Genomic DNA, 132,073 nt, shown 5'->3' on the forward strand with positions numbered 1-132,073 from the left:
CTGTCCATTTACACTGAGAAAGCAGGACCGATCAAGAAGATAGTTGCGTAGGAGGGCTACAATTGAAACGTCGATCTCAAACAGCAGAAGCTTTTGAAGAAGTAATGAGTGAGTAACAACGTCGAAAGCTTTGCTCAAATCACAGTACACAGCGTCTACCTGACTCCTCTGAAGGACTTCAGCTGATGTATACGTCATAAAAGTCACAAGGTTAGTTGTAGTAGAACGACCTTTTATGAAACCATGCTGATTATGAATGATTACATTTTTGAGGTGGAAGGAAAGTACTTTGTGCAAAGCTAATTCAAAAAGCTTAGAGGTTGCACAAAGAAGAGAAATGGGGCGGTAGTTCGAAACATCAGATTTGTTTCCTGATTTGAAGACAGGGAAAACACGCGCCGTTTTCCACACGCGGGGAAAGGCAGAATTTTTCAAACAGTTATTAAATATCGTGGTTAAAACAGGGACGAAGGTACTATTGAAGGCTTTTATTATGGCGGCTGGAATGCCATCAGGGCCAGGGGACAAAGATGGTTTCAAACACTTAAGACTCTCACTTACTAACTTCTCGTCGAGAAGAACGGAATTATGTGCGCCAGCTGGAAGGCACACGGAGTCGCAACGTGGAGATTTGTACACGGAGGAAAAGTGTTGAGCAAAGCCGTCAGCGACATTCCGAATTTCATTCCCATGAGAGTCAACTAAGTGAATATGACTATCAGATTTATTCGAACGCTTGCGAACGTATCGCCAGAATTCTGTAGGACGATTAGAGGCACTATTCTCTAAATATTCAAGATAGGACTCATGATCCCGCTTGTACAGGCGTTTGCAAAGGGAACGCAAGCGGCGAAATTCATCCGCCCATGTATCCAGCCCAGGGCGTTTCGCTTTATGGTGGGCCCGCTCCTTAAGTTTCAGCGCTGTTCTAAGTTCTTTGGAAAACCAGAACGGAAACTTGCTGCGAGTAGGAGTGTGCACAGGTATGTACTGGCGCATACCATTGAGAACTATTTCAGTGAAGCGACTGACTTGTTCGTCAACATCGCTGATTTCGCCTAAAACAGACCAGTCGACAGAAGAGAAGAAACCGAAGAGACCAACATAGTCGCCAAGTGCGTAAGCGAAACGGGGGGAATTCCCCGCACGATTTGAATTAGCAGATGGTGGGACAGAAACCGAAGCCGTTATTAGAATTGGAGGATGAAATTTGTCACAGCGAGTAAGTGAGATGTCAGATGACGAGACTCGAACATTTTCAAAATTAGATAAACAAATGTCAAGAACATTACCACAACAGTTTTCAATTAAATTGTGTTGCTGCAAGGTGTTGAAAGCTATGAAATCTAAAAGCCGGTTGCACTTACTAACTACATAATGATTGTTGTGTGAATATGTAAAGGTATTCCAGTTAATACCTGGAGTATTAAAATCCCCTAAAATGAGCAGTTTGTGCTTGCTATGAGAAGTGATAACATATTCAATAGAATGTAGTACATCATCGTAGGCAGGAGGAGGCAGATTAGGGGAAATATAGAAAGCTGCCAATAAGAGTTTTTGATGTCGAGTTAAAGTGAGCTCTAACCAGACAGATTCTTCGATGGTTTCCAGGTCGGAACGCCGAACGCACTGCACGGAACTGTCAATAGCAATGAGCACTCCCCCTCCCTTTTGTTTAGAAGCTGATTCAGGGCGGTCACTTCGAAAAACAGAATAGTTATTAGGAAAGAAGTCACCTGAGTTAACTTCGCTAGACAGCCAGGTCTCAGTAATTACAACAGCCGAGTAACAAGAGGCTAATGCATTAGAAAAAAATACAGGTCCCTTAGTCCGAAGACCTCGGGCATTTTGATAATATATATCCAAGTTAGGGTTGACTGCGATCAACCGTCAGCTCGGAAGGATGCAACATACCATCCAGGAGCTTTCCACGAAAAGCCTTGAAGATGCAGCCCGAAGGCCACATCGAAGGGTCAACAAGCTGATCATAAAATTCCGCGCTGACTGTGAGGTAGAAGGACGAGTAGGAGTCATATTTCGTTTTCAACTGCCGGCAGGTTAGGGGGGTGACGTTCACACACTTCAGATGGTTCGTCAGATCAGCCGACGTTGTCTCAGGGCACAGCTTGGAGACAAAAATAGCCTTCGGGCGCTTCTGAGGTCTGGCAACGTTCAGACTGGATGAGCTCGACGAGCCAGTGATGGCTGGGCTTCGGTGCTTCTTCTGCGCCTCAGGCGAATTAACTACAAGTGGGGGGACAGATACAGATGTCGGGCAGGTGGCCAAATCAACAGGTGCCATCCCACAGTGAAGGGCAGCAGAGTAGCTCTTGGATGGCTGGAACATACGGGAAGGACTGCTCGCGGACAGGGGCTCGACGAAAGGCGGATCACGCTGCGATGAAGCAGGGCGCCTCGCAAGCTCCTCGCGTAAGCTGCGAACATCAGCCCGCAGAGAGGCAACGACCTCGGCCTGGAGAGCGAGCGCCCGCGAGTTGTCCCCACGAATAATAATAATAATAATAATAATAATAATAATAATAATAATAATAATAATAATAATAATAATAATAATAATAATAATAATAATAATAATAATAATAATAATAATAATAATAATAATATAATAATAATAATAATAATAATAATAATAATAATTATTATTATTATTAATATTATAATATTAATAATAATAATAGGTTTTTGGGGAAAGGAAATGGCGCAGTACCTGTCTCATATATCGTTGGACACCTGAACCGCGCCGTAAGGGAAGGGATAAAGGAGGGAGTGAAAGAATATTGGAATGAAAAAACCGAAAAAGTGAAAAAAAACTCAAAGGCCCCCCGCCCTCCCCGAGAAGCTGGGCTTGAGGGGAGGAGGCACAAAGTGGACAATGGGCGAAGCTTACTAGCGTCTCTCTCTCAAACCAGGGAGGAGGAATGTAAGAGAAGGAGGAGGAGATCAAGTTCATGCGGCACGTGGTGGCGGCTTTGTGAACTAACGGGGCATGCTGCCCTGCATATCCTCGTGACATGGCCAAGTGAAGGTCTGGTAGAACCAAAGAGGCAGGAGATCTCGTGTGGGACCAGACCTTCCTAATACAGAATCCCATCTTCCTAGCGCGGCAAGAGATTATGGCGATATGGCTGACTAACACTGAAGGAGGAAGTGGTCTTGCAGAAGGAACACAAAGAAAGGGGCCCACTGTAGAAAGGTAACTGAGTAATACTTGTTGGAGGCTAGTTGGTGCGTGTTTCCAGAAAGCGTTGTAGCGCCGAAAAAGACAACACATAACAAGCGAGACGGGAGAGGCGCAACTTTCAACTGTTTATTCACCGCGAATGCGAATTAATAGAAGAACAACAATCATGATGGGTAGCAAGAACCACACATGCGCTGAAGGATTTTACAAAAAAAGTGGATAAAAGATAGGTGAGGCACGCACGTATCTCATCCCCGTGTATCTAATAAAAGCAGTTACACTCTTATACATGGTGATAGATGGGGGACTGACCCAATCGCTACAGATGCTTTTAATATAGAAGGCCTCCAACAGTTCACGGGCTATCTGGTCCTTACTTTTGTTTTAAACCTTCGTTTCTTTCAGGCTTGCTACACACTTAATCTTTCTTTTATCTCCGCAGGCTTTATAATGATGCGGCAAATGTGAACCAGTACCATTTTGTTATTCCCAATTATATTCTGCTAATCGGTCGTTTATACAGCGGCCGGTTTGTCCGATGTACTTCTTTACGCACGTGAGAGGAATCTGACAGACGACTCCTACGGCATATTTAACAAGCGGAGCTGCATGTCTCTTTTTACATTCAGTTTTGTTTACCTTGTTGGGATCAGTTTTTATGCACAAGGCAGCCAGTTTCTTTGGGGCGGAAAAAAACACAGGAACCTTATATTTTGTACGGCCAGCGCGGGCGCGGCTAGCAGGCGCCGCGACTACGCCAACGCTCGAGGACGTTAGGCAGTTTTAGCAGAGCGTATTTGCGCCTCCGCTCCGCTCAAGGTTCCCGCGCACCCTAACCGGAGCGTTCGCCATTAGATTTCTTTTTAGCTGAGCGGGAACGAGGCGAACTGCGTTGAGAAATCCGGGAAACAAGTGAAGTTGAAATGTGAAACTAGGCAAAAGAAAAAAAGAATAGCTTTATTTTTCGTCGCACTATAAAGGCATATTTTTGCACGTAAACATTTTAAAACATGTAAGGTGAAATAAACATGCTGTTTTTAGCAGGCGTTTTTTTATTTTTGTTAACGAGCACAGTTGCGAGCCAACGCCAGGTCAGAAAGTAGTCGTGATGAGGCGAGCCTCCTGTTCGTTCCTCTGTTGTCTATGCGCGATACGTGCAGCGTTAGTTTGGTACCGCTAGCCAGCTCTTTGCTTGCGTGGTATTTAGCCGGCATCATGGCACAAATGGCCAGTGTCCTGCAAGACCCACTCTTGTTGAGTCAGCTCACCTGGCACGACATTGAAGAACTTTTAGTAATGGAATTGTTTTCTGTGACTCGGCGGGATCCGCTTTGGTCGACCGTGTATCTTAATATCGACGGTATGGAAAGTGCACTTTTCCGCTCGTATTTTCACTTCAAGAAAGCCTGTATTACAAGACTGAAAACTGCTCTGCGCATTCCCGACGTCATCTCGGCACCGCAAAGAGTGGTCGTCCCTGGAGATGAAGTCCTATGCATCACTTTGCGTCGCCTGTCATACCCAAACAGGCTTTGCGAATTAGAGCAAGTTTTCGGCCGGCTCTACTCCGTAATTTCGTCGGTGACCAGCAGTCTGCTCTCACACATAGAGGTGAACTTCTATCACCTCCTAAAGGATGCGGACAATTACAGCTGGCTCGATTTGCCTAAAATTGAAGCGTTCTCTCAGGTGAGCAATTCATTCGAATTTCTTAAGCCACCATAGCAGACATTCACTTTGCAGGCTGTGCATTTCAAAGAGGCTCCCCTCCACAACTGCTGGGGGTTCCTAGACGGAACCGCAAGATCTATCAGCGGGCCGTCAACTAGCCAAAAGCTGTTCTTCTCTGTACACAAACCCATACACGCTCTCAAGTACCAGTCCATCAATTGCCCGAACGGCATCAGATGCCAGCTGAGCGAGCCATTCTTCGGTAGCAGGCACGACGCTGGTGAGTTCCTTGTACAGCTTTATTTGCATGGCTTGAGCACAACTGACATTTATAGCGGAAGGAAACAGCAATTTACCCCTTTACTTGTTTACATGTCTTTCAGGTATCCTGCGCAAAAGCCAGACGTACGGAAAACTGCAAAAGCTAGTACAAGGGCACAGCAACTGCATGTATGGGGACCCTGCCTACCCATTGAGGCCATTGTTGTAAAGCCCTATGGTGGAATGAGGCTAAAAACACGACAGGAATCGTTTAATAGGGAAATGAGCAAAGTGAGGCAAGCTGTCGAGTGGGGCTTCGGCAAAATCGCAAGATTGTTTGCATATCTCGATTTCAGAAATAAATCAGACGCTCCACCGGCAGAACTTGCCTCGCATGTACAGGGTGAGTGCAATTCTCCCAAACTGCCACACGTGTCTATGGCTCTCAAGTATCTCAGTACTTCGTCCTTCAGCCGCCAAGCTTAGAAACATACCTCACCCCACAGCACCATTAATGGCTGCGTGAAGAGCGCATAAGGTAAATAGCATGAATCTTGACATTAGACATTCAGAGCAATGCCGGTTGCTCTAGTGGCATTACTTCTGTTGGTACATTTTTAATGAATTATAAGTTGAAGTTTTTTTACTGAACACTTCCAGGCCTGTAGAGGGGGGCGGTGGGCCTTTGTGAAGCTCCCGTTTACGAGCAGCTTTTTTTTGCCCACAACCCCCTCCATCATCCCGATGGAAATAAAGAATATTATTATTATTAGCAGCAGAAGATCAATTTAAGCCATAGCAGTTCTTCCTTCCACCATCTGGCTGCACATTTCCATGCATTTTTCTTGGTTTCAGATTTTCATGCACTAGCTTTTTAGTCTTGCTCTCTTTATTTGACCAAAAAAAAAGGTTCGCACAATTGGCATGTTGCTTGGACAGCGCATGCTAGTATGTCGAGTCAGCCATTTCTATATAGCTGCCTCTTGTACAAGAATAAGTATTGTAAAGTGAGGAGGTGACTGCAATCCTGTTGAGGTACTGTTTTCAATAATGTTCAAATGATTAATAGCAAACACAGACAAAAGCTTTCCTTACATTCCCAACGTCTTTTGACGTGTGCTGTTCGTTCGCGTCCCCCCGTGACAAAACCGCTTTCTTTACACCGGACAGGCACTATGAATTCCGCGCCCTCCCAGACTAAAAAAAGTGTGATCTGAGTTTTTTGGTTTGAGTCACTTGTCGCTGAGCTGAAAACTTTTTTTTGGTAAGGTTACGCTGTTACAGGGAGACTAATCCCCGTATTCACAAACTGGCCTTACCTTAACCTTACTTTAACACGAAGGGCGACTTTCAGAAAGGTTACTGAAAGTGAGAGGTAAGGGAAAGGCCAAGCTGTGTTTCAGAAATGCACCTTTCGGCCGCCTTACGGAAAGCGCTCTTATCCACAGAAGTAAGAGGTATGGTAAAGGGGCTAAAAACATATTAATGCTTGTCGCATCAGCAGATGTACTGATAACTTCTTTTGTATACTAAAGAAAGCAGTTAAACATATACTGCAGCTGTCATAATCATTTAGTGGGTGAAATTAACTAGCCCGACTCAAATTTTCACGCATGTTTCTTCTTTGGTCTAGCCACAGTGATAGGCAGCCGTCGCTACAAGAAGCTTTGTTGAGTCGACGTTGGTGTTTGTTTATTTTTGTGTGCCTCGATCGTGGTGTGTTGTGCTTGTGTGCGTTTGTTGTTTCGAGCTGAACGTCTGAAATATACCTTTTCTGAGGATTGTTGGTCAATACGGAGATGCTGGTAGAAGGGACAACTGCGATACGAAGAACTGTCATCCCGTAGCCGCTTTGCTGCTGCTGCTGCTGCTGCTGCCTTATGCGGCTCGCCCTTGGCTGCTGCAAGATCCACTGCTGAAGGCGTCGCGGAAATCGGGCATAACTTTATTTTATTGTGGTATGGGTTCACAGTGAAGAGGTGACGAGAGTAGCATTTTTATTATAGCGCTGGCCTGTTCCGAAGCGCCCTCAGCTGCGGCATCGATGCGAAACTAGCAAGACTTAGCGACGAGCAGGGCAGTCAGGAAGCAGCGTAGTCCGTCGCCCGGCGCGCCCGCAGGTGGTGTCGCTGCCGGAAGCTGGGCTCTTGCGCAGGCATGCTGTCATTGCTCGAATATTGCATACAGACTTTCTGATAGCACGGCTGTTTTGTTTTTTCTGGTGCGAACGTGAAGTACACCAAGCCAGCCGGCCGGCCGGCCTAGCTCCCGTGCGCCGGCGTCAAACAATTAGCTGAAGATTGTTCTTGACGTAAATAATAAAACATGGGGTAGACAAATGTTCACAATATATCATTTTTGTGGAGTGCTGGCCAATACTGACTTGCTGGTAAAAGTGAAAACTGTGATGCGAGCAAATTTCGTGCTTGAACCGCCTCGCAGCTTCCGTTGGCCCGCCGTTGCGGTCCGGCTCGCTTAGCGTCCGCCAGCTCCGGTGCCGAAGGCGTCGTGCAAATCTACCATATTTTTAGTTTATTGCGATATGTAGCTTTTGACAGCTCAGTAATATCAAAAGTGCGCCATTATTACAGCGCAGGTGACTTCCGAAGCGCTGTCCGCTGCTGCGTCGATGCGAAACAGGCTATTCCCTAGCGCCGACCAGGGCAGCTGAGCGCAGTTCGTAGCGCGGCGTGCCCGTCGGTGGTGCTGCAGCCAAAAGCTCGCTACTTGCTCAGGCATGCCTTGTCGCTGCTCGGCGATACAGGCAGTCTTTCTGATAACATAGATGTTTTGCCTTTTCTGGTGCGAACTTCAAAGCATGACCAAGGTAGATCCGCCTTGGCATGACACCGGCCGTGGGCGGCGCTTGAACCGCCGAGCTGCGCATGATGCTTGCCGATCGGTGTTTCCCTGCTTGCAGTGAAGCGACAGTTCGCAAGCGGCGACCAGCGCGGCGCACCGACGATGTTTTTGCGCATGTCTCTCCTGCTTTAGTTTTTGCATATCTTCGGTTTAGGAAAAATTGACCAGTGCCGGAACCAATGTTGCTACGATTACTGCAGGTACAATCGATACCTCCGGTAAGGATGCATCGAGAGTGTAGCAGGCGACAACTTGGATAATTCCCGCACCGTAAAACCGAAGGGTGGTAAGCAGTCGCAGCAGCAGCGGCACGGGGCAACCTAGTCCGTTGGGGCAGTGGTGCAGCGTCAGCACAGACGAGTTCCAGCACGGCAGGCTTCGAAAAGCGGTACCTCGCGAGAAGCTCATCGTCGAATAGCTCCATCCGGTGCTGGCGATCGCTCAGCGCTCGCCGTGCCTGCTTCGCACGATGGGGCATCTGATCGATTTCTTCCATTAACTTTGTGAACTTGATAAATCGGAACAGCGGTCGTCGATCGTACTCGGTTGCCATGTTGAATTGACGAATGGAGCTGCTAAAGGTAGGCCTGGGGCTACCTTTGCGAACGCGCCCTTTCCGAGGCCGAAAGGGCGGCTAAAGGGGCTGTTCAAGGGTAAGGTTGGTTTCTGAAACCAAAAAAGGAGCCGTAAAGGTAAGGACCTCGAATGGGAAGGCAAAGGTCGGATTGGGAATACGGGAGTAAGTATTTATACTCTTGCACATAGTGCATAGTTACGCTTCTACTAGCCTAAACTTGCTAAACTTGCAGAGAACTCTATGACAGCTAGGCATAACATTACACCGTTCTGAAAGGGGTAAGTGTTAGTCTAAGACCAGCATAAACATAACCTAACATGAGAGGTGCAAGTTTGCACCTTTAGCAGGTAAATTTATGCTACGTCTAGGATTGCAAAGTTACTTTGTCGAATACTAACTTTATACCCTCATAAACAGAGCAAAGTTTTGACCCCTGCGGAGCAAGCGTATACCCTCACATGATAGATAATGTTACCCTTCTAGCGGTACAAGGTAATGCCCTATTACACACACACACACGAACACACACACACACACACACACACACACACACACACACACACACACACACACGCACGCACACACACACACACACACACGCACACGCACACGCACACGCACACGCACACGCACACACACGCACGCGCACACGCGCGCACACTCACACACACGCAGACACACGCGCGCGCGCGCGCGCGCACACGCACACAATGTGCTGGCGTACATGGTCATGTGCAGGTTTGGCTTCAGCCACTGATGTGAGAAAATTTCAGAACCGATCAGAAGAAAAAAGGCACAAATTCCGGCCGGGCAAAGGTGGTTTGTAGTACAGAGAGGTCCCAGAAGGATTAATAATTAAGAAGGAGGAAAGGAAGCATGGTTGAATCCAGCGTGCCCAAGAGAAACACGTGTTTGCAGGTGGCCAGGGGGATTGAAGGTGCGAGGATCAGTAGAAAGGAAGGAAAGGTAAGAAAGAAAACGAGAAAAAAACAGGAGATAAATGGGCTTCAGAAAGCAGAAGGGGTGTATTAAAATGGGAGAGAGAGGAAGGTGAACAAGGCGAAATGAGATAATGTTAGGGAAAGGATAAAAGATAAAAAACGAGTGAAATTAAAACAAACCAAATAAGCCTAAAAAACGGCAAGGAGTCATGTCACGAAAGCGAAAAAAAGCAAATAAAAGAGTTAAAAGCGAACCGCTAGGAGAAAAAGTGGCAATTCAAATGAAAACGAACAAAATAAAAATATCAAACAAGAAAGAACGAAACAAAAAAGTCTAAGGATACACGGAGGGCGATCAAACAGCAAGGCCTTCATGCTCGTGTGGCAGGGCAGCGGCTCACCGAAATTGGACACACGGTGCTCCCCCCCCCCCCCTTCAACCCGGACCTCATGAGACATGTGGGAAGCTCAGTAGTAGTGGTGGTGGTGGTTTGTGCTATGAAATATTCTGAGGAGAGGGATACTGGTCTCGACGTATGTTTGAGCATCATTCTTGGGGACCAGGGGAGGGGGAGGGGGGCTCAGTAGTGGCAGGTAGGGCCAACGAACCATCTGGGCGGGAATAAACACGTTAGACGGATGGAAAGAAAGAAGAGAGCGAGGCGAGGAGACTGGAAGCGGTGAGGTGAAAGGAAGGGCGGATAGACGGGGAGTGGTCAGGCGCTTAGCTAGTGGAGAACGTCACCCACAGCTGCACCCCACGGACAGGAAGGCGAAAGAAACCGCCCGTGGCCAGTTAGGAGGGGGACAAGAGGGGACAAAAGCAGCCAAGAGGGCGTCAGAAGGCCCAGGTGGATGCCCAGAGCCTGTGGACCGTTGTGCGCATGCGGGTGCGCACAGACAAGGTCGACAGCCAGGACGGCCGCAGGATGCCGCCCGTCGACGCCAGACCGGCGGCCCGGTCTAATGGCTCATTGCCCCAAACACCGCAATGGGCGGGGACATGATACAAGGGTGCGCTTGATGTCCCGAACGCGTAAGTCATTGGTGGGAAGAGTGTGAAGGAGAGAAGACAACATGCAGGGGCAAAGGACAGGGGGCACATAACAACAAGTCTCGTGAAACGCAACAGCCTCTGCGCAGAAGGTGCTCTCTCAAGATGAAATCGGGATACGATCCGTACCGCACCAAAAGACGAGAATGAGGCGCAAGCAGCACTCGCAGAGTATAGAATATGTGAAGGCCGGGAAGAGAGGATTAAAGGGAAAATGAAAACGAAAGAGCAGGCCAGAGAGGGATGAAAGCGGGTAAGAATATCACAAGGTTTGACCTCCAAAGGTGACGGGATTAATGCAGTGTAAACGGTTCTACTCTGCACAGAGGCGCTCCAGATCCAAAGGAAGAGGGGGTACCCGGAGGAGTACCAGACCAGTGGCAGTGCATTGAGAGCAATTACAAAACACAGTCTCTGCAAAATTGATCATTAGACGAAACTTAAAATTGGTGCACTACGTGGCCGATGAAAATAAACAGGGAAAGAAACAGTGTGAGTGATAACGCGCGCTATGAACCAGCTCACCTATCCTTATTCACTTAATGGTCGGCTTGTGTAGTCCATTTAATACAAAAAATACTTAGATGTTATTCTCACTTCTGATCTGAGATGAAAAGACCATGTTTCTTACTATAATAAAAGGGGCTATGCAAGAACTTGGTTAATGCATCCCGTAACGTGTCCGTAGCGCGCGTGCGCAACGACATATTAGAGAGTTGTAGCATATCGTTACCCTGTTTACGTTACCGTTTACCGGGCCCGGCAAGCGACGTCTGCGCATGCGCCGCCACTCACCGATACGCAAGCACTTTACGGAATCTCTTTTAGCGTTGCGGAGAGTTAGCGTTCGCTCGTAAACAAACATGGCGGCGCCCTGCCCGGCCGCTTCGGACCAAATACAGCACCGCCGCCCAGTTCTTCGACGCCATTACTCGCTATACATGAAGGCATTCGCTTTTAATTTGCAAACTCTCACTCATACGTTGAGGTTTGAGTAACAACTAGGCCATGTTTTTGAGATTATTTGCCAAGTTTTGAGCAGTTAAGCCTGACAATATGTCGTGCACATAGCCAAATAGCAACGACTACAATGCTGCTCTTCATTTTTGTGCCCGATTTAACATTTTTCTATCTTTTCATGATTTTTCGAAAAAAGACATAATTCTTTTTGAATATTCACCAGTAAATGCAGAAAATAAAAAGTTCCTCCGGCCCGGAGTTGGCGCGCTTTAACTTAGTGCCAATAGATGGCGCCACAGTGTTCACATCCAAACATAAAGAAGCTACGAGGCGGCACGGCAAACAGGTGTCGTAGTTGTGCTTTATTACAGCGCTCGCAACGCAATGTGCGCTGTGTATTCAAGCTTACTGAGGTCTACGTAGTGAAATTGTCTACTGGCCAGGGTAGGCAGAGGAGTCTAGCTTTACGGGCACATTTGAAAAGCCGCTGAGTCGACTGTTAGCTGAAGTGTGCAAAGCTATTACCGGGGCCAGTTGGTTGGCCATTATGCGAATTAGTGCGCTAAAAGCGGCACAAGACAATACACGCACACACGACACAAGCGCAAACTAACAACTGTTTATTCCTTAAGGAAGATGCGTTTTTATACGCAACGGTAATTTTTTGAAACTGCAACCTTGCCATCATCAAACGCGTACCAATCACCACGACACAGCATATGCATTTATCATGTCAATTTCGGTTTTGGTAAGTGCAATAGAAGGAGTGCGTATACACGTTCCATTTTCCGCCTTTTCGATTAAAAACGCTTCGACTATTCCTCTTTCAATCCTTTCTTTCTGTTTACCTACAATTGTGGTCCTGTTGAAAATTGGTTCGCATTTCTTCGTGCACCTGCTGCATTGTTGCGCCAGATTCCCGGGGTGGTTAATTTTGTCGCAGTCATTATTATGCTCTAGAAGTCTCGTGTTGACACATCTACCCGATTGCCCGATGTATTGTTTTCCGCATGATATTGGTATCTTATTGATGATGTCTTTCTGGCATGGTACGAACCTTTCCTTATGGGCAATGACACATTCCTTGCACTTTTTACTATTTCCTTTCGCATTCACCTTCTTGCAGACGCTTATCAGCTTTTTTGGTGTGCTAAATACAACTTTCACTTGGTTTTTGTTCGCCACTTTCTTCAATCCGTGCGATGCCTTATGAATATACGGTATGTCAACCAATACTTCTCTATTCCCCTGCTCTTTCGACTGCTCTTTTCGGGCAAAACTCACAAAGAAGACAACCCCTTCAGGATGATCGTAAAGGACAAGAACACATGGCAAAGCCATGTTGCTAGATACTTGCAGGTCCGACTGTCTAAGCTGACTTGTGATGACCCATACATGGTGCATGAATCAGAGAAGGTCATCAGCTTCATGAAGAAAGGGACACCGGTGACGTGCTTGTCTGTGGACGTTAAAAACATGTTTTATTCAATTCCTCAGGACGGTGCCATTACTGCAGTTGAAGAGAGTATTGACAACTACGGAGCTACGAAGTTTCAGAATGAATGTGGGACGAGCGTCAGTGGGTTCCTTGAACTGCTCTGGGTACACCCAAGATCCCTGTGCGTGCACTATGAAGGAAAAGTGTACGCACAACGAGGCGGCATATGCATTGGTTCGTGTCTGGCTCCTGCACTTTCGAACCTCTACATGGCAAAGGGTGATCGCATCCTCAAACCGGAGATTGAAGGCAGGAACGTGGTACATGCTTCCGGTATGTAGGTGATTTCTTGCTGTGTTTTAGTGCGTAAAATGCAGGCGCGGGTGACGCGGAGGCGATGGTTACGCTTTTTAAACGCATATTCGATGGCCTTTATTTCACGTATGAACTACCTGAAAAAGCGATGATAAGATTCCTTGATCTACAAATACAGGAAACCCCTGTCCGTACTTGCTGGTAGTATCATACAAAAAGTGAAAAAAGCATTATGAGATATGATTACAGCCAGTCCTAGCTTGTCAAAAGGAGTGTTACCCAATCTTGTATGATGCAGAGCCTTAAGAAGTCCGGCGATAACAAAATTAATGAGAGCATCAGCATGCAAATTAGTCGACTGACCGATAGTGGTTTCCCTGACATGATCGCGTCTGTGGCCGAAAAAGTGCTAAAATTCCTGAGGAGGAAAGGAATGAAGTCGAAAGAACAGGAGAATAGGGAAGGATTGGTTGTCATACCGTAGTCCATACCGGATATTAATAAGGCATCACACGGATTGAAGAAAGTGGCGAAGAAACACCAAGTGAAAGTTCCATTTAGCGCACCAAAAAAGCTGATCAGCCTCTGCAACAAGGTGAATGCGAAAGGAAAGAGTGAAAAGCGCAAGGAATGTCGCATTGCTCATAGGGAAAGGTTCGTACCATGCCAGAAAGACACCATCTATAAGATACCAATATCATGCGGAAAACAATACATTGAACAATCGGGTAGATGTGTCAACACGAGACTTCTAGAGCGTAATAATGACTGCGACAAAATTACCACCCCGGAAATCTGGCGCAACACTGGAGCAGGTGTAAGAAAGAAATGCGAACCAATTTTCCACAGGACCACAATTGTAGGTAAACAGAACGAAAGGATTGAAAGAGAGATAGTCGATGCGTTTTTAATCGAAAAGGCGGAAAATGGAACGTGTGTAAGCACTTCTATTGCACTTACAAAACCCGAAATTGACATAAGTGCAGATGCTGCGTCGTGGTGATGGTCACGTGTTTGGTGATGGCAAGGTTGCATTTTCAAAAAACTGACATTGCGTATATAAACGCAACTTTCGTAAGGAATAAACAGTTGCTAGTTTGCGCTTGTGTGCGTGTGCGTGCGTGCGTGCGTGCGTGTGTGTGTGTGTGTGTGTGTGCGTGTGTGTGTGTGTGTGTGTGTGTGTGTGTGTGTGTGTGTGTGTGTGTGTGTGTGTGTGTGTGTGTGTGTGTGTGTGTGTGTGTGTGTGTGTGTGTGTGTGTGTGTGTGTGTGTGTGTGTGTGTGTGTGTGTGTGTGTGTGTGTGTGTGTGTGTGTGTGTGTGTGTGTGTGTGTGTGTGTGTGTGTGTGTGTGTGTGTTGTCTGCTTGTGCCACTTTTAGCGCATTCCTTCGAATAAGGTGAAAGTGTAGTCTGTACGTATTTATATTCAGAGAAAAAGAATATTAAAGTGTAGCATTTCACTTCATAGAAATGATTTCAATGCATCCGTATTTTTTTTATCATTAAAAGTTGGGCATCTGCCATCATCATCACTCGTTTTAGCCTTAGGGTAACTTGCTGCGTTAGAGACGGTGCGCTATATCGTCTTCTGGCGTCCTCCGCGCTAACCGGAAAATCCGGCGTCCGGTAACACGGTAAACGGTAAAGGTAAACACGGTAACGATATGCTATAACTCTCTAATACGTGCACGCAATTGGCCCAGCTGTGCGGAACGTTCTGCGCATGTGCACTCGCGACCAGCAACGCTCCTGCGTACGTAAGCCCGTTTCGTACGGCCGACTGAAAGTGTCCAATAGCGCTTTCAGGTGCGCGGCGGTGGTGTCTATCTGCAAACAATTGTGCTTTCTCACATTACTTGGTGCTTAGCAATGCTAAACCGCCAGCCATTTTTACTCAAGCTTGATGAGCTTGGTTTACTTGGTACTGTAGTCAAGTGGAAGTCGTCATATGTAGATAAGCACCAACAATTAGTTGATTTCGAAGGCCATTATTCAGGCGTCAGATGTTCTGTCTGTAAACTCCGGCGTTCCTCATGGCAGTGTCCTATTTCTTCTGATTTTCTTAATTTACATAAACGACTTGACCACCTGCATTCGTGAAAATTCTAGTATTCGAATATTCATAGATGATTGTTTGCTCTTCAAGGTTGTTAATAATAGAAATTATAAATTTGTGCGTAATGAAACTCTTGATGCTATTTCTAATTGGTGAGATCTCTGGGATAAGAAACTTATCCCTGATAAAACTTTTTCACACGAGTCACGAACAAGGTCTCTTTTTCCTTAATAATGCACTATCAAGGAGAATAATATTAATAATAATTGGTTTTTTGGCGAAAGGAAATGGCGCAGTATATATCCCGTATATCGTTGGAGACCTGAACCGCGTCGGAAGGGAAGGGATAAAGGAGGGATGTGAAGAAGAAAGGAAGAAAGAGGTGCCGTAGTGGGGGCTCAAGCAGAACCCCATATCTCAAATTTACTGTTTCAAACATTTGGACATAACAATTACCAACGACTTCGGCTGCTTCACCTATATTGATAATATCTGCGCTTCTTCATGCCGCAAGATCGCTCAAAGCAGACATAGGCATATATTGTGACGAAGAAGACGACGAACTGTGCAGTGGCGCGGGCAGGAACGCTCACGCTAGGCCAGCAGCCATTAAATCACCGCATTGTCATTGTGATTGTGATTGTTTATTGGTTTCTTTCCAATAAAAGGAAAAAGCAAAGGGAGAGCTAAAGGCTATTGGCCTGACGGGGCTCTCCCTCCGCATGCAGTTTCGACTGCATTGCAAAAAACACACATTTGTTGTCCACTTTACACATTTCTAGGTCTTGCAGGATGCAGTACATATGACTATACACAAATATAAACAACAAAGAGAATAAAATATTAACAAAGGTACAAAGCTCAGTCATCGCGGAGAACATATGTGCATATAAAAAAGAAGAAAAAAGAAAGGAAAAAAAGAAAGGCGACATCCTAAACACAGAGAAAAAAAACAGTACTGGTTTACAGACGCTACACATGATTTTAAGACAAGTCACTGGTAACGAATTTCTTTCTCAATAACCAATGCTTTTACTGTTTTTTTTCTTCATTGGTTTCTTTAGGTTAGCATCCTCAGGCAATTTGTTTAGAAGCACCGGAATTTGGTAATTGAAATGCTGTTTGCCATAATTCGTGCGCGTTCGAGGCTTTCTGCGCTCTTGCCTCCGAGGGGCGAGCGTATGTGTTTCGACAGGACTACTACTTACATGAAGTTTATGTTTTTGTACATACTTCAATAACTTGAAATAATAAACTTCATCAGCTCTTAGCAGAGAATACTTTACAAACAGTGGACCTGTTGGTAAGTCTTGTGGGTGTCCTGTATACCTTTCAAGCAGCCGAAGTACGCGCTTCTGTAACTTGAGTATTCGCAGGTAATTTTTACTAGAGGTATTACCCCAAACCAAAATACAGTAGGAAAGTCTGGAATAAAAGATAGTATAGTAAAGAGAAATTTTAAGCCACAAAGGTATAAGTGAACTTATTCTATATAGGCAGCCGAGCGATCTACTCAGCTCCAGAGCAAGGTTATCAATGTGGGTGTTCCAAGACAAGTTTTTTTGAAACCACACTCCCAGAAATTTTTGCTTCACCTCTTGTTTTAACTGAGTGCCCCGAAAAGTAATATGAATATTATTGTTCATTGGCTTATTAATTGGAGCGAATATGATATATTTGGTTTTACTAGTATTCAACTGTAACCTGTTCGCATGTAACCAGTCGGGTAGTGACTCCATATATTTATTAACAATCTCCTCAGCTCCGTAAGAGTGCGTGCAGTGAAGAAAATATTCATGTCATCGGCGTACATTATTAATTTAGGAGAATTATGGATGGTACAAAGATCGTTATTATAGACAAGGAATAATAACGGTCCAAGATTAGAACCTTGAGGAACACCTTGTTTAATTAATATTTTTTCAGTCGTTTTTTTCGTGGACGCTTACATATTGAAGCCTATTGCTTAAGTAACTTTCTATCAGTCTAAGGACAACGCCGCCAACACCGTATCTTTTGAGTTTAATTAGTAGCACATCGTGACACACCGAGTCAAAAGCTTTCTGTAAATCGATAAACAATCGTGGAGTGTAAAACCTGTGCTCAAAGTTATGTATAATATCATGCTTAATACTGAGAAGCGCGTCCTCTGTAGATTTACCTTTTTGGAATCCGAACTGCATATCACTTATTACCCCATATTTTGCGAAAATGTTTTCTAATCTTATATTTTTGATCCCTTCAAATATTTTCGATAGAAAAGGCAGGACCGAGATTGGTCTATAGTTGCTTACGTCTCCTTCAGCACCACCCTTGTGAATAGGACAGATGCGAGCTATCTTGAGCGAGTCAAGGAAGATTCCAGTCTCAAAAATTTTATTTACTATGTCTGCTATGATGGGCGATAAGATTTCAGACACATGTTTGATTGGCATTGCCTTAAATTTATGAAAACCAGAAGCAACGTCATTTCTAATCCCATTATTAAGTTTGTTGATTTCGTAAGGAGTCACTGGTGCGAGTACCATAGAGTTCACTCTCGTCACGCTCTTATCAACGAGGTTTTGTTTTTCATTGTTCTGATCGTACACTGCGCTCGTGGCAAAATAGGCGTTGAGGACAGTGGCTGCTTCAAGACCGGTTAGTGTTCCTGTGGGTGTGACTATCTTTAGAACGGTGCATTGTTCTTTCTTCCCTGATAGATCTTTTATTTCATTCCATATTTTCCTGGGATCCTTTCCTATTTTGGCAAAAACCTGTTCATAATATTCTATCTTGGCATTTTTAATTTCATTGCTCAGTTTGTTTCTATACTGTTTGGAAGTAATTAGAGCATCTTCTTCTCGCGTTTTTAAAAATGTATGAAACAAACGGTTCTTTTTTTATTTTCTTTAATAACGAGTCGTTAATCCAGGGCTTCCGTATTCTTTTACGCCTTGGCCTACTCAGTTCTATAGGAAACGCTTGATTATAGCATATCATAAGTTTATCAAGAAAAATATTGTACGCCTTGTTAGGGTCGTCTTCCTTTAATACGCATGCCCAGTCAGTGGAAGCAGTCAGAACGCGAAAAAGTTTCAACGACTGATCATTTATTCTGCGGATGATCTTCTTTGGTTAATGACTAAGTTTACCACGCAGAAAAGGGATAAAACAAAAAGCTGGGAGGTGGTCACTAATTCCCAGCGTTAGCAATCCGGCAGCACAATTTGGTGGGTGCACGTTTGTAATACATACATCAAGCAATGATGCAGTATTGGGTGTGACTCGTGTTGCTTCGACGATAGTGTTTACGCACGCGTAAGACGTGACTAATTCTGTGAGTTGCTTTGAAGGGGCATCATGCGATAGCATGTCTATGTTGACGTCACCCATTATCACGAAAGACAGACCAGTACATGTAAGGTGCCGCAGCAGACCATGTAGGAACTCGAAGAAATTTGTTTTGTTGCCTGTGGATGGCCTTTGGATAACGGCTGCTACAATATTTTCCACACGTATGGTAAGGCATTCAACATCATTGCTAACGACAGAAAAATCAGGAAAAACTTCATGCGACCTGGGCCGTTTGATGTACGCGGCTACGCCACCGCCCCTTCCATGCATCCTAACAGCACCTTGATAAACGTAGTCTTGTAAGAATGGAGGTTGTTCATGTACTCTTAACCACGTTTCCGTGAACAACATCAATCAAATTGAACGGACAGTGAATTGAAAAAGTCGCGTAATTCCTCTTGTTTGTTTCTTATACTGCGCACGTTTAAGTGGAATACTCGCATCTGGTTCTGAGTAGTCTCTGCCAAAGAATTGAAGGTGTTTATGGTACAGTAATGAGAAGAGTTTAAAGCTGCCATACTTTAGCTTGTTGCTATTTCTGACACCTGGTTAAACACTTTCACTCAGTTTCGCCAGACATTTTTTCCAGATCGGTCGAAGCGTTTATCCGCAAAGTTTGCAGACCGTTCGTACCTCCGAGCAAAGATTTTTCCACCGTTTGTCCATACAAACTTACAACCTACTTCACGCTTCTTCTTTGTCGCCGCACCGAGAAGCTGCTTACCATGACGGGTAAGATGCTCATTCACAAAGACTGCTCCAAGTCTTCAAAACCCAATTTCTTAGTGTCAATCCTGATTTTTCCTGGCCTTCTAAAGGACAGCGTTGCGCTTTGTGCGTCGACAAAACGAACGATGATATTTGTCTCATCATGTCTTGAAGTCGGCACTCTGTGGCATGCATCAATGTCAGCATTGGTAAGTTCTTCATCCGCAGGCGCGCCAATCTTTTTAATTATGGTCACTGGCTCGCCATCAAGTGGCACTCCCTTGATTTCGAGGTTATATCCCCTGATGCTATTGCTCTAGCTTCTCGATGCGACGTGACAGCCGCGCATATCAGCTTTCAGATCTTTATTTTTTTGAAGCGAATTCTGAATGTCATCTTTTAGTGTTTTAAGTTCTGAATGTCATCTTGCAAGCTATCTTTGATTCACCTGAGCTCAGCCCCTCAGCTCCCGCCGCAAATCCTCAATCGCTTTTGCCGTCTCTCTGGCATAATTCAGCGATGAAAAAGCAGATAAAAAGTTACAACTGACCCAGCAACAGACAAGGGCCACATGTGCATTTGGCAGGTGCGTTCGGCAAGCGGTGCACTGGTTTGCTTTTTTTAGAATAGCAAAGAGCAGTGCTTACCCGCGAAGAGCAGATATGAAACTTAGAGGACGTTTGCACACAGGTACACCGCTGCCGAACTGCCGTGTGGATGAAATCGGCGATCCCTTTTAAGCACAGCAGAAGATGCCCTGCAGCCCTCTGTCGTCGCAAAACCAAGGCTTTCGGTTGGCAGCCGAAGTCTGGGGCGTGTCAGTCTCGGCTTCGCGTTGCTCCCGGCGATGCAGTCTGTGCTGGCTGATAGCAATCTTCCCCGGCTTCCGCAATGAACAAACTGCGAAGAGCAGATATGAAACTTAGAGACGTTGCACACAGGTACACCGCTGCCAATCATCGCTGCCAACGATCATCGTGTCTCTTTCTTCGGCTGGCCGCCACGTAACATTTGGTGGAGCTTGTGTGGTACCATCGACATCCTGGTCCGGAGCGCCTCGGCATCCTGCGTCAGCTGTGAGTTCTTGGTGTGCGTCGCACGGCCGAGCTCTTGCCTTTCAGACCCGAACCGACCTCGCCGTTGTCCCCCCCCCCCCCCCCCCCCCGCCATCCCATCCCCCGCCCAAACCACTCAACACAAAGAACTGATTCCGACGCAAGGACCTGACCAATCGACCCCACGACCCGAGACGCCGCTTACATCTGAATACACCGTTCCCCTGCCCAGGCCGTTCGGCGCGTCCTGGGGCCTCGACCGTCGGCTCTTGGCGACCTGCGGCCCTGAAGTTTCAAGGCAAGGAATCATTCATCTCCTTTATCGTGGCGGCCGGCGCCTCACCCCTTTCTCGTTCCTGTCCAACCATCCTCTTAAGCCCGTAACCACTTCGCGCATCTCTTTGTCACCGATCAGGACGATCGCTCGATGGCCCCGGGTAGTGTGATGAAGAATACTGTATGAACTGTTCAGTGGCGCGGACAGGAGCGCTCGCGCTACGCCAGCAGCCATTAAATCAGCTCGTTGCCATCGATTATCGTGTCTCTTTCTTCGGCTGGCCGCCACGTAACAATAATATACTTCCCACCGACGTAAAGGTTCTGGCCTATAACTCTTTAATCGTATTTTTTGTTACAATACGCCTCTAAAATTTCGAATTCCCTTCACTAAGAAACAGATTCAAGAGCTTGAACGGATACAGATATCAGCAGTTCGGTTCATATATTATCGCTATCATCGCCACGATTCCTTATCCGAATTAATGAGCATCAATAACATAAGTCCTTGGAGTACTTGAGAAAGCTAGCCTGATTAAAATTCCTGTTTAAACTTTATTATTGTCAGTTTCGTCTTAACCCTTTAGCATACTTGAAGCCTTCATCATCTAGCGTCACAAGCAATGGTTATAAATTGTAGCCATTATTCGCCCGCACAAGCGTCTTTACATATTCCTTCTTTCCTAAACTATAGCCGAATGGAATATCTACCCTGATGTGTTTGCTTCCTAAAATGTTCTTTCTACGATCGATTGAGCTTTTGAGGGACGACCTTTGTTGCTCATTTGCCACAATTTATATTCTCTCCATTCGTGTTTTTTCATCCCGTGTACTGACATTTCGCTTTGTGTAATGGTAGTCTACTGTAGGATACCCCACTCCTGTCTGGGACTTTACGGCTTGCAGTATTCTACAAGTAAAAAAAGTACAGAAGGCTCGGGATGTTTTTTGGATTTTTTTACGTGATAGCTTTACGGGATTTTTTACGGGACGGGATAGCTCGCTCAAATGGGAGCGGTTCACTTTTATTTCGCACACTCTCGCCCACACGTAGCGGTATAAGGGATAAGTAGCCCCAGTTTTTAGATAATTTGGCGATTTTTAAGCTGTCAGGCCTAACTAATGCACTTCGGATACATGTATGTATGTATGTATGTATGTATGTATGTATGTATGTATGTATGTATGTATGTATGTATGTATGTATGTATGTATGTATGTATGTATGTATGTGTGCGTGTGCGTGTGCGTGTGCGTGTGCGTGCGCGTGCGCGTGCGCGTGCGCGCGTGTGTGTGTGTGTGTGTGGTGTGTGCGCGTGTGTGTGTGTGTGTGCGCGTGTGTGTGTGTGTGTGCGCGCGTGTGTGCGTGTGTCGCGTGCGCGCGTGTGCGTGTGTGCGCGCGCGTGTGTGTGTGCGTGTGCGCGTGTGCGCGTGGATGGATGGACGGACGGACGGACGGATGGATGGATGGATGGATGGACGGATGGATGGATGGATGGAATGTAGCAGGGTCCCCTTTGAAACGGGGTGAAGGCGGTTGCCACCATGCTCAGCTTTCTTCTTTATTTTTGTTTAACGGTGCTATAAGTTAATAAAATTTGCCATTTTCTTTAAATAAATAACTGATTGATAAATAACTGATTATGGTCCGCTTTCTTCAATACAGGCACAACACGTGCTAGCCTCTATTGAGTTGCGACAACTCCACTAGAAAAAAATAAACGAAAGATAACAAAAAACCGCGCAAGCGATTCGGCGTAACGACGTAGAAAGACCATAGGAATGACATCAGGGCCAGAACAATTTTGCTCCCATTATTGTGCAGCACAGAAAAAAATGTCCTCACACGTTATGAAATCCGGGCAGATACTGCTGCTGCTACAGCAACAAAACGGTCAGGGACGAGAATCCGAAAAGACGAATTGGAAGAAACAATTAACTTCTGCAGCGATCTACGATTTGTCGCGAACGGAGAATATCTTTTTGCTGGTGTTGACGTGGTCGACGGTTTCGCGTGCTTCAGAGTTAAGGCGGCGCTAAAATATTGCAGGATCACTCATTATGAATCTCCTTGAACCTTAAAACTGTCTACTAGCAACAAGTTTTTCGACGAGCATATGCCTTAAATTATTACGTACAGAAATACATACCGTGCGCTTTCTGAGTACTTTGGTATTGCGTATTAAACAAATTATTTCATAGCTAATCCATGAGTTCTTACGCCGTACATTCTTAGTTTTACTTGGAATAATGTTCATGTAGTTGGCTTGCCTCAGCAATAGCTCTCGTGGCAAAAACTAATTTAGAACCATTACAATTGCGACGGTAGTATAAGCGGGTGAAATGTATGCATTTAATCTGCAATAGTAAACCTGTTATAAACAGGAACAATTATGTTGAGCCTTTAACATATGATCTACAGTACAAACCATTAAATATAATTAAATTATTACGTGGTGTGCAGAAGAGAAGACTTGAAAAATCATTTTTGCAAAGAACTGTCCTGCAGTGAAACACTCTGCCTTCTGATGTTGTGGGAGGCCTGACTGTCGAATCTTTCTTATCAGCAAAAACTAAAGTGCCAATATTAGTTGAATGAAGCCGTTTTCGTTCGCGCGAGTGTGGAGTTCGCTGACATTTCCGTGAACTAGTCGGTGAACTAGGAAGGCCGCACCAGCGGCGTCGGAAGTGGTTGTAATGTGATCAGCGCTTCGGCAAGAAAGGAACCCGTCCCGTCCCTGCCTCCTCTTCTTGCAGCGGACGTCCTTGTTTTCTCTGCGCAAACCCGTCTTGAAGAAGCTTAACCAGGTACACTGTCCACATGTGTGCGGCGTCAAGGGCTTGCCGAGACTTCGAGCTGAGTAGGAGCCGAGTGACCATGAAGCCTATTATTCCCTTCACGACTGTATTCTCCTCTTTTTGTTTTTTTTTCTTTCTGTAAACAGCTTGAGGGATCGTCTCGATGGCGTATGTTTGTCTCGCATGTACGTGTGCGAAAGAGAAAAACAGATGACAGCATTTGGAATTTAGTAACGGTGGTGCCGTGGGAAATGGTAGTCGTGGTTGTGCTGTTTGTGTGTTGGATTGTATCCTCTCCTTTCCCAAATGTTTAATCAGTACTCTTTCTCCAATCTGTGATTAGTTGGCGGAAACCTTATTTTCCTTTCCCTAACCACTGATTGATGATGTGAGTCGCTTGTAATCTTATTGGTTGCTGTCCCCGCTAAAGGCGGAGGCAGAGGGCTTAAACGTAAGCGCTCTGGGTTGAACCAGGGCTGAATTCGTCTGAGCAACGATTTAGTCATGTTGTAAATAGTTTTCTCCTCGCTCGTTTCTTCTTGTTTTAGTCATGTTGTAATTAAATAGTTAACCTTTTTCTTCCCTCGAGAAACGTGAATGTTTGCGAGCTAGAACCACCAGGTCATCAAGAAACCGCTATTTCATCATCAACGAGGTGTTTCCTCTCATCGCCACCTGAAGGGGATTGAAACTGGCGCAGTCTGAAGAGGGGAAACTCAACTCGATGGTTCAGGTGCCATCTTTATTTGCGTTGGTCGCATCATTAACGTGCTGACGTTTTCTTGTGTGTCTAGGAACTCTTATTTCCAACTTTGATTTCTTTAATATGAAAGCACAGTTCTCCCTGAGGGCGTCTGCGAAGGCTGACAACATTGGTGAAATAAACAATAAATAAATAAATACCCATATTTACTTTGTTGCAAGGGCGTTATGGTGCAAAATTTTAGTTTTATAATTTAGCCCGCATTTAAGGGACTCTTCTCACACCTCTGTCCCTTCAGGAGCAGGTGACACTCGACCCTTTCATTCTGTCACACCGCTCTGTCACATTGTAGTTGTGTTCTACTGAGGCACAGAAATCGAATAAATGACGCTTTCAGCGCAAGATACGCACCGCTCGCGATGGTGCAGCTGACGTTTCTTGTGCGCAGGCACAGACGTGACAAGCGACAACTATTCTTCCTTAAGTTGTATAGAATGCGTTGGGAACGATTGATGCCTCGGCGTCTCTCTTTTGTCAACACAGCCACTGAGGTTGATAGCGTGTCCTTGAAAGCCATCTTCCGCCTTGTGGTCGCACGGTTAGAGCACGATTTAATTATTCTGCCATTAACCAACTTTCAGTGTGCCAAATCAAAAGGCAGGAGGCGCTTGTTGGCTCGAAGGCCCAGCCCACGTGACCGCAGTTGAAAACATTTTTAATTGTAAAAACAGTGTGAATTGGTTCAACTTACTTTTCGTATATATCTGTTTGCCTGTGCTTTGGCACGGAATAATGTTGCGAACAGTCGAGTGAATAGCTCAATCACACGCGGAGCTGGGAACATTTACAATCGGTCTCGGCGCCTGAGCGTGGTCTGCTTTCGAAACATCCGGCCACTCGCGGTACAGAAATAAACAAAGCTGGAGAGGGCGCGGTCCCGGAACGCATGTGTCGCCACTGCGTGGGCGGCGTCTTGCCCCCGCTCAACGACGGCCTGTGTCTGCCTGTGTGGTGCTGGTGGCCGCAAGCTCGGATAGTGCTCTGGTGAGTCACAATCACCTTATTTGCATGTTACCTCATTACTTTTTCAGATTTTGTGTCTACATTCCTGCGTTGGCTTACAGATGCAAGTGTCTGTGCTGGCAAACAAACTATTCTAACCTCAAACAGTCGAAAAAAAAATAACATCGACATCACGACTCGTATGATGTTTAGTAGGGCAGTAGGGGTCACAAAAAGGCGCTCACGAGCTCTTCTCCGTCCCTCGTCCGTCTCTTTTGCGCTGCCTACTAAACAACATGCATAACCAACTAGCCCGGCAGCTCCTGGACTCGTATGACGCTTTATCTGCAGAGAAAGACGCGTTCATTGCTCAGTACGCCGCCACTTGGTTCAAACTCATGACGTCCGGACTGAAAAGAGTGTCAAGGGAAATCTGTCCATAGGGCAAAGATAGGAACAGCCAACGGAGACGACGCAAATGCGCGACAAGAGCCTCCTCGTCTCTGCAGTGAGAATCAAGTGGATGGCCGTTCTGCCTAGCCTGAGGCTCGCGAATGTGGACGGTGGTGGCGATATTTCATTCATTCACCTTTTGCAGCCTTTAAAAAGCCCCGTTTGCCGCCGACCGTAAAAGTGGCGTCTTAGAGCAGCGATCCAGGCCATCTCAATTACTTCGTCAAAGCTGGCTGATCTCAGAGCAGCTTTCAGCGGACATCTTAGCGCAGTGCGTGTTTCAAGTCTTTTGCCTTTTCCCGCTCGTATAATGTCACCATCGCAGGCCCGGTTGAAATTTGCAGAAACCGCGCCACGAGCAACGCATATGATTTAGCGATGGCGCTTAAAGCCGTCACGGCTTAACACGGCGCGATTCCTATTTTCCTCTGATTAGAAACTCTTGGGGAGCACGTGGCGTTTCTCTATGGTGGCTGCTGATCTCAAGGTAGCGGCAGCAAATCCCTAACTTTTTTAAATATAGACCCTGGGATATTTGTAATGATGGACCTTCTCATTCTGTAAACTGCTGACTTCAAAATCATTGTCTACACTGCTGTATATGGCACAATCATCAGCATATAACCTGACTTTGCATTCTAAATTTTGGACAGTGTCATTTATAATGACTAAAAGTAACAAAGGGCCAAAAACAGACCCTTGGGGCACGCAATAGATTACGGTGTATTGTGTTGATTTAGTTCTGTTTATCAAAACATGCTATGTTCACCCAGACAAGTAATTTGTAATTAAATCCAATATTGTTGGATGTATACTGAGACAAGATAATGTATGTAACATCAATGCATGCGAAGCGGTGTCAAAAGCTTTTCGCAAATCCAAAATTATACAGTCTACCTGAAATCCAAGGTCAAAAAATTAAAATAGTGGGATAATTCTACCAGTTGAGTTGTACGTGGTAAGCCGGGTCTGAATCCATGTTGAGCATTCGAAAAGAAGTTATCGCTTTGAAAGTGTTTCATCACAGCACTGTATATAATGTGTTCGATTGTTTTGCAACATACGCATGTGAGAGAAATAGGCCTGTAGTTTTTCTAGTACATTTCTGGGACTGTTTTTACTGCATGAGCTACCTTTCACTGTGCAGATAATGAAATGGTATGTAATAATTTCTTAAACAGAGCTACTAGAAAATGCCAATTTATGAGCCCGATTTTAATACCTGCGACGGAATGCTATCAGGGCTGCCAGTTCATTTGTTGTTCAGATTGGAAATACGCTTGAGAAAACCGTTATATGTGACAGTAACAATAGGCATATTCTCGTAGACTATTTCTTGTATTTCAGGCAGCTCGCCAGTGTATGTTAGAAAAAAAAACACTTTTAAAATAGGAATCCAGACAGCAAGCGTTCTTAATTTTCAAGCACAGCTTTCTCGCCAACTGATAAACTAGAGACAGTGGTGGCCTCTGTACTATTTATTTAAACAAGCTTTCAAAATTTATAGGATTGACCCTCCACTTTGCGCCAAGCGATGAAATATAATCTTGTTTATTTACTTTTATTTCTTGCTTAATTTTGTAGTTCACGCGATGCATTTCTTGGAAAACGGACTGATTGTGAGTCTTTAAATACGAAGCATGCAGGCGGCGTTTCTTGTTAATTAGCGAGCGAATTTTCTTATGCACCCAAAGTTTATCATTCCGGCGCGCCTAGTTGTCAAAAGTTAGGAAGGTAGGTATTTTCAATTAAAGCCTTTATTTTATCTCTAAAAAAAATCCAAGCATCACCTATGTCCATTGACGCCTTACCTCATAAAATTTAGGGAATAAATCAGAAAGCTCTCGTGAGAAACAGGTGTAATCCCCGCGGTCGTAGAAGAAAACCTTTCTAGGATATTTATGGGCTAGTCTAACTGAATCGGCATTACACATGGCAACAACGAAATCGTGATCACTGATACCAGGGATGACAGCTACATTTTGGATCAACGGCTTGGAGCTAGCCCTGCAGTGGGTGCGGTCAGGCTGATGATGATGATGATGAGTGCGCCTATTTATAACCAATTTTCCTTGTGGGCATTCACCAGCACGCCGGTCGACACATGGCATGGCTGCTGAGGCAGCGACTTTTATTTCACTACGCCACACTGCAGCAGCTTCGGGATCATCATGTAGTTTTCCCCGTCGTGCGAGTGGTTTCCAGACAAATGTATCAACACATTTTAGACATGCACGTAACAAAGAAAAGCTGCACTGATTTTTTACCTCGTATTTGCAGAACCAATGGACGGAGTATTGTTTCAAGGAACGGGACGTTTCCACACTGTATTGATTCAGCGTGGGTGACGCTGCCCATTGCGCAACACCGCCAGAGTCGACGAGGGCAGCGCAAACAAAGCCCGTTAGATACGCCGAGTGCCCGTACCGACCGCACGAGGCTGCTGTCGCTGAGAACGGAGCTTTCGTCAAGTAGAAAATATGAAAGGAACAGTCCAACTGACGCCCGTGTATGCGGAAGTGGTCATTCTGTAATCCACATTCATACATTGCTGGGAGTCCCCGCACCACTCTTGGCGCAGCGGTTAAGCGATGCGCCAAGTTGCCGCCACCCGTAGTATGGGTGTGGGAAGTGAACTGCATTTTCATCTGGGGCTACGCCGCCATCCACTTCTAAACGGCGCTCACTGTGTCGTCACAAGTGTTTAGCGGAGGGGCGCACTACTTGACCAGCAATCTTCAAAAAGCCTTGACCTTTGGCTTGGAATGTGACGCGGTGCGAAAGTTTGAAAGGAACTATCTCGGAGGTGTGGTGGCAGGAGGAGGAGGAAAGGCAGGGAGGTTAACCAGACGAATAGGCGGTTTGCTACCCTGCAAGGGGGGAATGGGGTGAGGGGAGAAAAAGATGAAGGAGAAAAGACAGTTGCAGAAACTTAGTCACTATGTAAAGTCACAGCGTTCAGTAAACTCACAGCCTATCGTGCAGGCCACAATTCTTCAAAAAGCGGTGCAGTGCCTTGGACGCCTACACCGCCGACGACCAACGCGGCCAGTGGCCGAGAACCTTCGTTTCTGTCAGTGGGCGCAGGTCGAAATGCTCCAGTGCACGGCAGAAAGACCGTCTTCAGGCGCTGTAGGCAAGGCATTCACAAAGATTGTGGGCTATTGTCTCTTCACACCCGCAGATGGCACATGCAGGGCTGTCAGCCATACCTCTTATGAAGGAGTAGTGCTTGGTGAAAGCTACACCAAGCCACAGGCGACACAACAAAGTTGCTTCACGTCTTAGTAGGCCGGATGGAAGCCGAAGCTTCAGATCTGGGTCTAAGGTTTTTAAACGCGAATACGAGACTTGGCCTGAATTCCACGGGGCAAGCGTGATGTCCCGCGACAGTGGTCCAAGCCTACCGGCTGCGTCGGCTCTCCAGATGGGGATGGACACACAGTCACCCTCATGGTGAGCAGTTCGCGCGGCCTCGTCCGCGCAGTGGTTGCCTGCGATGCCGCTGTGTCCTGGCAGCCATTGCTAAACAATATCGTGCGCATTGTTATGTTTTGCTTTAGGCTATGTTCTTGTCGCTTGCAGTCAGGCTAATTGGAAACCAATTGCTTTAGCGCGTCAAACTCATTTTAACGGCGTTAAAACTGTAATTTTTCTTTGAAACTTGTGACGGCGCTCTCTACTGTATTCTTCCCGCAGCACGCAGTTGGACAACGCCATGGAAGCGTGGGATCCCCGACTGGACGGACCTTGCTGGGACAGCTGTCGGGTACGCTCGCTGCGCGCTTCGCTCCGAGTCGCAGGAACTACATTATGCACAAATGCTGTGCCAGCAAAGTAAGGCAGAACTTTCGGCGGCCACTCAGTTGCTCTAGGGTTGTGTAAATTACGAAACATGCAATGCTTGAGGAAATTTTCACCGGTGTACTTCTTTCGGAGCGTAAAAAAATTGAGACAAGGTATTTGAAAATAACTTCGGGATGCAATTATTCCCGGAAAGCCTGCCTGATCTTTAGGGAAGCAGTTATTCTGCTAGTATGCTTTTGCGCATTTGCTCTCCTATTTTGTTGACGCGCTGAGGAGAACGTCGCGGCGCTGCCACGACTGCTCTTGTTTCCGAGCGCAGCCGTCTCCTGAAGAGGAGCAGATCTTTAAAAGATGGAGCCCCGCTATCTGTGCGGAACAAAATCACCAGCGAAAAATATGCATCTCTGCGATATACAGATTATTTTACCGAAACAAATACAGGCCTGGCCACAAAACACAGGAGAAAACCAAATTGCACTTTTGCCACTGATACCGAAACAACCTACGCCACCTTCTTATGAGAAGTGCGTGGTGTTATATAACCTGTGCAAAAGAACAAAATTACCCTAAAGAGTGATTATTATTAGTGTAACGAACAGAAATTTTGTTTTTAAATTTTTAGGAAAACGTCTATTATGGTCGCTTGAATGCCTGTTGCATTATTGGCGGCGACGCTGGAGCCACAATACGGTTGTGTCAGATAATGGAATCTCTCGATGAGCTTCTCCTGTAGAAGCTACACAACTCCTTCGATAGCGATTGAGAATCTCGAAGGCCCGTGTGACAAGGGCAGTTCACTCTTAATTTCGAAGGCGTTCGAACGGTGCACTGGCACTAACTGCCACAACGCGTCGTGCACACGGCCACACATTATTGAAACGCTACCATGGGGGAAAACTATAGCCAAGCCTGCGCCTGCATTGTTGGCCAGAATGCGTAGCACCCGACCGACCGGCTGCCGTAAATAGGATTCCTAACTTTTTTTTTAATGGTGGCCTCCAGTATTCTTCCGCGCTTACCTTACGCGTATAAACAATATCTTATTTGACTGTCAGAGGGCACAGGAGCGTGCCAAACTAAAATTAATCAACCGCAATGCGAACAGAATTAGCTACAGCGTATAAGCAGTGCGAGCCTCCTTAAACAAGTTGGCATTCGTTGCTTTGGAGGCGATGAACACGAAGGGATAGATGCATTACTTGAAGGTGTTGGCAGGAAAGAACCAAGATGTCAGCTGCCCTCAGTTTGGAGACTTCCGTGCTTCGGCTGTTCGTAGTAAAATTCGTTGCTTCCTGAATGTATGCCCACGAACAAGCCCATATGGGAGTAAAAAGGAAGGAAGCTTCTTAGGGGGCTGTCCACGTTTGGCAGTATATTTCCATCACTGAATACGCGGAATGCTTGCTACTGGCTATATTGCCGATACAACTTGGCCCAGTTAGCAATGGGAGGAGACTTTTAAACGCGGCATCTGAGGCTAGCAAACAGTAGAGATGGAAACCTTATAATCCTGCGTAACTGCTAGAGCTTGGCATGTTTCTAAGGGGGAATTTTTTTCCCTTAGTCAACCGTAAATATGTGTGAAGGAAACTGCTCACGGCTTGGGCAGTGTACCCTGACCCTTAAAGGTAGTGCATTAGAGGATATCTTACTACCTTCGAACTTTTTTCGAGTCTAGAGTGTACCAAGCTTTTATTCCGTCCACTTGTAATACGCAGTACTTGATTACGTTAATAAGGTCGGAATTCAGCCTCAGCGAGGCAAATCATGCTGATTGGTTCAAGCCAGATATTTGTTCCCAGACGTGATCGTGAACAGCTGTATTTTTTTTACCACAAAGTATTTTGTACAGTGTGCGCTGAATACGGTCGTGATTTTCAGCTTTCAGAGTCTAAAGTTTGTGTCTAAAGGATTAAAGGATTAAATGTGCTTTTTTGCCTGTGGACATTATCAGGCACATTAAAAATAATGCTTACGTGGCCAAGATGACTGACTAGCACGAGTCTAATATGACGAGTTTTGTTGTTGTTTTCAAAATTTAGCATAAATTAGTGGAAATTCCAAGCACAGCTGTCATCTCGCGTAATACTTCTACATTCGGCACAGTGTCGTGATGGGCGTGCATTCAGTTTTTAGTCTTCCTATTCGGACTGTTTAACTTGTTGCTACGCAGGTCTGACAGTAATGAGATCTTCCTAGTTATATTTTATCCCTAGTGAAGCCGTGCGTTTTTGTGAGGCCGCAGATAGGAGGAGGCCAATGAGCAGCGCGAGCGATAATGGCGGCTGACAGCGGTGTGCTGTGGCACTCTCCGGGCTGCCGTCTCAAGCAGTGGGAAACCTGATCCAAGGAAAGTCGGCGCTAACTGTGGTTTACTTACGGTCAAGATTTCGGATCAAAAATAGATTGCCTAGCTGTTTGTACGGCAGTAAAAGACAAACGTGGATTAAAAATATCTTTTTTTATTCGAAATCGGGATGCCAAGAGCGAGACACCAATCCCTGATAACCGCTGCTGAGTGAATGGCGGCTTAGCTTAACCTCAGATGAAAGTTTGTAGCCCACAAAAGCTCCGTGTCGGTGAACGTGGCCTTCTGTTTGTCCCAAATGTGCGCGGGATAAGAACCATGAACTGTGGGCATCGATTGGGCGAAACCGCTGCATGCGCCGCAAGAGCATCGCCTGAGGGCGAGTAGTACCGCTGCCTAATAATAGCGGGTAACAAAAGCATTTATTGTTTTCAAGAACGCTCGTTAGGTTTCTGCGTGGTAGTGAGTTAGCAACAATCCTGGCATCTGTACATGGATGCCTCTTCTCAAGTCTCGCGACCACCACCTAGAGAAAGGTGAGATAGTTGGTGGTTAGTATTTGTACGACAAGGGACGAAGTCTGTACTTTGTCGTTCGCGCGGTTACCATATGCATACAAGTACACTAACCCTCAGCGACACGGAAGTAGCATAATGTTGAAGCTGTTTTTTTTTTACCTAAGCAAAGGCCAGTCACAAACGTAACAAATTTGACACGTGTGACTTGTCCGATAGAATGAAATATTAAATTACATTTTGTGGTCGCTTGGCGGAGTAGCACGGCGCCCTTTTCATGCAAACCGCTGTTTAGCTCTTGTTTAAAGTGGTATATAAGGCGAAGTAGCATTCAAAGAGCCGAACAACGTAAGCGTAGACAGAAGCAGTTACGACAACCTAGCGCTGCTTGCATGGCACCCCACACCTTGAGGCACGCCCCCAAGGCAAGAAAATTATGTTCTGACCAAGAAGGCCACTGTATGGCTTCATTTGTCCTCCCCGCATAATACCAGCATATTGTTACGGACGCCGGTAGGACGTTCAATCCCTGGCAGAACAGTACCTGGCGAGCACACTGCGCAGAGCGTAGCCGGCAGGACCTAGCACCGAGCAGAAGAGGACGAAGTCCGGCGCGCGACAAAGGTCGAAGACAGACCACACGGGGGAGCCGGTAGCGTGATGGCTAAACTGAGTGCGGCATTGCCCCTCCCCTCTGGAAAGGCATCGACTCGATGCCTGACAGTGAGGGGGAGCCACGTGTTGGTGTTAACAGAATCCCAGGCACCGAACGTGGTGAGAGTTGTCCTAGCGGGCATGGTATGGGTTGAGTCTTGCGACGTGCACAATTTCGCATGTCGGCGGGCGTCTGGAAGAACGAACACTCCCTTGCGGGCGCACTTCATACGTAACGTCGCTGAGTTGGCGGAGTACCTCGTAGGGGCCGAAGTAACGGCGCAAAAGCTTCTCGGAGCGACCGCGCAGACGGATGGGGCTCCAAACCCACACTTGATCGCCAGGCTGGAAAACGACTTCGCGGTGACGGAGGTTATAGCCGTGAGCATCGACTTCTTGCCGCACGCAGGGTCGTTGCCGAGGCAGTCGGCGGGCAGCCTCTGCATGGCGAACGAATGCATCAGCGTCGGCAACGGATGGGCGGGCAATATCGGGAAACAACATCGTGTCCAACATAGTCACGACTTCACGACCGTGTACCAAACGAAATGGCGTGAACCCCGTCGTCTCTTGAAGGGCAGTATTGTAGGCAAACGTGACGTACGGAAGGATTTCGTCCCAGTTCTTATGGTCGTCGTCGACGTACATAGAAATCATATCAGCGATAGTCTTATTGAGGCGCTCGGTTAGGCCGTTGGTTTGAGGATGGTAAGCTGAGGTCTTACGATGACTTGTGCCACTGAGCCGCATAACTTCCTGAGTAAGCGTGGACGTGAACGCTGTGTCTCGGTCAGTTAAAACAACATAAGGGGCGCCATGGCGGAGGACTATGCTGATGATGAAAAAGTCAGCAATTTCAGCAGCAGTGGCGCGGGGAAGGGCTGTCGTCTCACAATACCGGGTGAGGTAGTCGGTGGCAACCATAATATACCGGTTACCCAATGATGACGTGGGAAATGGGCCCAGTAAGTCCATGCCGACTTGGTGGAAAGGAATTCTCGGCGGAGCAATGGGTTGGAGCAAGCCAGCCGGCTTGAAAGGTGGTTTTTTCTGACGTTGACACTCACGGCAAGTACGTACATAACGCTTGACAGTCGCAGAAAGCCTGGGCCAGTAATAACGGTGACGAACTCGTGCCATCGTTCGAGAAAACCCGAAGTGGCCGGAAGGAAGCTCGTCGTGGCATGCCTGCAAAACGTCAGTGCGGAGCGCCGTTGGAACCACGAGCAGGTAACCAGAGTCCGTCGGGGCGTAATTTCGTTTGTAGAGGACGCCATCTCGCAAGCAAAACGACGACAAGCCACGCGCGAATAGACGAGGCGGTAACGAGGCGGTACCCTCAAGATAATCGATGAGTGGCCGCAATTCCGTGTCGTCCCTCTGGTGTTGATCGAGGTCGGACGTGGTCAGAGCACCAATAAAGAGGGGGTCATCTTCGAGGTCATCAGAGCTGGACGGGATAGGAGCACGGGACAAGCAGTCTGCATCGCTGTGTTTGTTGCCCGACTTGTAGACAACTGTTACATCAAATTCTTTCAAGCGAAGGCTCCAACGAGCTAGCCGGCCCGAGGGGTCTTTAAGATTCGCGAGCCAGCACAGTGAGTGGTGGTCACTCACGACCCGAAACGGGCGACCATACAAGTAGGGCCGGAACTTCGTTATCGCCCACACAACAGCTAGGCACTCCTTTTCAGTGGTTGAGTAATTGGCCTCGGACCGAGACAGCGTGCGGCTGCCGTAAGCAATCACACGCTCAACACCATCTTGCCACTGGACGAGGACTGCACCGAGGCCAATGTTGCTGGCATCGGTGTGAAGTTCTGTATCCGCCTCCTCGTCAAAATGGGCAAGAATGGGCGTTGTTTGTAGGCGTTTGCGGAGCTTTTCGAAGGCGTCCTGCTGTTCCTGTGCCCAGACGAAAGGCTGATCGTCTTTTGTCAGCCGTGTGAGAGGCGCAGCCAGCCTGGAGAAGTCTTGCACGAAGCGTCGGTAATATGCGCAGAGGCCAAGAAACCGGCGCACAGCTCGGTTATCAGTGGGAGCCGGGAACGCAGCTACAGCAGCCGTCTTGTCGGGGTCGGGGCTGACACCCTCAGGTGTCACAACATGGCCCAAAAACTTAAGCCGTTGGTACGCGAAGTGGCATTTTTCGGGTTTTAGAGATAGACCGGCTGATTGGATGGCCGTCAATACTGCACTCAAGCGTTTCAGATGTACTTCGTAGGTCGCAGCGAAAATAACCACATCATCAAGATAGACGAGACACGACTGCCATTTGAGGCCAACCAGGACAGTGTCCATCATTCTTTGAAAGGTGGCAGGAGTGGTACACAGGCCAAAGGGGAGCACCTTGAACTCGTACAAACCGTCAGGCGTTATGAACGCGGTCTTTTCACGGTCACGTTCATCGACTTCGATCTGCCAGTACCCACTGCGTAGATCAAGAGAGGAAAAGTATCGTGCATGACGCAGGCGATCTAACGAGTCATCAATTCGGGGCAACGGATAAACGTCCTTTTTAGAAATCTTATTGAGGCGACGATAGTGGACGCAGAATCGGAGAGTGCCATCCTTCTTGGCGACCAGCACAACGGGCGAAGCCCACGGGCTTGTTGACGGCTGGATAACCTCGTCGCGGAGCATTTCCTCAACCTGCCTCCGAATCACCTCCCGTTCTTTCGCAGACACTCGATAGGGGTGGTGTTGTATAGGCCTCTCGCCTTCGTCCACTACAATGCGGTGTTTAGCGACCGATGTTTGTCGAACTTTAGAAGTGGTCGCAAAGCAGTCACGAAAAGAGTCGAGGATCATGTGGAGGCGGTGTTTCTGATCGGCGGTTAGGTCGGGGTTCACGTCAGTCATAACGGGAGCGTCAGACGTCGGTGCATGGGTATCGTTGAGGGAGCAGGCGCAGTGGGAGACTGAGTCACTAATTTCATCGAAAAAGGCTATGGCGGTTGCTTGCGGCAAGTGGCGGTATTCGGCGCTAAAGTTCGTAACAAAAAGCTGCGTTCGCAGTCCGCGGAGGGAAGTAACACCCCGCGCAACGCAGACTTGTTGACTCAGCAGTAACGACAGGTTACCTTCCGCAACCCCGTGAGGAGTGCTTGGGTTGGAGCATTCCACCGTAATAAACAAACTGGAGCGTGGTGGTAGCATGACATTGTCATCAAACACGCGAAAAACAGGCCTGTCGGGCTCGCTGCTGTCGGCTATGGCACAATGAGGTGAGAACGTCACGACAAGTTCGCGGAGGTTGATTATCGCACCGTGTTCCCGAAGAAAATCTAACCCGAGGATGAGGTCCTTCGAGCAATGAGCCAACACAGCGAAGCAGGCAGTGAAGGTGACACCACGAATCTCCATTCTAGCGGTGCAGACGCCAAGCGGTGTCACCAGATGGCCTCCAGCTGTCCGGATGTGTGTTCCAGGCCAAGGTGTCAGCACTTTCCTCAGGACAAGCGCCAGACCACGACTCATGACGGAGAAATCGGCGCCGGTATCCACGAGAGCAGTCACGCGGCGGCCATCAACGATGACCGAGATTTCAGCCGAAGCTTAGTCACCGTCAGAAAAACGCTGTGTGAGGGAGGTCGGACTAGGGGATCGTTCTCGCGGTCGGGTTGGGGCGTCAAGCGGAGGCGTCTCCGTTCGTCGAAAAGTCGTCGGACTTAAGGGTCGTTTAGATTGTCCAATTGAGGCGTCAAGCGAAGAAGGCGTCTCTGGGCGTCGAAAGGTCGTCGCGGCGTGGGGGCGGAGGTCGGGTCGAATGCTAACGTCGGTGAGCGGAGGATGTTCGTCATTATGTCCGGTGACGGCGGCCCTACCTCCGGGGGTCGCCGTCCTCAGTTTTCCCGGCGCGGGCTGGAGGACTGCCGAACGTAGGACTGGCGAACTGGTGAAGAAAACCGTCGAGGCGACGGTGACCTGGACTGACGTTGGGCAGTGGGTACAGGTGGGACGTTGGCCGCTAGGTACTGATCGATCTCGCGGGGTCGTTCACCATAGCGCGGCAGGGGTGCGTCGGGCGAAAAGTCGCGCAGGCCAATCCGGTGGTACGGGCAGTGACGACGGATGTGGCCTGCTTCGCCGCAATGGAAGCACAGGGGCCTGTTGTTCGGCGTTCGCCACATGTTTGCCTTCGTGACGGGTGGGCGGTCGTCTGGCAGCGCTGTCGTATGCGGGAATCGGTGGAACGGCGCGGTAGGGGCAGGAGAGTAGAACGCCGGCGGTGGCGCAGGACTTCGCAATGTCTTGCTGTATGTCATCACATAGGGCGCTGGCGGTGGCGGCCGTGGAGTGGGCTGCACCGTGCGGCGTATCTCGTCACGGACAGCCTCCGAGATGGCGGTGACACTAGGAGGCTGCTCCACAGAGCGAAGCTTCTGCAGCTCTTCGCGAACGATGCTCCTGATGAGCTCTCGGAGGGAGGTGTTCTCATCCCCGGGCCTCGGCATGTGGCACTCCACAGCAGTGATGTTTGAGGAACGGCCGTAGTGCGCAAACCGCTGCTGCAGGGCGCGCTCCATGCCTGCCGCCTCCTTTGCAAAATCGGCGACTGTAGCCGGAGGATCGCGCACGAGCCCAGCGAACAATTGCTCCTTGACGCCCCGCACCAAATGGCGTACCTTCTTGGCTTCCGACATCGAAGGATCAGCGCGGTTGAAAAGCCGGGTCATGTCCTCCACGAACATCGCCACGCTCTTGTTTGGCTGCTGCGCTCTCGATTGCAGGGCCAATTCAGCACGCTCCCTCCGCTCGTTGCTGCTGAACGTATCCAGCAACTGTCGCCGGAAGTCTTGCCAGGTGTGGATGGCGGACTCGTGGTTTTCGAACCACGTCTTGGCGGCGTCCTGGAGGGCAAAGTAGACGTTCCGAAGCTTGCGGTCCTCGTCCCACAGAATAAATTCAGAGACCCTGTCATACCCGTCCAACCAGTCCTCCACATCTTCAAACTTGTCACCATGAAACGGCGCGGGCGTACGAGGTGAATGAACAAGCAGCGGTGGCGAACTCACAGTTTGCTGGAAGGTCTGGCTAGCCACCGTAGAGGTCATCTTGCGGGATGGCGCGGCGAGGGGATTGTACTCGGGAGCTAAGCCTTTCAAGCGGCGGCTTGACTTGTGGACAGGTGTCGTGTCCAGGGGGTGTGGCTGAGCGCTGGAGGTTCCTGGGACCTCCTCGTACATAGATCGTACCCAGCACCTCCACCAAAAATGTCACGGACGCCGGTAGGACGTTCAATCCCTGGCAGAACAGTACCTGGCGAGCACACTGCGCAGAGCGTAGCCGGCAGGGCCTAGCACCGAGCAGAAGAGGACGAAGTCCGGCGCGCGACAAAGGACGAAGACAGACCGCACGGGAGAGCCGGTAGCGTGATGGCTAAACTAAGTGCGGCAATATTAAGTACATAGAGTCGGAAATTGGACACTCACGGAGGCACTTGCAGTTAGAAACACGTAGCGAGCTTCACAAAGAAAAGGTGCGACTTTAGGACACGGGCAGTGAGTCAGGGAACAAACGCGAGTTAGTGACATGGCAGTTAAAATCAAGGAGAAGAAATGGGTACGGCAGGCCATACAGGGCGCAGGAAATGGTACTCCCATGAGGTAACCCAGTGGATTCCAAAACAAGGCAAGCGTAGGAGTGGCCAGCAGAAAGTAAGTCATGTAGTATGTGGGGATAAGGTGACACAGGACGAGGTTGATTGGACAAATATAGAAGAGGCCTTTGCCCTGCAGGGGACGTAATGATGCTACTGGCGACACGGCGGTCGAATGAAAGACAAGGGATTTCCCCTTTTGTCCCTGTACAGGACTGCGGAGCAGGGAGCAGCCAAGGAGAAGCGGGGACTTTCGTTCCAGAGTGTTCGAGCGCCAGCTTCAACGTGCAGCCCGACGCTGAAGCCACGATGTCCGCCGCTCCAACGCCCTGCGCCATCGAGAAAGACTGCAACTCAGGTCTGTTAATCCACTTGAGCTTTCTCGAGAAGAGACTAATCGAGGCTTCCATGAATCTCACGAAAAGGCCTCAAGTTCAAGGCAGGGGAACTCACAAAGCGGACAGCGCCCTGTCGCCTAAGAGACTGCCAAGAGAAGACGGGGGCAGTTTGTTTGGTCATTCTTTTAAAACAAGTATTTTATAAAGTTACTTAAATGGAAAATACTGCAGTTTTTTACAATGAGCCCAAGGCAAGAGGAACATAGATTTTTATTCACGAAAAGCAATGCAACCAATGTAGTTTTGAAAGTACAATATGAATAAAAAATTGAGAGCTTAGGAAAATACAATGTGCAAATACAAATATAGTAATTGCGTGAAAACAAAGACATGAAACGCGACTTCATGAATTCAGACCATTAGCATTCACTTATTTCAAAATAATCAGCGCTGTTTAGCGTGTTGGGTGGCAATTTGTTCGACTCATCCGCGGAAAAAATAGTGAAGTGCGTTATTATACCTCTATAAGGCGTTAGGAATTGGGGATGATGATTCCTTGTTTGGCGCGTGATAAGAGGTGTAAGGAAGGGGTCTGAACTGTCTGACAGCGTGTGGTGTTCGAGCAAGTAGGTTTAAGCTCTGGATTTTTCTGTGCAGCTAATATTAATAATATTACTTAATTTAGTCACCTTCACTAGCAACACGGGCTATATATATATATATATATATATATATATATATATATATATATATATATATATATATATATATATATATATATATATATATATATATATATATATATTGTCAAGGCGTTTATTTGAAGTACAGGTCGGTTGGTCTTGGTTGACCGGCGACACGACGGGCACACTCACAGGCGTCGTTCGAAAAAACCCAGCTGCACTTCGTCTGCTTCGTTGTCCCGCTTGAACTCGTCCGCTTCTTCGCTGTGCTGCGCCTGTCGGTCCCATTACAATTACTCTCCCTCCGAAAAAGGAGCCATCCTGGCGACTTACGGAGAGGAGAGGATGGGTAGGTCATAGTAAGGCTTGAGGCGATCAACGTGCACAGTTTCGCGCCCCCGGCGACGGTGGTCCGAAGAAGGAACGAGCGGCTCAACGATATAAGTCACCGGAGAAGTTTGGTGGACAACCCGGTAAGGTCCGTGAAAGCGAGACAGTAGTTTCGTGGCGAGGCCGGGAGTGGAGGAAGGCACCCAGAGCCAAACGAGGGCGCCAGATGGGTATGACGCTGGAGGGTCCGGGGAATCCCGACGGTGCTTCTGATCCCATTGTTGCTGTGTGGTGAAAGAGCGGGCAAGTTGCCGGCATTCTTCGGCGTACAGGTGAGCTTCGGAGAGTAAGGTGGTCTCGGAAGGGTCAGGGTGATAAGGAAGGATGGTGTCCATGGTGGATGTAGGCTCCCGGCCATATAAGAGGAAGAAAGGAGAAAACCCCGTTGTTGTCTGAGTAGCTGTGTTATACGCGTACGTGACGAACGGGAGCACTTGATCCCAGTTGGAGTGGGCGGTGTCAACGTACATGGCGAGCATGTCACTCAGAGTGCGGTTGAACCGCTCAGTCATGCCGTTGGTCTGGGGGTGATAGGCGCTGGTGTAGCGATGGACGACTTGGCATTGCTTGAGCAGGGCCTCGACGGCGTCCGAGAGAAAAACACGGCCGCGGTCACTTAGAAGTTCTTTGGGGGCGCCGTGACGAAGAACAAGACTTTGTAGAATGAAGTGAGCGACATCGTTTGCGGTAGCAGATTTGAGAGCCGACGTTTCGACGTAACGGGTGAGATGGTCAACGGCAACGATGATCCACCGATTATTAGCCGAAGTAGTTGGAAGCGGGCCATAAAGATCAATGCCGACGCGGTCAAAGGGACGGCCAGGGCAAGGTAACGGCTGCAAAGGAGCGGCGGCGGAGTGGGGAGGTTTCTTGCGACGTTGGCAGGCGGTGCATGACCGAATGTGCTGACGTATGTAGCGGTACATACCTCGCCAGTAGAATCGCTGACGAAGGCGAGCATATGTTTTCAGTACACCAAAGTGGCCGCATTGTGGAGCGGCGTGAAAAGAGGCACAGATTGTAGCACGGAGGTGTCGAGGGATGACCAACAGCCACTTCCGGCCGTCGGGGAGGTAATTACGGGGGTATAAGAGGCCATCACGAACGGCGAAGTGGTGGGCTTGGCGGCGAAGGGTCCGGGTCGAATGATGCGGCGAGGGAGTGTTCAGGAAGTTTAGCAGCGAGGTGATCCAAGGATCCTTCAGTTGTTCGGAGAGCATATCAGGGATGTTGAACGAAGAGAATTCGTAGGCACAGACGAGGGCAGAGGTTGACTCGCATGGGAGTGGTGAACGAGAAAGGGCGTCGGCGTCCGAGTGCTTGCGGCCGGAGCGATAAATGACGTGTATATCAAACTCCTGGAGACGTAAAGCCCAGCGGGCGAGTCGGCCAGAAGGATCTTTGAGGGAGGATAGCCAGCATAGGGCGTGGTGGTCTGTGACGACATAGAAGGGCCGGCCGTAAATGTAAGGGCGGAACTTTGTAATTGCCCAAATGATGGCGAGACATTCTTTTTCTGTGACAGAATAGTTTGATTCCGCCTTGGTGAGGGCGCGGCTGGCGTAAGCGACGACGTATTCCGGATACCCAGGCTTTCGCTGGGCAAGAACTGCGCCCAAGCCCACACCCCTCGCGTCAGTGTGAATTTCTGTCGGACAGGCGGGATCAAAATGGCGAAAGATGGGGGGAGAGACCAGCAGGCGGCGTAAAGTGCTGAACGCGGTATCGCAGGCGGGGGACCAAGACGAAAGGTTCGGGCTGCCGGCAAGAAGCTGCGTTAAAGGGGCGATGATACTGGCGAAATTTCGGATGAAGCGGCGAAAATATGAGCATAAGCCTATAAAACTGCGAAGTTCTTTTAAGGTGGTTGGTTTGGGGAAGTCAGCGACGGCGCGAAGTTTGGCAGGGTCAGGAAGAACGCCGTCTTTGGAGATGACATGGCCTAATATTGTGAGCTGCGTTGCACCGAAGTAACATTTTTTCAAGTTTAGTTGGAGGCCGGCGTCAGTAAGGCTAGTGAGTACGCGCTGAAGGCGGTGCAGATGGGAAGGAAAATCTTTGGAAAAAACGACAATGTCATCTAGGTAACACAGACAAGTTTCCCATTTGAGGCCACTGAGAATAGTGTCCATCATCCTTTCGAATGTGGCTGGAGCATTGCAGAGGCCGAATGGCATCACATTGAACTCATACAAGCCGTCTGGGGTGACGAAAGCGGTTTTCGGCCTGTCGTTCGCTGCCATCGGGACCTGCCAGTAGCCGGAGCGTAAGTCGAGGGATGAAAAATACTCCGCTCCCTGCAAGCAATCCAGTGCGTCGTCGATTCGGGGTAGAGGATAAACATCCTTGCGTGTGATCTTGTTGAGACGGCGGTAGTCCACACAGAACCTGATGGAGCCATCTTTTTTCGTCACCAAGACAACAGGAGAGGCCCAAGGGCTGTGAGAAGGCTGTATTATGCCGCGCCGAAGCATGTCGTCAACATTGTCACGGATGACGCGGCGCTCGCTCGGTGAGACTCGGTACGGTCGCTGACGCAAGGGAGCGTGGGTACCAGTGTCAATTGTGTGAGAGACGGCCAATGCGCGCCCCAAGGAGGGCTGGGAAAGGTCGAAAGAGTTGCGGAAGCGGCAGAGAAGTTCCAAGATTTGGTCACGGTAAGCGGACGGAAGGTCGGGAGCGATGTTACGACGAAAGACGTCGATGAAAATCGGATCGGGCGCTGTCGCACAACAGGCTAAGGCAGTAACTGGGGAACAGGCACGGGCATCGGAGAACTCGGAAGCAAGAGCAGGGTCCAGTTCTTCAATAGAGCCGAGGCATTCGCCGCGAAGAACAAACGACGGGCAAGAAGATGGGTTGGTGACATAGATGGCGCAGTGGCCATCGGAAATCGAGACAACGGCGAATGGAATGAGGAGGCGCTGATGGCGAGTGGCCGCTGCGGTAGGTGTGAAAAGAACAGGGCCGCTGAGGAAAGAGTCGGGGCGGAGCGGAACGAGGGCTGAAGAGGAGGGAGGTATGTCGGTGTCGGCAGCTACAAGAAGCTTAGCGGAGCGCACAGGTAGGTCACACAACGAAACATCACACAGGGGAGAAAGCTCAAGTTCCGCACGGGCACAATCAATCACTGCACGGTGGGTCGAGAGGAAATCGCAGCCGAGGATGACATCGTGAGAGCAGGCGGTCAGCACAACAAACTCGATGGTATAGGCGATGGCGTTGATAGAAACGCGGACCGTGCAGGCTGCGATGGGGTGGATGCGCTGAGAGGTGGCCGTACGTAGTGAAAAGTCAGACAGCGGCGTTGTCACCTTACGAAGTTTGCGGCGAAGAGCATCACTAATTACTGACACTGCAGCACCCGTGTCGACGAGCGCGAGAACGGGGACGCCTTCAACAGACACTTCAATCACGTTAGCAGGAGAACACGGAGGACTTAAAAAGTTCGCAAAACACGCAGTTCTTGCCTCCTGAACTGCGGCAGTCAGTTTTCCTCTGGGAGAGGGTCCGGGCGGCGGAGCATCGGAGAAATGGAACGTCGACGAGGGGAAGGCGAGCGGCGAGTAGGGTACTGGGAGCGATGTGTAGAGGAGGCAGAAGAGACATTAGGCAAGGGCGGCCCGGAATCGTAGCGGAAATTGCGCATGAAATCGCCAGAACGAGGAGATCGCTGACGGCAAAAGCGTGCGACATGGCCCGGAAGACCGCAGGAATAGCATATCGGTCGATTGTCCTCCGTACGCCAGGGGTTCGTAGGGTTTCGGCGGGGTCGACGAACCGGGACCAGCGGCGGGGGTATAGATGGCGGTGGAGCATAAAAGGCCGGGCTGCTAGGGTAGGCGGCAGAGGTGGGCGAGCGCCGTGTACCGGTGACTGCTTCAGCATAGGTGAGTGGCGCTGCCACAGGAGGAGGTGGGGGGCTGGATGGCAGAACTGCAGCGACCTGCTCCTGAATAGCACGACGGATAGTGGGCGTGAGAGATGGCGGCAGGTCGTGCGGAGGGCAGACGGGGTCGGGAATGTGATGCAGCAGAGAAAGCTGGCGAGCGATCTCTTCGCGGATGAAGTCTAACCTGCTGCATGAACAGGGACTGCTCAGCAGACGAGCCACCAAGGGCCAAGCCAGCAAGACCCCCCGCAGGCGCGCCGGACTGCCGCGTAGATGCGCGTTGCTTGCGGAGTTCGTCGAAGCTTTGGCACAGCTGGATGACGGTAGCGACGGAGGTGGGGTTCTTCGCCAGTAGCATCTGGAAAGCGTCATCGGCTATGCCTTTAAGTATGTGGTTGACTTTATCCCCTTCGGACATGGAGGGGTTGACACGCTTGCACAGGTCAACGATGTCCTCGATGTAGCTTGTGAAAGTCTCGGAAGGGAGCTGAGATCGAGCACGAAGACGTTGCTCGGCGCGAAGCTTCCGGACGGCGGGGCGGCCGAAAACGTCGGCGAAGCTCGTTTTAAAGGACGACCAGGTGGGAAGGTCGGCCTCATGGTTGCGAAACCATAGGTTGGCAACGTCCGTCAGGTAGAAGAGGACGTTGCTGAGTTTCACGGAATCGTCCCACCGATTGTAAGTGCTGATGCGCTCATAGGAGGCCAGCCAATCGTCGACGTCTTGGTCATCGGTGCCACTAAAAGGAGAAGGGTCACGCTGGCGCTGCACCCCGTGACAGAGTACGGTGGCAGGGATGGGCTGCGATGGTTCACTCGGACCTTCCGGCATGGTGGCGGAGACGAGGAGCGTTCCACTTCGAAGTTCCAGGATGAGGACCGGGACGGGAACCGAGGCACCTCCACCAAGTGTCAAGGCGTTTATTTGAAGTACAGGTCGGTTGGTCTTGGTTGACCGGCGACACGACGGGCACACTCACAGGCGTCGTTCGAAAAAACCCAGCTGCACTTCGTCTGCTTCTTCGTTGTCCCGCTTGAACTCGTCCGCTTCTTCGCTGTGCTGCGCCTGTCGGTCCCATTACAATATATATATATATATATATATATATATATATATATATATATATATATATATATATATATATATATATATATATATATATATAATTTATGGTGTCACCGTCAATAGCAATAGAAGCGAGACAAGCCGGCATAAGAATTTAAATGGCTTGTAGGACCGTGCCTAAAAAAACATATGACTGAAAAGCACGAATCATGCGTATATAGACAATGAATACAAAACAACAATGAGAATGAAAAGATCACACTAAAGGTTAGTGCGTCTATTCCAAAGAAAACTGAACAGAGCACAAAGGTGCTAATTCTAACAAGTCGAAACACATTGCACTAATCCGGAAAGTAACTTTACCATTCATTCTTCAATAATTCTCGCAGCTTTCCTCTAGAACAAGCCGCACAGAACTCACTGCACGGTTATGCTTTCTAGGCTGTCTCGTCGGGATAGTGTCCTTTTTAATTCACTGAACCAATAAAGCTGAAGGAAATCTGTATCAATGAATAAAGATATGAAGTTCGGGAGCCCTAGTTTACGGAAGATATTTTCAACTAACAAAATGGGTGTGTTATAAGCAACGTTTTTAAGAATATGCTTTAAAATGCTGTCGACCCTGCATATCCTACGATCCGAGCGAAAGGCAAAGATAGTAATACTATATCTCACACACTGCACGCTAAACAATGTACAATCGTTTTTTTACAGATAAAGGCACAAATCTTTTGATATTAAACAACAACCATGCCGCTGACCTCAATTTAGAGAAAAGCATTAGATAAATGGTGATGCCAGGTTAAGGTACTGTCGGAATACACTCCTAGATACTTAACACATTCCACATATTCAATAGTTGCACATTTACAAGAACACAATTTGAAATATGCAAGTAAATAGGAATGTTAATGACCATTATCGTTAGTGGAGATCGAAAACAGGCGAGCTGTGTTGTGTGTCGTTGACAGCAATTTCATTGTCAGCAAACCATCGCATTACATTGTAAACGTCATGTTGCAACAAACCAGAGGCCATTTTGTAGGCTAGATGCTTTGCCAATAACGATGTTGTAATCAGCATATTGGAACACTAAACATTTGGAAATAGCGAAAGGCAAGTCATTCAAAATAATATTAAACAACAATGGAGATAAAATTGACCGTTGAGGTACACTCGCATTCAGAGGCAATTTACAACTGAAAACGCCTTTTCACCGGTTGTGACCACTTGATAACGACTGCTGAGGTAGTCTTCGAGCATGTGACAAAAAGCCCCACGGAATGATGGCAAATACAAACACGTACAAGCGCACAAACACACAAACACACGAAGAAAGAGACTGAGACACCACGAGCGCTCGTGGTGTTTTTGTGCACTTGTACGTGTTTGCAATGCAACAACTCGCCCAACAGTCCGTGCTCCTGACAAATACAGCTTGCTTAACAAGATTTGATGGTTCAGGGAGTCAAATCCTTTCGGTACATGTAAGAAGAGACCACACGTGAAACGATTAGGATAAAACGCTGAAAACAGTTTGTGCGAAAATTCTTCAAGAAGGGCAACAGTACCGCGCCCAGAGACAAGGCTAAATTGGCGATTATTCAGGGTACAAAATTTGTTTAGAAAAGAAGACAGTGCAGAAAAGAAAATTCTCCAAGAACTAGGCTATTACCGGTAGGACAAAAATTGGCCGGTAGTTTTTAATCTTATCTTTGTGCCCTGACATGTATAGGGGTAAAACAACTGCAGTCAGCAGGCGTTCATGAATTTCGTCACACTACAAACAACCATTCAGTATGCAAAGGAGAATATCTGATAGAGTATTAAATTTCCTGCGAAGGATGTATGTTGGTATTCCGTCATATTCAGTAGGCTTGTTAGGGCGGAAACTGAAAATAATTCCATCCAGATCACATCTAATATCCTAGGAAGAAAAGCTAACGCATGTATGGACTGCATTATGAAGTAGAGTTAGTAGTTGGACTAAGAGCCCATTCCGACGCTTTTACAACGTGTCTGTGAAAAGCCTCAGCTACGGCTGGCGGAGGCTGACGGAAGGAATCAAAAAGAGTGCATTTATTAGAATCAAAATCTCTGATATAATTTACCAAAGACCAAGTTTTGCTCACATGACTTGAAGATTGCTGGAATTTACAAAACAAGTAACGGCACATGGCACCGCGCAAAAGGGCGACAACCCTGTTCTTTGCTTACTTTTATTCTCAACACAGAGCTAGGTTTTTAGGACATGTTTTGCACCATTTATACAAACTATATCTATACTAAATTGCATTAAGAATGTCTGGCCTCATCCAGCAATGACCCTTTCTGAGTGTTTTAGTTACCAACCGAGTCCACTGTAATTCAGTTTTTAACCTGCATACAAAATTTTCATAGATTTTGCCCGCTGAAATTGTCCTAGTTAGCGATCCCCAATCAAATGAAGCGATAAGGTTATCAAGCTTGTACTGATTGACAATTGGGGTAAAGAATTTGCGACGACCAGAAGTAGCTACCATATTAGGGGTTCCTGACGCGTTCGGTTAAGCAAGGCGTCATGGCCGGCCAAACTTTGTAAAATCGTACACGACAGAAATGAGCAATCAGGAACTCTGACCGCTATGTGATCTAGGCATGACTGCACTAGTTGGTCATAAACTAATTCCACTATAGTAGGAGCTCCAATTGAGCATTCTAGACCATAAGCAGGCAACTTCGATAAGTAATCACAAATAGATGCTTTCGTCGGGCATAAAATGCTAATATTAAGATCACCAGTCAAACAGAATTGATCCACAGTACTCCAACGCAGCAAAGTTTCTTCAAGATCAATAAGAAATCGTGAAAGGCTGGAGGAGGGCGGTCGATAAAGAGATAACAGATGCATAAAAAACGACCGTTTCCACAGCTTGATCATCAGGGACTCAGCATGCTCAAAAGATGCATCTACAGGAGAAACAGCACAGTTGTCATTCTCAAAAACAACAATACCGCCGCCATGACGTCCGTTTCGTGTAATAGAATGGGCAGAAAATCCCTGCAAAGCGAATGTATCAAGGCAAGCCTGAAAAAACATTGATTTCAGTTATAACAAACACGTCATCTTAGCCAGCTGTAGATTCAGCCATAAACTTAATCTCATTACAATATTTACGCAAACTTGGAATGTTAATGCTCGGAACCATGAAATAATGATCCGAGTTGTATCCAAATTCTGTTTTAAATGAAGCAAAATCGGGTAGTTCGTAGAACGAAATCGGCATAGTGGTAAAACGGTTTCCAGGACAGTTTGTTTACCGATTCGAACAAGAGACGCCGTTGCGTTCTTTGTTACGAAGGTTTTTCATTCTTTCACCGAACGAAACTGGTAACCCTTGCCTTTGCCATGGTCCTTCCTTTCCAAAAGAGGTCACGGTTACCTTTAGTCTAGTTATCAGTGAAAAAGATCTTTGGAAAGAATTCATCCTCACGCAGCTGTCTCAGCTTACAACGAGCGTCAAACTAGTTTTTCTTCCAGGCTGCTGAAGTGAAGCGCACAAGGACCAGTGGTGTACCATCAATTTTGGCTTTCAAAGATGGGCAGCTGCGATGTCGTCAGATGAAAACCTAGCCCATTCAAGTTTAGAAGCGAGTTGCATGAGTGTTTGTGCTAAGTTCTCACTGTTGCTCTCAGGCAAACGACGAATCTCAAGATTCATGCTTCTGCTGTATTCTATTTCATTTTGATTTTCTTCTAGTTGTATTCAAGCTGTCTGATTTCAAACAGCTGCTTTCAAAGTTTCCAGTGAAGCACCTTGAGATAGTTGAAATATTTCACTATTCTGCTGCTGTTTCAAAATGGAATCGTACTTCAGCGACAGAAACGACACATATCCTTCGAGCTCCCTGACTGATTTATAGGACGCTGTGAATTCTTCCTGCATCCGTAGCAGAGAACGAACTGTCAAGTAGGACCGGCAGCAATTCAACACTTTTCCTGATTTCTCTAAGTTCATCCAACAACTTAGATTCTGACCCAAAGTTTTCATCGGCAGACTCAGGACCACTATTGAGTCTGTTTTGGTTAGTACAGAGAGTTTTGCATACCCAAATATTTCTCTTGGCTTTACCAACGGTAGGAAACGTTTTAGCGGCTATTATAGAGCATGAATGTATGAGATGATACGGAAATTGACACTCGGCACATTGCATGAACTTTCCATCAGTATGAAGAGGCTTTTGACAAGCAATGCAATTATCACGATTTGCCCTTGTGGACAGCAAAAAGGAGAACCTATAAAAAAAGGAGTATAATAATAATAAAGATAAGAAACCATAGTAAGAATAATAATAATAATATTAACAAAAATAATGAAACAAAATAAGGATAAACGTAAAAAAGAGCACTCTAAAATTATTCAAAAGAATGCTGCACAGAGCATAAATGCGCAAATTCTAACAAGGCGAAACAGATTGCAATAATCCTGAAACTGACTGTACCATTAAGTCTTCAATAATTCTCTCAGCTTGCCGTAAATATTTCATCTGGCAGTTTGTTGAGAGTAACCGGAACCTAAGCGCAACGCCTAGCCGAACCACACCTCGTGTTTGACAGAGGGAGAATGTAACGCTTATGTTTTCTAAGTTGTCTCGTCGGGGTAGTTTCCTGTTTAACTTCACTGAACCAATAATGCTTAAGAACAGCTGTATCAATCAACAAGGATTCGAAGTTTGGCAGCGCTAGTTAGCGGAAGATATTTTCAGCTGAGAAAATGGGTGTGTTATAAGCAACGTTTTTAAGAGTATTCTTTAAAATGCTGTCGATTCTGCATGCCCAGCGATTCTAACTAAAGGCAAAGATAGTAATAGCATATCTTAACACACTCTATGCCAAAACATGTACAACCGTATTTTTTACAGGTAAAGGCACAATACTTTTGATATTAAACAAAAACCATGACACTGATCTCAATTTAGAACAAAGATTGGATAAATCGTGATGCCTGGTTAAGCTACTGTTGAAAGAAAATCCTAGATACTTAACACATTACACCTATTGAATAGGTGAACATTTACAAGAAACACAGTTTGAAGTATGTAAGTAAATAGGAATGATATCCATTGTCTTTAGTGGAGAACGAATACAGACGAGTTGTGTTTTTCGGGCGTTGACCGCAATTCCATTGTCTGCTAACCTGCGCATTTGCAATGTAAATGTCATTTTGCAGCAAACCAGAGGCATTTTGCAGGAGGGGTGCATGAGCATATTGGAACACCGATCATTTGGAAATGGCCGAAAGGAAGTCATTAAAAAAAATATTAAACAACAATGGAGACCCTACTGCAAAACCCAGTGTTGCTGGGGGCCAGCGTCCCAGCACCATACCTGATTATGGGCCCAGTATGGCGCTGTGTACTGGGACGCGGCACACTAGGATCCGTACTGGGACGCGGCACTGATTTTCGCTGCCAAACAAATGAGCCTGGGTTTGAAAAAAAAAACCCTGAAATAGGTGGCATGAAGTAAGGTAAACTAAACAGTAAAAGGAAAAGAGACCAGAGAAAAAGTGTCACGCGCCGCAGGATACGAACCAGTTACCGTTTGAATGTATACCTGACGCGCTAACCACTACGCCACATCGACGACTTTTTTTTTTCTTTATTGCATGGAAGAACTTCTGTAGAAAGGAGGAAACTTCAATCAGACTAGTTCGCGTCTCAAGTTACCGGGCTGCTTAATATGAGCCCCACATAGCCCTAACTCACCACTGCATCCCCATCAAAACATCAAAATTCAGGGAGGCACACACAAACATCTAGGCACGGCAGCCAGCTTGGAGGTTCGTCGCGAGCAGCATATACACTCCTCACCAACGCACACTGTTCCCGAAACACAGATTTGGACGATCTTGGTGGCTCGGCATGTCTGTCCATCATACGGCTTTTCCAAAGACTGAATAGTCCCATCAACACAAACACGTCATAAGGCACAACAGAGTTTTTGTCAACAGGCAGAAATCTAATAGTGCATGGTGTAATTTCAATGTCCTTCTTAAGAGTTCGTTGTAGTATGTCCCAAAAGAACATGGCATCAGGGCACAGAATGAAGCAATGATCAATTGTCTCAGGCACGTTACACAGACGACAATTCACATTCCAGGGTACAAACATCCCCTTGTCATTAAGAAATGTCTTGACAGGCAGCGTCGCTGTGTGTAGTTTGAAAAAGAACGTTTTAGCGGCTGCCTGAATGCACATCCGCCTAACACGCTTTAGAACACTAATGTCCAAAGACCCCAGATAAGGCTGCCAATACAATGGTGTAGGGAACAAAGACTCAGTGAGAGCCTGGGTCATCTGCTTTCTCGAGAGGCTATACAGGTAATCTAAAGAGAAGCGCACAGTGAGAAAATTGAAAGTGTCAGCAACCTCCTTAAGAAATCCCCATAAAGTCCCCTCACGAGCCTGCACAGTCGGTGCGAATAAGTAAGGCAAATGAAAACTAAGCCGCCTAATGAGCACAGCTACCAGAAACGGGTCGTTTGCCGATTTGAAAAAGAAAAAACGGGAAACGAGTTGATGCACGAACAGGTGAACAAGGCCCACTCCACCACCCTCTAAGGGAAGGAACAAGTTGTCACGCCTCATCGGCTCCCATTGAGAGCGCCAAACGAATGCTGCAAATATTCTATGTATTGCTTGCACCTTCCTCCTCGCACAATGCAGGACTTGGACATACGCGAGCTTTGCAAACAAAAAAATGTTACAGACCTGTGCCCTCGCAAACACTGAGAGTTCCCTACCCATCCAAGCCTGTGTTTGCCGCCGTAGAGTTACAGTTTGTGAATCCCAGTAGGCTGTACTGTTGCGAACTTGGTGCAGCGGAACGCCTAGGTACTCAAGAGGGCTACAGTTCCAGCATATACCACCGAAGTGGCTTGGCCTAGTTCCCCAATGACCCAACCAAAAGCCTTTGGATTTCTCTAAATTAAGAGCCGCGCCTGATACATCGCAGAACTGTTTAGTCAAGTTTAGAGCCTCGAGTACACTCTTTTTGTCAGAACAAAAGAGTGCGACATCATCAGCGTAAGCTAAAACTTTAACTTCACATTGAGCCAGAGAGAAACCGCGGATAGCTGCGCTGTTAATTATACTTAGACAGAGGGGTTCCAGATATAGGGCAAACAACAATGGAGACAGTGGACATCCTTGACCAACAGATGCTTCTAGTGGTACTGGTTTCGTTAGCTCCTGATTAACAATAACCCTTGTATACGAGTTCTTATAGCACAGCCTTATGCCTTTGAGCAAGACGTCACCAATATTTGCATACTCCAAGACCGCGAACAAGAAATCGTGCCGAACTTTATCAAACGCCTTAGCCAAGTCAATTTGAATCAGAGCTACTTGGCCTATCTCATCTGATACTGTCTCTAATACTGAACGTGCAATATGGATATGTGTTTGAATACTGCGGCCTCTAATACCACAGACCTGATGCGAACCTATCAAGTCAATAATGACGAGCTGCAGACGACTGCTAAGAACCTTGGCAAAAATTTTGTAATCAACATTGCAAAGGGAAATTGGACGATATCCCTCAACAGTTTTCAACCGATTAGTATCTTTGCTTTTGGGAATTAATATTGTGTGCCCAGAATAAAAAGTGGGAGGCAGGACACCCACATCATAAGATGCTTTGAAAACTTCCATCAAAACAGGCACTAGGCAAGGCGAAAATGTTTTATAGAATTCGCTAGTAATACCATCTGGCCCAGGAGATTTTTGGCTCTGCAGGGCAGAAATGGCTGATTGAATTTCATCCAAAGTGATAGGTCCCTTCACTATAGCACACTTCTCATCATCAAGTCGAGGGAAGTTTCCAAGCAAGGAACTGTAATCGAAACCCTGACTTGGATCTTCGCAACTGCCAATAGTCGAAGAAAGCAGCAAGAATACCAGGCGCATCACTGCATGTGCAATCACCATACTGAATTTCCAATATTTCCTTCGCAAGAGCATTCTCTCTTTCATCACTCAGGGCCCGACGAGAAGGTTGCTCATCAAGAAACCTTCGGGACCTAGATCGTATCAAGGCCCCCTTATATCTGTCTGTCGCAAATTGTTGAAGCTGTGCTTTTACGTTATTAATCTCTTCGAGATAGACACCCGGGCTTACCCTCTCTAGCTCATGTAGCTCCGTTAGGGTGCGCCCAAGCTCACGAAGGTGGTGTCTCTTCAGGAAAGCGATTCTTGCTGAGGCCTCAATTGCCAAGTTTTTGATCTCCTGTTTAAACAAGTCCCACTTTTGAAAAATGGAAAGATCACGGCGTGACCATACGTCCTTCAAACAAGTAGGTACAGCACGCTGAAAGATTTCGTCTGAGAGCAGACAGTTATTCATCTTCCACAACTCCCATCGAGGGTGAAGTACATGCCGAGTGTACTTTCCTATCTGAAGAGACACCATACAGTGGTCACTGAAGAAAATGGGCCGCACCCAGTAGCCAAACACACTTGCTAATGCGTCAACAGAAACGTAAATTCTGTCAAGGCGAGCATTAGAGGAAAACTGAAAATGAGTGAAATGTATACTGTCGCCTTTTTCCTGCTCCACATCCACAAGACTATATTCAGAAACCAAATCGGTAAGTAATGCAGCACTATGGTCGTATCTCTTACATACCACTGAACGGTCCTCATCCCTACAAACGCAATTAAAATCTCCCAACAATATAATTTTGCGGTCCGTGCACAAATGTTCAACTAATGACAGAAAAAAAGCCTTCTATCGCGCTGCTTTGTGGGGGCATAAACACAAATAATCCGCCACTGTACACCTGAAATTGTGAGATCACAGCATATAAGTCGCCCCTCGTCATCTATGCAATAAGACATGGCTGTCATCTCTAGCGTGTTCGCCAGGAATAGCATACAACCTCCGGATAAGCCTCTCGCGTGGCTAACAATAATGCTGTATTCCGACAAAAAAGGCTCAAGAGCAGCTGCTGTCTCTTCATCAGAGGACAACTTTGTTTCCTGGATAGCGGCTACACACACTCCATTTCTTTAAGAGATGCCGTTCCTGCTGTTGCCTCCTACGATTACGCATACCCCTAACGTTAAGGGTAGCGACTTGATATGCTGCGACGCTCGCCATTTTGGTGCCAGTCTTAACAAACGCCATCCCCTGGAATGTGCTGGCCCGCCGCCAAATTGGCGGCCTCTCGGGCAGACATCGCCCTCCTCTTTAACACCACCCTTCCCGTGGCCTCTACACATTGTGCCTTCTGGTCAGCGCCATCGATACACACCTCGTCAGCATCTGCAGAACGTTTCAAAGGTGCGGTGCTGTCCATGTCTTCCTCTGAGACAGCCAAGGCCTCGGCCCACGAACCCGAGGGGAGCACATCACTCGCTGCCACACTGACAGCCGACAGGGAACCTGACACGCCAGAGATCGACGCCACACACGTCTCACCGTTACCCTCCAACGACGAAGCAGAATCAGCATCAGAGGAGGATCGGCGAGCATTCACTGGCTGTATCGCCTCGACTGACTCCACAGGAGGCATATCCGGACGTTGACCTGTGGCAACGAGGTGTTCCTGTGCAGCAAGCACAGCAGTCTCTGTAACACTCACGGGGGGGCCCGGGTCCGACGGTTTTCGTCCTGGAGGCGTGGATGCTAGATGGCCAGTCGCTTCATATTCCGTGTTGTTTTGAGGTGTTGAAGTCTTCTGTTCCCCATCTATTCGATGCTCATGACTTAGTTCTCCGGTCGCGTCCACAACCTCAGACACATCCATAATGTGTTCTGATGCCACGTCATCTTCCCGTGACCACTGGCCTTGACGCAGCCTGTCAGCGTAACTCAAGACACAGTTCTCCGCAGTATGGCCAAAGCGTCGGCACTGAGTGCATCTAGGCGTGCGACACTGGCGCCGGACATGTCCAACCCGGCTACATCGGAGGCACAGTGGAGGTCTCCCTGGGATAAGGACTAATGCCTGCACTCCATAAACATTAAGTGTGTGTGGAATGGTGCTAGCTGACACTCCATCCTTGAGTGTGAGGGAGAGTTCACGGTTCGCCGTTTCCATATGCTCCATCCCTGGGCACCGCCACTTTTCACGCTCCACAGACTGGACCGTGCCATAAGGCTCTAATGCTTCCACAATCCTCCGGTGTTCCATATAGCGGGGAAGCCAAAGGAGCTTAACCTTGACGTTCTTAGTATCCGGGTCAAACACCATGCACCGCAGTCCTTTGACAGGAAACTCCGCTTTGTTAACAAGCTTCTGTTTGGAAGAACTACTCTCGCAGGTAACCATCCACACGTGGCTCATTTGGTATTGACCAATGCACAAAATTTCCCGGAGATCCAATATCTGTGCGAGTGCGTCACGGAAGTCAGGTGCTCGGTACGGGCGACCCTTAAGGTCAGCATGCAGGAAAACGGTATTAAGGACAACATTACCGGTTGGCAATCGGGGAAGGACAACTTTGTACGAGTCCGTAGTGTCCTGAGACGTCGGTAGACCTCGGCCAACGGCCGATGCGCTGTTTCCAGCATAGAGCATGTTGAAGCACAGCCGCTCAGAACGGCTTCTTCCTCTTCCTCCACATCGACGACATACAAACTCCTTCTTTTATTTCTGCTTTAAATGCCAACTCTGAATAAATAGTTCAGCGCCGTCGGTGAAAATGATGAAGTGAAGTTGCGGCCCCGGCTAAAGGATTACCGCTCAAGGAACGTTGAAGATGCTTGCCGGCTCTCGAGGTTTCCCACTGATGTTTTGAAGCTCTAAGCGCACAGTAGTTTGCATAAAATTATTTTAAAGTAGCAATTTTTACAGCGCTGGCTGTTTGGCTGTGCTCTTGTGCCACGTACGGAATTGTCGCTACACACGGAGCTCCATCGCAAAACTTACTGGCATATTGCGCGAAGTAGCTTCTCAACAGACCTACGGAGCAGCAGAAGCCAAATTTTTGCTTCAAACTAAGCCTCGTATAGATGTCAAGACATCAGGCAGCGCTGGGGGATAGACGGCTCAGTATCGGTACTCAGGACGAGAAAGAGTACAACACAGAACAAACACAGACCTTGTGGGTGGATACGTGTCTGCTTCTAGGTCTGTGTTTTCGCATTTCGCTGTCTTCTCGTGTGTGGCGTGGGTCGGACAGTGCCCTCCGTGCGACCGAATGCTGACGACGCCCCTACGGAGAAATTCCCGGCACGGCGGGCGCATTCTCAAGTGAGAAAACCCAACCGGAACCCTCAGGGGCAAGCTAGGCTTAGCTCGGCGCTGCCGAGCGAGGCCGCGCTACGCGTCTGCATGGATTCTGCGTTGTCGACGACGGCTACGCGGATGCCCGCTGTGTTGCCACCTGACGCAGCCTCCACGTCCACGCAATCGTCAGCGCCTCTAGGCCTCCAGCCTGCGCCGTCTTCCGATGCTACGACTTTGGCCTGTGACATGGACTGCTCTACCGCCTCCGTGCCCGTGGCACTCCCTCAAGAAACTGTGCTCGTCGCGCCAGTTCAGTATTCCCACCAAGGGCCGTCACCAGCGTCTGAGCCTCCTCCACAGATGCCTCCCGTGAGTCAAGGCTCTCTTCCGCCTGCTGCGAACTCGTTCCGCGTTACCATCAAGCCTACATTGCGCTTTGATATGACTGCCATCCCTGCCCGGAATGTTCAAGCCACAATTGACCATGCCCTTGGCTCTTCGAACTACTGCGGGTTTGTCGTCCATCGCCCATCGAACACCATCACGGTAAACTTGTCATCCTTGATGGACGCCCAGAAACTCTGCGCAGTTACGCGGATCCCCCTGGATGACAGCAAGCATGTCCCGGTGCAAATATATTTTGCATCTGGTCCTGACACACTCCGCTGCATGGTTTATCATGTTGACAGCACGAGCCCTCCCGAGGATGTGCGCGCAAATATTCGCTGCTCAACTCATGTTGTACTGCAAGCACGGCCTATGGGTCGCCGGGGCTCATACCTGCTCATCCTGCAAGGCGCGTTGACTCTCCCGAAGTACCTTACCTACTACGGTGCGATCGTCAAACCACAGCCCTTCCGACCTCGTCGTATTTTTTGCTATCACTGCCACAAAGAAGGACATATGCAAAATACCTGCCCTAATCCAGCAGCTGTGGCCGACATGAATGAACCAACAGCTCATTGTGCCCTGTGCAAATCGCCGGACCATGACATTCGCTCCCCCGCTTGTCCAAAGAAGAAGCAAGCGAAGAAGTTTCTCAAGTCGCCTGCAAAAATGGATGTTCCTACAAGTAATCGCTTTGCAGCTCTCGCATGTGACGACAACGACTTCCCTGAACTTCCTTTATCTGAGCCTGCTGCTCACCATATGTCTCCTCGCCAGCGTACATATGCACAAGCGGCTCACCTTCCCGGATCAAATGGTACGCCCAAACGTCCAGTGCATCCATCACATGTGGATACTACAGATGAAGACACAGCTTTAGACAATGCAATCGCGGAGGCTCGCCGCCGACTAGACGAACTCACCCAGCGCCGGGAACAGCGTCGTTCTCAATCCTCTCGAAGAATTCTCATAACTCGGGAGCAATCATCAGAGGAATCACCTAGGGTAAGCACTGGCCCACAATCAGGTGCCGACCACCTGTTAGCCGTGACTACCCCGACAGTGGACAAGATATTAGCGCTGATGAAGCAGGTGACATCCCTCATCGTGGAAGCTCTTCGGCCTCGTCATGGATAGCGCATCATCATCGGTGGTGGTGCAGTGGAACTGTCGCGGTTTCGCTAATAAGGCCTCTGAAGTGAACATCCGCCTTCGCGACGGAAAGCTGAGGGCATGGGCGTTCCTACTGCAAGAGCATAATGCACTCCCACGCCTTTCAGGTTTCTGCGCATACCATTCACCATCTATCCCTGATCGCCGTTGCACCGCCTCCTCCCTCAGCCCAGGTAAATCTGCAATTTATATTCACAGTTCAGTTCCGCACACACCGCTCGACCTTTCACGGTGGTGCAACACACGTCAAGAGGTTGTCGCCCTTCTCGTAAAACCTGCACGCACACCCCTTATTCTAGTTTCTTTTTATAGTCGTCCTGGCTCCGCATCTCCCAATCTGGGATGGGTTCGTTTTCTACGTTCTACCAACTCGGGTATCCCTATTCTAGTTGGCGGTGACTTCAACGGCGCACACACTGCGTGGGGTTACCCATCGGATTCCTCAAGGGGTTCACACATCCAAGGGAGCTTTTCAGATCATTCCTTTCAACTTTTAAATCACCCGAATACTTCTACCCGCCCACGAGGTGGCCCGTATTCACCTGATTTGACTTGGTGGTTAGGCCCCGGTAACCCTCGTTGGGCTGTTGATTCTGATACTTGGGGTAGCGATCACAGCCCTATTTTTATCTCCCTCACGCCTACGCGTCTACGGAAAATACGCCGCACTGTACGAATAACATCATGGGATTCTGTACGCGCAGACAATCATTTATCTACATTCAACCCCTCTTCAGCATTGTCTACTCTATCTGATGTTCTCGCTACTCACACTATTACCACTACTGTAAATGAAGATGACCCAAACCCGGACATACATCTCTTGAATCTGTGGGCTCTTCGTCGCCAGGCGGATCTTTACGCTACTCGTCACCCCGATGACCCTTCGGCTCTTCCTACTCTTCACCGCGCTACCGCACGGGCGCGGCGCTATGCAAAGCGGCTAGGCAGGCAACGCTGGGCTGCATGGTGTGCCCGCCTGTCCTCTACGCAGGGCAATCGACATCTTTGGAGAGTGTTTCACGCCATGGAGCGCCCTTCTCGGGTTGCAGATTACACAGAGAGCATTCGCCTCGCGCTAAATGTGGATGAGGACACATTTGCACAACAAGCGGCCCGTCAATTTTTTCCAAACCATGACTGCACCGCTACGTCTCCACCTGACTTATCGGTAACAGAGCCCCCCGATGGGATTACTTCTGACCTCACCATGGCAGAGCTGCTGGCCTCCATTGACCGTTTAAAAACTACTACTACTCCCGGGCACGACGGCATACCTAACTCCTTATTCTGTAACTTGGAAGGGAGGGCTTTGGAAACCCTACTTGATACTTTTGACGAAGTGTGGCTTTCTGGCGTCATGCCGGGAGACTGGAAGCATTCTATTGTGGTTCCAATCCCCAAGTCAGGTCAGCCTCCAGTATCTCTCTCGGCCCTTCGTCCAATTTCCCTTACCCCTACCATCTGCAAGCTTTATGAAAACATTCTAGCCGCACGCTTATCATGGTGGCTGGAATCCCATGATTGTTACCCAGATTCCCAAATTGGTTTCCGCCCACATATTGGAACGGAGGACGGCCTTGCTACTTTGGCTGCTGACGTGCTTGACCACTCTCCACAGAGTCACCTTGTACGAACCGTAATCGCTACAGACATAACAAAGGCATATGATAACATCCTTCACTCTGCCATTCTTGCCTCCCTTCAAACTCTTGGTCTCCCTCACCGGTTCCTCCTCTCCATTCACGCCTTTTTAGCAAATCGAACCTTCAGCGTGCGTGTCCACGGAAAGCCCTTTGGTAATTTCACTTCCAATAGAGGAGTGCCGCAGGGCTCCGTTCTCGCCCCCACATTATTTAATGTGGCTTTAATTCCTCTGGTTCGAGCCCTAGAGACCATCCCTTCTATCCGCGTGCTTGCATATGCCGATGATATCACCTTGTGGTGCTGTCATCCAGATGCGTCTATTCATCAGTCGGTCCTTCAACATGCGCTGGATGTATTGACATCTCGCCTCCCACCTTTGGGTCTAACACTCTCTCCTACTAAATCATTTTTCATTCGAATTGGAAATAAAGCCGCCTTACGGAAAGCTCCCCCTTTAAATTTTACGGTACATAATTCTCTGATTCCTCAGGTAGAAACTGTTCGTATTCTTGGTCTTCTCCATACATCTGGGACTGGCACCCCGTGGCTGACAGCCACCCGTAAATCGGCTCACGCTACTCTAGGTCTGATCCGTCGCATAGCTATGCGCTCTGGTGGCGCACGTGCTCATACGGCCCGCCAGCTTGTGCGCTCTATCCTTCAGCCACGGATAGTATATCAGGCTCAATTTCAACGTCTCACCCGCAGACAGTGGGACTCCCTTGAAGCTATCAATCGTGAGGCTATGCGCGTCATAACATATCTGCCTCGTTTAACACCCATACCTGTGCTACAGGAGTTCGCCCAACTTAATACACTCAGTGAGATCATCGACCAACGGGTGGCAAATAGAGCTCGAAAACAGTCTCTCAAACTTCATCGTTTAAAGACACTTCCACCGTGGTCCTATTGCCAGCTCACTGACAATCGCCCCACTGTTTCCCCGTCGGTATCAGCAGCGTATCTGCCTGAAGGGTGCATATTATACACGGATGCATCTCATTCTGCAGAGAGGGGAGTTACTGCTGTGTATAGTCCATCTCATCCGCATCTCAACTCTCGCGCGACGTATACTGCGGATACGTGCACTCCCCTGGCATTGGAACTTCAAGCCATTTACAATGCCATTGCTTCCCTTCCGCTCGTTCCAACATTCAATACAGTTCACATTTACACCGACTCCCGCGCCGCCCTTAAACAGCTGAAGGCTGTTCGACGAACGTTCCAGATTTCACAATCTATTCATGTGCTCTGCGCAAAGTATCCATGTCCTGTGCGCATACACTGGATTCGCGGCCATGCCCAGGATCCACATAACATTCAAGCGGATGCTATGACTCATCTTCATACATTAGACGATCCGCCACCTTCCCCTCTTCCCCCAGATCCGTTCCTGTCCCACGTTTCCGATTCCGAAGTTCTGCGCCAGCGAACACGCGCTCTAATTCCTCCGTGTTCGCACCCTCTCCCCCGTAGTCTTACTCGGCAGGAGGAGGTATCCGTGCGCCGGATTCGGGCAGGGGCGGCTCTGACACCATCTGTCCGTCATCGGTGGCGTGCCAAAGATCTGCCACTACCTGACAGGTGCCCTCACTGTGGCGCTGCACCGGACATATGTGATGTGCGGCACTTGTTGTGGACGTGCCCAGCGACGGCTGCTATCAGAAAACGGCTCCTCAGGGAGGTGGGCCTGCGGTGGAACCGCGAAAGTGACTTCGTGAAGTGGACAATGGACAACCGTTTCATTAACAACCTCTGCGACTACCTCAGCGCAACGGTTCTTCACTCCTTCTTTTAACTTTCAATCCCGTGCATTCCTTCCCCCCTTTCCTTTTTCCACTTATGCCTCATGGCACACTTCTCGAATAAAAAAAAAAAAGAAATAACCCACACGCGCGCTGTGTGCTCTTTTTTTTTCTTTTTACGCAACTTCATTGTTCGGCAGACAGTTTTTTTTATTGTTTTATTCTTTTTGCTCCACTGATCCCACTTGGCCGGAGCGGGGAGGAGAGCGAGAGTAAGTTCGCTACCTCGTAGGCTTCGTTAGTAGCCTGCGATGAAGCTATAGCTCTGCATATTTTGGCGATGGCCACTGTATTTCAGTGTCTTCAGAAATACGTTTCAAGTTTGTGACGGTAGCTTATATTTTAATTTCGGTTTTCTCTTGCAGTTTGTTCGCGAATGCCTGATTTGAGGGTAATCGCTACGTCGATTGCACTTGCTTAAAAACGATCAATTCACCCATCTAAACGCCTGAAATAACAGGAAATTGCTTTCATTTTCTATTCTGTTGCTAATTGAGACTCCGATTAACAGCGCTTGCTGCCACAACATGGTTCATTTGCCCGATGTCTCGGCTCCCAGTTTCAGGGCGATGGGCAGCTGCGATGTCGTCAGATGAAAACCCAGCCGATTCAAGTTTAGAAGCGAGTTGCATGAGTGTTTGTGCTATGTTTCCACTGCTGCTCTCAAGCAAACCACGAATCTCAAGATTCATGCTTCTGCTGTGTTGTTCGATTTCATTTTGATTTTCTTCTAGTGGTTGTATTCAAGCTGTGTGATTTAACACAGCTGTTTTCAAAGTTTCCATTTCAGCACTTTGAGACAGTTGAAGTAATTAAATATATTGCTGCTGTTTCAAAATGGAATCGTGCATTTACCTTCACCAACGCCAGGAAACGGAAACGTAGGAAGAAGCACACGAAGTCGTACTAAATACGGCCGCCAGCATAGTGCGTCAGTTTATGCGAATGGTCGTCTGCACCGCGATGCCCTGCACCACAGCAGAATACGGAGAGTGAAGAGCGAACTCTGCAGGCGTACGCCACACTATTTTTTTTTTCACTGCTTCGTTATCGAGGAGAGCGAGAGAGAGGGGGGGCTTCATCCCCTCTCTGCGCATACCCTGGAAACACAAGCGCGGCGAGACAAGCGTGCGATAACAGCGCCCCGATAGCGGAGAGGAGCCGCTCCGCGGCCGTTCGGAGCGGCCTGGGATTTTTCGACTACCCCTGTACGCAATGCATAAGCACCCCTTCTGTTGCTATCTTGGAAAAAGAACACGGATGCCTAATGTCATAGATTACGTGCTTCGGCAAAGCTTTCACACACTTACAATATTAGGCTGTGAAACAATATTTTTCTTATTTTTTCATGTTTTTCTCTTTTTGGCCGTTATTCTGCGATACCAGCGTGTATTTAACCACTGCATGATGCCCTGAATAAAACTATTCTGTTGTTAGTTCAGCGCTGTGCTTTGTCTCTTTCTGTTTGGCTTCGAACCGTTGCGCTGGTTTACAAGAACTTGCTGCCGCTGCCATGGCCTGCCAGCCCTGTGTCATGAAAGTACTACAGCAATCGTTTCCGCTAACTTCTCGGGACCACGACTCGGAAAGGGGATGTTATCGCCTCTTCCTCGTCAAGTTGGGGAATATAGAGGAGCAGCAAGCCATCGTCACCCTGCAGATACGCGTCGTACTTCCCCTCAGCGTCCCAGGTGCAAGCTGCACTACTTGCAAGCTCTATCAGCACCCGCTGGCGTAGACCGTCTGCTTTCTGAGCCTCAATCAGCTCTTCTCTACTGACCGCTACTCCCCAAGACAGTTTACTCTCTGCCTCGCTCCTTGGCAGGCGAGCGGTCGCCGCCACGAGCATAGAGCTATCCGCGATCCGCTACCATGATCAGCTTCCGCGAGACACCACTGTGCAAGCGCAGATCGCCCTAGGGGCGCCAGATTCCGTCACGTGCCTGTCAGCTGCGTGCGCTCCAGACGCGTCAGGACCAATCAGCGTGTACCCAGCGGTGCCCCGCGGTAGCGGATCACGGTAGCGGATCGCGGATCGCGCTATGTATTACTCTCTAATGGTGTACGCGTAACGTTGCAACGTCAGCGCGCATCTCGCGAGTCTGCCTTTGGGGTTTTTGAGCCTCTTTAACCACGACAGTGCCTGGTGATCTGTCTGCGTGGTGAAGACCGCTTCGTCTAGGTACATGTCGAACTTTGACAATGCGAACATGATCTCATTCTTTCGAGAACGGAATTCAGGTGAATGAGGTGCTCCTCTAACGTATTTGAGAATATCACATCATCTTCGAGGTACGCCATGGCGTAGTTGAATCTTGCATCGTCCAGTACGATGCCCATCATTTGCATGAACGTGCTAGGGGCTTTAGACAAACCAAACGGGAGTTGAGTAAATTCAAAAGCCCGTGGTGGCAGGTGAATGCGGTTTTCTGAATGTCACCTCCGGCCACCTCAATCTGCAGAAACCCTCTGCTTGCCTCGAGGAATCTGAAGAACCTCGCGTGCCGTAACGCGTACATCACAGCCTCGATGGACTGGAAAGGGTACGCAACCGAAGGTGTCAGCGAGTTGGGCTTTCGATAATCAACACGCAGCCTGACTGACTCAGCTTTCTTCGGTGCTAGAACCACTGGTGACGCCCAGGGATTTTGCGAGGATCTCATCGCACCGATAGCAATCATCTCGTCAAGGGCACAGTCGAGAAGCTCTCTCTCATGCGCGCGCATTAACGGCTTCGGGTTGCACCTGAAAGGGCGCGCATCACCCGTTTCAATCTCATGCTGAAGCAGGTCGGTTCTGCCCGGCTTCTTCGTGAAGCAATCCGAAAACGGGAGTAAAGTTTCCGCATGGCTTCGGCGCTGATTACTGGGTCCTGCAAAAGACGCGATAATTGCTTCGAACGGGCCACCGCCTTTCAGCATCTCGAGGGAGCCCCCCTGCCTTTTTGTCGCACATGCGTGGATACCCGCATTTGTGCATGGCAGTAGGAAAGGGGTGCGCTTTCGAAGGGAATGGGGCAGGGGCGAGCGGGCTGTAGTGATAGCCAGTCTCCCCCATGTGGAGCACAATGCCTTCGATCGAGAAGAATTCTCTTCCCAGAAAGACTGGCATTGACAATCCAGACAGATAGACGAAGCGATGTCTCCGCTTTCTGCTGTCAAAGCGCATCATAAGATGCACAGCGCCCTCTGCCTTTGGTGCCTCGGCTGCTAAGCTTATGCCCCTGTCCCACGGCCACTTTCAATGCCCATCGACACGAGGGCCTCAAAATTCTCAATCGCCGTCGAACCGAAGGAGTTGTGTCGTTGCTACACCATAAATCTAAGTGGCCACTGTAATGGTTCTCGTGTCTTGCGCTACAGTGAACTAGAATATTCGCTCTATCTGAGCGCTGCTACGTCAGGCTTAATACCTGGAAAATCACCTTTATATCTGAAAAACAAAGGTTATTTGTCTGTTGAAACTTTCTGCGAGGGTAAGAAAGGGCAAATAGCAGGGGAATGCAACAGTAAAGAACACGATATTGCTTTGAAGGATTAGCGACGAAGCTGCTTTACAAGCGTTTGCGGGTAAGTCGGCTGGAAACGCTGATGGCCCCAAAAACTTGACGTCACTTTTGTGACGTCATAGTCACGTGATTTAAAATGACGTGATGTCCTGATAAAGATAGCACATTTTCCCTAGATTTTTTTTATTCCCCACATTTTGCGTGGGCGCGCGACCCGCCAGCCACGCGCCCCGCTCTCGCTGACTGCTTCTGTTTGGAATGGCGGCAGTGTCCCAACGAGGGTCGACATCAACCAGATCGTGGTGACCGTGACTCGCATCACGACGATCCTCATCATTATATGCAGACGTTTCAGCGTCTGCTGCAAGGTCTTCACTAAGCGGAAGAACATGCTGCGGCATATTAGAAATGCCCAGAAGTTGGAGACGGAGGGAACATTTCTTAGGTGCGATCAGTGCAGCGCCGGGCTGCAACGCTGGAAGATTTGGTTCGTCACTGCTGCGTAGTACACCGTGCAGTTCCTTGCCGAAAGTCTGCATCTTCCCTTTGGGAACGACAAAGGTAATTATTTCTATATCGTGCTTGAATTTGAAAGCAGTCAGCCGCTCTGACGTCTCTCAATGTCTCTTTTTTTGGGTCGTGGCCGGGGGAACTTTTTCGTTCTTGAGCAAGTTTGTGCGAATGCCATTCAAATTAGTCCGTTGCGCACATATATGCATATATGTGCGCAAAGGGCGATTTTGTAGTTTTTTTCTGCGAGCTCCTCGCATTTTATGTTTATCCGTGCTCTGTGCTGTGCTCTTTTCGTAGATTGTGTAGAGCGTGCTCAAACGGCGGGCTGTGTTGTGCATTTATGACAATCGCCACTTCTTGGCGTACGGTACAGCTTTTAAAGTTACAGCTTTAGATACCGCTTTTAAAGCTTTTTTGGGGGCCGGTGCAGCCCCTGCCAACCAACGTCGTGGCTTTCTTTCGCTGCCTGGTGGGGAGTTAGCTGCGGGGGGTTGCAGCAGACATTTGCGAGAGACCCACGCCTTAGGGACAGTCACCTGAGCCGCAGGAAGAATTTCAGCAAATGCGCAGCTGAACATATCCTGAAAGGACTCGCGGGACGCCATCATGATTTGGCTGCCAACCGCTCCTCCATCTGCTCGGCTCTGCTCTCCAGAGCCTCCGTCTCAACGGAGGCCGAACCGACCACCGTGTCCGCGGTCCGCTGTGAACCGCTAGTGGGGAAAGATGACAAGGAAAATCTGTCATCGCAATCCTGTGGATCAATGTTCAGCATGAGCTCAGACGGCCCGGCCTGCTTGGCTTCCAGTTCCTGAATTTTATGGGCGAGAATTTGGTTTTGGCGCCTGAGCTGCTGTACGTGCCGATGTAGGGCGAATTCGGTATGAGAGGGAAGGGGGAGGACGGGGAGACTACCCCACTCTAACTGCTCACCTGAGTTTGACCTTCTGCTAGGCGCAGGAAATCCTCGACTTTAAACAATTTTACTCACCGTTGTGATTGGAGCAGTTAATGCGAGCCTTGGCCGCAGGTATGTGTCGATGCCCGTATACGACATTCAGTTCCGCCGCTGCTTCGTTTCATGGCTCATCACACAGCTGCCCCTTGCAGAATCCCTTCTTGGTCCCGAGCGCATTAGCTTTTGTGTAATTAGCTCCGCTTGACAGGACGGTTTCAATAAGTTTAGGCGTCATCTGCAAAGAGAACGCTTAGCTCTATTAAGAGGAAATACCATTGAAAAAGTTGGCGAAATGCTGAGTATAGAAACTTACCATGGTGGTCGCTCCCAAGTAATCGTCCCATGCCGTGGGCTGTGGACCCTGTAAGTCGCATCCTGCAGCAGGTGCTGCAGACTAGCCTAAACAAAATAGTACAATCTCAGCTTGTGCCTTACCAATTTTTTGTTCATAAATCGATATGATCGCATGCTTTCGTCTTATACAGTTACGCACAACGTGGAGTAGTTTTGTGCGCACCACGTATGTGAATATGTCGTTGATTTGTTCAACCTGCAACGAAATTGCTCACTACAAAGAATGCCAGATCCTACGTCTGCTTCTAAGGGAGAGAGTTAAATCGTTTAAGGACGCAACACCTCACCGGATTCCAATAAAAAAAAATTACGGCTCTAATGCACGCTGCGCAGGTGGTTGGACATCGAAGCTGTAAAACGACACCCAATTACCCGTTGCGTCGTCACTTGAAAACTCACACACGTAGCTCTACAAAGATTGAAACCATATTTCGAAGGAGTCATTTAAAAGGAGATTTAAGGAGATTTTTGCCTGATTTCAAAGGAGATGTGCTGTTCGCATTCAATTTAGGCTCGTTTACCGGAACGCGTCGGACGGTGTTCTGATTGTTCACACACGCCTTATCATCCATCATGTGGATTTGACGCTTGTTTCGTTTTTTCTTAAAGAAAAGGAGTACTGATCTGTACCCTTTCATATATATATTTTTCTATTTTCTATTTTGTTTTTATTTGATGTATTTTTCTCTATTATTCTGTAATATTTAATTTCATGACTTTTGCATACTTCGTTTATTTCTTATATACTTTCCTCTTTATTTTTATTTTATTATTTTAATTTTTTTGTGAATTTTCTTTTTTACTTTTTATAATTACGACTCTTATGATTAGTATGATTACGATTTCTATGCTGTTGGGTACTTTTCCACTCGGCGTTTTTTGCTGACGACGCCGACGACACGAAAATTTCCTTGGGCGGTGAAGGTGGAGCTTCACTTTAATAGGTCCAGCAAACTTCGTACTGAGTTGAAATTACCATATACACTTAAATCGATTCCAAGCTGACGGTACCCGACCGACTGGAAGGAGGCGGTACAGTTTTTCTTGACTTCTGCTCCGTTAGAGAAGCGAGGTGTTCGCTGCGTGCTCTTGTAGTCCGCTCTCATTATAGCCATTCAAGTGGCTTGCTCAGGACAGTGGAAGCGAAGTTTATAAACATATCGGTTCAGAATTCTAAATTTGTAGTATAGGACAGTTCATGACGCCGAAGAAAAACAAAAAAATGGCCGCCCGTCGCTTGGGTGATTGTCATGAAAATCGCTATTTTGAAATTCGTGGTATTGAACTGATTTACATTGGAAAAATTATGTGCTCAGTGCGGGATCTGAGAAATATTCGTCAATCAGCAAAAAATCGGTCATCTGGAGTTCGTTGTGATACATATCGTCGTATGAATAAAGCTTTCCCCGCGAATTTCAGGAATGGCATTTCAGAGATAGTCTATTCGTCACAGCAGTCGGCACAAAACGAAGCACAGGTGTTTTGATGTCACAGAATTTTGTGGTCGAAAATGGTAGCAACTTGGTTCTGTTGGTAGGTAATGATGAAGTGTTGGTAAAGCGAAGACACAAGGACACAGCAGAGATGTCGCCCGGTTCACTTCTCTGGTGTGTCCTTGTCTCTTCGCGCTACCAACACTTCAGCATTTTTGTGGATTTTCATAGTAATTTCTCTATGGTCCGTTGGGTTTTTCGGGAGGGCTCAAACCCCTCAAAACATTGTTTTTCGGCGGTGAGTAAGAGAGATGTGTTGATGAAGTAGGTGAAAGAGGAAATACATTTTCATGAAGGTACACAGGGCAAACTGAGTTACAGAAGCTGAGTCACAGAGACAGTCAAATTGGCTTAACTTTAAAGGAAAATTCTCACAAAAATAAACTATCTCTACACCTTACTCATCGACCAGAGGTTAAATTCTAGGTCTGTAGAATTACGTGCCACTGCACGGAGCCTCTAAATAAAGTGGACAGTACTGCCCTCCAATGGTTTTACATGCAATTTTAACGCTTTCGCAAACAAAGAAGTTAGGGTGGCCATATTTCGAGTCCCATAACCAATGAAGGTAGCCACAGCCCCAGAGGGTTGGGCACAACGAACTCAGAGGTTGGCTAAAAAGAAAAAATAACACATAAAAAAATCATTATGAAAACCCTCTCCCCGCGAGAGTTCTCGCCCTTATCGCGTGATGCTTATTCTTGTCGCTGCAGCTGCGCGATGTCTCTCGAAGGATGACAAGTTTTATTTTTTCAGCCAATTGGCAGGGCCACTAACCCATTGGTTTGTCGCAGTGATGTCAAATGGCGGAGATCCGCGACGCTTCGCAGCCATAAAGAATGCCAGTGGATGAAAGGGCCCTTCGCGGAGCACGGGAATGCCGCTTAAGACTAAGTGGCGCCGCGTGCCCATCGCGCGCGCCTCGTGTGCTTTACTGGTGCGCTTAACAAAGGAAGGAGCCTTTGGCCGTCACAGCGATGCTGTCAAGCGGACAGTGCCTCCTGCACCTTTGAAGACGAAGACGTTGTTCGACCTACTGTCGTCTCAGCTCTGTTTCTTTACCTAATTTTGCCTAATTTACCTTGTTTTATTTCAATATTCGAGGAAGGCAACATCTTTAAGGCGGAACTGTCCCTACGGGAAGAGTAAGGCTGCTCTGGCGCCGGAAAGCCTAAAGGGACCACACCAATCTAAGGAGGCTGGCTCTGAAGAGGCGGCCATGGCTTCCAAGGCTGGGGAGCGACCAGAACATGGAGACGGCCATCCGTCCAGCGAGACCTCATCGTTCAGTGGGGATGAGTCAACGGTAGTGGACGGTGACGAGCCAGTGGCCGATATGGCTGACGTGGAAAACGAGGGCTTCAAGTTGGTGAGTCATCGCAAGCAACGAACGGTCGGGATCGCGATTGTCGTTGGCAAAATTAGGAGCTTAAAAATCAAGGTGTGTCTGACCTTCTTCATGTTATGTTCGGGGTGCTGCGTTCTCATGATCCAGCGATGGCGCCTGGTAACCGGAAGAACTTCCTACAGTTGGTGCTTTCTTCTGAGTCCCAAATTACCACCTTCGCAGCGAACTTCCTTGCGATCTGCGCTTGTGTTGTGTCTCCTCGTTCGCTTTTGTCCTCGTTTTTTTGCGCTGCCAAGTATGAATCCACACCAACTAGCCCAACTTTCTGCTCTTATTATCTATTATAGATGGGGCTAAACATCGTGGATCTAATATTCACGGAAATGTGCCGTTTATATTGCAATGGAACTGCGCTCGGATTTTAAGTCGGCTAGCTGGACTAAAACTATTCTTGAAAGAGACTTGTGTTCCAGTATTGGCCCTGCTAGAAGCTGGCCTGCCAAGCGGGAGATATTTGACTGGATATCTCGCCCATAAAAACTACACCGTAAAGTCATTTCATGCAGGATGGGCCGCGCTTTACATATGAAGGGAAATTCCACATGTTTCTCTAAGCGTTGTCGATCTTTGCACGGATGACGCTGAGGTAGCGGCTGTGAGAATACAGCTCGGCTTACGAACCATTTCTGTTGCATCCGTGTACGTGTCCCCGCGGAAGAAAGTAGCATCGGATTTGTTTCAGCGGCAGCTCTGCGACCGCTGCCCAGGTCTTCGAGGTCTCCTCAACTTCATCAATCGCGTCTGGGAGACTGGCGATGTTCCTCGTCATGGAAGGGGGCACATGTAGTTCCAGTACTGAAGCCTTTCAAAGAAATGATGGACCTTGCCTCGTATCGCCCCTACGGGAAGAGTAAGGCTGCTCCGGCGCCGGAAAGCCTAAAGGGACCACACCAATCTAAGGAGGCTGGCTCTGAAGAGGCGGCCATGGCTTCCAAGGCTGGGGAGCGACCAGAACATGGAGTCGGCCATCCGTCCAGCGAGAGCTCATCGTTCAGTGGGGATGAGTCAACGCTAGTGGACGGTGACGAGCCAGTGGCCGATATGGCTGACGTGGAAAACGAGGGCTTCAAGTTGGTGAGTCATCGCAAGCAACGAACGGTCGGGATCGCGATTGTCGTTGAGCCCACAGAGAAAGGGGCAGATTTAAGAGAGAGGAATCCCATCATACTTTTCGCGGCCATTCAATCACTGCTGGGATCAGCTCCGGTCCGTAGTCGTTTCACCATGCACGGGGCTCTTCAGGTGCATGTCTCGACGGAGGAGCAGGATGACAAGCTTCTGCAGAGCTCTCAGATTTCTAGCATAAAAGTTAACGTGCAGTTGCCCCATTCCTACATGAAGAACACCTGTGTTATTAAGGGTGTACCAAAGTGGCATTCAGAACGCGTACTTGATTATTTGAAACCACAGGGTGTAGTGCACGTCAAACGACTTGTGCGTCGTGTGGAATCTCCAGGAAAAGAATGGACTGCGAAACCTACCAACTCTATTGTGTTGACATTCGCTCCCAACTCAGAGCGCCCCGAAAAAATTGATCAGGGATTCACGAAACACGCAGTTGCCAATTTCACTGAGGCTCCTCCACGGTGTTTTAGATGACAACAGTTTGCGCACATGGGCAAAGTTTGCACAAAGGATCGACGCTGTACGCGGTGAGGTGACCCCGACTTTAAAAGCTGCAAGGGCGATTTTGCTTGCGCCAATTGCGGTGGTATCTTCCAGCGAGTTTCGAAGGCTGCCCCTTCCATGTGAGCGCTCTGCATTGTCGAATATCCTTTCTTGCTGGTCCCAAAACCAAACCGACTGAGATGCCTGTCCCAGGATTAGACGAGTTCCCAGCGTTGGAGTCTAATGTTGTTGCGTTACCCAACAATGTCCCTAGCAGACCAGAGTTCAGCACGACGCCAAGGTCGATTGCGTGCGAGTCGGTTGTTCGACCTCCAACTAAGTGTCATGGTCCTGAGCGACCGGATCACAGCCAGACTCGAGGCAAGGGGGACTCTATGCACAAGTGACAAAAAAAACCACCTACTACGGCCAAGAGTGTGTCCCCGTCGGCATCTTTTGTCGATGTTGTGAGTGCGTTGGCAAAATTAGGAGCTTAAAAATCAAGGTGTGTCTGACCTTCTTCATGTTATGTTCGGGGCGCTGCGTTCTCATGATCCAGCGATGGCGCCTGGTAACCTGAAGAACTTCCTACAGTTGGTGCTTTCTTCTGAGTCCCAAATTACCACCTTCGCAGCGAACTTCCTTGCGATCTGCGCTTGGGTTGTGTCTCCTCGTTCGCTTTTGTCCTCGTTTTTTTGCGCTGCCAAGTATGAATCCACACCAAATAGCCCAACTTTCTGCTTTTATTATCTATTATAGATGGGGCTAAACCTCGTGGATCTAATATTCACGGAAATGTGCCGTTTATATTGCAATGGAACTGCGCTCGGATTTTAAGTCGGTTAGCTGGACTAAAACTATTCTTGAAAGAGACTTGTGTGCCAGTATTGGCCCTGCTAGAAGCTGGCCTGCCAAGCGGGAGATATTTGACTGGATATCTCGCCCATAAAAACTACACCGTAAAGTCATTTCATGCAGGATGTGCCGCGCTTTACATATGAAGGGAAATTCCACATGTTTCTCTAAGCGTTGTCGATCTTTGCACGGATGACGCTGAGGTAGCGGCTGTGAGAATACAGCTCGGCTTACGAACCATTTCTATTGCATCCGTGTACGTGTCCCCGCGGAAGAAAGTAGCATCGGATTTGTTTCAGCGGCAGCTCTGCGACCGCTGCCCAGGTCTTCGAGGTCTCCTCAACTTCATCAATCGCGTCTGGGAGACTGGCGATGTTCCTCGTCATTGAAGGTGGCACATGTAGTTCCAGTACTGAAGCCTTTCAAAGAAATGATGGACCTTGCCTCGTATCGCCCTGTGTCATTGAACTTGTGTGCAGCTAAGTTGATGAAGAACCTGGTAAATGAATGCTTATCGGGGTGGCTTGAGGACAGCAAGGCACAACCAACATGTATGACAGGATTCTGCCGAGGTCTTAGTGGCCAAGATAAAGTCTTAGACTCTGTGAGTCACATTGAGCACCAGAGAGCTTTCGGCCTTTCCACCTTAGCCATTTTTCTTGACTGCGAAATCCTACGACAACGTGCTTCAGAGCTCAATTCTAAACAGTTTGCAAGGCATGGGCATACAGGGCCATATGTTAAGATTCATTTACAAGTTTATATGTGATCGTGCGGTTTGTGTACGGTTAGGAAGTGCCTTAAGCATCGAAAGGGGTCTATAACGAGGTGTGTCTCAAGGAAGTGTTCTTTACCCCACGCTCTTTAACATCGTATTAGCTGGCCTTCCCGATTCGTTGAAAAAAAAAATTTCAGGCAAGTACGTATGTCAATATATGCTGACGACATCTGTATTTGGATTACTGGCTACCAACAGGAGCGATTAGCCCTGATAGCTCGACAGGCTCTACTTTCGGTACAAGCTTACCTTCAAGGTGTGGAATTGACTCTTTCAGAGAAACAATCGGGCGTTGTTCTGTTTCCAGGCGTAGGAAAACATCAGGCGAGGTTGAAGATAGACATCGGTCACTCTTGCATTCGTCAGTTCAACAACACGTATTTCCTGGGCGTCGTTATGGACACCCGTCTACAGTGGCGAAAAGCTGTCGACGCGATTGTTTCATCTATATCTTCGCGTCTCCACGTGATCCGTAGAATTGCACGTGAGAATTTGCAAACCATCCTTCTTCATTGGTCAAACTTCATGAAGCGCTGGTGGTCCGTCGCATAATGTATAAAATACCTTTAATTTCCCCCTCGGCATCACAACTTGAACGTCTCGAAGTTGCCCACAGAAAGGGTCTAAGAAGAACCATTGGAGTTCCTCAGGCGGCTGCGAATAAGGCAGTACTTTATGAGTCGCTACCAAAACCTCTTAGCCTTGTCGCTTCTCAGAAAGTACTAATGCATCTTGGCCGTCTAGAAGAGACGGTAGCTGGACGATTCTATCTCCAGCGGCTCTGCAAGAGATACGAGTCGAAGGCCTACTTGGGACTTAATAATCTTAGTTCTTTAGGCCATAATGTCCGACGGCAAATAAAACGGTGGAAACCCGCCTGGTCTTTTCCGACTCTCGTCTGTAAGGTCACAATTCCCCATGTGAGCGCAAAGCGCAGCTCTCCTTTGACAGCAACGCGTTCGCTCGTACTTGAACATTTGGAAACAGAGTATGCCCGCTTTCTTCAAATTTTCACAAATGGTTCTGTGGACAAGGTCAAAAAAGCTAGCGCAGCGGCTTTTTACTTTCCTTCTTTGAACTGTAAGTGGTCTGTACGCTTTACTGCTGTCGTATCCTCCACAACGGCCGAAAGTGTTGCTATTGAGGCGGCTTTATGGAAGTTAGGGTCTTGTCCGGCTCAACCTGTTGTCATCCTAACCTATTCAAAATCTGCCCTTCAGAGGTTAGAGCGCGGGCTCCCTATTGATGCCTTGTCTATAAGCTCTTTGCGCCTGGTGCAGAATCTGCATGGCAGAGGCTTTACTCTATATTTCCAATGGGTGCCCTCTCACATTAGAGTCAACGGCAATGAGGTGGCAGACAATCTCGCCTATACAGCTCTGTCAAGGAATACATCAAAAAAAGTTCCTTAAAATGGAAAAAGTCTCTAGAGGAAAACGGTTCTCGATTATTTCAGTACCATGTGGAGTGCGCCCCACAAGCCATGTGTGACCAAGGGACTGAGAAGATCCCAGGTGACTCTACTACATTGAATTCGCACGGCCTCTGCTCGCTCTCCTGCCTGGATACATAGACGGGCGTATCATCGTCTCCGCTATGTTTTTTATGTGGTGTGTGCGGCGATATCGAACATTATATTATGTACTGCCGAGGGTACAACGCGAAAGGTATGTGATGTTCGCTTCCGTCAAGAATACAGGTGCCCTTCATAACTCCAGCCGCAATGTGAAGCACAAACAGGCACATTTTTAGTGTTGCCTTAACACGGCGGTTCTGCGTAATGTGACAAGTTTCAACGGGTCGTAACGTTTGAGTCGACTGTGTGAACTGCGTTATACCATATTTTTCTTGTAGTCGAAGCGCTCTGCAGACAAAGGCGGGAGCAGGCGCTTTCCACCCGCACGCGTGAGCGGCCAGGCGGCTCATGGAGTGCCGGTTGTACTAATATACTCCCCGAAAATGGCCATCGACGCGAACCGCAACGGGGCCGCAAAACTTTGGCGCCAAAGAGCAAAAGCTAACTAGCGTAAGACACCGACATAGGCGGAAACCGGGTGGTGAACGGTACGACTCACAGCAATGGCAGCAATTCTTCTTTATTCTTCCTTGTTATCTCTCCCGGTCGATCACGCGACGTGAGTCAAATAGTAGCTAAGAACTTGGCCTGACCGTAAGGCGAAGTTCGGAGGTCAATAACAAGACCCCTACACGTTAACCTGAAAATGCCGTTGCACGGAAAATAATTCATAAACAAATATAGAGCGAAGACCTTAAAAATAATTTGCTTGCCTAGACATTCCGAACGACCGTGAATGGCCAAAAAGCGCCCACAGTTGGCAGAGAGCAGCGCCACGTCGCACGTGAACTCTGGGCAGTCGTACTCGGTGTTCTTGCACCTACTGCACGGCACACCAAGGAGGTCAGCCGAAGTCAACGTAGCAATAACATTGTTGCTTCCCCGCCACTCTTCACCATCAACAACGAGCACGCCACACAGCACATGCTTGAAACGCAGGCAGGTACGACGCACAAAGAGACCGCTTTGGCAAATAGCTCCAACGGCTCTGACGGCCAATCCACGTTTTCCCGCCAGAATCACTGGAGTGCCATCGTTCAATGCCCTTTCTTGAAAAAAAGAATGAATTAAAGAAAGCTATAGCAGCAAATCAGATGCGAGCAATGGTCGCGTCACCTGCCTCCCTTGAGGATATGTATCAGGACATATATACGCGTGATGAGAAGAGAGACCGGCAGCATGGGTTTTTCCTTAGCGTAAGTTTTCCGGTCCTCACGCATGCAAACTTTCATCACGAGTAAAACGAAGCGAGAGGGAGGGGGTTTCTTGAACGCGCGTCACGCGTGTATGGACGAAAACAACGCGTATTTTAAGTCACGTGTTGCGCAAAATGAAGTTAAGGCCAATAAGCAGCCCGTTTCATGCTTCAAATCAGTCAGTGGCAGGACTGTATGCGTGAAAATGTAGTATACTTGACCGCGCAGCCAGCCGCCCCAGCGGGATGACTGCCTCCGCAGATGAGGCAGCACGGGGAGCAATAATGTTCAGCTGGGCCGCCGTCAGGAGCAGCAGCAACCTGAGCCCCGCAGCGGTCGCAGCGTCCGTCGTCCAGTGAAATAAATGTGGCCGCCGCCGCACACACAGTCTGAGGAGGTTGCGTGATGCGCGAGTAAGGGGCAGCTTGTGAGAGCGTTGACTCCCATTCATATGGCATGCCTTGTTGGCACAGTCGGTTACGTGGAGTGCATTCTCCAAACGGTTCTCCAGTTTCTGCGCTGCTGGCGGTTGTAAGCAGCGCTCATGCAGCAGGAACGGTACAAAGGATACGTTGTGCGCGCACGTCCGTTGCACCAGCGTCGTCTCTGTATCCGTGCAACTGATCTTATCCAGGATCGGAGACGCGGAAGTCGACCTACCACTACTTGCCTTGAGCACTCACACCGTATTCAGTAATACTGCGTACCTAAAGAAGCTCACATGTAGAAGTGATTTCGGCGAAAAACACATGACCACCTGGATAGCTTGCAAATCGCTTTATCGGACCTGGGGTGTGAAGAAACACGTACATAACGAATTTTGAAGAAATAAACGCCACCTTTGCTTAACGTTACATGTTTCGCTGAAATTGGGGAAGTCCACTTACTACGAACCTCAAATACAAAGAACGCGATCCCCGTGAACGTCGGGTTCGTTCATAAATGGGCTCGATTGTTTGTAGATGAAGGCATAAGCGATGGTGTGCGTTTAGTTCCCATCACTAACCTCTCCCGAGTTGTGGAATCAGCATCTCCCACGAGCCCAGCTGTCGTTGAACACCACAGGCGCAAACGATTGGTCATTTTCTATTTATTTTTTTTGCTGCATGGGCTGCAGCATCGAAGTAATTTAGAACTTTTCACTCTTCGGATATTTAAAGTCCGTGTCCATTTTCTGCTGTGCCGCGCATGTGAAGTAGGCTGTGGAATTCGTCAACGAAGACGCAGCGTCACAACCCCGTTGCATTTTGCCTAAAATGTTTACATTAGGTGTGCGGTTAAACCGACTGATTGTTAACAGTGCCACAAATATACTACAGGGAAAGACCGTGGCCACAAATAGCACACTCAATCGTTGAAGCATGATACACGAGCATATTGTTCATGCATCATTTTCGTGTGTCAGACCACACCACAGACCACTCATTTAAGCTGAAAACTGTATTCTAGATCACATCCGGCGATGATTCCCTGGCCGGGCAAGTTGAGCGAGTTATTCTAATTCCTTGCAGCGCACCGTCTAGGGGAAGGAGGCCCTGCCCGCAAGGAGCGCGCTGCGTTCAGCCGCCGCCAGGTGGAGGCACTGGAGACGGAGTTCTCGCAGCGCAACTACATGACCCGGCTGAGGCGCTACGAGATCGCCCTGGCGCTAGACCTCACCGAGAGGCAGGTGGGTCCTTTTTGTTTTTCTCTCTATCACTATGTGCGCAAATACGCTTAACTAAATCTCAGTTGCTTAACCCCAGCCTGGTACTCAGCATCCTGTTTCGATGCCATCCAGGCTGTTTAGGTGTGCTCCTGGCGCTCAGTGCTATGGAGTCGAGGCCCGGCGAGCGTGACGATCACCCCGCGTGCTCGACCATCTAAATTGGGTTACATATCATAAGGGGTCATGGCTTTCAATTTATCTCCGTCTCTGAACGGCGGCTAGGAATTACTAGGTCTCACCTACGAATATCTGACACTCTGGGATTCGTCGGTTGTCTCTTCTCCCGTTCTGATTTCCGCCGGGATACCGTATTTGTTCCCTAAGCTTGTCCCGTAATTATCCCTGTTCCACATCGTGCAGCACATGCCTCAGTTTAACCTCGAACCTTTGGCTGCTTCTCTTCCTCTCAGTGCATCCGGACCATAACATGAACTACAAAATACACAATTCGTTTAAAACTTAACCAGCACTGAACCGTTGAAGCAATGTTAGTTTTGTGAACAAAACGTTAATACGTAGTTCTCCCTTTTTCAAACGTTTGTTAGGCGTTACGAATAACTTATGGAACAGCATTCGCCTAACCATAAGTATACATTTAACAAAAATAAATGCAACTTTCGCTGAAATGCTTAAATAACCCAGCATGGTCAGTTGTGGCGGTAAACAGCTTTAATCAGCACGTAGCAAGGAACAATGGGCGGCACGAACTACAGTACATCGCATCAAATACACATAGTAATCTTTCTGGGTTTCGTAAGTGATAGTGGTGAGTGGGCAACATGCAGCGCTAACGAAACTTCTAAGCTGCGCATGCAATGTTTGGCAGGCATCACTTTCTGATTTTACGGTAAAGTTATGATAATTGAGAAACAAATCTACTGCATTAACAGCGGCACAAGTTGTGAGATATAGTGCATTATTGTTTTATGGTTGTGATTTTAGCACTATGGTAACATTAGAATTTATATTGTTCTTTTATACTGATGATTCGGACATTACTCTTACATTTCGAACACAGTATTAGTGTATTAGTTTGGACGTTAAGGTAATGTTCACCACGCAAATTGTCACGTGACGCTGAAGAGACGACCAAGAGGTGAAGAGACATGGAAGAAGCTCGCCATATTTGCGCTGATGCATCAGGCTCAGATCGACTCACTCCTGTAAATAAAGTCTTAACAGTGTGGAGGAGGTCCTGGGTGGATTACCACGGACCCTTCAAGACATCGCTGAAGCCGAATATTCGCCGGACTGCATCCTTAGCCCGTGACAATGACCCTGGAAGACGCACGGCAGCCAGCAGCAGCGACACCCATTTGGCAGCACTATCGCGACCCACGGACCTTTTCTGGAAAGTCCACGGGGAAGACGTCGATGAGTAGCTAACCAATTGCCAGCGGGTGAGCAAATATAATCGTTGGGATTCTACCATTCAGCTGGCTAATGCTATTTTCTTTTTGGACGGCGCCGCATTGACATGGTTTGAGAACCATCAAGCGTACTTAACGAGCTGGGACCGCTTCGTGGAAGAGATCCGCAACTATTTCGGGAATACCTCTGCAAAAGGGAAATGCGCAAAGCAGAGTTGGCTGCAGCGAGCGCAAGTGCCTGCTTAGGCGTTCACTTTAAACAGGTGCTGAAGCTATGCAAAGTATTCAATCCACGGAGGTCCGAAGAAGACCGAGTTGGCCATCTACTTAATGGCATCCCCGAGGACGCATACAATTTTCTGATCAGCAAAGACAACCTGGACTCTGCTACGGACGTCATCAAACATTGCCGCAAGTTCGAAGCGCTTAAAGTCAGTCGCATTACGCCCAAGTTCGGCCACGTGCCAATGGCGCCGTTGTTGCTAGCTTGGATTCCCATGAGTTTACAAACCTCCCCGTCATGATTCGACAAATCGTTCGTGATGAACTCTCTCGGCATCCAGATCTTGAGCGCCGCAGTGGAGCCCCGTATGACAGCTGTTCCTTGCAGGCAGCTCCGGTCCAGCACTCCTCTCCTTGGAGTTCTAGGAATCACTCCCCTCCCCGTGAGCCTAGAAATGAGTCCCGCGGCCCCGCTCTGGATGATGTCGTCATTTTCGGGACAACCTCCGCCGAACATAACAGCCGTTCAGGCGTTGTCTTTGACTGCATAGAGAGAGCGGGTCTCGCGCTGAACTCTAAGAATTGCCGCTTCGGGGAACGCTATATTGTTGTGCTTAACCATCTCGTGGACAAGGATGGCGTCAGGCCCGGTCCAAATAAGATCGAAGCTGTCAACGGCGTCAAAGAGTCCAAGTCTGAAAAACTCAGCAGCTTCTTGGGACTTCGCTCTTACTTTAGGCACTTAATCCCCAAGTTTTGCTGACATAGCCTAGACGCTAGCATTTCTCTTGCAGAAAGACATTCCTTTCAAGTGGACTGCTGAATGTGATTTTGCGTTTCGCAGCTCAAGTTCCTTCTTACCTCAGGCAGATTCTGCGTCATTTGTGTCCGACAGCTGAGACCGAAGTTTGCACTGACGCCAGCGGCATCGGCGTGGGTGCTGTGCTCATACAACGCCCTTCCGGGAATCAAGACGTTGTCGCTAGCTCAAGTCGCACCCTTAGCAAGTCAGAACAGAATTACACCGTGACCGAGAAAGAGTGTATCGCCGTTGCTTTCGGCGTGCAGCGATTTCGTTCGTACCGTTGCGGCCGTGTCTTTTCAGTCGCCACAGGCCACCATTTTCTTTGCTGGCTTGTGAATCTGCGCAAGCCCTACGGTCGGTTGGCCCGCTGGGCATTACGTCTTCAGGATTTCAACTTCGCACTGCCGCATATAAGTGGCCGCCAGCACGCCGCCGCTGACGGCCTCTCTCGCCTCCACTCGCGACTCCACTGCAATAAAGACAACTTTGACGACTATCTTGCCGCCACTTCTTTACTGTTTCCGGATCTTGACACTTTGCAGAGCGACCAACGAAAAGATAACATGTGGTACCGCTTTCCGTAGCAGCCTGATACATCTGCGAGTCCTTTCTGCATCCTCGACGGTTTACTCCACCGAACAAATTATTCGCCTGGAGGTGCGCGCTTTCTGCTCGTCGTCCCGGCTAGCCTCTATTCCCCTGTTCACGCGCAATGCGCGACGACGTCATGACTGTTCACATAACGTTTACCAAGATCTTTACCCGAATTAGGAAACATTTTTACTGGCCAAACTGCGTCACGTGACCTCCTGTGCAAGCTTGCAACCACTTCTCCGCCGGTAAGCTTGCATCCAGCGCCACCTCCGAGCACACCGTATGAGACTGTGGGTGTTGACCTCTCAGGCCCGTTTCCCCGCTCGTCCGAACGCAACCGCTGGTTTATCGTTTGCGTTGATCACCTCACGCGCTACTGCGACACTGCCGCCATACCTTCCGTCAGTGCAGCTCAAGTCTCTCTTTTTATTCAATATCCTCTGCTAGGTGCCTCGTCGCGTCATTACCAGTGACCATGGCCGGAAATTTTTGGAAGATGTTGTGGAGCCGCTTGTGCCGCTTTGTTCTTGCCATTTCTGTCACTAAACGGCGTACCAACCCCAGACCAATAGCCTTGTTAATGCACAATCCGGACACTGGCGAACATGCTTGCGATGTATGTCGACTCCCGTCATAAGACCTGGAACGACGGGCTTTTCCTCATTACATATGCCTACAATATCTCGAAGCACGAAACAACTGCTTATAGCTCATTTTTTCTTCTTTATGCCCGTCCTGCCTCGAAGTCCTTTCGACACCATCTTACGGTTCTGTCCGCACACCGACCCTTCTATTTGAAGCACCCTCTGCCAGGCAGAAGCAGCTCGTCAGATCGCCGGCAACGCACTGTGGCCTCGCAGGACCGCTCTAAGCAGCGCTATGACCGTCTGCACATGTGATGCCTGCTACCTGCTCGGCGACTTATAGTATGGCTGTGGACGCCTCTCCGCAAGCGTGGCTTTTCCCAGAAGCTGCTGTTGCGCTACACATCCCCGTGTATTGCGCTCTCTAGGCGCAATGACCTGAATTACGTGGTGTCTCGCCAATATGCATAAAGTCGCCGCTATCGGCAAACAAACGTTGTGCCTGTTGCACGGATGACGATCTGCTGTCTTCAAGACCCTGATTGTCTTGCCCAGGGCGCTTCGTCTGCGAAGGGGGAAGTGTCACACGACGCTGAAGAGACGACTAAGAGGTGAAGACACGTGGAAGAAGTTCGCCGTCTTTGCACTGACGCACCAACCTCTGGTCGACTCACCCCTGTAAATAAACCCATAACAATATTGTTACGTGGCCCGAAGTCTAGAAAGGCACAAGGACTACCGGAGCACAGGGAACAGACCACAGCGAACACCGAGCGGATCGCGCGCACACACCGGACACTTCCTCCACGTCATCTTTACGAATATTATCCGTCGCAAGGCCCCCCGGTCGAAAAGGCACCATCTCGGTGCACATCAGGGCTAGGGAGGGCACTGTGAGACGTAAGGTTTGAGTCTGAAAACGTGCAAAAATATCAATCTGATGCAGAGAGGACGTGGCACCAGGGAAGGCCGGAGTGATCTCGTAGGTTACTGCGGTGATTTGGCGCAGGACCCGGTACGGGCCGATATAGCGGGACAGAAGTTTTTCAGGGAGCCCCACGCGGTGAGATGGCGACCAAAGGAGGACAAGGGAGCATGGGAGAAGAAAACCATAAGGTGTCAGCGGTTGTAGAATTCCTTCCGAGAGGTCTGGGAAGCGAGTGGCCGGGAGCGTGCTACTTGGCGGGCGGGGTCAGCGCGAGCAATGGCGTTGTGGTCTATGCAGATGGGGAAGTAGTCGAAGTGGGAAGCAGCGTGTGCAGAGTCAGGAGGCGCTCGCGGCCGTAAAAAAAATAAAAAGGAGAGTAACCGGCTGTGTCATGGCGGGAGTAGTTGTAGGCGAATGTCACGTAGGGGAGAGCGATATCCCAGTCCCGATGGTCTGGAGAAACGTACATAGGCAGCATATCGGTGAGTGCGTTTGAAGCATTCTGTGAGGCCGTTTGCCTGCGGGTCGTTGGAGGTGGTGAGCTTACTTTTTGTAGGACATGAGCGAAGAATGTCAGCCACTACTCTGGAGAGAAAGCATCGGCCTCGGTCGGCAAAAAAATTCACGGGGTGCACCATGATGCAAGATGAGGTAGGTCAAAAGAAAATCGGCAACATCAGTAGCCGAGAACTGGTGAGAAGTGCCTGCGTGATCGCGCAGGGAGTGGCGTAGCCTGTAGCAACAGCCATCTATTTGTTTCCCGAAGTGGTTTCCGGAAACGGTCCCAAATATCAAAGCCGATGCGATGGAATGGTTTGGGCGGGACGTCAATGGGCTGAAGCAGACCGGCTGATAGAGTGGTGGGGCGTTTCCGGCTCTGGTACTCGTCGCAGGCAGCAACATAGCGGCGTACAGAGTGGTAGAGGCGGGGCCAAAAGAATCGACGGCGCACGCAGTCGGAAGTACGGGAGACACCCAAGTGACCAGCAGTGGGGAGATCATGCAGCTCTTGTAGGACAGCAGTGAGAAGGTTTTTGGGCACAACGAGGAGGAGGTCTGGGCCAGCTTGGTTAAGGCTCCTGCGGTATAAAACTTCATCATGGAGCACAGAGGGGCGCATTGGAGGGTCGAATGGAGTGGTGTGGAAGTGTACATAATTAAGCGCAGCTAGGCATCTTGGCGCTGTTCTTCGGCCATGTTAGTGAGGGCAGAAAGAGAGCACACAGCGTCCTCACTGTCAGTGCCTGTATTGTCACACAGGCCAACAGGATTACGGGAAAGGCAGACTGTGTCGCTACAGTGTAGCACATGCCCTTCGTCTACGCGTGTTAACCCATTCCCGGCTTTGCTGCCGAAAACGAGGATTTTGAGGCGCAGCTGTGACCAGATGGCGCATGAATTTGCCGAGGCTTTCTTCATAAGAAACAAAAGAGATGATTGCGTGAGTGATAGCTCGATAAAACTTTATCAGTCAGAAAGCAGATTTCTGGCTTGCGCTTAGTGATTGACATGGCGGTGTGGAAGGTATAAGTATGCGTTGTTCTTGTGAATAAACCGAGTCGCCAGTCTGCGCCCGTCCTTGTGCCCTTCTCGTCCGTGTTTGCATTATTTTACGCAGTACCTTTGCTCAACACGGTTAGCCAATTGCTTGGGCTCATCGGAGTTCTTGTGCGTACAGGGACTTTCGCTAAGTGCACCAAATTTTTGAAAGAAATAATACCATGTATTTGGCGCATGATGGCCTGAGTTTCTTATGCGCCATGAAACTCGATGCATTACAATACAATACAACAAATAAAGTAAATCCACACCCAGTCTTCAAACGTTCTGTTGCTTCTTGCTTGTACCACTCTATTACGTCTCTGATCGACGCCCAATGGATGTAATCAGGACGTACGCTGTAGCTCGAAAGGTCAAAATGAGTGTAATGCAAGCATGTGCATAGATTTTTTTTATTTATACAGCTATTCAATATGCTCTTCAAGAGGTGCACATAATCGACCACATAAAAAAGCGGTCGTTAAGGATCTGCTCGTTGCGGGTGAACAATCCTTAATCTATGCCGTTGTGAAAACATCATTATGGTATTGCTGCTAAGCGAATAGTTGTCTGAGAGACCAGCCACAACTTTGTAACCTTCATCCTCAAAGCGCAGTATGACTTTCTTCAGAATGTTATGAAGCTGGTCAGCGTTCAGTGCTTTTATGGGGAGGATATGTGCTATTTCTTGAAATGAACAAACGAGACTCGGTATCATGAATACGTGAGCTGATGTTGCAGCTTCACATGAATTTACCACCACACCATATTTGCGGCCTCCCTTGTAATCAAGGCATGGCTTGATATGCATGTCTTCCTGCATCAAATCACATGGTGTACATGGGGTTTTAGCTGCCTGAATCTGTGGGAGACATATTGCAGAACAGTACTCGCTGAGGCCTCTGCTTCAGGAGACATTTGAAAGGAGCAGCTTGCCTTCCTCGCTGTGCTTAGATGAGGCAATCTCAATTTGCTCGTGCTCCCAAAAAACCTGTAAGAATGAGCAGATATCGTGTACAAAATGCACACGTACACCTTCAGCTATGCGCTATATCCTATGCGATTTGCACTGAGCAACAGTAATTGGTCTTTCAAAGTTTTTAGTCTCATTTCTTATATAATATTTCTTTTAATGTGCTATACTGTGAACTTTCCCAAGAAGGTCATTTATGACAGCCACCCAGTACTCGCAACTTTCTTTTGTAGCGATAGCGACATTACATTCGAATTTCGAGCCTTCAGCGTGGCTGCTCCGCCACGCTGTCACTAGGATGGTCACGTGGTGCGGAGCAGCTGCAGGCGGCGGGGCGCCGTGGCCGCTCACGTGGCCAAGTTTCACTCGGCGAGCTGTAGCTATCGCCTCACTCCAGGTTTAACCAGAGCTAATCCAACGCCAATTTTTTTTTCATGAGAAAGCGTACACAGGCGTTCTAAAACAAGCAGCAGTGGAGATCATTTCATTAACACTTTCAGGCACAACGCTGTTTTCAATCTTAATAAGATAGAACTTTGGGCTTGTGGTGCAACACATTTGAAAAAGACATAGCTCATGAAGACAGGACAGTGCAGAGACAACACAGGACGAGCGCTAACTGACAACTGCAGGTATAATTGAAATCCACACTCAAGGAAACCAGCGCGCATGTTCAGCCAAGAAACAACAAACGGAAAAATTAGGACGCAGATGCAGTTGTCATGAAAATATCACGTGTGCAAAAATTAAGAGCTCCAGACGAAATTTAACAGCAAACACCCCCTTTGATCTTTAAATTTCAGCACGAAGAAAAATTTTTTACTCTGATTTGAGGAAACAAAATTCTTTCTGCAAGAGAGCAACGGAAGGTTCACTAACGCACTTGTCTCTTCTAGTCCTTTGGATGTTAGACGCCTCAAGAATTTCTCTGGAAAGCTGGTCCTTGGCGCAGCCAACAACCTTAGTTTTGTACAAAAGAGGACGGCACCCGCAGTCCCTACAACGCACGGGCAAGTGTTTACCGCGTACACCCTCGACTGAATTGGAGTGCTCGCGTAAGCGACCATTCAAGCATCGGCCAGTTTGGCCTATGTAGACGCTGCCGCAGCTTAGAGGGATTTCGTACACAACGCAAACAGTGCACTCAAAAAATTTAGTGGCATGCTTGATGATGCAAGCTGGTTTTTTGGCAATATTCCTGCTAGAAAGAGCGCGAAGTGTTGAAAGCTTTCAGGGGGGCTGTGAAAACCACATCTACTCCGAATTTTCCAGCTACTCTTTTTAGATTCTGCTAAATGCTGTGAGCTTAAGGCAGTACTTCAAATTTTTTTCTGATTTTCATTCTGGGAACCGGACCGCGTTTCTTCTCGACGTAATTTCTTAATCTAGATTTCTGCCACTGCCGTGAGAACGGACATAGGAAAACCAGCTTTCTTGAGTCGCTCAACTTGTAGTTCAAAACTCGAACCCACTCTGTGAAAAGAAGACTTTAAAAGCGCGGCTCTGAATGACAACGAAGCAATTCCTTTTTCCACAAGTTTAGAATGCGAACATTCAAACGGTAACACAGACTTAGTCGAACGCGGCACATAGGCCCAACAAATGTGGCTTGTGTGGCTAAAAAACAATCTCAAATCTAAAGCCTGCAGTGAATGATGTTGTGCGAGCTCAAAGGTGAATTCTAGGCCCAAAGAAACAGATGAAAAAGCGTGAACAACTTTGTCAGCTATAACAGCGATATTACCTTCCGTTGGTTTTAAAAGTACCACCAGGAAGTCGTCAACGTACCTGAAAACATTAGCAACGGGTTCAGTGTTGAATTTTCGGTTTAGAGCGTGGTCAAACTTTGCTAAAAGATTTCACACAATACAGGCGCCACGTAAGAACAACCGATACACATTATACTTTTTTGAATGTAGAATTTCTCATTGGAAATTAATGATGGTGCTGTTCAAGTAAAATGTTAGTAGCTGTAAGAAAGCTTCAACCGAAAGGCCACTGGTGTTTTGAAAGGCCACGCTTCCAGCAACATCAATGCTCTCGCGAACAGCTACCAAAAGTTCATCGTGCGGAACTAAATAAAATATTTCTTCAATATCTGCCGAGATGCCGCAGTTAGCCCCGTGTTGTTCTTCACGAAGCACTTGAGCAATTTGTTTTGAGTTGCGAACATTGAAAGGGTCTTCAATCTGTAGCTTGCTGAGTTGAAGCTGTAGAAACCTACTGATCTCAGCTTGCCACGTTTCACGCTCGGTGACAATGGCTCTGAAAGATACCTGCGCCTTGTGTGTCTGAGCACTGAAGAAGACGTACAAAACGTGACCATCTCTGCTATTCACAATTTTGGCCAGCTTTTCCAAATTTAGGTAACTAAGAAGAGCAAAAGCCCTGGTCTTAGCTTTCTTCGGCTTCGTGATAACTTCTTTGAAGTTTTTTTGTATCGCAAACTGGGTCTTTTCATCAAACAAGCCTTTTGGTAAGACGATCAAATCACCTTCTCTATCGGCTAAAAGCGAAAGATTCGACTCACGGAAATGTTCGGAAATGTCATGAAGCACAGAGTGCTGGCGGCCCTGGCGACAAAAGTTCCTGCTTACCGAATTCACTCCTTCAGCTTGGCTCCAATTTTTATCTTCCTTTGGAGCCTTCATTAGAATTTTTCGGACCGTGCCAACCACTCATGTTTCTTGACGTCTTCTTCCAAGGCAAACTTAGGTCCACGTTGCAGTACATTTAAAATGTCTGAAGGAACCGAGGCATCTCCCAGGCAGGTGACAGGAACCGCAGCTGTTCTCTTTGCTGCTATTCTTGGAAGGCTTAGAAGGGTTCTCGCCCAAAGAAAATCCTTACCAGTGCGCACAGTCCTCTGGTACCTGCGCAAACGCTTTTGTCCAGAGGGCCCGGTGTCACCCGCATTAGGAAGAAATCCCTAGGCCTCTCATTTAAAAGTCGCACCTGTCGCCACCACTCCACCTTGATCTTAGCAACTCTTTTCCAGTGACCTACCGACGGGCTGAAAGGACCGAAGAGCGAAGAAACCTCCTGAGGGCAGAAGTTCTTATGCAAGCAGAAGGCGAAATACCTTGCTCTGCACGTCGTAAAGGCTATGAGGCTGGAGCACTGCACGCACTGTTCCTCCGGCAAACGCACGCACATAAAAGAGCCCGATGTAGAAGAAATGAATCTTAATAAGGTAGGACTGTGGGCTTGTTGGGTGCAAATCTTTTGAAAATGACATAGCGCATGAAGACAGGACAGTGCAGAGGCAACACAGGACGAGCGCTGACAACTGCAGGTTTATTTGAAATCCACACTCGAGGGAACCAGTGCGCATGTTCAGCCACGCAACAACTAAGGGAAAGATTAGGACGCCGATACAGTTATCATGAAAACATCACGTGTAAAAAATTCAGGCGCAGGTACCTTTCAGAGCCATTGTCACCGAGCGTGAAACGTGGCAAGCTGAGATCTGTAGGTTTCTACAGCTTCAACTCAGCAAGCTACAGACTGAAGACCCTTTCAAGGTGCGCAATTCGAAACAAATCGCTCAAGTGCTTCGTAAAGAACGGCACGGGGCTAACTGCGGCATCTCGGCGGATATTGAACTATTTTATTCAGTTCCGCACGATGAACTTTTGGCAGCAGTTCGCGAGAGCATTGATGTTGCTGGAAGCGTGGCCTTTCAAAATACCAGTGGCCTTTCTGTTGAAGCTTTCTTAGAGCTACTAACATTTTGCTTGAAGAGCACCAACATTAATTTCAATGAGAAATTCTACATTCAAAAGGCTGGAATATGTATCGGTTCTTGCGTGGCGCCTGTATTGTGTGAAATCTTCTTGCAAAGTTTGACCGCGCTCTAAACCAAAAATTCAACACTGAAACCGTTCCTAAAGTTTGTAGGTACGTGGACGACTTCCTGGTCCTTTTAAAACCAACAGAAGATAATATCGCTGCTATCGCTGGCAAAGTTCTTCACGCTTTTTCATCTGTTTCTATGCCCTAAAATAACATTTGAGCTCCCACATCATTCACTAAAGGTTTTAGTTCTGATATTGTTTTTTAACCACACTAGCCACATTTGTTGGGCCTATGTGCCACGTTCGACTAAGTCTGTGTTACCGTTTGAATGTTCGCATTCTAACTCGTGGAAAAAGGAATAGCTTCGTTGTCTTTCAGAGCCGCGCTTTTAAAGTCTTGTTTTCACAGAGTGGGTTCGAGTTTTGAACTACAAGTTGAGCGACTCAAGAAAGCTGGTTTTCCTATGTCCGTTCTCACGGCAGTGGCAGAAATCTAGAATAAGAAATTACGTCGACAAGAAACGCGGTCCGGTTCCCAGAATGAAAATCGGAAAAAAATTTGAAGTACTGCCTTACGCCCACAGCATTTCGCATAATCTAAAAACAGTAGCTGGAAAATTAGGAGTAGATATGGTTTTCACAACTCCCCGAAAGCTTTCCAGACTTTGCGCTCTTTCCAGCAGGAATATTGCCAAAAAACCAGCTTACATAATCAAGCACGCAACTAAATTTTTTGATTGCACTGTTTGCGTTGTGTACGAAATCCCTCTAAGCTGCAGTATCGTCTACTTAGGACAAACTAGCCGATGCTTGAATGGTCGCTTTCACGAGCGCTCCAATTCACTCGAGGGTGTAAGCGGTAGGCACTTGCCCATGCATTGTAGGGACTGCGGGTGCCGTCCTGTTTTTTTACAAAACTAAGGTTGCTGGCCGCGCCAAAGGCCAGCTTGCCAGAGAACTTCTTGAGGCGTCTAACATCCAAAGGACTGGAAGGGACAAGTGTGTTAGCGAACCTTCCCTTGCTCTCTCGCATAAAGAATTTTGTTTCCTCAATTCAAAGTAAAAAATTTTTCTTCATGCCGAAAGTTAAAGATCAAAGCTTGTGTTTGCTGTTACCTTTTTTCTGGGAGTCTGAATTTTGGTAATGCGATGTTTTCATGATAACTGTATCGGTGTCCTAATCTTTCCATTTGTTGTTGCGTGGCTGAACATGCACACTGGTTTCCTCGCGTGTGGATTTCAAATAACGCTGCAGTTGTCAGCGATCGTCCTGTGTTGTCTCTGCATTGTCCTGTCTTCATGTGCTATGTATTTAAAAAAAAAGGCTGTTTTCAAGCCTCTTCACTCAAGCGCCTTGAAAACATGCACTAACGTGCGGGTCCTGAAACACAGTCAGAGGCTTTCAGGCACGATTGGTTCACTTTGGTTCACAATGTTAAGGAACTTTACACACTTGTTCCCAAAGATGACCGTCCAAGGTTCTGGTACTGAAACTGCTTTAAGGCATATATTTTCGTTCTTTGAAATGTTGAAAATCAGTCTTTTTTTCTTCTGCATATGAAGCAACAGAATAATCAAGGGCGTGAGAAAGCTGTGAGGCTTCCCCCCTCTCATTTTACAACGGGCGCCTCTCTTGATATCTGCTGTACCTTCGAGAGGTACGAAGGGCAGCCAGGAAATATAGTCGGTACCGATTGCGGGCGCAGACGAGGCACGGCAGTTGCACTTCTATCACCTTCCCCGTTCTTGAGTCACTGTACGCCGTCGCGTTTTTTTTTTCAGTTCGGTTCGAAGTGATCAGAGCATACCTACAGAGATCAAACTCTTCATTTCAGAAAAATATTCACTTGCATACAGAAAAGCAGCGGTAATAATAACAGTGCTGTCAGGAATGCGATAAATTCACAACGCTTCGTCTCGTTTGCAACATATACGGGCACGAATGACATTCTCCAGGATACAAGAATGCGTGCTAAGGAAAAATAGCAGCATAAATACAATCGGTATACAGGTTTTACCTTAGTATATACAATCCAGTTGCTGCCAAGTCTCTTCGGGCAATGGCCCGGGCAATGGCTCCCACTTCTTTCGCATGCTTTCGTCTTTGGGGAATGAAAAGACGCACTTTTTTCCTGGTATCATAATTGCTGGTGTATCCCGGCACACAACGCTTTTTCGGCATCGTGCGTGACACCACGATGCGAACAGAGATCCATGGCAGACGCTACGGTCTCATAAAAAGCGCAGCTCAAGGCACAATAAAGGTACCACACAGACGAGAAAGACGCCACGATTCCAGCGGCATCAAGGGAGCCTAAACAGCCAAGCGAAATAACCGTGGAGAAAGCTGATATCGCTTCCGCAGGAGCTGCGCTCTTCACTCAGCCAGCGGGTCATGACGTAAGAATTGTGGGAGCAGGCCTTGACAAGTATATAGCAGGAGTTGACATAAATCGTGCTACATTCCTCCGTTCTTGCCATGCCCTTCCTCCACATTCCAGATACCCCCTTCCGGACGCTTACGAAGTGAACAATTAAGGAAAGTCTCACGGTGCTTGCCAACGTTTCAAGACAACTAGGCAAAGCGCTGATTAATGGCTGTCTATCTTATGAGATGAAGGGACGCAAGTTATCTGTACGTGCTACATTACCGCGTGCTTAGCCCTTGCCTTCTGTTTACACTAACCCTCTTCCACCCTCAGCTCTACAACGCAGAACAAAACGGGACGTCTAGCGCTGTGTGCGTCCTCTTGTTCCGTGTCCTTGTAGTGTGCTGCACTAGAACAATGGTTTTAAGACGTTTATTGTTCACTAGACTCCATGACTGCCCATTCATGCCGTCCCACACGAGGATAATACTGGCCGGGCTTAAATAGGGCCTTTACTCCGAGAAAGAAGGCCCGGCGAGGGCGAGAAGGAGGGTGTAAAGTGAGAAAGTTCTTAGGGTTACCAAGGTGAATCTTGTCCAGGCATGTTGTGTGCTAAAGAAAATTAAATGGCTGACCTGTAAAAACTGTGATAGAAAAAAATGGGCCAGCTCAGAAGAAAGTAATCCGGGGAGTGGAGCGAGAAGAGTAGCCAGCTTGGGCTTGAAAGGCTGTGTTCAGCTGCGACAGGTGGATTGGTATTACTCGCTGTGCTGACCTGATAGACTAGAATAAATGAATTAAGCAGCATTGCAGAACGAACTACCGGGGAATTGAAGGAAACATAAAATGGGGATGAGTTTCCAGAAAGCGTGAAAGGAAGGGGGGCAGGAAGGAGCGTCGAATCCCAGGGTTCCTGAGAAATGATAGGAGTAGGTGCAGGGTACAAGGTAAAAGTATATACACAGGAAGAAAAAAAGGAAAGTAGGGGCAAAGGAAGGAGGGTAAGAGGGAATTGAACGGGGAATGTCGGGTCGGGGCGAAGGGGTAGGGTGAAAGAAACGATAAAGCATGGCATTAAGCATGGCATTAAGTACTGGGAAAACCTCTGACCATGTGCTCTACCTTTTTAAAGAAATACGCCTGTGCCGGAATGTACCTGAGAGATTCTAAGTTTTCTATGGATATGTTGATCATTGTTGGTTGTAAGGAACTCCTAAATGAATGCGACAAAGCGATTCTGAAGCATGTACCCTCACATTTTGCCCAGCAAACAATAACTTCAATGAGTATTAACTTCATCGAGATCTCACACAATTTTCACGAAGAATGCGCATTAAAAGCAGTACTTCACCGAAAAAACGAAAAACCCGATTCTAATTTACCAGCAGTCTCTTAACATTCGGCAAAGACGTGTTCACCATGCTTATGGAGACAGCCTTAATGCTATCACTCTCAAAGCCTACTGAACATGAACATCGGGCACGAAACAGAGTCCGGAACTCGATTTGCTTATTAAATCTGTCTCCAAAGAAATTACAGAAAAAATAAAGCAAGCTCGCAAGCGAAAAAACCTTTCCTGTAGACAACAGGCTACTCTAAACCAGTGAGCTTCCTGTACCGATATAGTTATTAAAGGGGTTCTGGACACCTTCCGAGGAGAGCACAGAAACTCACCCATTCACTGAATTGTGTTGTCATGAACACCTGAGCGAAATAATACACTTCTATATGCAGCAGAAAACCCACAATCACGCGCGAAATTTGGCGAGCAATTTTCGGCGGCTTTTCATGCTCGCGCCCTTCTACTTTGCACGCACCTGCGTATAAATGTTGAGGGATAGCTATTGGTTAGATTATTTCAGACCTAAGGCAGCTAGCGTGGCCGCGGCCTGTAAGGCGCGTAGCTCCGCGGCCCCACTTCTGGGGCCGCGCACAGAAAGTGACGAGTGGAGAGGGAAAGAGGCGAAGACGCTGAAATTCAAATATTGACTAAAAGCAAATTTAGAATCTTCTTGCTGGACGATATTCGTGAATCGCCGTGCGTGAAAAATGCAGGCATACTGCAACTTTACTCTCAGAGCCCTTTTCAGCCAGCAGAGAACCGCGGTAGCATAGTCCCCCTGCCAGTCGGAAAATAAATTTAAAAAAGACCATCAGGCAATTCAATAGCCCTTCCCATGATATGAAATAAATTCCGATTCCGCTTTAGGGTTCTGCAAAGTTATGCAGATGTCACCACTTCACGCACATTCGCGTGCGCTCCCAGACACCCTTAGAGCGTGTGGATGTAGCGGTCTCGGTCACAGAGGAGATGCCCTCGACTCAGCGTGGCAAGCTCATCCGGAAACCAGCTACCAAGTGACAAGGGGGTTGGTCGTTTGGTGCCCAGCTTTCGCCGGTCGCAAGCCAGAGAATGGGTTGGAGCCAAAGGTTCACAAAACAAAACAAAGTTTATAAAGCTGAGAGACGATGCAGAGGTTTTCACAATCACTCGTACGAGTAGATACAAAGTGATTCACAAATACAATGCAACTCATGCAAAATCACTATAGAGAGAGATACAATTCAACAAAATCTTTGCACCTAAAGTGCACTAACGCAGAGAAAGACAAGCAAACAAAACACAATTTGTTCACCGGGCGCCGCGACAGTCCGACGACCTGAGGAGCACGACGGGGCCGATCCGAAGACTAGCGCACATTTGCTCGCTGGTCCGTCCTGGCTGGTCGAGTGGTGTTCTCCCGGGAGTCGAGCGGCCGCGCTCCTCGAAAGCTTAAACGGCGGCTTCGGCTAACAGACAGCGGTTGCAACCCCTCATTTATAGGTGCAGACCGCGCAGGTTCGTTCTTCGCGCCAAGGCAGGCGCGCACATACACGCAGCTTGAACTGCACAAACTCCTCCTTCTCGCCCCGGGCGCCCGACCCCATTGGTCGAGCGCGGAAATCACCATGCAGAAAAATGTAGGTCATTCTCGGCACGCTGAGTCATCGGCGCCGGAGCGAAGGTGGGAGGTATCACTTTGGCGCGCACAAGGTTGCCCCCTTTCCGTCGACAAGTAGCAGAAATTTCTCCAACATTCGAGAAACATCGACGCCGCCCGTGGCTATATTTACTTTGGCGCCCCGCCGGCGAGCTGAGTGAAAAGCCCACGCACGGCTTACGCGCTCTCCGGGGGTTCTTTCCCACTGATTTTTTTGTGCTACTTTTCCGCGCGCGGGCGCGATTGCCTAGTCGTAGCGCCGGTTTTTTTTTTTTTTGAAAATGCGCCGAATTTTGTGACAACAGAACAAACGGGCAGACCTACTATCCAGAGAACAAGAAACACAATCGGACCAGAACTTCTTAATCCTGTCAAAAAACCAAGCAGAAAGATTCAACTTGCTACCTAAAGTCCGTAAGGTTTCTGCAGAAGACTTGTGTCCAGCAGATATCTGGGGCAGGTCTATTCCACAATATTAAAACAGCGCTAAGCAACAAGGACCAAGAACGAAGGGAACACACAACGGCGCTGACCTTACAACTAAATTTTGTTTGAAGTAATCACGTCGATTTATACGCACATGCGCATGGTCAAACAGAGATGTACTCATTAAAAATGTGGATAAAAATAGCACCGCATCAAAAGCTCGTGCTGTTATCGTCGATATGCAACAAGCTCATTTCCTTGGAGGTTAGGGTTACTGAAGGTGTGCTGACGCAGCTGCTTGTGGTTCTGATGATATGGAAGACCTCTGCTATCTTTCTTGTGCGCCGGTAGCACGCCTACACCGAACTTGTCAATTTTTCTGAACAGCCAACTAGCAGACATTCCAACACTCCTTCCTTCCTTTGTCCAGGACACACCGCACTTTCTACATCATAGAGTCAATTAACGACGCAGCCATTGTCCCCGCCGAGAGCACACCGTTTACACACAAAGTCAACGCTTTGTACACAAGTATTGCCATAAATGAAGGCATCCAAATACTAGGCAGTCGTGGCCTAGTGGTCTGGGCGTCCGCTTCGTCTGCGGGAGGTGGTTGGTACGAAACCCACCGCCGGACACCCACCGGTAAAAATGGGTACAAGCCACCCCCGGCCCGGCACCCGGCTTCTTCAGGGGTGTGTGCTTGGAGGAGGCTCCGCAAACTTCGCTGCGCCCCTTCGGGGCAAACCCAGTTTAGAATAACGTAGCCAGAAAAGGTGGTTTGTGTTTTTCTCCCCAGTGAAGAGTTCGACTCAAGACTCGTACGCTCTAACCAGCGTCAGGTTCAAACACTATGGTCTTTCGCCAGAAGCGATTCAGAGTATCACTACGCTCATGGGCTAGTCTGGATTTTCGGCTGTCCGAAAAGCCTTCAAGTATTTGGAACAAGTATGGGCACTTGCTTTGCAACAACTTATCCAAATATTTTATTGAATTAGTAGAGTCTAAACTTCTTAATTCACGTTTTGACAAACCGCTGATATACCTGCGTTAGATAAATGGCATTTTTATGATACGGGACTGAAGTAACGGAACGTAGCCGGTGGGTTGTGGCAGAAAGAAAAAACGGTTATTGCTGGGTGTTGCTGGCTTATAATTACCGGAAAGGTGACATGAGTGGCCATGATACGCGGCACGTGTGAAACAGTCTTTACTTTGCTATACATCAGCCTGCGTGCTTGATAATACTACATCCCTTCCCCCTAAGCTGGAGTTATTGAGACGATCTGGTGGCTTCCGTAGGCGAGTCGAGCGACGTGGTGGTCGTTGGTCTTCAGCTTGAGAGCGGACTTTCCGTGCCTCCGTACCTTGATGATCTTCTGCTTGCTCGGAGCTGCTTTGGGGTTCGTCGTGGGTCCGGACTGGGCTCGGCTTGCTAGGTGACGACCCCACGTCGAGCCGTAGCCTGAGTTGGTACACGCGGCGCCGCTGCGATCCCTCCGGTGTTTCCACAGTAACCATGCGTGCTCCCGACGTGGACACTACAGTCACAGGCATCCAGCACCCGAAACTGTCGCGACCACACATGCTTACCCGGTTGAAACAGTTTTGGTGATTTTGTCGCTGCTGGAACAGGTTCACCGGAATCATCTCCTCTGACCTTGATGTCTGAGTGAAGCTGTCAGCCTGGCTTGGGGACAGAAACCCAACAGCAGTTCCGCTGGCGATTTCCCTCCTTCCAAAGGTGTCGTTCTATAACGGAGTAAAAACTTGATTAGAGTTCTTGCAATTTAGCTGCTGAGTTCTTTCGAAGCCCTTCCTTTACCGTCCGCACGGCCCGTTCCGCCAACCCATTTGGATGAGGATGGTATGGGGCTGTTCTGACGTGTTTCACGTAGCGTTCCTGCAAGAAACTAGACATGGTGGCACTTGCAAACTGTGGTCCGTTGTCCGATACCAAGCAGTATGGTAGGCCAAACCGTGCGAGAATACCCTGAACTACTTGAATGGTGGTCTCTGCCGTGGCGGTCGTAAAAGGTATGGCCTCCATCCATTTTGTCTCGCCGCCAACTAAAACAAAAATTTGGTAGCCACTGATGGAGCATGTAAAATCCATATGCAACCTGTACCATAGTTTGTTGCTCGCCGGCGATGGAGACGGAACTTCAGCAGACGGCATGGGCCAGCATTGAATATATTGAGGGCTACTTTGAACCAACACTTCGATGTCCCTATCTAGTCCAGGATACCAAAGTAATGCTCGAGCTGTGATGGCTGTGATACTGGAGTGACTGCCGTGCAGTTCCTTTAGCATGCATCGCTGCATGCTAAAGGAACTGCTAAGGTAACACTACTCGATGGCTTCAGTAAATCAGATCGTGGCTGGCGGCGAGCTCGCTACGGCGAGAAAAGTACGGCATCAAGTGTTGCTGTGCTGCCGATAAGTGCCGTGGCCAACCGCGTGAGATCCACCCTCTGGTCCGCTGAAGCGTTTCGTCGGAGCGGCTTAGGTCGGCTAGTTGCCGAGCGGAAAGAGCCATTGAATTTAGGCCCCGTGTATAAAGCACGTATTCCATGGGTTCTTGCCCATCTCGTTCTCCCAAGCACGACAATAGTAATCGACTGAGCGCACCTGCGTTAGCATTTAGGTATCCTGGGCGGTACTCGATATCATAATGGTAAGCCGACAGTAGCAGTGCCCACCTTTGGATTCTTCCCGCGGCCATGTTCGGAATCGGCCGCTCCTTCACCGCGTAAGTTACTGAGGGGTTAGCGGGACCGCTGGAGCACATCCTTGCCAGGTGACCCTTCCTACCGCACTTGTGACACGTGGTTGAGCATCCGCCTCGCAAGCGTGAGGTGCGGGGTTCGATCGCCAGTGCCACAGGGCACCCATCAGTGGTACAGAGGGTACAAGCTTTCCTCCAATCTGGTGCTCAGCTTATTTAGGGTGAAATGCTCGGGAAATGGTATATGACCCCACCTTGACAAAATCTTGTGACACGTCGCTTTCTTGTGTCTGCACATTCCGAAGCATGGTTCGAGCCACACCTTCCGCACAGAGTGGACTCTGTCATGGATCCATGCCCGCATACGGACTTCTGCGGATTCCTCTTGGGCTTCTGTACGAAGTGGGCAGCACCGTTGTCGTTGAAGCTCCTCTCTTGCATTGCCCGGAAATTCGTTTCTGTGGATTCCGCTGCTAGAGCAAACGCTTCTGCCTCGGCCAGGCTTATCTTCTGTTGCGACAACATGTGTCGTCGAGCTTGTTCATAACGGATTCCGCAGACAATCCGATCCCGCAGCATGCGGTCCAAAAAACTTCTCGAGACTGCAGTCCTTTGCGAGACGTCTCAGGTCGGTGATATAGTCCCGTACCTTTTTGCCTTCCGCTTGGTTCCGCATAAAGACAGCGTAGCTTGCTGCAATCTCATTGGCTTGTGGATCGAAGTGGTTGTCCAGGTTCTGTATGACGACTTCGTAGCTCAAGCTGTTCACCGATTTCGACTGGCACTGGCCTTGCAGCAAGCGAGCCAAGTTTTCGCTCAGGGCCGACACCAGAAGCGCACGCTTCTTGCCCGTATCTGTGATGCCGTGGCCCCCAAAAAGGCCTCCACACGAACGCGGTAACTGCTCCAGGTACCGGTCGTGTCGCTGAAGTCGGGTGACTTGGCTGTCATCGTGCAGCTGTCCCACCCTCGTCGCCACTGAAGCAACGGAAAGTAGCCGGCGGGTAGTGGCAGAGTGAAAAAAACGTTTATTGCTGTGTATTGTGGACTATATAAAGACCGCAAAGGTCACATGACTGGCCATTATACGCGGCGCGTGTGAAACTGTGTTTGCTCATGCTATATACATCAGTCTGCGTGCTTCATAACACTTAACGCGTACTTGATAATACTGAAATGACCACGGGTCTGATATCCTAAAAGCTTTCCTCCCGCACCTTAATTCATTCCAAGCACTCTAGCATTGAATTTATCTTCCACTGCTCTATAACAGAATTCAATTTTCTCGACACTGCCACCCGTTTTGAAAATAGCCGGCTTAAAACCACTCTCAACAGGAAGCCTACAGACGGAAAAAAAACTTAGATTTAACTAGGGCTCATCCAAACGAGGCATATTTGTAGGATGCATCTTTTGTAAAACAGCGCGAACAACGTCGCACAAGAACAAGGACACGAGACCACCCCAAAACCAGGCGATGTGCTGTCGGCAGCAAAAGTTTGTTGGACCCGATTTCTTCGAAAAACGTTTATTGTAGCCTTATCTCGCTAGCCAGCAGCCTCATATCGTTACCAGATGAAGGAGCATGTAGGCCCCGAGTTCCTTCAAACATTTCAGGCTTTTGTGCCTGCGCCGGAATGAATTTATTTTTCAGCACACACACACACGTCACGTAAACTTTTGCTGGCAACTGTACATATAAACGAACAGAAATTAAGTGTCCTTCTTGTTCTTGTCCGACGTTGTTCGCGCTGTTTTAAAAAAGCTGTGTGTTTACAAATAGTCCTACTGAACGTTCTACTTATGCGATGTTTGTAGGAGAGGCTACGCGCCTTAGCAGAACATGTTCCGATGACGACGACTATTTGAAACACCTCCACTCACTAAAAAGCACCCTAACTGATAGGAACCATTCTGAGAACTCTCTTAAAAATGGGGTCCAACTATAGCAACCAGCCTAAACCAGGCGATGTAGATATAAACTAAGAGAAATTAGCAGTGAGCGGCCCCTACACTTATAACGAAATACTCGGACGCCCTTCGAAATATAAACAGTATACTGCGAATATAACACCTTATTTTAACTAGCAACGATCGTCTCAAGAAAATATTTCCCAACACACCAAGGGTTATATACAGGCACAACAGAAACCTGAGAGATTTCCTGGTACACGCTTGGCTTAATAAGAAACCTCGGCGAAAAGTAAGCTCATCCTCTCGACCTTGGTACAAGACATGCAAACGCTTACAAAGCGACAAGAGCGATTCAGTAGGTGTTCCTTAATTCCAGACTAAACATCGTTTTTAATGATTTGTCCCCAGCACATCTGAGAGTTGGAACCACTTACCCAGTTATATAGCCGACATTACTAACTTTGGTAGCTGACAGGGCTTAAAGACATAGACTGTAGACAGAAAACAATGCAGACGACGTCACAGGCGCACCAACGGTTCAGCACCAACTAGCCCAACAACTCGTCCTATTACTGACTTGAAGTCTTTCACGAATACCGTTTGTAATATCTATTTATTAATTCTTTTAACTACCCTTGCATTTGTCTCGCAGTCATTATTTTCCACCTCGAAGGGTTTTTTTTTTTTGCCTTGTCAATCGTTTTTGTTTTCGTTTGTTTTTCTGCCGCCTTAATCCAGTTATTGTTCTTCTTGTTGCACCTTACGTTACCAAGTGTCTGTCCTCACATTTTGCCTCTGTAATGCATTCGTGTCCTGAGGGCATATAAATAAATAAATAGACACTAATTTAGAAGCACGAGAAGCGACTTCATCTTGGATATAAAGACTAGCTTTAACTGCATGTCATCTGATGTCATCTACATGATTAAACTCTCCTCTTGTGAGAAACAAATAATCGGAGAAACTGGACAATCAATGAGCGCAAGACTAATTGAACAATAAGCTTACACAGCAAAGAACGCTGAGAAGCGCTGCATTTTGGGCGAGTTGGTGCTTCATACTTTTGGAAATAATTGCGCGCACACAAGACAAGACATTCAAAGTGACACGCACAAGCGCAAACTTAAAGTGGGTTTCTGATCGTAGAGCAGTGCAGTTCGTGCAAAGGGTGCAGTCCCATCATATAACGGTTGCCGAATTTTGTACTCGCACAGGAATCAAATGACGCGAGGGATGGCGAGGGAAATTCTCAGGTATGGTCCTGGTTGCGTCAGTGCGCAATCAGTAGCTTTGCAGGATAAAGGGAAATTCTTGTTTGGGGACAGGTGTAAGAGAGTCGCATTAGGTTTTTGGCTCTTTCGAATTAAAGGTTTCTAATTATCATGTCTGAATGATCCTCCTCATTGTGAAAACATATATCTATGATGATCACAATAAAATATAGATGAAGTTTGCCCCTGTGTGAGTTCCTTTTCATGTGCTGTCCTCTGCGTGCGCAAGTATAAACAAAAGACCCAGAAGGCAGTGTCTGAACATATTAATCAACGTGGTTACAGTTCTGGCGACCTTAATCTACTCTTTCTTCAATGAGGCTTCAAATCTTTGAGGTATAGAAAATACAGAGATGCATTCCTTACCCACTAATTTAAAACCTTACAACCGGCAGGAATCCTCATATCCATAGGAGACAGGATCTCTGAGGTACTTTCCGGTACTGACATAATCTTTACGACAGAAGTTTGGCCAAGTTGGTACTGCGTCATAATTGTGCAAAATGTGCAACACAACGACGACAAGAGCGAGAAGTCTTTGTGTCACTTCTCGATCTTGTCCTCGCTGTGTTTCGCTGTTGCAGAATTATGAAGAAACTCTTTAAAAAGGTCGTGCACATGGCCAAAGGTTTTCCCAGTAATTAATGTCGCCGGCTTACCGTTTCTTTCACCCTACCCCTCCGCATTCCTCCATTCCCTTTTCCCTCCTTCCTCCACTTCTCTTTTTTTCTCTGTTTAATTTATTGTTCTTCTTCAGTCACTACCACGAAAACGACCCTCCCGAGCTCCACCAGATGATAAGAACCACCAGCTTTTAGTGCCCGCGCGCAGTTTCTGCCAGAAGCTCTCAACACCCGCCACATCGCAAGCGTGAGTGGTGTGGGCGCCACGCTCAGGCTTAATCCCTTTCCAGAGATGGCAGTGACTTGGTAGCCGCCTGCCATAAGCAGTCAGTGTTCGCGTGGTGTTACGCGTGTAGGGCCGGGTGAGTTGTTGTGGCTTTATTACGCAGAAGTGGCACTGCGACCTATGCTGACCTGCAGTCTAGAAAATCGGCTGTGCAGATTGTGCGAAATAGCGGTGTGGGGGTGCGGCTTGAATTTTTCGCTCAAAACCTGGGACTGTTCCTTGCACGTGGTCGTTCCAGACTCGGTCCTACGAGGTACAAAGGGCAAACACATGTCTAGAACGACCGAAGTCTGTGTTCCGCAACACTGAAAGTCGCTTTGACCTGGAAGGCAAACAAAGACGATCAAATGCTATGAGTTTAACCATATCCAGACCATTTTTAACCAAATGATATCACTAGTAATGGTGTGTTGAGCACGAAACACGCACAGAACATGTTCTCTACGAGCGTTATGCTCTCTGAACGACTTGACGTTATAGAAACCAAAATAAGGGCGTCATGATCATGATTCGATAAGCTTCATGAGTCGCTTGTTTGTCCAGGACTTTTATTATTTCGTTATTTATTACGTTTATTTCTTATTATTCTATACACTGGACTTGTTTAGTTTAAGTTTTATGGGGTTTAACGTCCGAAAGCGACTCAGGCTATGAGCGACGGCGTAGTGGAGGGCTCCATATAATTTCACTACCTGGGGTTCTATAAGGTGCGCTGTCATCCTCCAGTCTGTCCTCGAATTGTGCTGCATTGGTTACGCTGGAATTATTTTCTAACCCTGGCGCAGTTGGTCGGTGATTCAAAAGCGGGCATGACCGCTGCTTCTTCTTTCCTCTCGCGTTTCCTCCGACCGGGCGCTGCTGTTACACTGCTCTTTTTTGTTCTGCTTCGGGATTGTTTTTCACGCTTTTCTCGTTAAAAACATGCTTAGCTCATGTTTTCTTTTATTGTTTTTCTATATAAGATTCCTGTTAACCTCATTATTTTTCTTTATATGGTAATGCTTCTAGATTTCTCTGTGTACCACGGCAACGTGCAAATCCTAGCTGGTCAAACTTCATTCGAACTAGAAAGCAGCTGGGGCATGAAATGATGATTGTCTACGCAGGTCAAGGTGTGGTTCCAGAACCGGCGCATGAAGCGCAAGCGCAAGTCGGGGTTCAACCCGGGCCTTTGCGCCTTTCCGCCCCAGCCAGAGGTGAAGAATGGGGGCGTGGATGCTGTGCCGCAGATGAAGACCTGAATGCGAACTAGCCCGTGCAAGCGATGCAGGGCGCTGTTCTATACACTGGCCTGTGCAGTCGTTCCAGAATGCCTTCTGGCAGCTGTGCAAGGCTCATACAGTGCTTACTGCGTTCTTGGAGCTCCTGTTTTTAAAATTCCCACAGTTGTGCAGTTTGGAGAAAGGTCCGTCGTGCTTCCCGCGTTGTCAATTTTGAGGCCAGCCACAAGTGTTTCTTTTGATATTCTGTACACGGTTTGTCGAAGAGCCTGAGGTGGCTTATGCTTGAGAGTGCAGCGTTGTTCATATAATGTAGAAGGTGACGTCCTCGGAAGTTGCCGGGGGCCACAACAAACGAACATCGACGAAGAAACAAAGGTATGCGCGCTGACCACTTGAGCCATATCTGAGTCCGTCATGTTTTTTGTTCATTGAGCTGGCCGGGAGCAGTTGGTAAGATGCTTGTAGCGAATGAAGTAGTCATAAACCGCAAAAATTTTGAACCACAGGAACGAATATAATAATAATAATAATAATAATAATAATAATAATAATAATAATAATAATAATAATAATAATAATAATAATAATTGGTTTTTTGGGTAACGGAAATGGCGCAGTATCTGTCTTATATATCGCTGGACACCTGAACCGCGCCGTAAGGGAAGGGATAAGAGAAGGAGTGAAGGAAGAAAGGAAGAATTAGGTACCGTAGTGGAGGGCTCCGGAATAATTTCGACCACCTGGGGATCTTTAACGTGCACTGACATCGCACAGCACACGGGCGCCTTAGCGTTTTTTCTCCATAAAAACTCAGCCGCCGCGGTCAGGTTCGAACTCGGGAACTCCGGATCAGTAGTCGAGCGCCCTAACCACTGAGCCACCGCGGCGGGTAACGAATATCAGGCCTGTTGCAAGATTGAAGTGGCTGACGCATACGTTCTGATGTCCCCAGCGGCAAGCGAACGAATAAGTACATTGGAGGAACGGTCCAGCCCAGAAAAGGTTCCTTTAATTTTTTCCCCCGAACAAATGCTAAGCGAAGCATCTAGTGGTGATAGAGTTTCTCAAAATTATATACAGTGAAACCACGCTATTGTCTATAAAAGTTCGTTAAAGAGTGCTTCATCCACCAAGTCACGGGGTACTCGTTTTCTGGTATTCTGAACAGGAGACAACAGTAGTGACAGCTCGCGCACGTGTGACCACAACCACATTTTTCTTTTTTTTTAAGCTGAGGCGCGTGCTTGCGCGGTCTTCGATGTTTTGCCAGGTGTTTTTTTTCCTTCTGCCTTTTCGTAGCTGACTCATTTCAGCCTGCACACTCTTGTGTTACGCACAAAACGCTTTCATCTCACGTTCTCGGCGCGCAACCGGTGACCTTAGCACTAGAACGAAGGACACACCGAAGGTTGAACCCGCGATACTGTAACAGCGTGAAAGAGGACACACTGTTAAATTGTGGAGGTTATTACTATGCTCTGGGTCCTTCTTTGAGCTTTAGGCCGCGAACTCTGAGCTCTCGGTATCTACGCCACGCGCGGCCGTTCTCAATGAACAGGTCGCTTTGCCCGGGGCTATACATTTTGTTCTCCTAAAATCGCTGGCTGCTTGATCTGCGGCCCTTGTCGTCCGGCTTGGTCGTGACGCTGACGGGGTGAGATGGCGACCACGAAGAGGGAAGATTGGAGGTATTTACCTGAAGTCCTCTGGCTGCCCGGCTCGCTGTGGTCTCCCCTTTGTCACTTTCAGTCAATCAGCGACCGCTTCGGCGGCGCCTGGCGGTCCGCGCTTGTGACCGATTTCACAAATGGGGCAGTGCAGCGCTCTCAAGCTGACCTGGTTGCTCGCCCGTGGGGATGGAGTCCGCTTTCTTGCGTCTTCACGGCGCGCCTCGCCGACCAGGGAAGGATATTGCTTTCCAAAATTTCGAAAAAATGAGGGCCCTTGGTAGGCCTGCGTCGTGTCGGCCTGGTCGAGGTTCTCTGGCCGCGGCTCGGAAGCTGCTAGTGTCAGGTGACGAGTAGGGGAGGGCTTGTTGGAGAGAATTTTCCATGGTTTTGTAATTAGAAAGCTTCACTGGCCTAGCGGTGCCGATTTCACCGTGGGCTGCAGTGTGACCTTCATTTGACCGGAGCTGCGCCGGCGGCTTGGCGCAATTGTTCCCGCTCCTGCGTCGCCACCTGACAACGTGACTCGCGCGCGTGGAAAAGAGGAGCGCCGCTCTGGCCTAGTCAACGCGACCCTGTCCATGCATGAGAGCGGGTCGTCTTCTCTGAGCGGGAGGCTTTGAGCAGCATCAGACCACCCCGCGAGCCGCTTCACTGGAGAGGGATCGGAATACTTGTCTTGAATGCGGCGAAGCGTGCCAGAAAATCATAGATGTTAAGCTGTCGGCTCGTCGTGTCCAGCCTGTACACCTTTTAGCGAAGACTGGCAGGTACAACAAGGAGAGAGGCTGTTTTGTTTGCGGCCAATTTCTTTACGAGGACATCATTCTGTACACAGAATGAATACAATCATCGCTTGAAGGAGGCGAGTGGTGAAGAAATATTGTCTCCCAAGTACTCGGAGACGCGTTTTAGGCCGGGGTCCGAGCGTTCCTGCCGTGCAAAAGAGCTGGAGCTGATGAGTCTCATGAAGGCGTCCTTATCGTCGTGCGGCGGTGGTGCTTCTACAGGGGCCCCTGACAAGCAATCGGCATCAGAGTGCTCGTGTCCGGCCTTGTAAGCGACAGTGACGTCAAACTCCTGGAGGCGCAGACTTCATCGAGCGAGGTGGCCGGAGCGGTCTTTCAAACTGGAAAGCCAGCACAGTGTGTGGTGATCGCTGACCACCCTGAACGGTCGTCCGTACAGGTAGGCACGGCATTTCCACGTATCCCAGATGATGGCGAGGCTCTCTTTCGCAGTTGTCGAATAGTTAGACTCGCACTTGGAATGGGAACGGCTAAAGTATGCAATTACTTTCTCCCGTCCGTCGCTTTTCTGAACAAGGACCGCGCCTAGGCCCACGCTGCTTGCGGCGGTATGAAATTCACTCTCGGTGTATTCAAAGTGCGCGAGGTTCGTTTGAGGCTGTAAAGGATGTCGAAGTTCATCGAATACTTCTGCTCGAGGCGCTTTTACTTTTAAATGACTGATCTGCCTTCGTAAGTTGGGTCGAGGGCGACGTACATACACCACCCTTGAAATCGTGTACGCCACCAAATTCTCCTCATATTACTCCGAACTGACATTGGCTCCAGCCATTCGGGGAATCGGGGAACGACGCGACCCAGAATAAAGACCGAGGCTTCGTCGACCGTGCAGTGGATGAGTCTGGCTCTCTGAATTTCATGAAGGACCGCATGATCACGTGTCATGATCTAACAAATCACTTTAAACTATAGAGGAGAACTTTCCTCCTCCGCCCAAAAGCCTGACTAAGGAACGAGAGGTTAGGAGTTCAATACGCGCCCAGTCACTCGTCGCGCACATTTATCCAGATCAATACAACCCGGACTGTAAACACTGCGGCCAAAGAGCCAACTACGATCACATTATACGGGATTGCAAAATAGAGCCACCTCTGGGTGACCTAGTTACCGATGCTTCTCTCGACCGGTGGGAGTCCGTGCTGAAAAGCTCTGACCGCAGAACGCAAGTTCTGGAGCTGGAGTGGGCTGAGAAAGTCGAGGAGTTCTATGTACTCTCGACCACTAGTCGCGACCTCTCAGCTCCTAACTTTTTCTGAAGAATGAAATGTGTAACAATCATTTGGGTGAGAGTTCAGCGATGCGTTAGAATTTCTTGACAAATCGTCTGTAATACACGCACAGCCTGAGAAATGTGCGCACAGGTTTCTTATCTGCCTGCGGTGGAAACTGAGCGATCCTCATCATCATCATCATCAGCCGTAATACACCCACTGCAGGGCAAAAGCCTCTCCCATGTCTCTCCAATTAACTCTATCCTTTGCCAGCTGCATCCACCCTTTGCCTGTAAACGTCTTAATCTCATCCGCCCACCTAACCTTCTGCCGCCCCCTGCTATGCTTACTTTCTCTTGGAATCCACTCCGTTACCCTTAAGGACCAGCGGTTATCTTGCCTTCGCATTACATGCCCTGCCCAAGCCCATTTCTTTCTCTTGATTTCGACTAGGATGTCATTAACCCGAGCTTGTTCCCTCACCCACTCTGCCCGCTTCCGGTCTCTTAACGTTACACCTATCATTTTTCTTTCTATGGCTCGCTGCGTTGTCCTTAACTTAAGCTGAACTCTTTTCGTTAGCCTCCACGTTTCTGCCCCGTAGGTGAGTACCGGTAAGATTAAGCTGTTATACACTTTTTTCTTGAGAAAAATTGGTAAACTGCCACTCATGATCTGAGAGAATTTGCCATATGCGCTCCACCCCATTCTTATCCTTCTAGTTATCTCCCTCTCATGATCCGGATCAGCTGTCGCTACCTGCCCTAAGTAGACGTATTCCGTCACAACTTCTAGGCTCTCGCTGCCAATTGTGAACGGCTGTTCTCTTGCTAGGCTGTTGAGCATTATCTTGGTTTTCTGCATGTTAATTTTTAGACCCATCAATCTTCTCTGCCTGTCTAAATCATTGATCATGATTTGGAGTTCACCTCCTGAGTGACTGAGCAAAGCAATGTCATCAGCGAATCGCAGATTATTTAGGTATTCTTCATTTATTCTTATTCCCAACTGTTCCCAATTCAGGCCTCGGAATACCTCCTGTAAACATGCGCTGAACAGCATTGGCGAGATCGTGACTCCTTGCCTGACGCCCTTCCTTATTGAAATTTTTTTGCTGACTTTATGGAGGACTATAGTAGCTGTGCAGTTGCTATATATATCTTCCAATATTTTGACAAAAGGCTCTTCTACCCTCTGATTACGCAATGCCTGTATGACTGCTGAGGTTTCCACTGAGTCGAATGCTTTCTCGTAATCAATGAAAGCTATATATAGAGGTTGGTTATATTCTGCGCATTTCTCTACGACCTGATTGATAGTCTGAATATGATCTATTGTGGAATATCCTTTAGGAAAGCCTGCTTGATCATTTGGTTCATTAAAGTCTAACGTTGCCCTGACTCTATTAGCGATTACCTTAGTAAATACTTTGTAGGCAACGGATAGTAAGCTGATCGGCCTGTAATTTTTCAAGTCCTTGGCGTCTCCCTTCTTAAGAATTAAGATAATGTTTGCATTCTTCCAAGCTTCTGGTACAGTCGACGTCAGAAGGCACTGCGTATACAGGGTGGCTAGTTTTTCTAGCACGATTTCCCCTCCATCCTTCAACAGATCTGCTGCTACCTGATCCTCCCCAGCTGCTTTTCCCCTTTTCATTGCTTCTAAGGCTTTCTTTACTTCATCTTTCGTTACTGGCGGGATGACGCATTGCTGCGCACTGCTGTCTTTCTCATTAACCCTCTGATTACATTGGCTACTGTACAGGTCTGTGTAGAACACTTCGGCTACGTTAACTATCTTACCCATATTGTTAATGACATTTCCCTGCTTGTCTCTTAATGCATACATCTGGTTTTTACCTATGCCTAGTTTCCTCTCCACTGCTTTTAGGCTACTTCCGTTCTTTAGAGCATGCTCGATTCTCTCCATATTAAACTTCCTTATGTGGGCTACCTTGTGCTTATTTATTAACTTTGATAACTGAGCGATAGCAGCTGTTTTCTGCTAGTCCGGGCGCACTCCCGCCTTGCTAACGATGTGTCCTAGAAACAGCAGCTGTTCATTGGCAAAGTGGCACTTCTCTGCTTTCAAGGTCCGACCGGACGACTTCATTGCATCTAGTACTGTTCGGTGCTTCTCTAGCTGCTCTTCAAAGTTCGAGGCGCAGACAACAATGTCATCGAAATATACCAGACAGATTCGCCACTTCAGGTTTGTGAGCACTGAATGCATGACTCCCTGAAACTAAGCTGGTGCGCAAGAGGGACCAAATGGCATCATCTTGAACTCGAATAGGCCATGGCCATCCGGAGTGACGAATGCGGTCTTCTCGCGATCTCTATCATCGACCTCAATTTGTCAGTAGCCGCTCTAGAGATCTATAGACGAGAAATAGTTGGCGTTGCAGACCCGGTCCAATGGTCGTCTATACGGGGATGCGGGTAGACGTCCTTCTTAGTTATGTTGTTCAAGCGGCGGTAATTGACGCAGATTCGAAGTGCGCAGTCTTTCTTCCTCACTAGAACAACCGGTCTCGGCGAAAGACTCTTCGATGGCTAGATGACGTCGTCCTGAAGCATTTCTTCCACTTCGTTCCGGATTGCTTATCGTTCATGGGGCGACACACGGTAAGGACTTTGGCGGAGATGTCTGGCGTGCTGGTCGGTTAAGACGCGATGGTGGCAATCGGCGTTTGACGAACCTTCGGCGATGGCGAGAAGCACTCGCTGCATGTTCGATGCAGATTGCGGATCTGGTATTGTTTGTTCGGGGGCATGGATGAGTTTATGTCGAAGACGTGCTTCCGATCTTCACTAGGTGAATCTTCGGGGGCTCGATAGGAGAGGGCGAAGGCGTAGCGAACGTCGGATAGCTCGTCGAAGAAAGCAACCGTCGTTCCTTTTTGCCGGTGTTGTTCGCTGAAGTTCGTCACCAGCACTTCAGCTTGACCATTGCGGAAATGTGCGATTCCTCTTGCGATGCCGAATCATCGCGCTAGAAGTAACGCCGGGTTCCCCTCGATGAGAACTTTCATGTTCTTGGCATCCGTGGAACATACGATGATCATTAAGCTTGATCGGAGGGGGACGCTCATTTGTTTATCAACGATACAACATGCAGCATGCTGCTCCACGGTTGTCATCGAAGGGTTGGCTTCGCCCGTTGAAAGCGTGATGAGGTTCGCTTAAAGGTCGATGATCGCCTGATGTTCATTTTGAAAATCTATGCCCAATATTATTTGCGGGAACATTGCTGCGACACTACGAATGTCGAACGAAAGGTATGTCCTTTGACAGTCAGGCGGCCTGTGCATCTTCCTGATAGCGTAATGAGGTGTCCTCCTGCGGTGCGAATTTGTGGGCTACCCAAGGCGGTCATGACTTTCGTCGACTGCACCGCGAATGTTCCATTCATCACTGAATAATCGGCCCCTGTGTCGGCTAGAGCGCTAACTTTCAGGCTGTCGATAGCCACCTCTTAGTCAGATGTCCTGGCTCTTGCGTTGCAGGTCGTCCTCGGCGTCGGGTAGCGGCTTTCTCAGGTATGTCAATCATGGGTAGGGCGCGTGGTCGGAGCTATTCTGGGTGGCGACGTCATTTTGAAGTCCGGTCGCTTCATGCTCGAGCCCGTGTTTGTGTGCGGCGTCGGCGTAGTGGACGGGGCGTCTTCATGTGGCGGGGTCGGTGGAGGGTCTTCGTCGTTTTGCTAGTGAGCAACCTCACCTCCAAACAAACTGTTGCTTTATTTAGTTTGCTCCGCGGGGGCTGGGGACCTTCGGCGAAGAGCCGATGCGTAGCTACGGCCCGGCGACTCAAAACATGGCGTGGACGGTGATGGTGAGCGGGAGACGACTAGATGACACTTACTCCTCTCGACACAGGTACTCGTCGATATCACGAGCTCTTTGGCCGGGACGGGGTCGTGGAGCATCAATTGAGAAGCCACGCAAGCCCATTCTTTTATAGGGAGAGTGCTGAAGAACTTGGTCGGGTTCACAGCAGTGGAAGCAGAGCGGCCGACGCTGGTCGGGGGTCCTCCAGGGGTCGGCGTTCCTTGGACGAATTTGCAACAGAGTTGGGCGGGCGGGTGACTGGGTCCATTGAAGCGGTGTATGCGGCTCCTGGCGCTGAGTGGGAGGACGTTGGCTGCGCACCGCCCGCAGCGGTTTAAGTCATGCCCTGGTGCCAAGTGCTTGCTGCACTTCACGCACCACATCCATGAGGATCGCTGCTTGAGGCTCTGAGGAAGTTGGCAGCAGTCGTCGTAGCTCCTGGCGTACGATTTCGCGGATAACTTCCCTCAAGTAGTCGCTCGTGGTGGTCATCGTGTGCGGACGAATTTCGCATACATAAGCGGGGCGGTTGCACTGCCGAGCCCGGACATCGAGGATCTTCTCAAACGTGCATGCTTCTTGCATCGCCTCATATGCTTCATCACCGAAATATTTAATGGTCTCAAAATTCTGTAAACTATCGATTGCTCTATTATTGCATGTATTCCTCGACGGTTTCTGGCGGTTGGGGTACGAGGCTCGCAAAGAGATTTTTTTTTGCGCCGCGCATTAAAACTGAAAATTTTTTTCCTCGATTGTCACGCGGTCGGCGCGGCAAGAGGTTCTTCATCTCTTCGACACAACCGCGGACGGGCTCAGCCAGAAGCGGGATCCTCGACTCCAGTAGTCGTTCGGCTGTTTCTTCCCTCACGACACAGATCAAAGCTTCAAAAGTTCCTTCTTAAACAGCCCCGTGTTGTCAGGGACGACTCGTGGTTTTCGTACCACTTACGTTCTGAGCCCCCCAGTGACGTAAATACGCGTGTGATTCTCGCCCTGGCATCCCAATTATTAAATAATGCCATGCGATCAAATTGGTCCAACCATTCTTCGGGGCCTTCCCCTAGGCATCTATTGAAAACAGGCCGCACCCGCGGCTGCTGCAGTATGATCGAGGGCGACATCTGTGGCGAAGTTGTGGTGTACCTAGTAGCGTCTTTTCGCTGTCTGATGTGGTCTGGCAGGGTCCCCTACCCAGGTTGGTCACCTTGGAGATGTCAGCTGGCCCGATGAACTGGTGACACGTCCTCCGGTGTTGAGTGCAGAGGGCTGGTGCCATGGCTTGCAGGGGGTGTCTCCCGCATGGACGAGATCCAGCGCCTCCACCAGATGTCATGTAGTAGTGATGGCAACCTCCAATGCTGATAAAAGCATCTGCCTCCAATTCTGCCAAAAACATTGGAGGTTGTGCTAACAAATAATCAAATTCCACACAGCTGGAAGCAGAGTGAAATGAATTTGATTTATAAAGAGTAAAGCGATAAGACAAACACGAAATCCCTCCGACCGATCACGATAACCTCAGTCATATACAGGCTGGCGGTGCGGGTGGTGAAATTAAAAGTGCAGTCATTCGTAGAGAGTAATAGAATACTAGGAGATCTTCAGAACGGGTTCATAAGTGGTAGGCGATTAGATGATAGCCTGTTCGTGCTTACTCAGTGCATAGAAATAACTAAGGTGGAAAACAAACCTCTGTATTTTGCCATCCTGGACATAAGCGGTGCACACGACAACGCTAACAGGAAACTCCTCTGGAACACATTAAAATATGAAGGTATCGGTCGTGAAATAATTGAATTTCTACAGGAAATATATCGAGAAAATAAAGTTGAAATAAAATGGAAAGGAATTAGGAGTACGACAACTGAAAGGAAAAAAAAGGAATAATGCAAAGTTTTCCCATACCACCGCTGCTGTTCATGCTTTATATTGCCGCGAAAATTTGCAGTGTTTTTTCATTCTTCAAATCTGCCGTCACACCACTTTATCACTTTGTTTGCGACGCAAGACCTGACTAGATTTATCTCGATTGATCGCAGCCTGGCAGCGCTGATTCTACGTTGTTCCGGAATGTTCTAGTAACTTTGCACGCTTTATCTCGAAAGTTCGCTATTAGGTTTAAATTGAGCACGGCCGACAGCGGCAGGCATACTGTTCAACGACCGCCGAGCACGCTTGTCGCTTCGCCGCCGTCGAGTGATTAAGTCCAAATTGGGTGCAAGTCAGCCCAATTAGAATTTTCTTTTAGAAGACCTTTTGTCTCTCTTCATCGCTGCTTCGACTGCCGTCACCACTACGTGACAACATGAGAAGTATTGAAAGAAGGCTACAAGGACCCAATCTAGGTTAGAATCGGTCGCACAGATTAGGCGGAAAAGCTGTTGAGGAAAGACTACCGGTTTTAATGTATGTGGACGTTATTGTACTGTTAGCAGATAGCCAGGAAGATTTACAAACTCTGGTTAATTGCTGTGGAGACGAAGGAGACAGTCTAGGTTTCAGTTTTAGCACAACGAAATAGGTTTGATGATTTTCAACGATACAGCTGATCAGGAGCTTACAATAGGAAGCCATGAAATACCCCGAGTGGCCGAATACCAATATTTTGGGGCATGGGTAAGCGAAGGGAAGATGTACACGGAAAAGCACGAACAGTCTCTCATAGGAAAAGGGCGAAGAGTTACCGGGATAATGAAAGATAGGGCATTGGGGGGGGGGGGGGGGGTACAACAGGTACTCCCACAATGACACAGATGAAACCGCGGCATGTGGTTCTCAGAGGAGCAGACGACAATAAATCGCCTCCGTCAAATGGCCAGAAAGGTTCGCCGGAAAAAAACCATAATGCCGCGGGAAAGAAAACCGCGGCACGTGGCTCCCAGAGAGCGGGACATATGAAATTTCCACCTCAAATGACCAGACAGTCCCCCGAGAAAGCACAATGCCACGAAAGGGAGGGAAAGAGAGAGAGGGAAAGAAATAAAAGCAAGAGAAAAAACAAAATAAAAGGGGTAATGAGAAGACAAAACAATAGAAAAAATAACAATAACAATAAAAAAGACACTACAAAAAACAATTAGGAACAACAAAAGATATGTGCAAAAAAAAGAAAAAGAAAAAAGAAATCCCGCCGAGGCCCCCATGGACGCGCCTGGGAAAACACATCCGGAAAGTTAGAAAACCCGTGCCCCGACGACGGCCCCCCCAACAAAAAGGAAAAAGAGGAGAGGGCGCCTCAAGGACGCGCCCTCGACAGTAATTTTGGCCCGAGGCATGAGGGCCGCCGTCGAAAGAAATGTCCTCCAACCGCCGAACCAACCACGGGGAGGGCTGAACGGCCGTCCGGCAGCAGGGCTAATATAAAAAGGCAGAAGAGCACTATCGTCTCCCAAGAACATAGTCAGGAAGTAGAGCACTAATAATGGACACGATTTGGCACAAGACGGCGGACGCACGGCGATCATCAAGCCATCTACGCCAAAGTGCAGCAGAAGGCTGTTCCCCGTTACCGGGCAACCTGGCCACCGCATCGCGTGTGAAAGGACACTGCGTTAAATAATGTAGAACGCTTCCCTCAGGAACGCCACATGGACACTTCGGAGAAGGCGCAATCCTAAACATATGTAAGTACACAGGAAAACGGCCATGCCCGGTCACGAGAGAGACGAGAGGGCACGAGGGCGGAAATTGTGGAATTATGGGGGGAGAAACATTTCGCCCCTCCCGCACTCCCACTCCGCGGATTGAGCGTTCCCGCTCGCTAACCGCGGATGGGGTTCGTGCTCGAGGGAAAAAGGGAAGGGACGACACAGCGTTAACACTCATATGCTGTTTATTACAGTTGCAATTAATACACAGAGCGGGCCAGCTAGCTACAAACCATCAACGAGGCATTCCTCGGAAAAAGAAGGCTACGTAAGAAGGACTTCCGACTTACAGGCTGGGGCGGGGGCGCGACTTCGGAGGTATCGGCGGCGAACGTTTGTATGCGCCGATAATGGCGGCCCGGTTCTCCCGTGCGCGCCGCATTCATGGGGCAAAGCCATTCCCTAGCATTTGCTGGAGAAGGCGTCCAGAGCGCGCGTTCGCTGCTCTCGCTTCGCTCGCTTCGCTGCCTGGAACCAGAAGTCCAGCGGCAAGGCACAACGAATCCCCGTGCGCCTGCCGCGGAAAGTGACGAGAGCGTGCGGCTGCAACCGCTCGTGACGCTAGCTGGATCCCGAAGAGCGTCTCTGATCATATGGCGCTCGGCTGCTGGCCCTAAAGACGCGTGTTCGATCCCGGCCACGGCGGTCGAATTTCGATGGAGGCGAAATTCTAGAGGCCCGTGTGCTGTGCGATGTTGTACACGTTAGAGAAGCCCAGTTGGTCGAAATTCCTGGAGCCATTCACTACGGCGTCTCTCATAGCCTGAGTTGCTTTGGGACGTTAAACCCCCATAAACCAAACCAAACTACCTGCTAAGAAGAGTTTGTTTTCTGTCCCAGCATACCAAAAAATTCTAACGACACACTGACAACACCAGCGTTGCATGTGTAAAAATGATTTAGGCATATAGTTACTTTTCGCAGCAGCACCGTATGTATTACTCTTCGCCGCATCCTCCCCTCATATACTCATTACACTCTCGTATGGGCTATTTTCCACGTGTCAGACCTGATACTTCAGAAAAATCAATAACCGCTACTGCTCCATGCTCAAGGGTTCTTCTGAAATTGAAATATTTTATTTCAGGTATTCTCAGAGTTTTTCTGCCTCGTAGAATTCCAGAAGCTGACGGTAGCTCGATAGTGAGCAGTTACTTCCTATGAAAAAATCTTCTTATCCTCATTATATAAATTTTGTTTTCGAGACAAACTAGGTTACTTCAATCTAAGGCGACGCCAAAATCAAACTGAAATGAGTGCTACAAAGCTCACCATGCTGAAGCCCCGAAGTCATCAGAGAGGTTCCTGTTAGGACTAAGCAATAAGGTAAATAAACCTTCCATGTCATTGTTAGTGCCTGGCGGCGAAAGTGTGGACCCCGCCGTTCTTGCGTTCCACTTTCTTCGCCATGCGAGAGTGCCAGCAATATTACTTTAGACGTCTGTGGAGACATACTCGAACTGCGATGGCGGCTTGTTTTCCTTATCATGAGCCACCGCTGATAAGTGCCCCCCATTCTTTTATCTGGCGTTCGTTGTGAATAGGAAGAGGAATTTTCCCGACAAATGCTCATTGTTTACGTGAGCTATGCAAGTAGGTACTGCACACTTATGGAATATGGGCTATAAGCTCAATACGCGGAAATGCAGTTAGGATGCCTTCGGTGCTCACGATTGCAGACGCAATTTCAACGCAGCATCATATTCAGGATGCCAGGTGTATCGGTTCGCAATGACGGCACTCGACAGCATGAAGGCCAGAACAAGAGCAAGTTTATTGCGGAGCATTGATATATATAGCCTTCGCGTAAGCACTGCGCATGTCAGGCACATTGTTATCGTGTTATCACGCAAGCCCGATAAATCCTTCCAAGGTTAGCACAAGACAGTGGTTCAAGTTCATGATAACTGATTGAAAGCAGCGTCATAACGAAGACGTTGGGGAGGCTTCGCGGTACGAGTCGACCTCCTCAGACTGATGACACTTGTGGGTTGCTCTGGATGGGTAATCGAAGCCGAAGGCGTGGCACCGTGGGCTAGATGTTGGTCACAGAGCCCCGGAGGCTGCTGGGGTGCTGCACTTGTAGTGCCATAAGGCTGCGGTGTCACACTCCCTGGACTGTTCCTTGCATTTGGGTTAGCTTCGTCTGCGCAGTCGTCGTCGGTGTCATCGTCACTTGTTTCAGCATACTGCTCGCTGGAATGAAGCAGGTGTCGCCTTTTGCGCCGAAGAACACGACGACTTTCAGTTACAACGTGGTAGGACCTCGGGGCAGCTTCCCCAACCACCTTTCCTTTCTGTGACCAAGTTGTGTCTCGCAGCCTGACGACGTCACCTTTACCTAGTTGAGGCAACGACTGTCCTTTGGGCGTCTGGCGGTGCTTCTTCACTTCGATAGTCTTGATACCGCCAAAATCGGGGAGATTAGATCGAAGGCGCCTGCCTTGAAGAAGCTCGCCAGGGGATTGACCATCAATCAGTGGCGTTGATCGGTAGGCCAGAAGGCCTAGCCAGAAGTCGTGTCGTGCGTCTTGAGTTTTCTTCATTATCCGCTTGACAATTTGCACACCTTTTTCAGCAAGGCCGTTAGACTGCGGGTAGTGTGGGCTAGACGTGACGTGCGCAAAATCATACTCTTTAGCGAAGGCTGCGAACTCTTGGCTTGAAAACTGTGGTCCATTATCAGTGCACAGTTCGATAGGAATGCCGTATCGTGCAAACATAGCACTGAGAGCCGCAACAACACTTCTTGCACTTGTGTCTGGAAGCCTCTCGACATCTGGGAAGTTGGAAAGAGCATCATATACGACAACGTAAGAATTTCCCCCAAAACAAAAGATGTCCGCTCCGACCCTGTACCACGCACACTGCGGCACCGGGCGCATTATCAGCGGTTCTTTGGCTTGCTGGTACGCGAACTTTCTGCATGTAGAACAGTTTTGGAGAAGCACTGCGATGTCGTTGTTCAAGCCTGGCCAAAAAACGAGAAGTCTTGCTCTTTCTTTTCATTTGTTTAAGCCAAGGTGGCCGGCATGAATTCTTGTTAGCATTTCTTGTCTCATGCTTCTCGGTATGACAGCTTTTGTTCCTTTGAACAGAATTCCGTTGATTACGGACAGTTCAGATGAAAACTGCTTCAGCTCACCTTGAATTGGGTTTCCTGCTGATAAGTTGCTGACGACAGTCTGCAAGTAGCAGTCACGAGCAGTTTCCTTTGCCAGTTTTTGCTGCGTTGTTACCGTCACCATGCCGTTCAGGAGCTGTAGTGCGTGAACTTCGACGTCTTCTGTGGCACCAGCATTGTCGACACCCCCGGGTGTAGTCGATCGTGAGAGCATGTCTGCCAAGACCAGGTGCTTCCCTGGAACGTACTGTAGAACATAGTCATATCTCAGAAGTCTTAAAAAAAATCTCTGCAATCGTGGGGGCATGTCACAAATTCCTTTAGCAGCGATTGACAGAAGTGGCTTGTGGTCGGTCTCGATAATGACCGTCTGTCCATACACAAACTGATGAAACTTCTCGCAACCGAACAGAATGCCCAGCGTCTCCTTTTCAATTTGCGCGTAACGCTGCTCCGGTGGTGTTAAGACTCGTGAAGCATATGCCACCGGTCGCCAGTCACCACCGTGACACTGTAAAAGCGCCGCTCCGACGCCGTCCTTGGACGCATCGCAAGTTATTTTTGTTTTCTTTTTGGGGTCAAATATTGCTAGCAAGGGTGATGTAGCAAGTGCCTGCGTGATGCATTTCCCTTCCTTCGCGTGGTTTTCGGTCCACTCGAACTCGACTTGCGGTTTGATAAGCGCTCGCAGCATCGCTGTTCGTTCTGACAACACTGGCACGTATTTTCCGAAGTAGTTGATCACTCCTAACATTTTTCGGCGTTTAGTGTCAATCCTGCTGTTTCGGCAGCTTTCAGAACTGCTACTAGCCGTTCATCATGTTCTTGACGTGTAGTGCCCCACACCAAAATGTCGTCTATATACACGTGAACCCCTGGCAGCCCGTCCAACATCTGACTCAGCATTTTGTGAAAAACTTCCGGTGCCGATGAAATGCCAAACGGCAGGCGCAAGTAACGGTATCGACCGAAAGGAGTGGCAAAAGTGCAAATTTTTGATGTTGCGTCGTCGAGGGGTATCTGGTGAAATCCAGAGTTTGCATCTAGGCAACTAAAGTAGCAAGCGCCGGTCAATTCTGCTTCAATATCTTCTCGCCTGGGAAGCTGGTAGTGTTGCCTCTTTATATGCTCATTGATCCTTCTCGGGTCCATGCACACCCTAAGACTGCCGTCTTTCTTTTTGACCAAAACCAAAGGGCTTACCCAGTCTGTAGGTCCATCTTCTTTTGTGATGATACCAGCTCTCTCCATTCTTTGAAGCTCGTCGCGAAGCGGTTGGCGCAAAGACAGGGGCACCCGCCGCGCTGGCTGGACGACTGGGGTAGCATCTGGCTGTAGTACCATGCTGTATGGTTGCTTTAGGCATCCTAAACCCTCAAAGACGTGCCTGAAGTGCTTGATCGCTTCGTACTCAGCAGAAGTGTTGACAGTGTCCACTGTGCGCTGCACAAGGCCTAGAGCTTCGCATGCGTGAAGCCCCAGTATTGCACGACGTCCATTTTTCACCACGTAGAATTTCACTGTAGTTGCAGCATCTCCAACGGTTATTTTTTGGACTGTTGTTCCGAAGTTGGTGATGATGCCTCCATTGTATGCTCGCAGCACAGAGCTCGTAGGATTCAGTTCGGCAGTTTTCAACTTGCGGTATATCGAAAATGGTAAGAGGCTTGCTTGTGCTCCGGTATCCACCTTGAATAATGCTTTACGACCCCCAACTTTGGCTTCGACAGTCCAATCACCAGTAATGCAGCTGTCGATGCAGACGTCAAGAACATCAAACTCATCATTGAACTGTGCGCCGACTTCGTTGACGAGCGCCCTGGCCGGACAACAAATCGCAAAGTGATGCAGCTTTCGACAAGTGTTGCATCTTTTTCCGTAAGCAGGACACTGCCTCGGCTCGTGCCGTCGGTTGCATTTCTTGCACCGGTACGAACTACCGTTTACTGCACTGGTCTCTTGCCGGTCTACGCAGCGGTGGCACGACGCCCTACTGCGAGAGACGGAGTCAATGCTGGCACCGGGCCTGGCCATGACACCATGTATCGGTTCGCAATGACGGCACTCGACAGCATGAAGGCCAGAACAAGAAGAGCAAGTTTATTGCGGAGCATTGATATATATAGCCTTCGTGATAGCGCGGTTTAAGCACTGCGCATGTCAGGCACATTGTTATCGTGTTATCACGCAAGCCCGATACACCAGGAAGGGAAGTTCCGCTCGCGGATTGTGCAAAAGTTTCCCTTCATAAAAGGCAAAATTTTGAACAGTATTGCTTTGAATGCTGACCGCAGATTGGTAGACAATTTTATTGGTGCTGCCTATACTTGAGCTCATATTTGAATAATTTTCACCGCTCCCCACCGAGTGCTGAATACACCCCTTCATCGCCTTCAGACGTTGTGTCTACATATGTGTCTGAACCTCAATATATTCTCGTATACAAGCCGAACTTTCGTCTTTTATTTACACGCCCCGAAGTTTTAGACCCTGCCTGTGAAGTCTGTGGGACAATTTGTTACAGATAGAGTGATACGTATTTTGAAAAACAAAGTAGCGAAGATGTACATCCCCGCATTTATTGAACGACCGTAAAAGTAGGTTTTCTTTTGCGCTTTCTTTAAAAGTGGTCGTTTATGATGCAATTTAACGTCAAAAATATCTATTTATTGCAGTATAAAAACGATGATACACTTTTTCGTTTTCGTAAAATTAAACGTAAAAAAAACTGCGTTTGTCTGCACACATGGAAGCACACAAACGCCCATGTAAACTCTACTTGCAGAAATTATTACTCTGCGATTAAGAAGTACGCATTTTTTTTAATATTTCGCAGCCCAAGAACCTCAGCGCAGCAAGAAACTACAATAAGAAGCATAGGTCCTTGCCGAACTGCTACGCTTGACAGTAGCCGCCAAAAATAATATTCTTTGAACGAAATTATCTTCGCCCCAGAAACGTTTGCAGACCGTGGCTCAAATTCTGTAATGTAAACAAGAGACCTGTGGCTGCAGGCTCCCGTGACACATGGTACATTTTCTCTTACGTTATTTTTTTGTCGCCAGTCGTATGCGCTTATGGCCCTTATCACTTTTTCGCTCTAGATGAGAGTCGATGTTTGATCGTTCTAATCTCGATAGTCGTTTACTCTCTTTTCACTAAACGCGGTCGAGACCGATCGGCATTTTGATCTTCGACGACCGAAATACGCGATTGCTGCTCTGGGTGCATGCCCCTCAGTTGTGTCAGCAGTTTGCTGGCGCATGTTAGCTAAAAAAAATTGGTGGTGGTTTAGCTCTGATTAAACCTGGAGTGACGCGATAGCTACAGCTGGCCGAGAGGAACTTTGTCACGTGACCAACCACGTGACAGCGTAGCGGCGCTGCCACACCCATACAAAAAAGTCCTATGGGCGTCTATGGAAAAAGCTATGCCCGTCTATGGCCTTTTATAAACGTCTATAAGCATCCATAGAGGTGCTTATTGCCAGCTATTGAAAAATCTATGCCATTAAAGCCATAGCTTTGGAACCATACAATTGTCTTAAGCTCTCTATAGAAAAATATATCAGCCTGTATCGACAGCTATAGACAGAAATAGGAAAGGTCTATAGCTATTTGGGCCAAAATTCTATAGCCGGCCATAGGACATTTTTGTATGGGGGGGTGGCGTACCGCCACGCTGAAGGCTCGAAATGCTACCGTAATGTAGCAATCGCTATAAAAAGTGTATTCATAGTTTCACAAAATACACATCAATGTGCATGGTTGTGCGGTCACTTAGCGACGCGCGAATGTTTCACTCATTCTTAAATTGGTTTGTGGACAGAGTTTGCGTATTTTCTAAAAAAAAGAAGAAAGCCATTTTGCGGCCCACGTCAGAAAGGCTGAGGGAAGGGGACTTAAAAAGATATTAAAATTAATTGTGTTCCTGATGATTCTACAATAAAGTGATCGTAACTCAGTCAAAATTGTCTTTTACAGACCTAGGCTTTACCTAACTTCTTTTGTCGTGTCTATCGTAAAGCAACGATGAGAATATGAAGACACGCGTACTGTATTTCTAGTTATTAAAACGCGCATGACCTGTTGTGCATCTCTTGCATGTGTCAGTTAACAAACATGATATTTTTCCAGCTCCTGGAGGTTCTGTACCACAATCTCTGCTTTATTGTTGCCTGCTTGTTTGGCAACTAAGGTCAATCATTCCTGAGCACTTTTAAGCCGTCTCCCTATAATATGGAACATCTATACAGCCAACAGTCTTGCTGGCGCAAATCACTTCACGTAGTCATTATTATACTGACATAAGCAAGTGAAAGATCAAACATTGTGGAAGTAGTAGTTCTTTTCTTTGTCTCTTTACGCTGTTCCTTGCAGCTCTGAGCTTTTACAGCAGGGGTGCGAACGTGAAGAAGCAATAGATAGCATAATATCAAACGGCACAAAGAGTTCATAAACTGAAAGAATTTTAAATAAGTGACAAGCACGACTGTGAAAAACAGAAAACTACCGACATGTCAACGCCCCGACAATCTACTGTTCTTTTTTCTTATTATACCTCGGCAGTTGTGGTAGCAAAAAGACAGAAGCAACATTACAAAAGCATAAAAATACAAACGAGGTAGTGGCGGAGACAATTCCGAGCCTTCTGTCGTACATCGTGTGCCAGGGATGTTGGACCATTAAGAGTGGAGGCTGTTATGGAAGAGCAGAAAAATATTATACTCTGTTAGATCTTCGTAATCGGGTCGGTTTGTCCTCCAATGAAGGAAACAGTTCGCCCAGTTTACCCAGGCTGTTCTCATGCGACACATGCGATGGACTGTTCTCTTGAGAAGATTGGTATATGAGGTTTAACGTCCAAAAGCCACTCAGGCTATGAGGGACGCCGTAGTGAAGGGCTCCGGAAATTTCGACCACCTGGGGTTCTTTAACGCGCACTGACATCGCACTGTACATGGACCTCTAGCATTTCGCCTCCATCGAAATTCGACCGCCGCGGCAGGGTTCGAACTCACGTCTTTCGGGTCAGCAGCCGAGCGCCATAACCACTGAACCACCGCGGGGAAAACTTTTTGAAGAGCCACGGTGCAGTTAGCATCCCCATAGACTGCAGAGAAGGCATCACAGCGCCTACTGCCACTACTATGCGGCAACAGCATGCACACTTTCAATGATGACGCTTATTTTTGATATACCAAGCGTGTATGTCGATAACTTCAGCGAAGAAGCCTATCGAGACACGTGCCTTGTGTTGAACCTGCAAAAAGTATGGCAAACCGGCTTACTCAAACCACAGTGGCGCTATCATATTATTCGAAAAGTTAATTCAGATTTGCAAATTGATACAGTGGTAGGTTTTCGCACAGTCTTGTTTCTGACCACATGATGCAGGATGCCTACAGTAAAGAGCTGCGCGAAGGCTACACTCCACACGAAGAATAAACAAATACCATCCAAAATACGTCGACATGATTATCATCTCGTTGATGTAATTTTTGCTAACGATTTACCTATGTAAATGGAAATATGCTACAGAAAAATTGTGTAGTGAGCAAAAAAAACCTCTTAATGCACGGCATATAGAAATGATCCTACCGTATACACTAATCTTCATGCTCTAAAATGGTTGTGTTTCCATTGCGTAAAGTGTTGATGAATGTGGTCATCTGGTTGGCAGCACTTGTGGACCGAGCGTTCTTCCGCTTCCTTTAATACATTGTTCAAATTAGCGTGCCTCAGATCAAGTTTATATTCTAGTTCAAATAATTTGTCAAAAAATCTCTCTGATAGATAGCTGTCTTATGTTTAACGCAATAATGTTTAACGCAATATAAAACCTCAAGTGTGATTTGCAACGGGGGAACCACACAGAACACTAAGAGGTGTAGATTATGCCAGAGCTCTTGACTGCAGTGTATCTTGCTTTCCTGTTTGTCACGGTCGGTGAACTTCTGTATCTTTCAGGTATGTGCAAATAGTACTTTTCCAAACTGAATCGAGTACGAATAGCGAAACTTTTGCTGCCCCAATCGAATACGAGGAATAGTGAGGAAACCTAATCCAAAAGGAATCGAATATTTTGATGAGTATTGTCTACATGGGCGAAGAGTGAATCAGCAATCGTGAGGAACAGCGAAGCGCTGCTTTCGCATGTATATAGCTGTACCTCTTACAGACGCAACACTGATATCCATTCAGGGGTTTAGAAAAGGAAGTCAGTGCATTATCATTGTCTTGTTATCCTCATAAAAAAGTACAGTCTTGGTCAAAAGTATTAAGGCCAAAGGCTTTTCGCATGAGCCGCATAACAGAGCCAATGCGGCACTAATAAAGAAGGAATTACCTTGAAATGCTAGCACAATGTTTCTTCATGCGGTAGAGAAGCTTCCTGCTTGACTTGTGTTTTGAGTGATCCGCTATACTGAACATTCTATAAATATTCATTTCGCTGCAGCTGAATGCTGTGGCCTTAAGACTTTTGACAAAGACTGTACACTTTACTGTTGATAACGACAGGTAACAAACAAGCGCCACAACTCACTGCGTGACACGGGCGATACGTTATGTTAGAGGCTTACCCCCAAGGTCTCGCATAAATGTCGGGTATGCTAAGCGTGCCTGCGCTCTGCTGCGTCATCCAATCTGTGAAGCCTCGTATGAGGTTCATAAACACCGTCACGCGAGCGCATCACACCCTCACGCTGAACCCTCGATACCACGCAAACTGATCGAGGCAGCATGGTAACGCAATGTGTATAGTCCCTGTTTCTGGAATAGTTATGAATGAAAGTACGGCAGGCCTTATTCGAACTCCTTGGCAATTATTCGATAACTATTAGAAAAAGTGAGGATACATTCAATTCGTTTCTAATAATTTTGAGAATAAATAATTTAATTAGTTCATTCAGCCGAAAACGAGGATATTCCACTCGTTATTATAAATTTCCGAATTTTCGCTTACCCTTATTATTTTACAATTTACGTGTTGCAGAAGAGTGAAACGTTATTCAAAGCTCTAGTATTTTTTAGGAGGACAAGATTGTCTTTGCTACTCTCAGGAGTAAATTCTCATAATAACTACTACACTTCAGCCAAGACCACACAGTCCTTACTTAGGAGCGTCAGAATATGGCAAGAAAATGCCATCAAAACTTCCTTCTCCTCTTGTGTACCAATGTGCTTTGTTTCTGTGCGTAATTCTGTACCTAAACCTATAAACTTAGCGATGCCAAAATATATAAATGAATTTTCTTGTAACATTTTCATAAGTTTTATTTTCTCAATCTTATGCATAGCTAGAGCTTATTTCACCATCAAAGATGGCTATTATGTTTCTTGAACTTGGACAAATAAAGGCGTGCACGAACGGTGTGAATTCGGAGAGAAAAAACAGGTAGCACGAGGGTAAGGTGAAAGAATGCGTTTAGTAAGTTTGAGGAGACGAAATGACGTGAAGAGGCTTTGGGGAGGTTTATTTGGAAGTCACAACGGCAGGTCTTTCTCCGGTGGTTAACATATTTTGTCCTATAATGACGAACATTATGACGCCTTCAGTAATATTACATTCGAATAGATTTTAGGCACAAAAGATCAACAGTAAAAACTGTGCACTTGCGCTATACATCGATCAGTTTCAAATTATCTCTCCAGACATGGTTAAAATCTGACGTCATCTGACCGGAAAGGCTGTAGATAAAAAGCGTCGTAGTTGGGTCTTAGTAGGGGCATTTTGCAAATGTCTTCAGGTCACAGAAAACAAGCCATCAACAATGCTTTTTATGACCAATGAAACCTCTGAAATTGAGTTTTTGTAGCTTATCGCCAGTGAGGCACAAGCAACAAGAATGCATTTAGCTAATACGAGCTTTGTATCTCAAAGTCGCGTAACCTCCCCTTTATACGCATTAAGGAGGGCCTGATGTGATTTTGTACCGTATATTGAATTCCTTCTCTACAAAAAAAAAAACAAGCATTCAAAAAACTGCTGACAGCGAACTAGGCCAATAAGCTGGTTATTTATTACTTATTTCTTTCATTTGGGATAATTCCAAAAAAAACGCCGTTGAAAAAAGGGGACCTGGCTTGCCTTCGACGCAGGTCATTGTCCGCAGACGGCCTGTTCACGCACAGGCATTTGTCACGGACGCACCACCCGCTTTCGGAGCCATCATGACTGCAGATATCATAACACTCCGAGATATTGCATTCTTCAGCCACGGTTGTCACGACAAAGATGATAGCAACCAGAATTACAGGTGTCTTGATGATCATCTTCACAGGAACGTTGGGAAGGCAGCGTTAGTAAAGGAAAGACGCGTCACTAGATTAGCGTTCCGAATCGCTCACACGGCTTCGGAAAGAGAACAACCTGAATCACATTGTTTCATTTTCAAAAATGCGCAGGCCACATGGACCTTTCGAAAAAGTGGCATTTTCACAAGTGGAAACTTTTGAAGTACTTTTTACACACTTTTATGCCCAGCGAACTCGCAGGTTTTTCCTGCAGTGTTAGTACCGAGCTTTTGTTTCTTTGGTCACGGTAATTTACATTACATTGTGGACAGTATAGCTTATATGACATGTAGCAATAGCGGAAACTAACATATTTCATAACAGTGAGCGTCGTAGCAGAGTATTCCCCATTATCTTGCAGATAAATATTTCTCCCGCGTGAAAATGTCAGTTATTTTCGGGTTTTTCTAACTTCATTGCCATAATCGAAAAATAAAGTGGTTACATGCTCACTAGGCTGCTAGTTTCAGGAATCTGGACTTTTGGTACGTTTTCCTGATATTTTGATAGTATGCAAGAACTTTTGTTGAGGCGTGTAAAAATTGCCCTTTGTTGAGTTTCTTCGGATAACTTAAGTTTCCTATCCTGAAGTCTGAATGCACATTAGGTCGAAAATTGTGCATTACAAAATGAAGGAACAATGGTGCCTTTTATTTAATCATAGCGTCGGTCACGATCAAGGGCTATTGCAGACTTAGGCGTTCAAACAAAGCACAAAGTGCATCAAAGATAATTAGACATTAAAAGCAGCACACTATTCCTGACATCCGGTGTTCCCTACATGTACAAAATAAAAGACTGGCATATAAATAGGATCGAAGATAAACCGCTCTTGAGCTTCTTTAAAAGTCGGTAAGTGACTAAGGTGTGGCAATGGAATTTGGTGTTTGCAGAAAAACTTAATCTATACGAGTTATTTCGGATGGTCGGCCTTTGAATGTAGAAGCTGTGACGGTCACGTGTTGTTTTGTCTGTTTTGATTTTACTATATTTTGTTTGTGTAATTTTAATTTTGTAGTCGGCATTGCTAAACCGAAACTTCAGCCTCTCAAATTTGGTTGTCAAATCGACACTTTGAGAATTCACACATTTGTACGAAGAGATGAGGGAATCAGAATGCTGATATCTAATTAATATAAATTGTGCTCCAAGGGAGTAGTATAGGTGCAGCGTGTAGCTCCGAGCCAATTTTTCTACGCTCGATGTTCGGAATTGGTACACTTTTAAAGAGCAGACAAGAGGGACGGACCCTTGACCTCATGCTCGTAAACTTCACTCATGAAAACAGCCTCGATGTCCCTGCTTAACTTGAGCTCTCAGAAGAAGCACGGCTTGCGTGCCAACGGGTCAAACATCAGCAGTCAATCCGCCCGCGACGCTACAACTTAAGAGACGCGCCGCAGAATACAAGCCTGCGACTGAGTGTGAGTTACAATGGCCATTCACTGTCTCCGACGGAGTTGAAACTTTTGCGCCCTTAATTTTTCCGTTGCAAGGCAAACATTTTTCGCAGTTACAAGGCCCGCTCACCTAATCTGCCTTTGCCGATTATGAACTGGATTATGAGGTCGTTCCTGATGAAGTTTCAGAATCCCAGTGACCCCGTGCCTGAATGGAAGATGCGCATGACGTTGGCCTAAAGCCATTCCAAGCGCTCTAATAAAGGCTTTGTGTTTGTGTTCCGGATGGTTTTTATTCCTCGCCTTGATTTTCGTTTTGAAGCGTCGGGCCGATGTTTCTTTAAGAGGAGGGCACTGACGTAATACTTCATAATCTTTTCTATGCGTAAAACCGAGGGCGTACGCGGCTTTATCACGTAGATTATTTTTGCGATGCCTGACGCGACAAATCATTATCTACATTAATCAGCGCCGCACGCAACTGCTTCTAAATTGATCGGTGGTTGTGGTTGCCGTCCGCATCGCACTTCGATAATTGTTGGGCAGATTTTAATGCGCTGTGGAGAGCGGCGACAATTCTGCTCTTCCATGAACGCAGAGCACGGTTATAGCTATCGCCGGGACCGATGTTACGCATTCATTTATGAGTGTGAGTCCGCCTGATAAGAAATTCGTTTTACTACCTTTCTGTCAGCTTTTCCACTATACATGCTTTTTATCAAAACTACGTGATAGTATTAGCAATATGATTTACGAACCACTGGTCACAATCAAAAGTAAAGTCAGTCTATGAGGGACGTCGTAGTGAAGGGCTCTGGAAATTTTGACCACCTGAGGTGCTTTAACGTGCATTGACATCGGACTGTGCACGGGTTGCTAGAATTTCGCCTCCATTGAAATACGACCGCCACGGCCGGGATCGAACCCACGACTTTCGGGACAGCAGCCAAGCACCATAACCACTGATCCACCGCGGCGGCTATCGAAAGTAGAAACATTCTAAAAAAAACTACTTTGATCAGCTGCGATATGAGTGATTAGGCCGCACCTTTTATGTCGGAACGTCATCTTACATTGAGGAGCAACCTACAAGATTTGTTCTGCAAAACGTAAGCATTATTTCCTTATTGCTTTCCTTTATGTGGGCAAATAAATATTGTTGACAAACATTCCTTTTAATTTCTGTGATCATTCAGTGTGTGTGGTCAACAAGCACATCTTTCATTAGTTTTATCGGCATTAAGCTCTTAAAGTTTCATATTTCTCAGAAATGTGTCGTTGCGTAATTCGTCTGCTTTACAACCCATTTTTTTTAATATTGTTTTAAAAATGTCGAATTAAACTTCTCGATCATATGCTTAAATATGTTCAATTATGTTTTAATTTGGTCAACTGAAACACGCCATATTGGTTTGCATCAATAGTATTTTCTCCTCGTTTCGAGCTATCTTTGTCGCTCCTGTAAACGTGGCAGATCGAAGAGCGTATGAGTCAAGGGGCGTGTATAAACGTTTTCGCGGGCAGGGAGTCCGTGTTAGGCTCAGCGCTGCCGTCCAGTAGCGCCTTGGAACTGTGTCCGTGTGATGTTGGTTATCGGTGTCACTGATTTTCGTATTTCGTTGTGTGTGATGTGCGATGTGCCGAGTTTCAGAGTAGCCCGTTCCGGTGAGGGAATCGCTAGCCCCTATACACATATTTACTTAATCCACTGGACGTGTACATCAAACAGGCCGGCGTGGTGGCTCAGTAGTTACGGTGCTCGGCTGTTGCTCCGCATGACGCGGGCTCGATCCCGGCCGCCGGTTGTCCAATTTCGATGTAGGCAAAATTCCAGAGGCCCGTGTACTGTGTGATGTTAATGCACGTTAAACAACCCCGGAAGAGTCGAAATTTCTAGAGCCCCTCAATACGGCGTCCCTCACAGCCTGAGTTGCTTTTGGACGTTAAACCAGCAAAAACTACAAAGAAAACATGCATAAAACACGCAATGCATGAGTGCACATGGCTACGAGCACACGCGAGAGACGGACGCCACGAGTGTGCAATGAAATTCTAGAAACAACAAAAAGCACAACGGGGATTCAATGTGTGCTCATCACAGAGTATAAGCTTGCTATAACTAAGAACAACGTGCGATAGAGTTTTATTGACAAAATAAAAGGGAAAGTCAACTGAGTGTCACTTCTCACTGTAAAGGCCGACGATATCGACTGGTGTCGCCGGCTATCGGAGCGCCGCGGCAGGGCTGGAGGTTATGAAGCCGTCGGAACCGTAGAAGCAAGCACAGCCCGGGCAAAGGTGGGAGCCAAAAGTGGAGTTGATGGTATACTTTATCGTATAAAAAGAGAAGAGGAACACGGGACGGATGCACATTCACAGCAGTGTGATAGGCAGTGAACGCTGGCTTCAGCCCGCCTCCAGGGTGCTCTCTAGAACGTCGCTCTTTATAAGCCGTTCTAACTGGCTGCCTCCCCCTTTGAACACGTCAACACTCGTTCTTTTGTTGTTGTTGTTTACTTCAGCGAACACCGCATATACCCACGCGGGGGATTGGCCAAGGTACAGTGCTGAATGCCATGGAAGTACTTACGCGCGAAAAAAGCCATGATGCGCTGAAATAGAATTGTGGAATGACTGAAACTAGCAAAAAAATATTATGGGCGACACGTCTCCTCCTTCTTCGTCCTTATGTATCAGTGTGTTACTTTGTTCTTCTTCGTCGTATTTTCTACCTTCGGGAGTTGAAGTTTGACAGCTGCTCGTGCTAATGTTCGAATTGACAGGTAGACGAAGGCTGGGAGCCCTAGTTCAAAACTGTAATTGCTGCAGCGTACGCACATTATTGCACGCCGGAGACATGGCGTAATCGAGCTACGTATTGTACGGACGCCCGCCCACACGCCTTCGCGACAGCTGTCTCGCTGCGTCGCTTTTGTATTGAGCCGAGAAGGTGAACTTTCATAGCTCTAATGAAGAGCGCCGCATTCAACAGTGTTTTATGTCCATACCTTTTTCTGTGCTTTTTGGTTAATGTGCCGATTACACACAAATATGAGATGATTGTGCTCAAGCAGTTGTTATAGCGGATTGTTACATAAACAATAGGATTTTAAAAATGTAAAAACATAAACAAAACACGGAAGTCTCCTTAAATTTGCAACTTTCATGCCATAGATTTGAAAGGGTAAATAACAGACTAAGTTTAATTCCGCAGTGTGTTTGTGTTGCTGCGTTGTTTGCCGTCAGTGACTCTTCAATCAACGTCTCAAGGTGGAGTCAAATACCCATTTCCCAAGCATTTGACTCTAAAGAAGGCTTACACCAGACAAGAGGAACGCTTGTACCCATTTTATCAGCGGTGGGTACCAGGCGGCACTTGGCATCGAATCCCGCACCTCCCGCCTCGATAGTGGAAGATTACGTTCGGGTGTGTGGTTTGCAATGCGCTACGAACAAATCAGAACTATTTCACATTACTAAAGATAAAACCTAGACGAAGACACGGAAATGTTCGTTAATTACAACCAGATACCAGTGGTGTACAAGCTTCGGGTATTAGGATTACAAATTAATATCCGGGTTAACAATGCAATGGCCTTGCAAAAAATAATCTCCACCTCCGAAGAAATTAGTAGGATGATTGGCAGGATATCCGGTAAGCACGGTGGACTTCCCGAAAAAGAAACCGTTCCTCTGGGTCGGGGGTTCATCATCAGTGGCGTGGTGTATGCGGCGCCCCACTTCAAGCTGAGGAAGAGCGAACGTGGGAACCTCGACGCGATAATTTGGGCGGCGGTTAAAAGTGCTAGGACTCCCTGCCAAATCATCTGCGGAGCACCTGCTCCAACTTGCTGTCCACAACTCGGTGGAGGAGCCGATTGAGGCCCATAGAAGAAGCCGCACTGTCGGAGGCCAGCGCCAGCAGACAGTCATCCGAGATCTCAATCTCCCGCTACTCCCCACCACCAAACGCAGAGTTTACATCCATCAGGCTTATAAATATACCTTGACAGTTAAACTGCTCCCGAAAAATATAAGTTGGGAGTGTAATCAGGGGAGGCGTGAAGCCAAGGCAAAATTTATTCCAAATTACTGCGGGAATAAAACAGGCATATACTGCGTGGATGCCGCGGGTCCAACCAAGAAGGGCGTCTGCACCATTGTGGTGCACGAGGGGAAGCAGTTGAACGGGCTCTTGATAAAAACAAGCTCCGCGCTAACGTTGGAGGAAGTGACGATTGCACTGGCCGCCACCCACTCCGACGCAGCGCACAGTCGGCGTCAAAAGTCTGTGGGCCACGTGTTCCTCAAACGAGGCCGATAGCAGCTCTGCTATTAGCCGGCACATGGCGGCCACACTTGTGGAGATAAAAGCGAAAGTTCTGTTCTTTCATCTCCCCAAGTGTGGTCTGCAGGCTCCGGATACTAATAGAGCTATCAACTTTGTTTGGGAAACAGGTTGTCTACAGGCTTTTGTCCCTAGCTGTACATAATGAGGACTCGCAGCAGGCCTGCCGAAATTGGGTACGAGGTAGGATAGCGCCAGTCATCCCCAGAATACTATTGGCATTTGAGAGCAAATCGTATTCGGCTATTAGCAAAAAACACAGGTAGTATGGGTGCCCGGTCTTCACGGGGTTGAGGGGAACGAGGCCACTCACGCAGCTGCCCAAGCGATCCTTTCCCTGTGTTCCACTCAATCCACCGGTTCTGCCACGGCAATCATACCAATCTCTCTAATGTCTTACACGCATAGTAGAAATCATTTACGCCTCTGCACGAGTGTACTCCCGGGACTCGCCAAGGGTCTCGACAGAACCAAGGAGTTCCGCCTTATACGGTTCCAAACCGTGCCTTTTTTAAATCCCGCCATACTAAAACACGTGAGCCCGACATTCACGTGCTGGTGCAAATTCTGCGGGCAGTATGCTGACCTATACCACATGGGGTGGGCATGCAATACCAACACACGTATAGCCGTTATAACTCAGCCAACTAGGGCGGGCTGGGAGGCGGACTTGTCAAGTTTCGGACCCGGAGGCCCAGTGGGCCCTGGTCTAGATAGCACTGGCACGAGCGGCGGCAAATGGCGTCCCGAAGTAGGGATTGCCACCCAATTCAACGACAATCCCCATCTTCCTTTCCTAAATCAGTACAGTACTGGAATAAATGTTTTCTTCTCCTTCTAGCGCTAAATATATCTTTGCCGCAGCTTTCCTCAAGCCGTGCTAGGCCTTCACAACTGCTCTCTGAGTGCTCGGCTAAGAACATGGAGATTGTTATCGCATGCTAAAATGTACTTATTGCAGGAGTTCACAAGTGGCGAAGGCACTGAGCGCTTTACCTATTGCGAATTTCAGGTAAGAAAAAAATACACCCGACATTGTTCACGTGCCATTTTCGCCAAGGTCTCAAAAAAAGCTCCATGATATAAATATCGGCCGTTCCCTACACACTAACTCGTGCATTTGTGCTTTTTCTGGTGAGATCTCTCTAAATCAGGACTCCTGGTTTAGCTGCCTTTGTATTTTGTAATTCACCGACAGAAAAACACAGACAGCGCGCACTCGTAAACCTACATCTGATTATAGCCTAGTTACCTCTAGCGTGGCTTCTGCGCGTAACGTTGCTAAGATACGTACAGTGAAAAAAACGCAAAGTTCCAGTCTCTATTAATTTTATTCTGAGAGCAATTTTATTTTGAGGGCAACGCGAGAGAGATTGAATTCGGCTGGTATCAGTAAATTGTCGCTTCAATAAATGTACACTATGTCACTTTTATTGGATTGTTAAGAAGACAGGAAATGCGAAAAGTCAACCATAGGCACCATTTCTAAGTGCAGTTTTCGTATAAAGAAGAAAACGATAATGCCAATGCAATTTTTTCCCGCGTGTCTGAGAGGGGAGCTTTTAACGCCGTTCGATTCCACGTGATGCTCACGCCGTCCTTTTAGTTCCTCTCAGGGCGCGTTTGATTTCAGCAGTGCAGAAAACTGCTGCCGTTCAAATGCAAAAGTCCCGCAAAAATTGCTAGTCTTTAGTAACCATTATAGCACATACGAAAGACAAACATAAAAGTGAAGAGAAATATCGTAAGACTAGATGATGCCACCCTGATTTTTACAAAAAAAAGGAGCTCTTCCGGCACCGCAGACCTACTCTCATCCCTTCGTGCACGATGACCCTGGTAAGTTCAGTAGAAGTTGCGCTTCCTAAGGTCCGGGTAAGGGCTGTCCTCACTTCTGTCGTAACTCCAAAATCGACTGTAGTTGTGGATTTACCGTCGCGCTGGCTGTCCAGTGCGCAATTCTCGGAATACTGAAGCCGATATCCACATGTAGTTT

The 132,073-nt window shown here is 47.9% G+C and overlaps 1 protein-coding gene across 1 annotated transcript; it reads left to right on the forward strand.

The window, feature by feature from the left end:
• The first annotated feature begins 24,797 nt into the window (after positions 1-24,797).
• Positions 24,798-102,017, forward strand: LOC144104997 (homeobox protein Hox-A2-like). The gene is made up of 5 exons (XM_077638220.1): positions 24,798-25,256; positions 29,367-29,436; positions 38,767-38,911; positions 76,909-77,066; positions 101,623-102,017. The coding sequence occupies exons 1-5, from the start codon at positions 25,159-25,161 to the stop codon at positions 101,755-101,757; spliced, it is 606 nt and encodes a 201-aa protein (XP_077494346.1). The 5' UTR covers positions 24,798-25,158; the 3' UTR covers positions 101,758-102,017.
• Positions 102,018-132,073: the final 30,056 nt, after the last annotated feature.

The sequence above is a fragment of the Amblyomma americanum genome, chromosome 9, assembly GCF_052857255.1.
Source record: "Amblyomma americanum isolate KBUSLIRL-KWMA chromosome 9, ASM5285725v1, whole genome shotgun sequence".
Taxonomy (NCBI): domain Eukaryota; kingdom Metazoa; phylum Arthropoda; class Arachnida; order Ixodida; family Ixodidae; genus Amblyomma; species Amblyomma americanum.

Bases quoted from the DNA above. Each gene is read 5' to 3' on its own strand.
- LOC144104997 (XM_077638220.1), top strand. From the start codon at position 25,159: ATGTGTCGCCACTGCGTGGGCGGCGTCTTGCCCCCGCTCAACGACGGC. The intron at 25,257-29,366 runs GTGAGTCACAAT...TTCTTCCCGCAG, and splicing joins CAAGCTCGGATAGTGCTCTG to CACGCAGTTGGACAACGCCA. The intron at 77,067-101,622 runs GTGGGTCCTTTT...TTGTCTACGCAG, and splicing joins TAGACCTCACCGAGAGGCAG to GTCAAGGTGTGGTTCCAGAA.